Source organism: Mixophyes fleayi, chromosome 7, assembly GCF_038048845.1.
Source record: "Mixophyes fleayi isolate aMixFle1 chromosome 7, aMixFle1.hap1, whole genome shotgun sequence".
NCBI lineage: Eukaryota > Metazoa > Chordata > Amphibia > Anura > Limnodynastidae > Mixophyes > Mixophyes fleayi.
Window position 1 is genome coordinate 282209 of NC_134408.1, and position 141012 is coordinate 423220.

Here is a 141012-nt window from a genome sequence, read left to right on the forward strand (position 1 = left end):
CAGGATAACTGCAATCCAGCAGGTAAAGCCATCACAGAACACCAAGGAATTAAGGGCATTTTGGTAGGTAGGGTAGGGAATGGATTGCCAGAGTATCCCTCCTAATGCAACCCCTCTATGATGCTCTTAGTGAGGTAAAAGGGTCCAGGATATATTTAACTGAATCACAACTAACATCGTTTGAAACATTAAAACAAGCCATTGTGCAGGCACCAGCGTTAGGATTACCACAATATGATAAGCCATTTACCTTGTTCTGCAATGAATCTAAGGGACATGCACAAGGGGTCCTTTCACAGGTACACTCACATAAACAGAGACCGCTGGCTTACTATTCATTACATCTAGACAGTATCATAAGAGAAGCCCCGTCCTGCATAAGGACGGTGGCAGCCGCAGCCTTGCTAAAAGATAAGGTGGCAGATATAGTACTAGACCACCCCTTAACTATACAGGTCCCACATGCAGTTACAGAAATACTAAACCAAGCAAGAACAAAGCATCTGTCCACAGCAAGGCTCACTAAGTATGAGGTGTCATTATTAAGTCATGCACTTGTAACAATTAAAAGATGCACAGTTTTGAATCTGCTACACTGTTTCCAGTTGAAGCAGGTTCAACAGAGGGGAGAGAGGTGGGTGGGGACCTACCCACCCTTTATGAATCAGAAAGGGAGAAATGTATCAGTACCAGACAAAATACACACAAAAATGTTCCCTTTTCTGAGTCACATGACTGTGCTGAACTAATGAAGCTAGAAATGAAGGAATTAGAAAATGTGACAGATGTCCCCATACCTAATGCAGATTGGAACTTATTTGTTGACGGTTCCAGGTATTATTATGAAGGGTCACCACACACAGGGTATGCTGTGACCACCCTGGAAGAGACTTTGATACAACAACCACTCCCACCTTTCTGCTCAGCACAGGAGGCGGAGTTGCATGCACTCACTGAGGCATGTATAATGGCAGAAAACCAAACAGCTAACATATACACAGACTCCAGGTACGCATATGGCGTGGCCCATGATTTTTGGGCCAATATGGAAGAGCAGGGATTTTGTGGGGTCAGCAGAACAGATAAGGGCTCTGTTTAGAGCTCTGCAGCTACCCAGGAAGGTAGCTATATTGAAAGTCCAGGCACACACTAAAGAAAAGACTAGGGAGGCTATGGGAAATGCCAAGGCAGATGCTGCTGCTAAACAGGCAGCCCTTATGCCCAGGGTGCAGGTCTGCCATGTGACACAGGGTGAAAACCCTGTAGAGCCTATAACTCTTGACATACTGCAAAAGTTCCAGGAACAAGTCTCCTCAATAGACAAAAAAGCCTGGGAAAAGGAAGGTGCTACATGTCAGGGAGGGCTCTGGAGAACAGATAATAAGTATTGTCTGCCCAGAAGCCTATAACCTATGATGACTCAATTGGCACATGGGCTGGTCCACAATTCTAAAGAAGCTATGACCAATATTGTCTTACGACATTGGGTAGCACCAGGATTCAATGCAGCTGCTACGGCATATGCAGCAGCCTGTGTGATATGCGGAAAATACAATCCAGGTCAGGTAGTGAAAACACCACAGAAGAACACACCAAAGCCATTTTACCCATTTCAGAGATTGCAGATTGACTATATACAGCTACCTAGAGTAGGAACATATGAGTATGTCCTTGTGTGTACAGATCTATTCTCAAATTGGCCAGAGGCCTGGGCAGTGGCTAAGGCAACAGCTAAAAACACTGCCAAGAAACTGATAAGTGAGGTAATTTGCAGGTATGGAATACCTGAAACAATAGAATCAGACCGAGGATCGCATTTTACGGGGGAAGTAATGCAAAATATAATGAAGGATATGGGGATACAGCAAGCCTTTCATACCCCGTATAGGCCGCAGGCAAGTGGAAAAGTGGAAAGATTGAATGACACATTAAAGTTAAAAATTCAGGAAATGATTGCAGAAACAGGAAAAACCTGGTTAGATTGTCTATCTTTAGCTCTATATTCAGTTAGAACAACACCAGGAAAGAAGCATAAGTTGTCCCCTTATGAAATATTGTTTGGGGGAGCCCCGAAAACAGGGTGTTATTTTCCTCAGCAATTGCAACATAATCATGCAGATCTAACTGATTATTTAATACAGCTTACAAAGATAATGACTAATGTGCACTCTCAAGTTTTCTCCTCCATTCCAGATCCAAATAACGATACAGGAACACATGCCTTGCAACCAGGAGATTGGGTCTACCTAAAAAGGCACATGAGAAAAACTTTGGAACCCAGATTTGATGGTCCATATCAAGTGGTCTTGACTACTCCCACTTCTGTTAAGTTAGGAGGACGAGACACCTGGGTCCACGCATCTCACTGCAAAAAGCTGACAGTGAAAATTGAAGCACCATGAATCCTTTTTGTGTGATAATGTGCATAGCACTAGTAACAGTACAGATAATGTATATACAGATGTATACGCCAGGAAATTAAGTTAAGAAGGTAGACTTAACCAAATGTGTAGGTATGATATGGAATAAATCAAGTAATCAAGAAGAATGTGCGATGGTAGATGTAGGAACAGGAAGTAGTAGAAGAATGATTCCATATCCCTGTTGTAAGTTAAACTTTACATTTACTGGTGGCCATGGGTTTGTAGAAACAGCAGGGAGGAATGAACCCCATCATTTTTGGGCACCAGGGAGAAATGATACTATGACCATAACTAATAGTACTCCCATCATATGCTGCACTGAACCATTTATCAAATTAAAAGGGTATACCCAAGCCTGGATAGAAGCCCTCAAGTGTGTAAATGGCTCCAATAATAATACAGTACCAATAGGAAGGGCGTGGAAGGGAATAGGGGATTTGATGATGATGTGTACCAACAGTACTGAGATACCAGGGGAGTATGTACTCATGAAAAGACTATACATATTAGACCCCAAGCCAAGAATCATTAATGATACTCTAATCAAGGTGCCCTCTACTTGCAGAAATATAGGTACTAGGAAATATGCAACCCAGCACACTTTCAATATCACATTCCCTCTTCATCCCATGTGCCAAAATAGGAAGAAAAGGGAGTGGTATGATACATTATTGGGGGCAACAGGTACTGGAATGGGGGTACTTAACAGTATAGACATAGAAACATTGAGTAATAAGATGAGTGCAGCAGGAGAAGATATAAACAAGGTAATCACCATGCAGGCACAGCCTTTGCAGAAACTAATATTATGGGACAAAGAATATTTACAGATATTTAATGCAACATTTTTCAATTCCTTAGGAATAGATGTAAATATCTCCTTGATGTTTAACTGGACTGAATGCTCAATTGAGACACTGTATCAGAAAATACAAAAGAGTAACGCTCAAACTCAATTAATGACTAACAATGAACTGGTATATAGAAATATGTTTAATGTAGCTACGCAGCTATGGATTCAAACTGATGGAATGGGTGTAAAGTGTACAGAAAACTGGTGCATAGGAAGTTTTCAGACATACAGTATACTGAGGACTGAGATAATGTGTAAATTCCTCATATTGCCTGTCCCACTCTATGCCCAGGTCGGTGGAACACAATTATGGACCCCGCAGATAAGAGGGGAGTATATAGATGATAATAACAACACACATAACTTAGGATTGTGTTCAAATACAGACAATGGAATAGTGTGCTCTCAAAACACTCAAGTTTATGAACCTTGTAAGCTAGACCATCCAACGAGTGTCTGTAATTGGGAGCTCCATGACAGGAGAAATGATATGTTTATAGAAGTAGCACCACAAATAGTGTGCTTAGTAACCCATGATAAACAAACTATAGAAATGTATAACTTGACTAACCCATTTTCAGGATGTATCCAAAATGTTACTCATCTAATATGGAGGAATGAGACTTATATATTCTATAAGGATAGGGGAGACAATATATATCAGCAATTTATCCCAATTAAACTACCCTCCTATAACTTGACTATTAATCTTCAGGGTATAATCAATGCTATAAACAACACCCAGCGCCTGGCAGAACATTTGGCACAGGTAAACTATTCAGCTAATCATGCATAAATGCAGACAGTAATAGAAGCACGGGAATTAAAATATGTAGCTTGTCAATTAAAAGATAATCTGCAACACCATTGGTGGGATGTGTTCATAGGTAATTCCCCCACTGCAACAGGTATTTTTAAGGTAATGCTCCATCCAATACTGGTAATAATAATGGTTTTGATCCTGTTGATTGTGTGGAATTGTTATTTGTCCTGTAAGTTTAGGAAAATGGTTAATCAGGCCATGACTCCGGTACCAACATATTTTAATCAAACTCAAAAAGTATGTACCTCATGTAAACGGAAGAACCCCTATCAAGCAAAAATAACATGTATATACTGCAGTGAAATACTGCTAGGGAAAGAATAAATGATGCAAGGATACTTTCTCTTGTGAATGAACAATTCTCTATCCCCATGGAGACTTTAGGTCAAAGTCGGGATAAATGTAGCTTGAGATTTGGTAGCCCTGTATCATGACATGATAGGAAGGGTCAGGAAACACATGTATATTTGTTTAATGTAATAAAAAGAGGGGATTGTGAGAGTATAAAATAATTGATAGTTATTAAGATGTACAAATATGTGAAATGCCTTAAAAAACTATACAGGACTACGCTTTGAAGAAAAAACAGATGCTTGCCAGACTGAAGGAAGCAGCTGGCAGAAAAAGCATGTAATGCTGAACAGAGGATGTGGGCTTATATGTATATTTTGCTGAGCTAAAGAGATTTCCTTATATGTCCTTGTCGTTAACCAGTTAATGCTGGTCACTATGTATAAATAAAAGGTCAGCTTGCATAGACCCTCAGAGCTGATTTTGAAACTGCAACACCTCGTCTGTGTTTCATTTCTCCACTTTGCTGTCGACGGCAAAATACCACATAGGAAATCAGGTTATCAGAGATTGATAGTAGGGGCACCAAGCCTTGGTACCCCGACAATGGCCACCTACAAAAATGAAACCCGAGTGATACCCTTTCCTTATTTAGCACCCCAGCCATCTTGCAACCCTACATCCACTTTCTATTCAGTGATCTACTGGAGTGGAAGACAGCTTTCAATATCAATGGGGAAATTATGAATAGATTGCTAGAACAAGCATTTAACATACTTAAGACTTTATACACCTTGGCACACATTCTATGCTACCCCAACCTCTGTCATGTCTCTATCCGTGTATGCATCTGAGAGTGGGATAAGGACAATTGTGTCCCATGCTGACCATAAGAACATCCTTCTCTCCCCAAGTGATTCACATTCGCTGATGTGGGGAAAAGTAAATTGCTGGCCACCATCATGACTGTTTCTAAATAGCGCCAGCTCTTGGAAGGTGCCCAATTTGCAATGCTCACAGCCCACAGGAGGACCAGGCAATACAAGAGCCACAGGGGGTACTCTTCCTGGCAGCTCACACTGGAATGCTGATGCATCTGATGAAGAGGCTGCTTCCTCAGTATCTTGTAGTGGCCATCACTTCCGAGCTCCTGAATTCAATTTGTTGACCGCCATATCCAAGACTCCTGTCATCACTGCCACCCGTGATGCCAACTGCCGGTCCTCCAATGGAGATATGACTCAGGGCATCCAGAAATCCACAGACCACATCATGTGAGAATTCTGGTAGAAAACCCATTGGCAGGATGTGATTCCTTTGCACCCCCTGAAGGGGTAGGCTGGGCTGAGGTGCAGGAGGCCATCTGCCCCCCAGACCAGTTCCATAGTGGGCTATCTTGGGCTGGGTCACTGGGCCAACTGCATTTTATTTCCTTTAAAATAGGCTGCTGAGTCTTGCCCCCCGGGCAAAAGTTGCCAGCCCTCTCCTGACCCCCTGTGTCTGCACTCTGTGGCTTTCAGCCTGCTAATACCACTAACACCTCCCAACAGAACAAACCTGTTGATGGACTTCATTACGGACTTACCAATGGGTAACAGCATAATACCTGTAGTTTTGGATGACTTTACCCAGCAAGTCCACTTTATAGCAGTCCTGGGGATATTACCAGCTGTCCTCCAAAACGCACACAAATGCATCAAACAGATATTCCCAATACATGGACTCCCTCTGGGTTCCAGCTTGTGACCAAGATTTGAAGGGCATTCTGCAAGAGGATGGGGATCCCTCTGCAACTCAGTGTCGGGTACCAACCCCAAACCAGTGGACAAATGTAGAAGGTTAATCAGTCCCTTGAGAAGTTCCTTTGGTGCTTCATAATAAAAACAAGAATGATCATGCGCTCAATTGTCCAATTGTGTTTGATGGAGTCTATGACCTTAAGTCTAATGTAAATGAGGAATAACAATATGAAGGAGTCCATAAGTGTGTAAACACCCTTTTAAAACAGAAATGAGTAAGGAAATATTAATCTAGTGTCTACACATATGGTCTCGGTGTGGTGGAAATCTTTTTAGGGTATGTGCACAGTATGGCGGCCATTTTGCAGTCGGCCATCTTGGAAGCAATTCTTATTTTTGAAATGGAAAGTTAGTCATGTGACAGATCAAACAGATGCAGATTTTCATAAGAAAAACAACAGTATTCTTTTGTTTTCATGTCACTTTATTCACTCTCGAGTTTTAACTGAGCTTTCTTTTGCAGGTAGTGACATTAATTATTATTATTTATTTATAAGAGGCCACAGATTTTGTAGCACTGGATACAGAACCAGGTAACAGATAGATGAGGTAATACATGTAAGTATTACAGACGAGTGTGAGTAATGTTATGGGGACTCACACAGAGTGCAGCAACATACGTGATAGGACGTATGAGGGAGTCAGACAGTGGACAGATGTAGGACAGTAGGTAAAGAGGACATTAATGATAATGGCTCTAACACATACAGAACGTTGAGACTATCTTAATATCTGGAGAATGAATCACACGTGCTATAGCAACTGATTTCAACCGTCACCCAAATAAGTCACCCATTAGTCACAGTGCAGTTGACAAAATCCTTGTCAAATTTAAACAAACTGGATCAGTTGTAGATAAACCAAAAATATGTCCGACTTCAAGATCACTCCCATACTGGCCGCATACCCTAAAGACCATATGTGTAGACACTGGGTTAATATTTCCTTACGCATATCCGTTTTAAAAGGGTGTTTCCACACTTATGGACCACCCTGTATTAGTGATATAGTAATTGAATAAACAACTTATAAAATAGGGATTAATGTCGATGAATCAGATTGGAGAATAAACAATTAGTGTAAAAGTGAACCTCAAGTATAAAATACAAATCAAAATAAATCACAGGAATTGTGAAATAAATTGTCCAAAAGAAACAGTGAAATGAGTCTTATGTGTGGTTATAGCACAAGGAATGGGACTGACCTCATTCAGAAATAGGTCCCAATATTATGCCGACCATATCATTGACGGGGTGCTCGTCCAATATAGATTTAATGATATAGACAAAAAGACCGAAGTGAGGTCTAAGTATATAGACAGAAGGCACTCCAGTCCACTGGTTAATAATTGACAAATAACATTTCTTATATATAATCAACATTAGTAGTCTCATTAGTTGGCAAAATACACCTTTATTCCAGAGATCAAATGTTGGCGAAATATTAAAAACAATAGAGAGTGTGTACGTAAAAAGAAAAGTGATTTGAAAAACAAATCAGACCCTTCAGTGTGTAGATAAATAGAGATAAATTATGTGGAGATGTGAGATACCAGTATTACTAAGTATCCAATATCACTTATAACTTGATTTAACCCATTGGTGTCCATCCAAATATGGACATCTCATCAATATTCCACAGTCCTTAGATACTGATTACACTTATATAAAAAGCCAAACCAGCCTCATATAAGGGACATGTCTTGTAAGACGGCATATGGGATAGAGCTAACATATGTAATGAATCTTCTCCTATCTAAAGATGGTAGATTATAAGAGATAAATAGAACATATATCTATATTCCTCAGTGCCATGTGTACTTAATGATTCTCTCACGGTTTAATGTTCGATATAACATAGGAAAGCAGTGACCTTTTACAGGAGTGTATAATTGTTGCAGTAATATGTAGCAAGATTGTATCAGTGAGACAACATCACTTCCAAAGGATCATAACATAATCTCATGTATTAGTAACTAAATTGTTATATTGTTTTATCACAAGAATAATAATGGTCTGCTTTATGTAATAAAAGATCTTATATAAATGATCAGATTTTGTTGCTATATAATATACACTGACAGTGGGTCCCAATTGTAATATTCCACTCTACAAATGTACACTCCATTCAATCTGAGATTTATATTCATCCCAATGTTAATACCTATATCTGATAAGTTCATCTAAGATGTATTTCAATGAGCTAACCTCTAAGTTAATTAGGTTCTATGATCCACTCACAAATGCTGAGAAGCAGAACAGCAGCTGCAGCCTTGCTGGTATCAGTGTAATGGAATTTGGTTGTCCCCCCACAACATCGCAAGCTGGGAGCTGAAGAATACAGATAAAGAAGTGAACTCGTGACTGTTCATGTGAGAAAGAAAACTACTAATATCCAAATAAGGACTGGGGGCGTTGCTGAATATGTTATATAATATGTTATGCTGCAGCTAGCAGCAACGTATGTTATATCCTTAAAAGGCTTAGGAGGAATAATTAATGTAGTGATGCAATAAGCTCTATAAGAAGGTGATTCAAAATAAACGACCTCAGCTCATAATCTTAAAGGATATACGCGTGTGTGTCTTGATTACTGGACTCCCACTTAACTGGTTTATAATAAATCACAGACAATCTAAAGGACGTTGATAATTGAAAGAAGAAGTACCTTAACAGTTGTAGTTCCTATCTAATAAACCAAGCTGGTGGAGCCAGAGAATCTCCCTGTAATGTCTGTCAGTGTCGCATATAACATATAACGCTGTTTAACGCAGGTCAAGAAAGCCTATGTGTCTGTTAAGGCTTCATTGCCCAGACTTTAAATACAAGACTTGTGAATTAGCACATGATAAGTTACCGAGTACCACGGCTACACAGTCGCCATCGGCTAACACTTCCGGGTCTGTGACGTCATCAAGCCCTGACGTACGTTTCGCCATCAGCGTTTATGAGGGTTAACACGATCATCTTACAGGGATTTCTTTTATATTGCTCCAGCCAATCTTCTAATAGAATTATAGACTTACAGCAGATTCTCCAGTCAGAATTATTGTGGTCATATATCGTAGTAATATTCTGATAGTGTTTGAGCAAAGATGTTATATACATATTACTTATGGTCATGTAATCTACCCTAGAAGTCAAAAGCACTTTATAAAGGTCTGTCAGAGATTTTGAAATAATCAGATAACTCATAGATCGGGATATCCATATTTAAACCTCAAAAATTAGTTGTTGATTTCGAACACAGAAATAAAAAGATTATCTATAATACTATCCTACATGAATATCATGGCATACCAAATTGATATTGAAGAGAAGATTCCTGTGTGCGTGTTTTTATTCTATACCTTTATATATTATTTATTATATTATTGTTGGCTATTCTTTATTCTTTTTTATTTATTTGTGTTTTTTATTATTCACTTTTTTATATGTATATTGTATTTCTATATACCATCCCACCCAGGAATTGCTTTCTTTTTGTAGCAACTGTCTCTCTAAATCCCCTCCTTTAATTCCTAGAGATATCTTTTCTATTCCATAACATGTCAGGGCACTAGTATTGCCCTTGTGGTGTACTGGGAAATGTGTGAAACAATCTCTATCTTGTTGAGTATTCCTAATGGAGCCAATCCGCTCAAGAATTCTTTGTTTCAACATTCTACCAGTTTTGCCCACATAGATCATGTCACACTGGCAAACAAGAAGATCAATGACCGCTTTGGTCTTGCAATTGATGTAATTATTAATAAATCTATAAGTACATTTCTCTGTCCTAAGCATATGAGGACATATTTTGCATTTACCACATCGGAAGGATCCTGTAATATTCTCCATATACATTTATTTTCTACAATATGACTCCTGACCAGTCTCTTTTAGGTTGGTAGTTTGTCTCCAGGTGAATTTAACTTTGTCGCCCAAACTTTTCTCGAGATCTTCATCTGAGCGTAAAATTGCCCAGTGCTTTTGAATTTTGGACCTGATAATTTTCCACACGTTGTAAAGTCTCCAATAAATCTAATCTATTGGTATTGGCTTCTTTTCTAGGAGGGAAGATTAGAGTTTGTCGACTTTTTTCTTCTACTTCTTTTAATGCCTTTTTGATGGACCTGTGACTATAATCTCTCTCTATCTCTGTTCTTTGACCCTAATGGCAAAATCTTGTGACTTGGAATAATTCTGCTTAATTCTGAGGAATTCTCCCTTGGAAATATTAGTGACCATCAGGGGGAAATGAAGCTTTGTCTGTGGAGAATGCTGTTAGTTGCAGTCTTTTTGCGGAAAGGTCAGTTTCTAATTTACCATCTGATCTTTTTTTAATCGTGATATCTAAAAAGTCTAACTCAGCCTCCGATCATTGGAGTTATCATTTAAGGTATCGATGAAGTTTTTTAAAAAAAATCCCCTCCAAAAAATCAATATCAATATATCATCGATATATCTGACCCAAATCAATAGCTGGCCAGTATATATACCGTTATATATATCTTTCTTTCCCAATGTCCAAGATAGAGATTAGCAAAAGTCGGGGCACATGCTGCCCCCATAGCCGTGCCCCAAATTTGCAAATAGAATTTCTCTGAGAAGACAAAATAATTATTTTTGAGTACAAATTCCAGTACTTCTATCAAAAAAATCATTAAAATTATTGCTCTCAGATTGAAGGAAATCTCTCACTGCACTCACCCCTGCTTTATGTCCTACACTGGTATACAGAGATTCAACATCTACAGAGATCAACCAGATATTTTTCTCTAGCGTCATCCCTTCTACCATTTTGAGAACTTCAGTTGTACCTTTAATGTATAAAGATAATGACAGAACATGCTTCTTTAGAAAGGTGTCTGACACTGGCATGCTCTGTGAGACAGCATTGCCCGAGAGAATCGGTCTGCCTGGTGGTATTCTTTTATTTTTATGTATCTTTGGCAGCAAATATAATGTTGGTAATTTCGGACTGTTTTCTTGCAGAAAATCAAATTCTGACTTACATATGGTACCTTGAGAGAAAGCCCTGTTGATAATCATTTGACAGGATGTTTATTACACTTTGTGTCACTAAGTTGCCTCAAAATCTCTTGTTTGTACGTTGTAATTGGCCAAAGGACCACATTCCCCCCCCCCCCTATTCGAGGGTTTAATGATTAATCCTCCTTGGTCAGATTGTCAGTTTGAATCATATTATGATTGTTACATAGATCATCCAGTTGGTTAGATATCATGTCTTCAAAGACTTGAATTTGGGGGCAAATATTATCATTAGTAAAGAAATTAATTTATTTTTGCATATACTTCTCAATCCCAATTGTGATTCCCCCGCTTTAGTAGACAGTGTATTATTTTGCTCTCCAAGGAAGGATTCTAAATCTTGCAATGCTTCTGTATCTTCAGATAGGAGAAGATCCATTACATATGTTAGCTCTATCCCATATGCCGTCTTACAAGACATGTCCCTTATATGAGGCTGGTTTGGCTTTTTATATAAGTGTAATCAGTATCTAAGGACTGTGGAATATTGATGAGATGTCCATATTTAGATGGACACCAATGGGTTAAATCAAGTTACAAGTGATATTGGATACTTAGTAATACTGGTATCTCACATCTCCACATAATTTATCTCTATTTATCTACACACTGAAGGGTCTGATTTGGTTTTCAATTCACTTTTCTTTTAATCTACTCACACTCTCTATTGTTTTTAATATTTCACCAACATTTGATCTCTGGAATAAAGGTGTATTTTGCCAAGTAGTAAGAATACTAATTTTGATTATATATAATAAATCTTATTTGTCAATTATTAACCAGTGGACTGGAGTGCCTTCTGTCTATATACTTAGACCTCACTTCGGTCTTTTTGTCTCTATGCGTGGTTATTGTATTTGCAGTAATTGCTTTGTACTTTATTGTCCAGTGAGATATCCAGCAATAGTAGAATAGAGTCCAGAATCTTAATTATGCAAATAGTAGTAGTTCTAATAACTTAGTCCTAAAACTTTATATGTTGTCTTTATTTATGAGAAAATGTTGCGTGTAGTAATATTTCTTGGATTAGGGTTAGGGTTAGGGTCAGTGGTGTCAATTAGCTGAGGCAGACACTGGATCTTTATTTAAGTACATTATAAAAAGCAAAGAAAGGTGTTTTCAATGTTGCCTTTTTCTAGAAGGAATGATGAAGTACAATTTGTTCTGCAATTCTCATTGGATCCTCAGATATACCAGATAAAAAGATCAAATATTAGTAATTTATATCCCATTCAAAGGATATAAGAGATTGGAGCATACTAACATCTGTATGTTGTTGTAGATTTGCAGAACCCTTGGTCCATTAGGAAAGTAGTAAAGTGAAACTAGACCAGGTGAGGGAGTCGTTATATCAAATGTAAATACTACAACCAACATGCTCTGTAATTAAAACGATTTTTACATAAAACATGTGTAACCACACACAAACATGTATGGTACACTAAAACACCAAATACTTATATATTAATGTCTAAATAAGCACGTCAATGTCCAGATAGGACATAAAACATCAAAACTACCAATATCTACGGTCCAAACTAATTACTGAACTGGCAATGTCAATAAAATTGAATTTAAAGGAGTCTCATAAGAAACTTGCAGACTGAAATAATTAATTCAATCCATAGCTCATATATTGGTTGTATGGAAATAGAAATTAAAATTTCACTAGAAGATTGCTAAAATCATAATGTGGACAAATCAACATAAAAACCCCAACAGAATAAAGGTCAGACACCTAATAATGAAATAATCTTAGGTAGTGCCGAAAAACCATTCAGCAACACATCTGTTGACATGAAGACCTAAAAATACTCTACCTCTAGAACGCAATCTGTATCAGTGCGGGGAGAAATAGAACATAATATATCAGGTCTTTCGCAATAGTAACCAGGCTTGTTGGTAGAGGGAGAGTTTGAAGTATCGCTTGGACAGAATAGAACACAAAGCACTTCTATATGCGGAAGCATGAAATGTACAAAATAGTGACCCAACGCGTTTCTTCTTTCGACTTTCTGAAGGGTCCTTTGGTGCTTCATCCCCAGGATGATTAGTCCCTACAACTCCAATGAGCAGAATGCAAAATATAATTCAAGTGTCTATTGGAGAATCATGATCTTTCTGCAGTCATCAATAACTACTGGAGATTATCCCTTTTACATAAACCCTCTGGAGTTCCATAATCTGATCAACATGTCCAAGGCTTCCAGGTATTATTAAAGAGGTTACAGAGTAGACTGAAGATGGTGGTAACCAGTGATCAGCAGATCAGATGGGGTGACTGAATGTACTTAGTAGGCAAAAACTCCCAGAAAATGGCCTTTCTGAGGCTAGACCCAAGGCACGTTACCATACCCATCATATGTCCCTCTTAAAGCCAATCATACCCCCATCCCTTCCCTTAATGAGTAGTAGCACCTTCCTCCAGGAATATAGCACTCCTGTCATTATCTGTCTGTGTCAGTGTGACAGAAACCTCATATCACCGTACTAACCCTGCTCCTATCATTATCTGTGTGACTGTCTGCATCAGTGTGACAGGAACCTCATATCACCGTACTAACCCTGCTCCTATCATTATCTGTGTGACTGTCTGCATCAGTGTGACAGGAACCTCATATCACCGTACTAACCCTGCTCCTATCATTATCTGTGTGACTGTCTGCATCAGTGTGACAGGAACCTCATATCACCGTACTAACCCTGCTCCTATCATTATCTGTGTGACTGTCTGCATCACTGTGACAGGAACCTCATATCACCGTACTAACCCTGCTCCTATCATTATCAGTGTGACTGTCTGCGTCACTGTGACAGGAACCTCATATCACCGTACTAACCCTGCTCCTATCATTATCTGTGTGACTGTCTGCGTCACTGTGACAGGAACCTCATATCACCGTACTAACCCTGCTCCTATCATTATCTGTGTGACTGTCTGCATCACTGTGACAGGAACCTCATATCACCGTACTAACCCTGCTCCTATCATTATCTGTGTGACTGTCTGCATCACTGTGACAGGAACCTCATATCACCGTACTAACCCTGCTCCTATCGTTATCTGTGTGACTGTCTGCATCACTGTGACAGGAACCTCATATCACCGTACTAACCCTGCTCCTATCGTTATCTGTGTGACTGTCTGCATCACTGTGACAGGAACCTCATATCACCGTACTAACCCTGCTCCTATCATTATCTGTGTGACTGTCTGCATCACTGTGACAGGAACCTCATATCACCGTACTAACCCTGCTCCTATCATTATCTGTGTGACTGTCTGCATCAGTGTGACAGGAACCTCATATCACCGTACTAACCCTGCTCCTATCATTATCTGTGTGACTGTCTGCGTCAGTGTGACAGGAACCTCATATCACCGTACTAACCCTGCTCCTATCATTATCTGTGTGACTGTCTGCGTCAGTGTGACAGGAACCTCATATCACCGTACTAACCCTGCTCCTATCATTATCTGTGTGACTGTCTGCGTCAGTGTGACAGGAACCTCATATCACCGTACTAACCCTGTTCCTATCATTATCTGTGTGACTGTCTGCGTCAGTGTGACAGGAACCTCATATCACCGTACTAACCCTGCTCCTATCATTATCTGTGTGACTGTCTGCGTCAGTGTGACAGGAACCTCATATCACCGTACTAACCCTGCTCCTATCATTATCTGTGTGACTGTCTGTGTCAGTGTGACAGGAACCTCATATCACCGTACTAACCCTGCTCCTATCATTATCTGTGTGACTGTCTGCATCACTGTGACAGGAACCTCATATCACCGTACTAACCCTGCTCCTATCATTATCTGTGTGACTGTCTGCGTCAGTGTGACAGGAACCTCATATCACCGTACTAACCCTGCTCCTATCATTATCTGTGTGACTGTCTGCGTCAGTGTGACAGGAACCTCATATCACCGTACTAACCCTGCTCCTATCATTATCTGTGTGACTGTCTGCATCACTGTGACAGGAACCTCATATCACCGTACTAACCCTGTTCCTATCATTATCTGTGTGACTGTCTGCATCACTGTGACAGGAACCTCATATCACCGTACTAACCCTGCTCCTATCATTATCTGTGTGACTGTCTGTATCACTGTGACAGGAACCTCATATCACCGTACTAACCCTGCTCCTATCATTATCTGTGTGACTGTCTGCGTCACTGTGACAGGAACCTCATATCACCGTACTAACCCTGCTCCTATCATTATCTGTGTGACTGTCTGTGTCAGTGTGACAGGAACCTCATATCACCGTACTAACCCTGCTCCTATCATTATCTGTGTGACTGTCTGCGTCAGTGTGACAGGAACCTCATATCACCGTACTAACCCTGCTCCTATCATTATCTGTGTGACTGTCTGCATCAGTGTGACAGGAACCTCATATCACCGTACTAACCCTGCTCCTATCATTATCTGTGTGACTGTCTGCATCAGTGTGACAGGAACCTCATATCACCGTACTAACCCTGCTCCTATCATTATCTGTGTGACTGTCTGCATCACTGTGACAGGAACCTCATATCACCGTACTAACCCTGTTCCTATCATTATCTGTGTGACTGTCTGCGTCAGTGTGACAGGAACCTCATATCACCGTACTAACCCCGCTCCTATCATTATCTGTGTGACTGTCTGCGTCAGTGTGACAGGAACCTCATATCACCGTACTAACCCTGCTCCTATCATTATCTGTGTGACTGTCTGCATCACTGTGACAGGAACCTCATATCACCGTACTAACCCTGCTCCTATCATTATCTGTGTGACTGTCTGCGTCAGTGTGACAGGAACCTCATATCACCGTACTAACCCTGTTCCTATCATTATCTGTGTGACTGTCTGCATCAGTGTGACAGGAACCTCATATCACCGTACTAACCCTGTTCCTATCATTATCTGTGTGACTGTCTGCATCAGTGTGACAGGAACCTCATATCACCGTACTAACCCTGTTCCTATCATTATCTGTGTGACTGTCTGCATCACTGTGACAGGAACCTCATATCACCGTACTAACCCTGCTCCTATCATTATCTGTGTGACTGTCTGCATCACTGTGACAGGAACCTCATATCACCGTACTAACCCCGCTCCTATCATTATCTGTGTGACTGTCTGTGTCAGTGTGACAGGAACCTCATATCACCGTACTAACCCTGCTCCTATCATTATCTGTGTGACTGTCTGCGTCAGTGTGACAGGAACCTCATATCACCGTACTAACCCTGCTCCTATCATTATCTGTGTGACTGTCTGCATCAGTGTGACAGGAACCTCATATCACCGTACTAACCCTGCTCCTATCATTATCTGTGTGACTGTCTGCATCAGTGTGACAGGAACCTCATATCACCGTACTAACCCTGCTCCTATCATTATCTGTGTGACTGTCTGCATCACTGTGACAGGAACCTCATATCACCGTACTAACCCTGTTCCTATCATTATCTGTGTGACTGTCTGCGTCAGTGTGACAGGAACCTCATATCACCGTACTAACCCCGCTCCTATCATTATCTGTGTGACTGTCTGCGTCAGTGTGACAGGAACCTCATATCACCGTACTAACCCTGCTCCTATCATTATCTGTGTGACTGTCTGCATCACTGTGACAGGAACCTCATATCACCGTACTAACCCTGCTCCTATCATTATCTGTGTGACTGTCTGCGTCAGTGTGACAGGAACCTCATATCACCGTACTAACCCTGTTCCTATCATTATCTGTGTGACTGTCTGCATCAGTGTGACAGGAACCTCATATCACCGTACTAACCCTGTTCCTATCATTATCTGTGTGACTGTCTGCATCAGTGTGACAGGAACCTCATATCACCGTACTAACCCTGTTCCTATCATTATCTGTGTGACTGTCTGCATCACTGTGACAGGAACCTCATATCACCGTACTAACCCTGCTCCTATCATTATCTGTGTGACTGTCTGCATCAGTGTGACAGGAACCTCATATCACCGTACTAACCCTGCTCCTATCATTATCTGTGTGACTGTCTGCATCACTGTGACAGGAACCTCATATCACCGTACTAACCCTGCTCCTATCATTATCTGTGTGACTGTCTGCATCACTGTGACAGGAACCTCATATCACCGTACTAACCCTGCTCCTATCATTATCTGTGTGACTGTCTGCCTCAGTGTGACAGGAACCTCATATCACCGTACTAACCCTGCTCCTATCATTATCTGTGTGACTGTCTGCGTCAGTGTGACAGGAACCTCATATCACCGTACTAACCCTGCTCCTATCATTATCTGTGTGACTGTCTGTGTCAGTGTGACAGGAACCTCATATCACCGTACTAACCCTGCTCCTATCATTATCTGTGTGACTGTCTGCGTCAGTGTGACAGGAACCTCATATCACCGTACTAACCCTGCTCCTATCATTATCTGTGTGACTGTCTGCATCACTGTGACAGGAACCTCATATCACCGTACTAACCCTGCTCCTATCATTATCTGTGTGACTGTCTGCATCACTGTGACAGGAACCTCATATCACCGTACTAACCCTGCTCCTATCATTATCTGTGTGACTGTCTGCATCAGTGTGACAGGAACCTCATATCACCGTACTAACCCCGCTCCTATCATTATCTGTGTGACTGTCTGCATCAGTGTGACAGGAACCTCATATCACCGTACTAACCCCGTTCCTATCATTATCTGTGTGACTGTCTGTATCAGTGTGACAGGAACCTCATATCACCGTACTAACCCCGTTCCTATCATTATCTGTGTGACTGTCTGTGTCAGTGTGACAGGAACCTCATATCACCGTACTAACCCTGCTCCTATCATTATCTGTGTGACTGTCTGTATCACTGTGACAGGAACCTCATATCACCGTACTAACCCTGTTCCTATCATTATCTGTGTGACTGTCTGCGTCAGTGTGACAGGAACCTCATATCACCGTACTAACCCTGCTCCTATCATTATCTGTGTGACTGTCTGCGTCAGTGTGACAGGAACCTCATATCACCGTACTAACCCTGCTCCTATCATTATCTGTGTGACTGTCTGCATCACTGTGACAGGAACCTCATATCACCGTACTAACCCCGCTCCTATCATTATCTGTGTGACTGTCTGCGTCAGTGTGACAGGAACCTCATATCACCGTACTAACCCCGCTCCTATCATTATCTGTGTGACTGTCTGCGTCAGTGTGACAGGAACCTCATATCACCGTACTAACCCTGCTCCTATCATTATCTGTGTGACTGTCTGCGTCAGTGTGACAGGAACCTCATATCACCGTACTAACCCTGCTCCTATCATTATCTGTGTGACTGTCTGTATCACTGTGACAGGAACCTCATATCACCGTACTAACCCTGCTCCTATCATTATCTGTGTGACTGTCTGCGTCAGTGTGACAGGAACCTCATATCACCGTACTAACCCTGCTCCTATCATTATCTGTGTGACTGTCTGCATCACTGTGACAGGAACCTCATATCACCGTACTAACCCTGTTCCTATCATTATCTGTGTGACTGTCTGCGTCAGTGTGACAGGAACCTCATATCACCGTACTAACCCCGCTCCTATCATTATCTGTGTGACTGTCTGCGTCAGTGTGACAGGAACCTCATATCACCGTACTAACCCTGCTCCTATCATTATCTGTGTGACTGTCTGTATCACTGTGACAGGAACCTCATATCACCGTACTAACCCTGCTCCTATCATTATCTGTGTGACTGTCTGTATCACTGTGACAGGAACCTCATATCACCGTACTAACCCTGCTCCTATCATTATCTGTGTGACTGTCTGCGTCAGTGTGACAGGAACCTCATATCACCGTACTAACCCCGCTCCTATCATTATCTGTGTGACTGTCTGTATCACTGTGACAGGAACCTCATATCACCGTACTAACCCTGCTCCTATCATTATCTGTGTGACTGTCTGTATCACTGTGACAGGAACCTCATATCACCGTACTAACCCTGCTCCTATCATTATCTGTGTGACTGTCTGTATCACTGTGACAGGAACCTCATATCACCGTACTAACCCTGCTCCTATCATTATCTGTGTGACTGTCTGTATCACTGTGACAGGAACCTCATATCACCGTACTAACCCTGCTCCTATCATTATCTGTGTGACTGTCTGTGTCAGTGTGACAGGAACCTCATATCACCGTACTAACCCTGCTCCTATCATTATCTGTGTGACTGTCTGCGTCAGTGTGACAGGAACCTCATATCACCGTACTAACCCTGCTCCTATCGTTATCTGTGTGACTGTCTGCATCAGTGTGACAGGAACCTCATATCACCGTACTAACCCTGCTCCTATCATTATCTGTGTGACTGTCTGCGTCAGTGTGACAGGAACCTCATATCACCGTACTAACCCTGCTCCTATCATTATCTGTGTGACTGTCTGTGTCAGTGTGACAGGAACCTCATATCACCGTACTAACCCTGTTCCTATCATTATCTGTGTGACTGTCTGCATCACTGTGACAGGAACCTCATATCACCGTACTAACCCTGCTCCTATCATTATCTGTGTGACTGTCTGCATCACTGTGACAGGAACCTCATATCACCGTACTAACCCTGCTCCTATCATTATCTGTGTGACTGTCTGCGTCAGTGTGACAGGAACCTCATGTACATAATGAAATCAGCTTGTGGTATCGCAGAAGACTTCAAAAACAGAAGATGCCGGGATAAGGAGGACATGAAGGCAAAACCTCCACGCATGAGGGATTATGATTAGTTTAATAATTGGAAATCAATATTTTAGAAACAATTATGGAGATTCCCCATTATAAACCATTGGACATGGGTCCCACCACACAGGTGAAAAACTGTTTTAGACTAAGGTGACAAACAGAGATCATAAATATACCAACAAGTCTCAGATCACATAACCAGGCTGGTGCTGTGGAGACCATAAAATGTTACCTCCTGAATTATATAGTCACATGATCCGACTGTTACTGTGTTACCTGATACAGAGTAACCTGAGTATTTATCCCACGCCATGTACACCATGCCCGTCTACCTGTTACTGTGTTACGGGATACAGAGTAACCACAGTATTTATCCCATACCATCTCTCCGGATCCCTGTTCTGTGCACATCATGAATGACAAACACTACTCTGCAGAGCCCATCGCCCTCTTTATTTAGACTACATACAGCATGTGCTAGAGGGTATGCTTTGCCCCCAAGGAGCCTTGGGTGCTGCCCCTTTGAGGGGCCTGGACTGTCCCATTAGATCTACAATTTCGTCCCTTGAACCTCCCTCGGGTCTGTGCTTGAGTGTCCCTGCAGACAGTCTCCTCTCTCCATACTCTACGAGTGTCTGGCCTCCACCTACTGTGGGCAGTCCATCCTCTATTCTGCCAGGACTGGCCATCTGGGTGATCATGGTGGAAAGGTCTACCACCCCCACACAGAGGTGTTTTTAAACCAGGCCTGTGTCCACCGTTGTTTTGCTTGGAGAGAACAGGAGGCAGATCCGGTTCCAGCCTTGATGCCGCAGCCAGACCATTCTCGGACTGTTGAGTAGAGACTTGGTCTTCCTGTGGCACTTGGAGGTCACGATCGTTGGCACGTGTCTGGTCAAGTGAGAAACAAACAATGAACTTCACACAATGATATGTGTCAATAGCAGACGTAGTGAACAAAGACTAAAGGATATGGAAAGGGTTTCACAAAGAGTGTAGCTCATCCGTTAAGAAAATAATACGGGACCATGGTCAGAGTCATGTATGAAAATGCTGGACTGCCCCAATTATCCATAATTATGGAGGACTTGGGTGCAAGAGGAGACCTAGGTCACCCTGTAAGGGGGGAATGTTGGGGTGTGTTTGGCAGGAGCTCCAGTGACCAAGACAGCTCGACTTGTCGATCACAAGCAATGATGTCCAATGTAAAGGTGAAATCGTGTAGTATAGGGTCATTATATCCATGGAATGTAATCTACAACCTATGGCATAAGCAGCCAGTTCATCAAAGACACCAGGGAGCAAAATGTTATAGGCGTGCACACACCACGCACGCACACGGGCGTGTATATACACCACTTATGCACACGGGCGTGTATATACACCACTCATGTACATGAAGTCATACAAACGGACGAGTGCATGTGTGGCGTTAACCTGAAGACTGCAGTCCCATCACTTAGAAGGTCAATGCTAATAGCCAATTAATGGTAGCGAGTGATCAGCCTCGCCCCATGTTGCAGGGAGGGAGGACAAGGCCCCCATGTTCAGTTACACAAAGGTAGAAGCACAGGACACAGTTACATATATGTTGTGGCCGTCTCAGTCTCAGATCTGAACATTATAGAGTATTCTAGAGGGACGCTCGAGTATCACATCACACCTTGGTTAGACCAGTGCTGCATCTCTCCTGCTAACCCAGACACAGGTGCTGCACTGTCTGTATCACACACTTACCTCCTGGATGCTGATGAAAAAGCGATTTCTTTCTGCTTCAAGGTCAATGATTCCTCCGTTTGCCAACTGCCTCTCGTACACCTGGCGAAGGTCCTTCTCTCTCTGCACGGTGCTCGTGTCTGGGACATACAGCTCCTGGAGGAGATAGTACATCACACTGTTAGTCACGTGTGTGTTAATATGTGGTCCTCACCTCTGGCTGCTGTGGTGGGGGATGTGTGTGTGAATATGTGGTCCTCACCTCTGGCTGCTGTGGTGGTCGGGCTTCTTCCAGCTTGTTAAAGTCACAGCTCAGATTCTCACGACAAACAGGACATGTGACAATGTATTCCTAGAAGATTCCATGAACAGGTTAGAATTACACACATGTCTGAGGACACTCACTGCTCTCTGCCGCTATTCCTTCTCTATCCTCTCTATTATACTTCCAGTAATCACACAGTACTGACAGCGCTCTCTGTCCCTATTCCTTCTCTGTCCTCTCTTGTACTTACAGTTTTTAGTCTGATAATGTATATCCCCAAAGCGGCCCCAGTGTTAGTAATCTACCTACAGAGTGACTCGTCTGCACAGACCATCAGGACAAGTTATGGGTTATACGTGGGTGTTACTTACCTTTATCAGGCTGCAGTCTCGGCTGTGCTTTGCATAGCGGCCCAGACAGTGCGAATGAAAATGATGAAAACAAGACGTCTTGGTGAGTGAATCACCTTCCTAAGTATAAATAAGAATCATGTGATATTGTATGAGAAACCCAATGTAGACCCCGCGTCACATAAGTCACAAGTCACCATTGCCACCCAATTCCCCCGTTCAGGAGTCCAGCAACACTCGACATCGAACCACATACTGGAGACAAACTGCATGGAGTCGCCAACGGAGACCTAAACAAGGTGCATCCTCTCCCAATTCATTTATCAAAGCAAAGCCCAAGACCACCCAGAGAAAAGACGCAATCAGCCAGCCGACGAGCCCGGCACCCCCACACCCGGCCACCGAGCCCGGCACCCCCACACCCGGCCAACGAGCCCGGCACCCCCACACCCAGCCAACGAGCCCGGCACCCCCACACCCAGCCAACGAGCCCGGCACCCCCACACCCAGCCAACGAGCCCGGCACCCCCACACCCAGCCAACGAGCTCGGCACACCCACGCCGAGCACAGCACCCCCACTCCCGGCCACCGAGCCCGGCACCCCCACACCCGGCCACCGAGCCCGGCACCCCCACACCCAGCCAACGAGCCCGGCACCCCCACACCCGGCCAACGAGCCCGGCACCCCCACACCCGGCCAACGAGCCCGGCACCCCCACACCCGGCCAACGAGCCCGGCACCCCCACACCCGGCCAACGAGCCCGGCACCCCCACACCCAGCCGCCGAGCCCGGCACCCCCACACCCAGCCGCCGAGCCCGGCACCCCCACACCCAGCCGCCGAGCCCGGCACCCCCACACCCAGCCGCCGAGCCCGGCACCCCCACACCCAGCCGCCGAGCTCGGCACACCCACGCCGAGCACAGCACCCCCACTCCCAGCCACCGAGCCCGGCACCCCCACACCCAGCCACCGAGCACAGCACCCCCACACCCAGCCACCGAGCACAGCACCCCCACTCCCGGCCACCGAGCCCGGAACCCCCACACCCAGCCAACGCACCCCCACACCCGGCCAACGAGCCCGGCACCCCCACACCCGGCCAACGAGCCCGGCACCCCCACACCCGGCCAACGAGCCCGGCACACCCACGCCGAGCACAGCACCCCCACTCCCGGCCACCGAGCCCGGCACCCCCACACCCGGCCACCGAGCCCGGCACCCCCACACCCGGCCACCGAGCCCGGCACCCCCACACCCAGCCACCGAGCCCGGCACCCCCACACCCGGCCAACGAGCCCGGCACCCCCACACCCGGCCAACGAGCCCGGCCCCCCCACACCCGGCCAACGAGCCCGGCACCCCCACACCCGGCCAACGAGCCCGGCACCCCCCACACCCAGCCGCCGAGCTCGGCACACCCACGCCGAGCACAGCACCCCCACTCCCAGCCAACGAGCCCGGCACCCCCACACCCGGCCACCGAGCCCGGCACCCCCACACCCGGCCACCGAGCCCGGCACCCCCACACCCGGCCAACGAGCCCGGCACCCCCACACCCAGCCAACGAGCCCGGCACCCCCACACCCAGCCAACGAGCCCGGCACCCCCACACCCAGCCAACGAGCCCGGCACCCCCACACCCAGCCAACGAGCCCGGCACCCCCACACCCAGCCAACGAGCCCGGCACCCCCACACCCAGCCAACGAGCTCGGCACACCCACGCCGAGCACAGCACCCCCACTCCCGGCCACCGAGCCCGGCACCCCCACACCCGGCCACCGAGCCCGGCACCCCCACACCCGGCCGCCGAGCCCGGCACCCCCCACACCCGGCCGCCGAGCCCGGCACCCCCACACCCGGCCGCCGAGCCCGGCACCCCCACACCCGGCCGCCGAGCCCGGCACCCCCACACCCGGCCAACGAGCCCGGCACCCCCCACACCCGGCCAACGAGCCCGGCACCCCCACACCCGGCCAACGAGCCCGGCACCCCCACACCCAGCCGCCGAGCCCGGCACCCCCACACCCAGCCGCCGAGCCCGGCACCCCCACACCCAGCCGCCGAGCCCGGCACCCCCACACCCAGCCGCCGAGCCCGGCACCCCCACACCCAGCCGCCGAGCCCGGCACACCCACACCCCGGCCGCCGAGCCCGGCACCCCCACACCCGGCCAACGAGCCCGGCACCCCCACACCCGGCCAACGAGCCCGGCACCCCCACACCCAGCCGCCGAGCCCGGCACCCCCACACCCAGCCGCCGAGCCCGGCACCCCCACACCCAGCCGCCGAGCCCGGCACCCCCCACACCCAGCCGCCGAGCCCGGCACCCCCACACCCAGCCGCCGAGCCCGGCACACCCACGCCAAGCACAGCACCCCCACTCCCGGCCACCGAGCCCGGCACCCCCACACCCGGCCACCGAGCCCGGCACCCCCACACCCGGCCAACGAGCCCGGCACCCCCACACCCGGCCAACGAGCCCGGCACCCCCACACCCGGCCGCCGAGCCCGGCACCCCCACACCCGGCCGCCGAGCCCGGCACCCCCACACCCGGCCGCCGAGCCCGGCACCCCCACACCCGGCCGCCGAGCCCGGCACCCCCACACCCGGCCGCCGAGCCCGGCACCCCCACACCCGGCCGCCGAGCCCGGCACCCCCACACCCGGCCGCCGAGCCCGGCACCCCCACACCCGGCCGCCGAGCCCGGCACCCCCCACACCCAGCCGCCGAGCTCGGCACACCCACGCCGAGCACAGCACCCCCACTCCCGGCCACCGAGCCCGGCACCCCCACACCCGGCCACCGAGCCCGGCACCCCCACACCCGGCCAACGAGCCCGGCACCCCCACACCCGGCCAACGAGCCCGGCACCCCCACACCCGGCCGCCGAGCCCGGCACCCCCACACCCGGCCACCGAGCCCGGCACCCCCACACCCGGCCGCCGAGCCCGGCACCCCCACACCCGGCCGCCGAGCCCGGCACCCCCACACCCGGCCGCCGAGCCCGGCACCCCCACACCCGGCCAACGAGCCCGGCACCCCCCACACCCGGCCGCCGAGCCCGGCACCCCCACACCCAGCCGCCGAGCCCGGCACCCCCACACCCAGCCGCCGAGCCCGGCACCCCCACACCCAGCCGCCGAGCCCGGCACCCCCACACCCAGCCGCCGAGCTCGGCACACCCACGCCGAGCACAGCACCCCCACTCCCAGCCACCGAGCCCGGCACCCCCACACCCAGCCACCGAGCACAGCACCCCCACACCCAGCCACCGAGCACAGCACCCCCACTCCCGGCCACCGAGCCCGGAACCCCCACACCCAGCCAACGCACCCCCACACCCGGCCAACGAGCCCGGCACCCCCCACACCCGGCCAACGAGCCCGGCACCCCCACACCCGGCCAACGAGCCCGGCACCCCCACACCCGGCCAACGAGCTCGGCACACCCACGCCGAGCACAGCACCCCCACTCCCGGCCACCGAGCCCGGCACCCCCACACCCGGCCACCGAGCCCGGCACCCCCACACCCAGCCACCGAGCCCGGCACCCCCACACCCGGCCAACGAGCCCGGCACCCCCACACCCGGCCAACGAGCCCGGCCCCCCCATACCCGGCCAACGAGCCCGGCACCCCCACACCCAGCCGCCGAGCTCGGCACACCCACGCCGAGCACAGCACCCCCACTCCCAGCCAACGAGCCCGGCACCCCCACACCCAGCCACCGAGCCCGGCACCCCCACACCCAGCCACCGAGCCCGGCACCCCCACACCCGGCCAACGAGCCCGGCACCCCCACACCCAGCCAACGAGCCCGGCACCCCCACACCCAGCCAACGAGCCCGGCACCCCCACACCAAGCCAACGAGCCCGGCACCCCCACACCCAGCCAACGAGCTCGGCACACCCACGCCGAGCACAGCACCCCCACTCCCGGCCACCGAGCCCGGCACCCCCACACCCCGGCCACCGAGCCCGGCACCCCCACACCCGGCCAACGAGCCCGGCACCCCCACACCCGGCCAACGAGCCCGGCACCCCCACACCCGGCCGCCGAGCCCGGCACCCCCACACCCGGCCGCCGAGCCCGGCACCCCCACACCCGGCCGCCGAGCCCGGCACCCCCACACCCGGCCGCCTAGCCCGGCACCCCCACACCCGGCCGCCGAGCCCGGCACCCCCACACCCGGCCGCCGAGCCCGGCACCCCCACACCCGGCCGACGAGCCCGGCACCCCCACACCCGGCCGACGAGTCTGGCACCCCCACACCCGGCCGCCGAGCCCGGCACCCCCACACCCGGCCGCCGAGCCCGGCACACCCACGCCGAGCACAGCACCCCCACACCCGGCCACCGAGCCCGGCACCCCCACACCCGGCCAACGAGCCCGGCACCCCCACACCCGGCCAACGAGCCCGGCACCCCCCACACCCGGCCAACGAGCCCGGCACCCCCACACCCAGCCAACGAGCCCGGCACCCCCACACCCAGCCAACGAGCTCGGCACACCCACGCCGAGCACAGCACCCCCACTCCCGGCCACCGAGCCCGGCACCCCCACACCCGGCCACCGAGCCCGGCACCCCCACACCCGGCCACCGAGCCCGGCACCCCCCACACCCGGCCAACGAGCCCGGCACCCCCACACCCGGCCAACGAGCCCGGCACCACCACACCCGGCCGCCGAGCCCGGCACCCCCACACCCGGCCGCCGAGCTCGGCACACCCACGCCGAGCACAGCACCCCCACTCCCAGCCACCGAGCCCCGCACCCCCACACCCAGCCACCGAGCACAGCACCCCCACACCCAGCCACCGAGCACAGCACCCCCACTCCCGGCCACCGAGCCCGGAACCCCCACACCCAGCCAACGCACCCCCACACCCGGCCACCGAGCCCGGCACCCCCACACCCGGCCAACGAGCCCGGCACCCCCACACCCGGCCAACGAGCCCGGCACCCCCACACCCGGCCAACGAGCCCGGCACCCCCCACACCCGGCCGCCGAGCCCGGCACCCCCACACCCGGCCAACGAGCCCGGCACCCCCACACCCAGCCAACGAGCCCGGCACCCCCACACCCGGCCAACGAGCCCGGCACCCCCACACCCGGCCGCCGAGCCCGGCACCCCCCACACCCGGCCGCCGAGCCCGGCACACCCACGCCGAGCACAGCACCCCCACACCCGGCCACCGAGCCCGGCACACCCACGCCGAGCACAGCACGACCAGCCCACGAGCCACCAGCACAGGCCACCTCATTGTAGGGTAATATTACACAAGTATGCCATGACAACAGCAGGCATGTAGGTAACAAGCTCATACCTCCCAACATTTAAAATCCCGAAAGTGGGACAAAATAAGCCTCACCCCTGTTCTGTCCAAACTCCACCCACAAATGGACATATCTGTACAAGGCTGCACTCATTGTCACACCCCTTTGCAGCCCACAAATCAGGATGTCCGTTCAAGATCGGCACAGTTGGGATTTTGAAAGCTGAACATGAAAACTTGTGTGATAGCAAAACACAGATTTGTTTATGTTGTAATTTACCTGAAATCCATACAGGCAGATGACACAGTGACCACGAGGAACATTACTGCAGGTCAGCAGCTCCTTCCCTTTCTACGGAGACAGAAGATCACACTAAGAACATATTCCTCTAACCCCAGTGTACAGACAGAAGATCACACTAAGAACATATTCCTCTAACCCCAGCGTACAGACAGATCACACTAAGAACATATTCCTCTAACCCCAGCGTACAGACAGATCACACCGAGAACATATTCCTCTAACCCCAGCGTACAGACAGATCACACCGAGAACATATTCCTCTAACCCCAGTGTACAGACAGATCACACCGAGAACATATTCCTCTAACCCCAGCGTACAGACAGATCACACTGAGAACATATTCCTCTAACCCCAGTGTACAGACAGAAGATCACACCGAGAACATATTCCTCCAACCCCAGTGTACAGACAGAAGATCACACCGAGAACATATTCCTCCAACCCCAGTGTACAGACAGAAGATCACACCGAGAACATATTCCTCCAACCCCAGTGTACAGACAGAAGATCACACCGAGAACATATTCCTCTAACCCCAGTGTACAGACAGAAGATCACACCAAGAACATATTCCTCCAACCCCAGTGTACAGACAGAAGATCACACCGAGAACATATTCCTCTAACCCCAGTGTACAGACAGAAGATCACACCGAGAACATATTCCTCTAACCCCAGTGTACAGACAGAAGATCACACCGAGAACATATTCCTCTAACCCCAGCGTACAGACAGAAGATCACACTAAGAACATATTCCTCTAACCCCAGCGTACAGACAGATCACACTAAGAACATATTCCTCTAACCCCAGCATACAGACAGAAGATCACACTAAGAACATATTCCTCTAACCCCAGCGTACAGACAGAAGATCACACTGAGAACATATTCATCTAACCCCAGCGTACAGACAGAAGATCACACTAAGAACATATTCCTCTAACCCCAGCGTACAGACAGATCACACTAAGAACATATTCCTCTAACCCCAGCGTACAGACAGATCACACTAAGAACATATTCCTCTAAACCCAGCGTACAGACAGATCACACTAAGAACATATTCCTCTAAACCCAGCGTACAGACAGAAGATCACACTAAGAACATATTCCTCTAACCCCAGTGTACAGACAGAAGATCACACTAAGAACATATTCCTCTAACCCCAGCGTACAGACAGAAGATCACACTAAGAACATATTCCTCTAACCCCAGCGTACAGACAGAAGATCACACTGAGAACATATTCATCTAACCCCAGCGTACAGACAGAAGATCACACTAAGAACATATTCCTCTAACCCCAGCGTACAGACAGATCACACTAAGAACATATTCCTCTAACCCCAGCGTACAGACAGATCACACTAAGAACATATTCCTCTAACCCCAGCGTACAGACAGATCACACTAAGAACATATTCCTCTAACCCCAGCGTACAGACAGATCACACTAAGAACATATTCCTCTAACCCCAGCGTACAGACAGATCACACTAAGAACATATTCCTCTAAACCCAGCGTACAGACAGATCACACTAAGAACATATTCCTCTAAACCCAGCGTACAGACAGAAGATCACACTAAGAACATATTCCTCTAACCCCAGCGTACAGACAGAAGATCACACTAAGAACATATTCCTCTAACCCCAGCGTACAGACAGAAGATCACACTGAGAACATATTCATCTAACCCCAGCGTACAGACAGAAGATCACACTAAGAACATATTCCTCTAACCCCAGCGTACAGACAGATCACACTAAGAACATATTCCTCTAACCCCAGCGTACAGACAGATCACACTAAGAACATATTCCTCTAACCCCAGCGTACAGACAGATCACACTAAGAACATATTCCTCTAACCCCAGCGTACAGACAGATCACACTAAGAACATATTCCTCTAACCCCAGCGTACAGACAGATCACACTAAGAACATATTCCTCTAAACCCAGCGTACAGACAGATCACACTAAGAACATATTCCTCTAAACCCAGCGTACAGACAGAAGATCACACTAAGAACATATTCCTCTAACCCCAGCGTACAGACAGAAGATCACACTAAGAACATATTCCTCTAACCCCAGCGTACAGACAGATCACACTAAGAACATATCCTCTAACCCCAGCGTACAGACAGATCACACTAAGAACATATTCCTCTAAACTCAGCGTACAGACAGATCACACTAAGAACATATTCCTCTAAACCCAGCGTACAGACAGAAGATCACACTAAGAACATATTCCTCTAACCCCAGCGTACAGACAGATCACACTAAGAACATATTCCTCTAACCCCAGCATACAGACAGAAGATCACACTAAGAACATATTCCTCTAACCCCAGCATACAGACAGAAGATCACACTAAGAACATATTCCTCTAACCCCAGCGTACAGACAGATCACACTAAGAACATATTCCTCTAACCCCAGCGTACAGACAGAAGATCACACTGAGAACATATTCCTCTAACCCCAGCATACAGACAGAAGATCACACTAAGAACATATTCCTCTAACCCCAGCGTACAGACAGAAGATCACACTAAGAACATATTCCTCTAACCCCAGCATACAGACAGAAGATCACACTAAGAACATATTCCTCTAACCCCAGCGTACAGACAGATCACACTAAGAACATATTCCTCTAACCCCAGCGTACAGACAGAAGATCACACTGAGAACATATTCCTCTAACCCCAGCATACAGACAGAAGATCACACTAAGAACATATTCCTCTAACCCCAGCGTACAGACAGAAGATCACACTAAGAACATATTCCTCTAACCCCAGTGTACAGACAGATCACACTAAGAACATATTCCTCTAACCCCAGTGTACAGACAGATCACACTAAGAACATATTCCTCTAACCCCAGCGTACAGACAGATCACACTAAGAACATATTCCTCTAAACTCAGCGTACAGACAGATCACACTAAGAACATATTCCTCTAAACCCAGCGTACAGACAGATCACACTGAGAACATATTCCTCTAACCCCAGCGTACAGACAGAGGAGGAAACTGACCTCAATCAGCTGATAGAGAACGGGACATCCCAAAGCTTCTGCAGCAGTCGTATGTAAGGTACCAATGATACTACAAGAGAGGAAGTACAGTGTTGGGTAATATCAGTGGGGGATACGGGAGCAGATACCCACAACGGGGTAATAATGCCCACTTTATACAACCTAAAGAACAATCTTTGATGCTCATGTTCCTCCGGAGGTATAAGGAACACTCCCTGCGCAGACAATTATCATCATATTTATAGGGTACTAAAGAGCCATTCTCTGCGTCTGTGGGATCACAGCCAGTAGACACGTTATTGTGGTCATACCTCTGAATCTGCTCATCACACAGACCGCGGGGACTGCTCACACTGATCTCCGGTGGTTCCTCAGGATACTGCAACAGGACAGGAAAAACTACAGCTGATTATGGTGCAGAGAGAACACACGGTAGGAGGAACAGACCAGTATATTATTATTTCTATACCGACATTGGGAGTGCAGTACAAGATAGGATGGAAGATGGAGAAGAACATAGTGCCAGGCCTATAAGACATGGAGAACACACACACACACACAGAGAAGAGGAACCATCATCTCACCTGTGGTGGGAGAGACAGCTGGAGGGTCAGTCGCACATACTGGGTCTCTGGATCATCACCAGTTGCTGGGTGTAAAGTGATTTTCAGCACCAACCTATAAATACCAGTAATCACCATCAGTACCGGCTATAATACGATACACAAGGGGGGGGTGATCTAGACCGAGGAGGGGAGGGGGGGGTGATCTAGACCGAGGAGGGGGGGGGGGGTGATCTAGACCGAGGAGGGGAGGGGGGGGGGTGATCTAGACCAAGGGGGGGTGATCTAGACCGAGAGGGGGGGGGGGGGGGGGGTGATCTAGACGAGGAGGGGGGGGGGGTAATCTAGACCGAGGAGGGGGGTGGGTGATCTAGACCGAGGAGGGGGGTGGGTGATCTAGACCGAGGAGGGGGGGGGGGTGATCTAGACCGAGGAGGGGGGGGGGGTGATCTAGACCGAGGGGGGGGGGTGATCTAGACCGAGGGGGGGGGGGTGATCTAGACCAAGGGGGGGTGATCTAGACCGAGGAGGGGGGGGGGGTGATCTAGACCGAGGAGGGGGTGGGTGATCTAGACCGAGGAGGGGGGGGGGTGATCTAGACCGAGGGGGGGGGGGTGATCTAGACCGAGGAGGGGGGGGGGTGATCTAGACCGAGGAGGGGGGGGGGGTGATCTAGACCGAGGAGGGGGGTGGGTGATCTAGACCGAGGAGGGGGGGGTGATCTAGACCGAGGAGGGGGGTGGGTGATCTAGACCGAGGAGGGGGTGGGTGATCTAGACCGAGGAGGGGGGGAGGGTGATCTAGACCGAGGAGGGGGGTGGGTGATCTAGACCAAGGAGGGGGGTGGGTGATCTAGACCAAGGAGGGGGGTGGGTGATCTAGACCGAGGAGGGGGGGAGGGTGATCTAGACCGAGGAGGGGGGGAGGGTGATCTAGACCGAGGAGGGGGGGGAGGGTGATCTAGACCGAGGAGGGGGGGAGGGTGATCTAGACCGAGGAGGGGGGGGGAGGGTGATCTAGACCGAGGAGGGGGGGGGAGGGTGATCTAGACCGAGGAGGGGGGGGAGGGTGATCTAGACCGAGGAGGGGGGGGAGGTGATCTAGACCGAGGAGGGGGGGGGGGGTGATCTAGACCGAGGAGGGGGGGGGGGTGATCTAGACCGAGGAGGAGGGGGGGGGTGATCTAGACCGAGGAGGAGGGGGGGGTGATCTAGACCGAGGAGGGGGGGGTGATCTAGACCGAGGAGGGGGGGGGGTGATCTAGACCGAGGAGGGGGGGGGGTGATCTAGACCGAGGAGGGGGGGGGGGGTGATCTAGACCGAGGAAGAGGGGGGGTGATCTAGACCGAGGAGGGGGGGTGATCTAGACCGAGGAGGGGGGGGGGTGATCTAGACCGAGGAAGAGGGGGGGGGGTGATCTAGACCGAGGAGGGGGGGGTGATCTAGACCGAGGAGGAGGGGGGGTGATCTAGACAGAGGAGGAGGGGGGGTGATCTAGACCGAGGAGGGGGGGGGGGGTGATCTAGACCGAGGAAGAGGGGGGGTGATCTAGACCGAGGAGGAGGGGGGGTGATCTAGACCGAGGAGGGGGGGGGGGGTGATCTAGACCGAGGAAGAGGGGGGGGGGGTGATCTAGACCGAGGAAGAGGGGGGGGGGGTGATCTAGACCGAGGAAGAGGGGGGGGGGTGATCTAGACCGAGGAGGGGGGGGGTGATCTAGACCGAGGAGGAGGGGGGGTGATCTAGACCGAGGAAGAGGGGGGTGATCTAGACCGAGGAGGGGGGGGGTGATCTAGACCGAGGAGGGGGGGGGGGGAGGTGATCTAGACCGAGGAGGGGGGGGGGGAGGTGATCTAGACCGAGGAGGGGGGGGGAGGTGATCTAGACCGAGGAGGGGGGGGTGATCTAGACCGAGGAGGAGGGGGGGGGGGTGATCTAGACCGAGGAGGAGGGGGGGGGGGTGATCTAGACCGAGGAGGGGGGGGGGAGGTGATCTAGACCGAGGAGGGGGGGGGAGGTGATCTAGACCGAGGAGGGGGGGAGGGTGATCTAGACCGAGGAGGGGGGGGTGATCTAGACCGAGGAGGAGGGGGGGTGATCTAGACCGAGGAGGAGGGGGGGGGGATTCCCAGTGTTGCCCCATCTTACCCCCCTCCTCGGACACCTCCAGCTCCTCCAGGTAGATGGACCGTAGAACCTGCAGCTCCTGAATCACAGACCTGAGGACAGAAGACAAAATTATCAGATGTTACCAGCAGTAAAAATACCCCCAATAGTATCTTTGTTATCTACTATCAGCAGCTCTGACCCAGCTTCCTCCTCCTCCGCCATCTTGTTTCCGGGATCGGCAGCTCGATGATGACGTCACTTGTGCGCCGCCGTTACCGGGCAACGGGATCATAACGGAACTGAGCGGGAGTGAGTATTATACAGTAACAGTGTATGTCAGTATTACCGCAGTGTGATACAGTAACAGTAGTTTCATTAGTATTGATTTGCATTCTTTTTATCTGATATATTTTTCCCAGGATGGAGAAATATCATGTTCTGGATCTGATTGGAGAAGGTTCATTTGGGAGAGTCTATAAGGGAAGAAGAAAATTAAGTGGAGAGGTAACTGCCCCCTGTATCCTCCCCTATGTATAGTAATAATGTGTAATACCTGGGGAGAAGATAATGCTATGGAGAGGTAACTGCCCCCTGTATCCTCCCCCATATATAGTAATAATGTGTAATACCTGGGGAGTAGATAATGCTATGGAGAGGTAACTGCCCCCTGTATCCTCCCCCATATATAGTAATAATGTGTAATACCTGGGGAGTAGATAATGCTATGGAGAGGTAACTGCCCCCTGTATCCTCCCCCATATATAGTAATAATGTGTAATACCTGGGGAGTAGATAATGCTGTGGAGAGGTAACTGCCCCCTGTATCCTCCCCTCCCCATATATAGTAATAATGTGTAATACCTGGGGAGAAGATAATGCTATGGAGAGGTAACTGCCCCCTGTATCCTCCCCCATATATAGTAATAATGTGTAATACCTGGGAGTAGATAATGCTATGGAGAGGTAACTGCCCCCTGTATCCTCCCCATATATAGTAATAATGTGTAATACCTGGGGAGTAGATAATGCTATGGAGAGGTAACTGCCCCGTTTCCTCCCCTATGTATAGTAATAATGTGTAATACCTGGGGAGTAGATAATGCTATGGAGAGGTAACTGCCCCCTGTATCCTCCCCTATGTATAGTAATAATGTGTAATACCTGGGAGTAGATAATGCTATGGAGAGGTAACTGCCCCCTGTATCCTCCCCCATGTATAGTAATAATGTGTAATACCTGGGGAGAAGATAATGCTATGGAGAGGTAACTGCCCCTGTATCCTCCCCCATATATAGTAATAATGTGTAATACCTGGGGAGAAGATAATGCTATGGAGAGGTAACTGCCCCTGTATCCTCCCCCATATATAGTAATAATGTGTAATACCTGGGGAGAAGATAATGCTATGGAGAGGTAACTGCCCCCTGTATCCTCCCCCATATATAGTAATAATGTGTAATACCTGGGGAGAAGATAATGCTATGGAGAGGTAACTGCCCCCTGTATCCTCCCCCATATATAGTAATAATGTGTAATACCTGGGGAGAAGATAATGCTATGGAGAGGTAACTGCCCCCTGTATCCTCCCCCATATATAGTAATAATGTGTAATACCTGGGGAGTAGATAATGCTATGGAGAGGTAACTGCCCCCTGTATCCTCCCCCATATATAGTAATAATGTGTAATACCTGGGGAGTAGATAATGCTATGGAGAGGTAACTGCCCCGTTTCCTCCCCTATGTATAGTAATAATGTGTAATACCTGGGGAGTAGATAATGCTATGGAGAGGTAACTGCCCCCTGTATCCTCCCCTATGTATAGTAATAATGTGTAATACCTGGGGAGTAGATAATGCTATGGAGAGGTAACTGCCCCCCTGTATCCCTCCCCCATGTATAGTAATAATGTGTAATACCTGGGGAGAAGATAATGCTATGGAGAGGTAACTGCCCCCTGTATCCTCCCCCATATATAGTAATAATGTGTAATACCTGGGGAGAAGATAATGCTATGGAGAGGTAACTGCCCCCTGTATCCTCCCCCATATATAGTAATAATGTGTAATACCTGGGGAGAAGATAATGCTATGGAGAGGTAACTGCCCCCTGTATCCTCCCCCATATATAGTAATAATGTGTAATACCTGGGGAGAAGATAATGCTATGGAGAGGTAACTGCCCCTGTATCCTCCCCCATATATAGTAATAATGTGTAATACCTGGGGAGAAGATAATGCTATGAGAGGTAACTGCCCCCTGTATCCTCCCCCATATATAGTAACTAATGTGTAATACCTGGGGAGTAGATAATGCTATGGAGAGGTAACTGCCCCCTGTATCCTCCCCCATATATAGTAATAATGTGTAATACCTGGGAGTAGATAATGCTATGGAGAGGTAACTGCCCCTGTATCCTCCCCTATGTATAGTAATAATGTGTAATACCTGGGGAGAAGATAATGCTATGGAGAGGTAACTGCCCCCTGTATCCTCCCCCATATATAGTAATAATGTGTAATACCTGGGGAGTAGATAATGCTATGGAGAGGTAACTGCCCCCTGTATCCTCCCCTATGTATAGTAATAATGTGTAATACCTGGGGAGAAGATAATGCTATGGAGAGGTAACTGCCCCCTGTATCCTCCCCCATATATAGTAATAATGTGTAATACCTGGGGAGAAGATAATGCTATGGAGAGGTAACTGCCCCCTGTATCCTCCCCCATATATAGTAATAATGTGTAATACCTGGGGAGTAGATAATGCTATGGAGAGGTAACTGCCCCCTGTATCCTCCCCCATATATAGTAATAATGTGTAATACCTGGGGAGTAGATAATTGCTATGGAGAGGTAACTGCCCCCTGTATCCTCCCCATATATAGTAATAATGTGTAATACCTGGGGAGAAGATAATGCTATGGAGAGGTAACTGCCCCCTGTATCCTCCCCCATATATAGTAATAATGTGTAATACCTGGGGAGTAGATAATGCTATGGAGAGCTAACTGCCCCGTTTCCTCCCCTATGTATAGTAATAATGTGTAATACCTGGGAGTAGATAATGCTATGGAGAGGTAACTGCCCCCTGTATCCTCCCCCATATATAGTAATAATGTGTAATACCTGGGGAGAAGATAATGCTATGGAGAGGTAACTGCCCCCTGTATCCTCCCCCATATATAGTAATAATGTGTAATACCTGGGGAGAAGATAATGCTATGGAGAGGTAACTGCCCCCTGTATCCTCCCCCATATATAGTAATAATGTGTAATACCTGGGGAGTAGATAATGCTATGGAGAGGTAACTGCCCCTGTATCCTCCCCTATGTATAGTAATAATGTGTAATACCTGGGGAGAAGATAATGCTATGGAGAGGTAACTGCCCCCTGTATCCTCCCCATATATAGTAATAATGTGTAATACCTGGGGAGAAGATAATGCTATGGAGAGGTAACTGCCCCCTGTATCCTCCCCCATATATAGTAATAATGTGTAATACCTGGGGAGAAGATAATGCTATGGAGAGGTAACTGCCCCGTTTCCTCCCCTATGTATAGTAATAGTGACAGGCTGGACCGCCTGTGCCACCGTCTGTTGTTGCTGGGAACCGGCTGGGCTTACTTTGCCGCAGTTCCATTTTGTTATCCCAAATGCGCCCTCTAACCGCAGTAGGAGGGGCTTACAAATGCTGCCACCTCTGGACTTCTTTACCGGCATCCAGTATCGGGTTTCTTCTTGGTAACTGACGCTGCGAGTGTACCCCGTTCAGGGGCAAACGCAGGATTTGTAGAGGGGGTTTCCACACCACGCCACCAGTGGGCGTGACCAACATGCGTGGGGACGTGGCTATAATTTTCGACAGTGCTTGGCTGCTCTCCAACTTTTCCCATCCCTATAATAGACATAGGCAATGCTGTGTGCACTACTGTTAGGTGCACACAGCTCTCCCTTTTCAAGCAGAGCTGTGTGAAGCGGGAGCAGGGTCCAGCCACCTCAATTATACGGTGCCCCTGGCTTAGAGGGGGGTTTCCAGGCACTAGGAACCCCCCCCCCCCTCGGTTTGCCTATGCCGTTACTGGTGAACCTGGGCTGGTACTCCTGACCTCTTCCTATAGATCAGGGTGCTGTGGATGGATACCCCCCCCCCCCCCCTGGCCTATCACACTGGCCAGAGCTTCTGGGTAGCGGGCAGAGCGGTGGTACCGGAAAGCTGGGTCCAAACCTTAGAAACAGCCGGGAACAGATTAGATTTTGGGTCTAATATGTAGGTGACCGGGATAGAGAAGTTTCCAAGCAGGTCTTTGAAGCAAGTGATGTTTATTTGCTCACCCTTGTTCAAGGCATCGGGAAGCAGGTCAGATGGAACATGAAGAGCAATTTTCAATACAGGACAGTGATTTTTATACAGATTTGAACATAGCCTCTAAGGGTAAGCCCCTGAGGTCTGAGCTATTTTTAGAATCATGATGCAATTTGGATTTAAGTGCAATGCAAAGCTAACAATATTTACACTTATTTGTGATATCCTAAAACTTGCTGTGATTTCCTGCATCTTATCTTGGACACAGGAAATCTAACAGCAGTCTAATTAAGCCTTCCTGTGCCTTCAGGTGCTAGACCCTCACACATCAAAATGTCTAATTAACATGAGATTAACATGGGTCTTTTCTTCAGACAGTCACAGAATACACATTCCCAGAGAAAGGTGCAAAACCCCAAACAAGCCATTTCCCCACATCATGATACACAAAAGACTTCCTCCAAAAAGACTTATTGTATCAGATATATAATGCATTTCCTCTAGCAAAGATGAAATAAACAAATTTCTTCCCCTGGTCTCACAAATAAAGATATCTCTTGCCAACATACCCACAATATAAAAAATAAGTACAATTGCAATTATATAAATAAGCGCCCTGCGCTATTTCCTTTAAATATATTTATACCATAAGTTATTTATAAGTGATCCAATCACAGTAATAATTTGTAACACCGGGGGAGTAGGTAACACCCTGGGGAGGTAACGTCTCAGTGCATTTACATGCACAGACGGGTAACTGCCTCATGTATCCTCCCCTATATATAGTAATGTATAATACTTGGGGAGAATTTAGAGGTAACGTATGCTCTGGGCATTGATAATACTGGCATTGGGATCCCAGTATAATACCGCTTGGGATTACTCATCAGTGTTCTCCCCAGCACCTATTTCCCAGGTGCTCCACCCAGCTCTTGGAGTCCTATTATAATAGAATAAACCATTGTATCTCCTATTAGAACAGGCACTATGTGAGCACTACAGCCAGCAGTGTGTGTTAGACCACTGACCGCCAGTCTGACCAGTCCTGGCAGGTGTGGGCAATAACCTACAACATTTCTCATTATTATTACAAAGTATTACAGCTACCCCCACAGGCTGCTTTTTAATCCCGGCAGAGGGAGAGCACTAGGGAGAACTCTGCTCATTCTTAAACTGGGAGGATTTCTATAGAATGAATTCAAATCTTGTAGTTTCTCAGATAATTGTGACATTACGTCTCCATAGCGGTGACATCTGAGCCGCTGTCAAACCCTAGAGCTGGGGATGGGGAGATCTGGGATGACCACTGTTTCTTGGAGACAGATGCAATAATTCTATTTATTTCTGATGTTTTCCTCATTCTGCAGATTGTTGCCCTGAAGTTCATCCCTAAAGTGGGACGTTCAGAGAAAGAACTGAAAGGGTTAAAGCGAGAGATTCAGATTATGAGAGATTTGCGTCATCCAAATATTGTGCGCATGTTAGACAGCTGTGAGACGGAGAAGGAGGTAAGAGACAGCCATCATGTACGTGCCCCCAATCCGCTGCTCTGTGTAGGTGCCCCCGCCGTCGCCCGCTGCTCTGTGTGGGTGCCCCCGCCGTCACCCGCTGCTCTGTGTGGGTGCCCCAGCCATCGCCCACTGCTCTGTGTGGGTGCCCCAGCCGTCGCCCACTGCTCTGTGTGGGTGCCCCAGCCGTCGCCCGCTGATCTGTGTAGGTGCCCCCGCCGTCGCCCGCTGCTCTGTGTAGGTGCCCCCGCCGTCGCCCGCTGCTCTGTGTGGGTGCCCCCGCCGTCGCCCGCTGCTCTGTGTGGGTGCCCCAGCCGTCGCCCGCTGCTCTGTGTGGGTGCCGTCGCCCGCTGCTCTGTGTGGGTGCCCCCGCCGTCACCCGCTGCTCTGTGTGGGTGCCCCCGCCGTCACCCGCTGCTCTGTGTGGGTGCCCCAGCCATCGCCCACTGCTCTGTGTGGGTGCCCCAGCCGTCGCCCACTGCTCTGTGTGGGTGCCCCAGCCGTCGCCCGCTGATCTGTGTAGGTGCCCCCGCCGTCGCCCGCTGCTCTGTGTAGGTGCCCCCGCCGTCGCCCGCTGCTCTGTGTAAGTGCCCCCGCCGTCGCCCGCTGCTCTGTGTGGGTGCCCCAGCCGTCGCCCGCTGCTCTGTGTGGGTGCCCCAGCCGTCGCCCGCTGCTCTGTGTGGGTGCCGTCGCCCGCTGCTCTGTGTGGGTGCCGTGGCCCGCTGCTCTGTGTAGGTGCCCCCTGCCCGCTGATCTGTCTAGGTGCCCCAGCCGTCGCCCGCTGCTCTTTGTGGATACCCCAGCCGTCCCACACTGCTCTGTTTAGGTGCCGCTGCCGTCCCACACTGCTCTGTTTAGGTGCCGCTGCCGTCTCCCGCTGCTCTGTGTAGGTGCTCCAGCTGTCGCCCGCTGCTCTGTTTAGGTGCCGCTGCCGTCTCCCGCTGCTCTGTGTAGGTGCTCCAGCTGTCGCCCGCTGATCTGTGTGGGTGCCCCAGCCGTCGCACACTGCTCTGTGTAGGTGCCGTCGCCCGCTGATCTGTGTAGGTTCCCCAGCCGTCACACACTGCTCTGTGTAGGTGCCGTCGCCGTCACCTGCTGCTGTTAGTGATTGGACCAAGGCTATGTTACATCAATTAGCCGGGTTACTGTGCCTCGATGGTCCACCCAACAAGTCATGTTGTGTACCTACTGGTCATCTCCTAAGAGAGAGAACAACAGAAATGCGCTTTGCTTTGTGGAGAGCTGTGTAAATGTCACATCATTCTGCACCCTCCTGCCACTTTATAATTAGCCTTAATGTCTTAAATGACCCAGTGTGCGGGGATCTTGGGACGGTCTTTATTTCATGTGGGTAAACCATCCGAGAGATGTGATAATGGCCCTGTGCGGCCTGTGATAATGGCATTGCTCTGCTCTGGGCTCCGGCAGTCTTACTGTCTCATTGTGGCTTCTCCCTACAGGTGGTCGTGGTCACAGAATATGCTGAGGGAGAATTGTTCCAGATTCTAGAGGATGATGGGAATTTGTCAGAGGATTTGGTGAGTATCATTTATGTCACGGGCACTAAGAGTCTTTACCCAGGTATCACCAGATGATGGATTTACCAGAGCAGTATAGGTGGTAATATGGTACTCTGGTAGCGGGGTGATCACGGAACAGGAGACAGCAGATGGTAAGAGAATGCTCGTGGAAAGTCTATGACTAGCAGCACTGGTAATATATAGATAACTGTACACGAGGAACTGGATGGACAAGGAAACGTGAGGGAAGTCAGTGGTCTGCGGGTAGCAAGTTATACCACTGCTATAGTGAGGAGGAATGTCCAGCAGCAACGAGGAGGTGATGAGAGTCAGCGGTCTGCGTTTAGCAAGTTGTACCGCTGTCTGGGTGAGGGAATGGAATCCAGGTGAAGGTATCCGGGTAGTCAGTGGTCTGCGTTAGCAAGTTGTACCGCTGTCTAGGTGAGGGAATGGAATCCAGGTGAAGGTATCCAGGAAGTCAGCGGTCTGCGTTTAGCAAGTTGTACCGCTGTCTGGGTGAAGGAATGGAATCCAGGTGAAGGTATCCGGGGAGTCAGTGGTCTGCGGGTAGCAAGTTGTACCACTGTCTGGGTGAAGGAATGGAATCCGGGTGAAGGTATCCGGGGAGTCAGTGGTCTGCGTTAGCAAGTTGTACCACTGCTATGTGAAAGGATACTGGAAACTGGTGACTCAGGAAACAGGGAACAGTGGTCTGCCTCTAGCAAGTTGTACCACTGAGATATATATGTGAGGAGAAGCACGGGGAGATAAATGCAATGCAGAGTATACACGGGCACACTGAACTTGATCCCACGATGATATGCACAAAATAATAATAACTGAGCAGCACTGCACAAATATACAAAGTCACAAGAACTATCCAGGCTAAAAGGTAACACAGTCAAATGATGGCAATAGTCTCAGTGGATAGGAAACTCCGGAGGAGAACAACTCAGTCCAGCTAGATATGCAATACACCAGCACAGTCAATGATAAGTATGCATACTGTGGTTCAGAAGAGCAGGCTGTCAGACAGGAGTGCAGAGATACCTGAACGGCTGGAGGCCGGCAGGATGCGAAGTCCCAGGAGGGTGGAAGCGGTAACCAAGTAGGTGCAGCGCACGGTAGGTAGACCAGCAGGGATGGACACAATACTCAGGAAGCAGTAGTATATAGAACTGGACACCTGGAGAACACAGGAGAGTAGAGATGGTCTAGCTGAGATGGAAGCAGCGGAGCGTTGATCCGATGCAGACAGGCGAGATGACACAAGCGGGAACACTGCAGATACACGGAGACAGCGGATAGGAATCAGCTGGTGTAGTCACGATGAAACACGGGAGAGTTGAGGTGAGCAGGATACTGTAGATACACGGAGGCAGCGGATAGGAATCAGCTGGTGCAGTCACGATGAAACACGGGAGAGTTGAGATAAGCAGGATACTGTAGATACACGGAGGCAGCGGATAGGAATCAGCTGGTGCAGTCACAATGAAACACGGGAAAGTTGAGATAAGCAGGATATTGTAGATAGACGGAGGCAGCGGATAGGAATCAGCTGGTGCAGTCACAATGAAACACGGGAAAGTTGAGATAAGCAGGATATTGTAGATAGACGGAGGCAGCGGATAGGAATCAGCTGGTGCAGTCACGATGAAACACAGGAGAGTTGAAGTGGTCTGGAAACCACAAACGAACAACAGGAATCAGCAGGAGCTGAATACACGAGGAAACACAGGAACACCTTCAGAGGCTCATGGGGAATGAGACTCCAAGATCAGGCAAGGAGGTATTGACCACAGGTGTTTTAAATAGGGAGTGTTGCCTGATCAGCCAATTAACTAAAAGCAACAGGTACTGAAGGTTTGGAAGGGCTGCACATGCGCAGACCCTCAGGATGGTGGACGGCCACGGTTCCTAAACACACCAGAAGTAGCACTCACAGTCCGGTGAGTGACAATTTATCTATGTCGGTGTTAGGAATACACTAGCGGGAAGAATGAGGGTGCGTTGTGGTAAAAGATGGTTTATTGAGACAGACTAACAGTACTGTACATAATATGGAGATATACGGCAGTCACTGATGGTCACTTTAAGGCAGATATACTGACAGTCCGTTCAGTACTCAGAAAGTACAGCGTTCCTCAGTCCAGAGCCCCTCAGTGTGGATGGAAGAAATGATGAATGGAGCGTAAGTACTCAGTATGTAACTGTATGTCTGAGTATGTACTCAGTGTGTAACTGTAGTAAAGGTGTCTGTGAGTATACACTCTCTATGTAACTGTAGTAGAGGTTATATTGGTGATATATAGGGGTACTTCCTCTAGATAAGGGGTGATTCCCCCAGTTATATTGGTGATATATTGGGGTGCTTCCTCTAGATGAGGGGTGATTCCCCCAGTTATATTGGTGATATATTGGGGTACTTCCTCTAGGTGAGGGGTGATTCCCCCAGTTATATTGGTGATATATTGAGGTACTTCCTCTAGGTGAGGGGTGATTCCCCCAGTTATATTGGTGATATATTGGGGTACTTCCTCTAGATAAGGGGTGATTCCCCCAGTTATATTGGTGATATATTGGGGTACTTCCTCTAGGTTAGGGGTGATTCCCCCAGTTATATTGGTGATATATTGGGGTGCTTCCTCTAGGTGAGCAGTGATTCCCCAGTTATATTGGTGATATATTGGGGTACTTCCTCTAGATAAGGGGTGATTCCCCCAGTTATATTGGTGATATATTGGGGTACTTCCTCTAGGTGAGGGGTGATTCCCCCAGTTATATTGGTGATATATTGGGGTGCTTCCTCTAGGTGAGGGGTGATTCCCCCAGTTATATTGGTGATATATTGGGGTGCTTCCTCTAGGTGAGGGGTGATTCCCCCAGTTATATTGGTGATATATTGGGGTGCTTCCTCTAGGTGAGGAGTGATTCCCCCAGTTATATTGGTGATATATTGGGGTGCTTCCTCTAGGTGAGCAGTGATTCCCCAGTTATATTGGTGGTATATTGGGGTGCTTCCTCTAGTTGAGGAGTGATTCCCCCAGTTATATTGGTGATATATTGGGGTACTTCCTCTAGTTGAGCAGTGATTCCCCCAGTTATATTGGTGATATATTGGGGTGCTTCCTCTAGGTGAGGGGTGATTTCCCCAGTTATATTGATGATATATTAGGGTGCTTCCTCTAGTTGAGGAGTGATTCCTCCAGTTATATTGGTGATATATTGGGGTGCTTCCTCTAGGTGAGCAGTGATTCCCCCAGTTATATTGATGATATATTGGGGTGCTTCCTCTAGTTGAGGAGTGATTCCCCCAGTTATATTGGTGATATATTGGGGTGCTTCCTCTAGTTGAGCAGTGATTCCCCCAGTTATATTGGTAATATATTGGGGTGCTTCCTCTAGGTGAGGGGTGATTCCCCCAGTTATATTGGTGATATATTGGGGTGCTTCCTCTAGTTGAGCAGTGATTCCCCCAGTTATATTGGTGATATATTGGGGTGCTTCCTCTAGGTGAGGGGTGATTCCCCCAGTTATATTGGTGATATATTGGGGTGCTTCCTCTAGTTGAGCAGTGATTCCCCAGTTATATTGGTGATATATTGGGGTGCTTCCTCTAGTTGAGCAGTGATTCCCCAGTTATATTGGTGATATATTGGGGTGCTTCCTCTAGGTGAGGGGTGATTCCCCCAGTTATATTGGTGATATATTGGGGTGCTTCCTCTTGGTGAGGGGTGATTCCCTCAGTTATATTGGTGATATATTGGGGTGCTTCCTCTAGTTAAGCAGTGATTCCCCAGTTATATTGGTGATATATTGGGGTGCTTCCTCTAGATGAGGGGTGATTCCCCCCAGTTATATTGGTGATATATTGGGGTGCTTCCTCTAGATGAGGGGTGATTCCCCCCAGTTATATTGGTGATATATTGGGGTGCTTCCTCTAGTTGAGCAGTGATTCCCCCAGTTATATTGGTGATATATTGGGGTGCTTCCTCTAGATGAGCAGTGATTCCCCCAGTTATATTGGTGATATATTGGGGTGCTTCCTCTAGATGAGGGGTGATTCCCCCAGTTATATTGGTGATATATTGGGGTGCTTCCTCTAGGTGAGCAGTGATTCCCCCAGTTATATTGGTGATATATTGGGGTGTTTCCTCTAGGTGAGGAGTGATTCCCCCAGTTATATTGGTGATATATTGGGGTGCTTCCTCTAGGTGAGGAGTGATTCCCCCAGTTATATTAGTGATATATTGGGGTGCTTCCTCTAGTTGAGCAGTGATTCCCCCAGTTATATTGGTGATATATTGGGGTGCTTCCTCTAGGTGAGGGGTGATTCCCCCAGTTATATTGGTGATATATTGGGGTGCTTCCTCTAGGTGAGGGGTGATTCCCCCAGTTATATTGGTGATATATTGGGGTGCTTCCTCTAGATGAGCAGTGATTTCCCCAGTTATATTGGTGATATATTGGGGTGCTTCCTCTAGATGAGGGGTGATTCCCCCAGTTATATTGGTGATATATTGGGGTGCTTCCTCTAGTTGAGGAGTGATTTCCCCAGTTATATTGGTGATATATTGGGGTGCTTCCTCTAGTTGAGCAGTGATTCCCCCAGTTATATTGGTGATATATTGGGGTGCTTCCTCTAGGTGAGGGGTGATTCCCCCAGTTATATTGGTGATATATTGGGGTGCTTCCTCTAGGTGAGCAGTGATTCCCCCAGTTATATTGGTGATATATTGGGGTGCTTCCTCTAGTTGAGGAGTGATTCCCCCAGTTATATTGGTGATATATTGGGGTGCTTCCTCTAGTTGAGCAGTGATTCCCCCAGTTATATTGGTGATATATTGGGGTGCTTCCTCTAGGTGAGGGGTGATTCCCCCAGTTATATTGGTGATATATTGGGGTGTTTCCTCTAGGTGAGGGGTGATTCCCCCAGTTATATTAGTGATATATTGGGGTGCTTCCTCTAGATGAGGGGTGATTCCCCCAGTTATATTGGTGATATATTGGGGTGCTTCCTCTAGGTGAGGGGTGATTCCCCCAGTTATATTGGTGATATATTGGGGTGCTTCCTCTAGGTGAGCAGTGATTCCCCCAGTTATATTGGTGATATATTGGGGTGCTTCCTCTAGATGAGGGGTGATTCCCCCTGTTATATTGGTGATATATTGGGGTGCTTCCTCTAGGTGAGCAGTGATTCCCCCAGTTATATTGGTGATATATTGGGGTGCTTCCTCTAGATGAGGGGTGATTCCCCCAGTTATATTAGTGATATATTGGGGTGCTTCCTCTAGGTGAGGGGTGATTCCCCCAGTTATATTGGTGATATATTGGGGTGCTTCCTCTAGGTGAGGAGTGATTCCCCCAGTTATATTGGTGATATATTGGGGTGCTTCCTCTAGGTGAGCAGTGATTCCCCAGTTATATTGGTGGTATATTGGGGTGCTTCCTCTAGTTGAGGAGTGATTCCCCCAGTTATATTGGTGATATATTGAGGTACTTCCTCTAGTTGAGCAGTGATTCCCCCAGTTATATTGGTGATATATTGGGGTGCTTCCTCTAGGTGAGGGGTGATTTCCCCAGTTATATTGATGATATATTAGGGTGCTTCCTCTAGTTGAGGAGTGATTCCTCCAGTTATATTGGTGATATATTGGGGTGCTTCCTCTAGTTGAGCAGTGATTCCCCCAGTTATATTGGTAATATATTGGGGTGCTTCCTCTAGGTGAGGGGTGATTTCCCCAGTTATATTGGTGATATATTGGGGTGCTTCCTCTAGTTGAGCAGTGATTCCCCCAGTTATATTGGTGATATATTGGGGTGCTTCCTCTAGGTGAGGGGTGATTCCCCCAGTTATATTGGTGATATATTGGGGTGCTTCCTCTAGTTGAGCAGTGATTCCCCAGTTATATTGGTGATATATTGGGGTGCTTCCTCTAGTTGAGCAGTGATTCCCCAGTTATATTGGTGATATATTGGGGTGCTTCCTCTAGGTGAGGGGTGATTCCCCCAGTTATATTGGTGATATATTGGGGTGCTTCCTCTTGGTGAGGGGTGATTCCCTCAGTTATATTGGTGATATATTGGGGTGCTTCCTCTAGTTAAGCAGTGATTCCCCAGTTATATTGGTGATATATTGGGGTGCTTCCTCTAGATGAGGGGTGATTCCCCCCAGTTATATTGGTGATATATTGGGGTGCTTCCTCTAGATGAGGGGTGATTCCCCCCAGTTATATTGGTGATATATTGGGGTGCTTCCTCTAGTTGAGCAGTGATTCCCCCAGTTATATTGGTGATATATTGGGGTGCTTCCTCTAGATGAGCAGTGATTCCCCCAGTTATATTGGTGATATATTGGGGTGCTTCCTCTAGATGAGGGGTGATTCCCCCAGTTATATTGGTGATATATTGGGGTGCTTCCTCTAGGTGAGCAGTGATTCCCCCAGTTATATTGGTGATATATTGGGGTGCTTCCTCTAGGTGAGGGGTGATTCCCCCAGTTATATTGGTGATATATTGGGGTGCTTCCTCTAGTTGAGCAGTGATTCCCCCAGTTATATTGGTGATATATTGGGGTGCTTCCTCTAGGTGAGGGGTGATTCCCCCAGTTATATTGGTGATATATTGGGGTGCTTCCTCTAGTTGAGCAGTGATTCCCCAGTTATATTGGTGATATATTGGGGTGCTTCCTCTAGTTGAGCAGTGATTCCCCAGTTATATTGGTGATATATTGGGGTGCTTCCTCTAGGTAAGGGGTGATTCCCCCAGTTATATTGGTGATATATTGGGGTGCTTCCTCTTGGTGAGGGGTGATTCCCTCAGTTATATTGGTGATATATTGGGGTGCTTCCTCTAGTTAAGCAGTGATTCCCCAGTTATATTGGTGATATATTGGGGTGCTTCCTCTAGATGAGGGGTGATTCCCCCCAGTTATATTGGTGATATATTGGGGTGCTTCCTCTAGTTGAGCAGTGATTCCCCCAGTTATATTGGTGATATATTGGGGTGCTTCCTCTAGATGAGCAGTGATTCCCCCAGTTATATTGGTGATATATTGGGGTGCTTCCTCTAGATGAGGGGTGATTCCCCCAGTTATATTGGTGATATTTTGGGGTGCTTCCTCTAGATGAGGGGTGATTCCCCCAGTTATATTGGTGATATATTGGGGTGCTTCCTCTAGATGAGGGGTGATTCCCCAGTTATATTGGTGATATATTGGGGTGCTTCCTCTAGGTGAGGGGTGATTCCCCCAGTTATATTGGTGATATATTGGGGTGCTTCCTCTAGGTGAGGGGTGATTCCCCCAGTTATATTGGTGATATATTGGGGTGCTTCCTCTAGTTGAGCAGTGATTCCCCAGTTATATTGGTGATATATTGGGGTGCTTCCTCTAGGTGAGGGGTGATTCCCCCAGTTATATTGGTGATATATTGGGGTGCTTCCTCTTGGTGAGGGGTGATTCCCTCAGTTATATTGGTGATATATTGGGGTGCTTCCTCTAGTTAAGCAGTGATTCCCCAGTTATATTGGTGATATATTGGGGTGCTTCCTCTAGATGAGGGGTGATTCCCCCCAGTTATATTGGTGATATATTGGGGTGCTTCCTCTAGATGAGGGGTGATTCCCCCCAGTTATATTGGTGATATATTGGGGTGCTTCCTCTAGTTGAGCAGTGATTCCCCCAGTTATATTGGTGATATATTGGGGTGCTTCCTCTAGATGAGCAGTGATTCCCCCAGTTATATTGGTGATATATTGGGGTGCTTCCTCTAGATGAGGGGTGATTCCCCCAGTTATATTGGTGATATATTGGGGTGCTTCCTCTAGTTGAGCAGTGATTCCCCAGTTATATTGGTGATATATTGGGGTGCTTCCTCTAGATAAGGGGTGATTCCCCCAGTTATATTGGTGATATATTGGGGTGCTTCCTCTAGATGAGGGGTGATTCCCCCAGTTATATTGGTGATATATTGGGGTGCTTCCTCTAGGTGAGCAGTGATTCCCCCAGTTATATTGGTGATATATTGGGGTGCTTCCTCTAGTTATGCAGTGATTCCCCCAGTTATATTGGTGATATATTGGGGTGCTTCCTCTAGGTGAGCAGTGATTCCCCCAGTTATATTGGTGATATATTGGGGTGCTTCCTCTAGTTGAGCAGTGATTCACCCCAGTTATATTGGTGATAGATGAGGGGTGATTCCCCCAGTTATATTGGTGATATATTGGGGTGCTTCCTCTAGATGAGGGGTGATTCCCCCAGTTATATTGGTGATATATTGGGGTGCTTCCTCTAGATGAGGGGTGATTCCCCCAGTTATATTAGTGATATATTGGGGTGCTTCCTCTAGATGAGGGGTGATTCCCCCAGTTATATTGGTGATATATTGGGGTGCTTCCTCTAGTTGAGCAGTGATTCCCCCAGTTATATTGGTGATATATTGGGGTGCTTCCTCTAGGTGAGGGGTGATTCCCCCAGTTATATTGGTGATATATTGGGGTGCTTCCTCTAGGTGAGCAGTGATTCCCCCAGTTATATTGGTGATATATTGGGGTGCTTCCTCTAGGTGAGGGGTGATTCCCCCAGTTATATTGGTGATATATTGGGGTGCTTCCTCTAGTTGAGGGGTGATTCCCCCAGTTATATTGGTGATATATTGGGGTGCTTCCTCTAGTTGAGGGGTGATTCCCCCAGTTATATTGGTGATATATTGGGGTGCTTCCTCTAGGTGAGCAGTGATTCCCCAGTTATATTGGTGATATATTGGGGTGCTTCCTCTAGGTGAGGGGTGATTCCCCCAGTTATATTGGTGATATATTGGGGTGCTTCCTCTTGGTGAGGGGTGATTCCCTCAGTTATATTGGTGATATATTGGGGTGCTTCCTCTAGGTGAGGGGTGATTCCCCCAGTTATATTGATGATATATTGGGGTGCTTCCTCTAGTTGAGGAGTGATTCCCCCAGTTATATTGGTGATATATTGGGGTGCTTCCTCTAGTTGAGCAGTGATTCCCCCAGTTATATTGGTAATATATTGGGGTGCTTCCTCTAGGTGAGGGGTGATTCCCCCAGTTATATTGGTGATATATTGGGGTGCTTCCTCTAGTTGAGCAGTGATTCCCCCAGTTATATTGGTGATATATTGGGGTGCTTCCTCTAGGTGAGGGGTGATTCCCCCAGTTATATTGGTGATATATTGGGGTGCTTCCTCTAGTTGAGCAGTGATTCCCCAGTTATATTGGTGATATATTGGGGTGCTTCCTCTAGTTGAGCAGTGATTCCCCAGTTATATTGGTGATATATTGGGGTGCTTCCTCTAGGTGAGGGGTGATTCCCCCAGTTATATTGGTGATATATTGGGGTGCTTCCTCTTGGTGAGGGGTGATTCCCTCAGTTATATTGGTGATATATTGGGGTGCTTCCTCTAGTTAAGCAGTGATTCCCCAGTTATATTGGTGATATATTGGGGTGCTTCCTCTAGATGAGGGGTGATTCCCCCCAGTTATATTGGTGATATATTGGGGTGCTTCCTCTAGATGAGGGGTGATTCCCCCCAGTTATATTGGTGATATATTGGGGTGCTTCCTCTAGTTGAGCAGTGATTCCCCCAGTTATATTGGTGATATATTGGGGTGCTTCCTCTAGATGAGCAGTGATTCCCCCAGTTATATTGGTGATATATTGGGGTGCTTCCTCTAGATGAGGGGTGATTCCCCCAGTTATATTGGTGATATATTGGGGTGCTTCCTCTAGGTGAGCAGTGATTCCCCCAGTTATATTGGTGATATATTGGGGTGTTTCCTCTAGGTGAGGAGTGATTCCCCCAGTTATATTGGTGATATATTGGGGTGCTTCCTCTAGGTGAGGAGTGATTCCCCCAGTTATATTAGTGATATATTGGGGTGCTTCCTCTAGTTGAGCAGTGATTCCCCCAGTTATATTGGTGATATATTGGGGTGCTTCCTCTAGGTGAGGGGTGATTCCCCCAGTTATATTGGTGATATATTGGGGTGCTTCCTCTAGGTGAGGGGTGATTCCCCCAGTTATATTGGTGATATATTGGGGTGCTTCCTCTAGATGAGCAGTGATTTCCCCAGTTATATTGGTGATATATTGGGGTGCTTCCTCTAGATGAGGGGTGATTCCCCCAGTTATATTGGTGATATATTGGGGTGCTTCCTCTAGTTGAGGAGTGATTTCCCCAGTTATATTGGTGATATATTGGGGTGCTTCCTCTAGTTGAGCAGTGATTCCCCCAGTTATATTGGTGATATATTGGGGTGCTTCCTCTAGGTGAGGGGTGATTCCCCCAGTTATATTGGTGATATATTGGGGTGCTTCCTCTAGGTGAGCAGTGATTCCCCCAGTTATATTGGTGATATATTGGGGTGCTTCCTCTAGTTGAGGAGTGATTCCCCCAGTTATATTGGTGATATATTGGGGTGCTTCCTCTAGTTGAGCAGTGATTCCCCCAGTTATATTGGTGATATATTGGGGTGCTTCCTCTAGGTGAGGGGTGATTCCCCCAGTTATATTGGTGATATATTGGGGTGTTTCCTCTAGGTGAGGGGTGATTCCCCCAGTTATATTAGTGATATATTGGGGTGCTTCCTCTAGATGAGGGGTGATTCCCCCAGTTATATTGGTGATATATTGGGGTGCTTCCTCTAGGTGAGGGGTGATTCCCCCAGTTATATTGGTGATATATTGGGGTGCTTCCTCTAGGTGAGCAGTGATTCCCCCAGTTATATTGGTGATATATTGGGGTGCTTCCTCTAGATGAGGGGTGATTCCCCCTGTTATATTGGTGATATATTGGGGTGCTTCCTCTAGGTGAGCAGTGATTCCCCCAGTTATATTGGTGATATATTGGGGTGCTTCCTCTAGATGAGGGGTGATTCCCCCAGTTATATTAGTGATATATTGGGGTGCTTCCTCTAGGTGAGGGGTGATTCCCCCAGTTATATTGGTGATATATTGGGGTGCTTCCTCTAGGTGAGGAGTGATTCCCCCAGTTATATTGGTGATATATTGGGGTGCTTCCTCTAGGTGAGCAGTGATTCCCCAGTTATATTGGTGGTATATTGGGGTGCTTCCTCTAGTTGAGGAGTGATTCCCCCAGTTATATTGGTGATATATTGAGGTACTTCCTCTAGTTGAGCAGTGATTCCCCCAGTTATATTGGTGATATATTGGGGTGCTTCCTCTAGGTGAGGGGTGATTTCCCCAGTTATATTGATGATATATTAGGGTGCTTCCTCTAGTTGAGGAGTGATTCCTCCAGTTATATTGGTGATATATTGGGGTGCTTCCTCTAGTTGAGCAGTGATTCCCCCAGTTATATTGGTAATATATTGGGGTGCTTCCTCTAGGTGAGGGGTGATTTCCCCAGTTATATTGGTGATATATTGGGGTGCTTCCTCTAGTTGAGCAGTGATTCCCCCAGTTATATTGGTGATATATTGGGGTGCTTCCTCTAGGTGAGGGGTGATTCCCCCAGTTATATTGGTGATATATTGGGGTGCTTCCTCTAGTTGAGCAGTGATTCCCCAGTTATATTGGTGATATATTGGGGTGCTTCCTCTAGTTGAGCAGTGATTCCCCAGTTATATTGGTGATATATTGGGGTGCTTCCTCTAGGTGAGGGGTGATTCCCCCAGTTATATTGGTGATATATTGGGGTGCTTCCTCTTGGTGAGGGGTGATTCCCTCAGTTATATTGGTGATATATTGGGGTGCTTCCTCTAGTTAAGCAGTGATTCCCCAGTTATATTGGTGATATATTGGGGTGCTTCCTCTAGATGAGGGGTGATTCCCCCCAGTTATATTGGTGATATATTGGGGTGCTTCCTCTAGATGAGGGGTGATTCCCCCCAGTTATATTGGTGATATATTGGGGTGCTTCCTCTAGTTGAGCAGTGATTCCCCCAGTTATATTGGTGATATATTGGGGTGCTTCCTCTAGATGAGCAGTGATTCCCCCAGTTATATTGGTGATATATTGGGGTGCTTCCTCTAGATGAGGGGTGATTCCCCCAGTTATATTGGTGATATATTGGGGTGCTTCCTCTAGGTGAGCAGTGATTCCCCCAGTTATATTGGTGATATATTGGGGTGCTTCCTCTAGGTGAGGGGTGATTCCCCCAGTTATATTGGTGATATATTGGGGTGCTTCCTCTAGTTGAGCAGTGATTCCCCCAGTTATATTGGTGATATATTGGGGTGCTTCCTCTAGGTGAGGGGTGATTCCCCCAGTTATATTGGTGATATATTGGGGTGCTTCCTCTAGTTGAGCAGTGATTCCCCAGTTATATTGGTGATATATTGGGGTGCTTCCTCTAGTTGAGCAGTGATTCCCCAGTTATATTGGTGATATATTGGGGTGCTTCCTCTAGGTAAGGGGTGATTCCCCCAGTTATATTGGTGATATATTGGGGTGCTTCCTCTTGGTGAGGGGTGATTCCCTCAGTTATATTGGTGATATATTGGGGTGCTTCCTCTAGTTAAGCAGTGATTCCCCAGTTATATTGGTGATATATTGGGGTGCTTCCTCTAGATGAGGGGTGATTCCCCCCAGTTATATTGGTGATATATTGGGGTGCTTCCTCTAGTTGAGCAGTGATTCCCCCAGTTATATTGGTGATATATTGGGGTGCTTCCTCTAGATGAGCAGTGATTCCCCCAGTTATATTGGTGATATATTGGGGTGCTTCCTCTAGATGAGGGGTGATTCCCCCAGTTATATTGGTGATATTTTGGGGTGCTTCCTCTAGATGAGGGGTGATTCCCCCAGTTATATTGGTGATATATTGGGGTGCTTCCTCTAGATGAGGGGTGATTCCCCAGTTATATTGGTGATATATTGGGGTGCTTCCTCTAGGTGAGGGGTGATTCCCCCAGTTATATTGGTGATATATTGGGGTGCTTCCTCTAGGTGAGGGGTGATTCCCCCAGTTATATTGGTGATATATTGGGGTGCTTCCTCTAGTTGAGCAGTGATTCCCCAGTTATATTGGTGATATATTGGGGTGCTTCCTCTAGGTGAGGGGTGATTCCCCCAGTTATATTGGTGATATATTGGGGTGCTTCCTCTTGGTGAGGGGTGATTCCCTCAGTTATATTGGTGATATATTGGGGTGCTTCCTCTAGTTAAGCAGTGATTCCCCAGTTATATTGGTGATATATTGGGGTGCTTCCTCTAGATGAGGGGTGATTCCCCCCAGTTATATTGGTGATATATTGGGGTGCTTCCTCTAGATGAGGGGTGATTCCCCCCAGTTATATTGGTGATATATTGGGGTGCTTCCTCTAGTTGAGCAGTGATTCCCCCAGTTATATTGGTGATATATTGGGGTGCTTCCTCTAGATGAGCAGTGATTCCCCCAGTTATATTGGTGATATATTGGGGTGCTTCCTCTAGATGAGGGGTGATTCCCCCAGTTATATTGGTGATATATTGGGGTGCTTCCTCTAGTTGAGCAGTGATTCCCCAGTTATATTGGTGATATATTGGGGTGCTTCCTCTAGATAAGGGGTGATTCCCCCAGTTATATTGGTGATATATTGGGGTGCTTCCTCTAGATGAGGGGTGATTCCCCCAGTTATATTGGTGATATATTGGGGTGCTTCCTCTAGGTGAGCAGTGATTCCCCCAGTTATATTGGTGATATATTGGGGTGCTTCCTCTAGTTATGCAGTGATTCCCCCAGTTATATTGGTGATATATTGGGGTGCTTCCTCTAGGTGAGCAGTGATTCCCCCAGTTATATTGGTGATATATTGGGGTGCTTCCTCTAGTTGAGCAGTGATTCACCCCAGTTATATTGGTGATAGATGAGGGGTGATTCCCCCAGTTATATTGGTGATATATTGGGGTGCTTCCTCTAGATGAGGGGTGATTCCCCCAGTTATATTGGTGATATATTGGGGTGCTTCCTCTAGATGAGGGGTGATTCCCCCAGTTATATTAGTGATATATTGGGGTGCTTCCTCTAGATGAGGGGTGATTCCCCCAGTTATATTGGTGATATATTGGGGTGCTTCCTCTAGTTGAGCAGTGATTCCCCCAGTTATATTGGTGATATATTGGGGTGCTTCCTCTAGGTGAGGGGTGATTCCCCCAGTTATATTGGTGATATATTGGGGTGCTTCCTCTAGGTGAGCAGTGATTCCCCCAGTTATATTGGTGATATATTGGGGTGCTTCCTCTAGGTGAGGGGTGATTCCCCCAGTTATATTGGTGATATATTGGGGTGCTTCCTCTAGTTGAGGGGTGATTCCCCCAGTTATATTGGTGATATATTGGGGTGCTTCCTCTAGTTGAGGGGTGATTCCCCCAGTTATATTGGTGATATATTGGGGTGCTTCCTCTAGGTGAGCAGTGATTCCCCAGTTATATTGGTGATATATTGGGGTGCTTCCTCTAGGTGAGGGGTGATTCCCCCAGTTATATTGGTGATATATTGGGGTGCTTCCTCTTGGTGAGGGGTGATTCCCTCAGTTATATTGGTGATATATTGGGGTGCTTCCTCTAGGTGAGGGGTGATTCCCCCAGTTTTATTGGTGATATATTGGGGTGCTTCCTCTAGATGAGGGGTGATTCCCCCAGTTTTATTGGTGATATATTGGGGTGCTTCCTCTAGATGAGGGGTGATTCCCCTAGTTATATTGGTGATATATTGGGGTGCTTCCTCTAGATGAGGGGTGATTCCCCCAGTTTTATTGGTGATATATTGGGGTGCTTCCTCTAGATGAGGGGTGATTCCCCTAGTTATATTGGTGATATATTGGGGTGCTTCCTGTAGATGAGGGGTGATTCCCCCAGTTATATTGGTGATATATTGGTTTGCTTCCTCTAGATGAGCAGTGATTCCCCCAGTTATATTGGTGATATATTGGGGTGCTTCCTCTAGATGAGGGGTGATTCCCCCAGTTATATTGGTGATATATTGGGGTGCTTCCTCTAGTTGAGGGGTGATTCCCCCAGTTATATTGGTGATATATTGGGGTGCTTCCTCTAGTTGAGCAGTGATTCCCCAGTTATATTGGTGATATATTGGGGTGCTTCCTCTAGATAAGGGGTGATTCCCCCAGTTATATTGGTGATATATTGGGGTGCTTCCTCTAGATGAGGGGTGATTCCCCCAGTTATATTGGTGATATATTGGGGTGCTTCCTCTAGTTGAGCAGTGATTCCCCAGTTATATTGGTGATATATTGGGGTGCTTCCTCTAGTTGAGCAGTGATTCCCCAGTTATATTGGTGATATATTGGGGTGCTTCCTCTAGATGAGCAGTGATTCCCCCAGTTATATTGGTGATATATTGGGGTGCTTCCTCTAGGTGAGGGGTGATTCCCCCAGTTATATTGGTGATATATTGGGGTGCTTCCTCTAGATGAGGGGTGATTCCCCCAGTTATATTAGTGATATATTGGGGTGCTTCCTCTAGGTGAGGGGTGATTCCCCCAGTTATATTGGTGATATATTGGGGTGCTTCCTCTAGGTGAGGGGTGATTCCCCCAGTTATATTAGTGATATATTGGGGTGCTTCCTCTAGATGAGGGGTGATTCCCCCAGTTATATTGGTGATATATTGGGGTGCTTCCTCTAGGTGAGGGGTGATTCCCCCAGTTATATTGGTGATATATTGGGGTGCTTCCTCTAGGTGAGCAGTGATTCCCCCAGTTATATTGGTGATATATTGGGGTGCTTCCTCTAGATGAGGGGTGATTCCCCCTGTTATATTGGTGATATATTGGGGTGCTTCCTCTAGGTGAGCAGTGATTCCCCCAGTTATATTGGTGATATATTGGGGTGCTTCCTCTAGATGAGGGGTGATTCCCCCAGTTATATTAGTGATATATTGGGGTGCTTCCTCTAGGTGAGGGGTGATTCCCCCAGTTATATTGGTGATATATTGGGGTGCTTCCTCTAGATGAGGGGTGATTCCCCCAGTTATATTGGTGATATATTGGGGTGCTTCCTCTAGATGAGGGGTGATTCCCCCAGTTATGTTGGTGATATATTGGGGTGCTTCCTCTAGGTGAGGGGTGATTCCCCCAGTTATATTGGTGATATTTTGGGGTGCTTCCTCTAGATGAGGGGTGATTCCCCCAGTTATATTGGTGATATATTGGGGTGCTTCCTCTAGATGAGGGGTGATTCCCCCAGTTATATTGGTGATATATTGGGGTGCTTCCTCTAGATGAGGGGTGATTCCCCCAGTTATATTAGTGATATATTGGGGTGCTTCCTCTAGATGAGGGGTGATTCCCCCAGTTATATTGGTGATATATTGGGGTGCTTCCTCTAGGTGAGGGGTGATTCCACCAGTTATATTAGTGATATATTGGGGTGCTTCCTCTAGATGAGGGGTGATTCCCCCAGTTATATTGGTGATATATTGGGGTGCTTCCTCTAGGTGAGGGGTGATTCCCCCAGTTATATTGGTGATATATTGGGGTGCTTCCTCTAGGTGAGCAGTGATTCCCCCAGTTATATTGGTGATATATTGGGGTGCTTCCTCTAGATGAGGGGTGATTCCCCCTGTTATATTGGTGATATATTGGGGTGCTTCCTCTAGGTGAGCAGTGATTCCCCCAGTTATATTGGTGATATATTGGGGTGCTTCCTCTAGATGAGGGGTGATTCCCCCAGTTATATTAGTGATATATTGGGGTGCTTCCTCTAGGTGAGGGGTGATTCCCCCAGTTATATTGGTGATATATTGGGGTGCTTCCTCTAGATGAGGGGTGATTCCCCCAGTTATATTGGTGATATATTGGGGTGCTTCCTCTAGGTGAGGGGTGATTCCCCCAGTTATATTGGTGATATATTGGGGTGCTTCCTCTAGGTGAGCAGTGATTCCCCCAGTTATATTGGTGATATATTAGGGTGCTTCCTCTAGATGAGGGGTGATTCCCCCTGTTATATTGGTGATATATTGGGGTGCTTCCTCTAGGTGAGCAGTGATTCCCCCAGTTATATTGGTGATATATTGGGGTGCTTCCTCTAGATGAGGGGTGATTCCCCCAGTTATATTAGTGATATATTGGGGTGCTTCCTCTAGGTGAGGGGTGATTCCCCCAGTTATATTGGTGATATATTGGGGTGCTTCCTCTAGATGAGGGGTGATTCCCCCAGTTATATTGGTGATATATTGGGGTGCTTCCTCTAGATGAGGGGTGATTCCCCCAGTTATATTGGTGATATATTGGGGTGCTTCCTCTAGGTGAGGGGTGATTCCCCCAGTTATATTGGTGATATTTTGGGGTGCTTCCTCTAGATGAGGGGTGATTCCCCCAGTTATATTGGTGATATATTGGGGTGCTTCCTCTAGATGAGGGGTGATTCCCCCAGTTATATTGGTGATATATTGGGGTGCTTCCTCTAGATGAGGGGTGATTCCCCCAGTTATATTAGTGATATATTGGGGTGCTTCCTCTAGATGAGGGGTGATTCCCCCAGTTATATTGGTGATATATTGGGGTGCTTCCTCTAGGTGAGGGGTGATTCCACCAGTTATATTAGTGATATATTGGGGTGCTTCCTCTAGATGAGGGGTGATTCCCCCAGTTATATTGGTGATATATTGGGGTGCTTCCTCTAGGTGAGCAGTGATTCCCCCAGTTATATTGGTGATATATTGGGGTGCTTCCTCTAGATGAGGGGTGATTCCCCCTGTTATATTGGTGATATATTGGGGTGCTTCCTCTAGGTGAGCAGTGATTCCCCCAGTTATATTGGTGATATATTGGGGTGCTTCCTCTAGATGAGGGGTGATTCCCCCAGTTATATTAGTGATATATTGGGGTGCTTCCTCTAGGTGAGGGGTGATTCCCCCAGTTATATTGGTGATATATTGGGGTGCTTCCTCTAGATGAGGGGTGATTCCCCCAGTTATATTAGTGATATATTGGGGTGCTTCCTCTAGATGAGGGGTGATTCCCCCAGTTATATTAGTGATATATTGGGGTGCTTCCTCTAGTTGAGGGGTGATTCCCCCAGTTATATTGGTGATATATTGGGGTGCTTCCTCTAGGTGAGGGGTGATTCCCCCAGTTATATTGGTGATATATTGGGGTGCTTCCTCTAGATGAGGGGTGATTCCCCCAGTTATATTGGTGATATATTGGGGTGCTTCCTCTAGATGAGGGGTGATTCCCCCAGTTATATTGGTGATATATTGGGGTGCTTCCTCTAGGTGAGGGGTGATTCCCCCAGTTATATTGGTGATATATTGGGGTGCTTCCTCTAGATGAGGGGTGATTCCCCCAGTTATATTGGTGATATATTGGGGTGCTTCCTCTAGGTGAGGGGTGATTCCCCCAGTTATATTGGTGATATATTGGGGTGCTTCCTCTAGGTGAGGGTTTTTTGGCTTATGCCCGTCATATATTTAGGTGCCAGTTCTAGATGAGGAGTTATTCAGCCAAGGTATATCTGTGATAATTTGGGGTACTTGCTGTAGGTGACGAGTGCATGTAAACCGTTCTATTTGGGGTATACTGGGATATTTCTGTTAGTGCCCAGTTATATGTGTGATATATATTCTCCTAGGTGAGTGATAGTTATCCCCCATTGTACAGCACTGTGATGATAATAATACACACTATACTGTTATGTGATCTGTAGGTACGAGACGTCTCCTCCCAGCTGGTGTCTGCGCTGTATTACCTGCACTCTCACCGCATTCTTCACAGAGACATGAAACCACAGAACATTTTACTGGGTAAAGATGGGACAGTCAAACTCTGTGATTTTGGGTGAGTGTGATTGTCTTTCTGTATAAGAAGTACTGACTATAAGTGATTATACTGCCACTCTATGGTCTCTTTGTCTTCCTATATGTGCAGTATGTGAGTGCACTATATTCTGCACATTACTGATCACCAGCTCTCCCACCTCTCCTGCCTCGCTGCTGGTCTGTCCGTGTTTCTGCTGATTTCCTCCCACCCTCTAATAACATACTGGTGGGGTCATTGGCTTCTGTCAGACTCCACCCGTGTGTGTGTGTGTTAGACTTATGTGACTTAATATCCTGTGTGCAGCGCTTGTCATGTGATCAGCTCTATATAAATAAACGTTAATAACTTCTCTTCTTTGTTTCAGTTTTGCCCGGGAGCTCAGTCTGGACACACTGATGGTTCGCTCCATTAAAGGGACGCCTCTGTATATGTCACCAGAACTAGTTCTTGAACGTCCTTATGATCACCGCTCTGATCTCTGGGCACTGGGGTGCATTGTGTATGAATTGCTGGTGGGAACACCTCCCTTTTACACACACAGCATCTTCCAGCTCGTCAGCATCATCACCCAGCAGCCAGTGCGGTGGCCTCGGGGAGTCTCTGCTGAGCTAAAGGTGGACCTCCGGCTCTCGTAGTAGTTATGTCTTACCTTTACCTGGAAGAATAACGTGATCACTAAACGGATCTCTCTTTCTCCAGGACTTCCTCCAGGGTCTCCTAACCAAGGATCCTGCCTTCAGACTTTCTTGGCCTGGTCTTCTGAGACATTCATTTATCAAAGACAAAGTGATTGGTAAGAAAGCAAGGAGGGGATTTTAATATGACCATTTTCATACCTGATATATTCTGTAGCTCTGTGTAGGCCATATATGATCTCTGACAATGTTCTATAGAAGACCTGTGCCACAGGAAGCAGAAGATGCCACCCTGCCACATTGACCAGCTGCTTTATTAATGTACCAGACACACATTCTCCAACCCTCTGTCACTTGTGGATAAAGTCAGTCCTGGTGTGGACACACACATTCTGCTCCACTTCCTACTGTCTTCCAACCTGGAAGCACAGGTCAATGTCTTGAAGCGGAGTCCAGGGATGGCCATAGTAGCATTGTGTCCTCGTAGTCTCTGTACCGGCTGCAGACTCTTATTCTCCACCCCGGGGTAAATTGACACTGACCAGTAATGGCGGCACTAGCTCCTGCTCTATTCAGTTCCTGACTTTTTCAGTCACCAGCAGACACCATTGAAAGTAAAGTGATTCAATGACTGGTACTCATGTACGCTGTCATCAGCTTGTTGGTCTGTAAGGGAACCCCCTCACTAATAAAATGACTAGATTTACTTACATGCTGCTATTACATCCTCATTATAGGGTCTCCCAAAGCTACCCTTCCCCCTGTCCCCCCTCGCGCCCCTGTCTCCCCTCACACCCCTTCCCCCTGTCCCCCCTCGCCCTGTCCCCCTCTTACCCTTCCCCCTGTCTCCCCTCACGCCCCTTCCCCCTGTCTCCCCTCGCGCCCCTTCCCCCTGTCCCCCTCTTACCCTTCCCCCTGTCTCCCCTCACGCCCCTTCCCCCTGTCTCCCCTCACGCCCCTTCCCCCTGTCCCCCCTTGCGCCCATGTCTCCCTCCCCCCTGTCCCCCTCTTACCGTTACCCCTGTCTTCTGCCTATGTTTCAGTACTAGAAGACAGCTCTGCTAGTAGCCCATTCACATCTCCACTCAGCAACGAGCAGCAACAGATTCAGGACAGATTGCTGGAGAATGCCGGCCAGGGCAGTGTGCACTCTCGCATCCTGAGCAAGGCCAGACAGCGCGTGGCTAAGCGGAAGGAGAGAGCGACTGTCTGCACGCCCAGTAAGCAGGTAACGTATCGCTTTATACACCGTTAGCAGCTGATATTGATTCCCACATACAAACTGTAAGTCACTTAATGTGTGCCTGTTAACACTATACATCTGCCTGGGTGTCTATGAGGGCCCCTAGCTACTGGCGTTTAAACCCTGCGCCAACTTGTGTTTATGCGGTAATATATACATTTCTATTCTATGTGTCCCTACTCTTTTACTTTCATACTTATATAACCCCACATGTAAATGTTTCTGTGTCCTAGATAGGAGAACCGCTGGTAATTGATCATGAGAGAGACCAGAAAACATCTGGCAACGAGGACCCAGTGGCTTCACCGATGTGAGTGTCTGCTGAGCTGGTAAGATAGACATCCTGCAGCTGGTGATACATGTTTATGTGCTCTCTGATCTGTATCTTAGGAGAAACAACATTTCTCAGGACTATGAGCAAGAATTCTACCGAGACAGAAAAGAAAGACAAAGCATTGAAATAGTACACCTGGAAAATGAGGTAAATCTTGGACCTTACTATTGCAAACACTTAGGGGAATATTTACTAAACTGCGGGTTTAAAAAAGATGGCAATAGCAACCAATCAGATTGTAGTTATAATTTATTTAGTACATTCTACAAAATGAAAGCTAGAATCTGATTGGTTGCTATAGGCAACATCTCTACTTTTTCAAACCCGCAATTTACTAAAAATACCTTTTAGTCCTTTAATGTAACTGTTTTGTATATTTCCTGTGATGGAGCTGTTCTTAATTATTAACGTGCTTTGTCATGTCTCTGGTCTTATGAAGGACAGTGATGATGAATGGTCAGTCTTATTGGAGGCCACTGACCCATCTGTTGCTCAGCTTAGCACTCCTTTCCTTCTCCTCAAAGATTCCAGCTTCCGAAATAGAGTTCATCGCCGTCTGCGAGACTGCTGCCCTCCGGTCAGTATATTAATTAGTGTCAAAATCTACTGGTCCAATCAGTACTTAACTGTCTCTCTAACCCTTTTCCCATCTCTCTCTCCTTCATCTGTGCTCTCTCGTTCTCTTCTTCTTGTACTTTGTGTCTCCTACTCTCTCCGAGTCTTCTATCCCTCTAACCCTTTCCCATCTCTCTCTCCTTCATCTGTTCTCTCGTCCTCTTCTTGTGCTTTGTGTCTCTCCTACTCTCTCTGTCTTACATCTCTCTAACCCTTCCCATCTCTCTCTCCTTCATCTCTGTTCTCTCGTCCTCTTCTTGTGCTTTGTGTCTCCTACTCTCTCCGAGTCTTCTATCACTCTAACCCTTTCCCATCTCTCTCTCCTTCATCTGTGCTCTCTCGTCCTCTTCTTCTTGTACTTTGTGTCTCCTACTCTCTCCGAGTCTTCTATCCCTCTAACCCTTTCCCATCTCTCTCTCCTTCATCTGTGCTCTCTCGTCCTCTTCTTCTTGTACTTTGTGTCTCCTACTCTCTCCGAGTCTTCTATCCCTCTAACCCTTCCCATCTCTCTCTCCTTCATCTGTGTTCTCTCGTCCTCTTCTTGTGCTTTGTGTCTCCTACTCTCTCCGAGTCTTCTATCCCTCTAACCCTTCCCATCTCTCTCTCCTTAATCTGTGTTCTCTCGTCCTCTTCTTGTGCTTTGTGTCTCCTACTCTCTCCGAGTCTTCTATCCCTCTAACCCTTCCCATCTCTCTCTCCTTCATCTGTGCTCTCTCGTCCTCTTCTTGTGATTTGTGTCTCTCCTACTCTCTCCGTCTTACATCTCTCTAACCCTTCCCATCTCTCTCTCCTTCATCTGTGCTCTCTCATCCTCTTCTTGTGCTTTGTGTCTCCTACTCTCTCCGAGTCTTCTATCCCTCTAACCCTTCCCATCTCTCTCTCCTTCATCTGTGCTCTCTCGTCCTCTTCTTGTGATTTGTGTCTCTCCGTCTTACATCTCTCTAACCCTTCCCATCTCTCTCTCCTTCATCTGTGCTCTCTCATCCTCTTCTTGTGCTTTGTGTCTCCTACTCTCTCCGAGTCTTCTATCCCTCTAACCCTTCCCATCTCTCTCTCCTTCATCTGTATTCTCTCGTCCTCTTCTTGTGCTTTGTGTCTCCTACTCTCTCCGTCTTACATCTCTCTAACCCTTTCCCATCTCTCTCTCCTTCATCTGTGCTCTCTTGTCCTCTTTTTCTTGTACTTTGTGTCTCCTACTCTCTCCGAGTCTTCTATCCCTCTAACCCTTCCCATCTCTCTCTCCTTCATCTGTGCTCTCTCATCCTCTTCTTGTATTTTGTGTCTCCTACTCTCTCCGAGTCTTCTATCTCTCTACCCCTTCCCATCTCTCTCTCCTTCATCTGTGCTCTCTCATCCTCTTCTTGTACTTTGTGTGTCTCCTACTCTCTCCGAGTCTTCTATCCCTCTAACCCTTCCCATCTCTCTCTCCTTCATCTGCGCTCTCTCATCCTCTTCTTGTACTTTGTGTCTCCTACTCTCTCCGAGTCTTCTATCTCTCTAACCCTTCCCATCTCTCTCTCCTTCATCTGTGCTCTCTCGTCCTCTTCTTGTACTTTGTGTCTCCTACTCTCTCTGCTGTCTTACATCTCTCTAACCCTTTCCCATCTCTCTCTCCTTCATCTGTTCTCTCGTCCTCTTCTTGTGCTTTGTGTCTATCCTACTTTCTCCGAGTCTTCTATCCCTCTAACCCTTTCCATCTCTCTCTCCTTCATCTGTGCTCTCTCATCCTCTTCTTGTGCTTTGTGTCTCTCCTACTCTCTCCGTCTTACATCTCTCTAACCCTTCCCATCTCTCTCTCCTTCATCTGTGCTCTCTCGTCCTCTTCTTCTTGTACTTTGTGTCTCCTACTCTCTCCGAGTCTTCTATCCCTCTAACCCTTTCCCATCTCTCTCTCCTTCATCTGTTCTCTCGTCCTCTTCTTGTGCTTTGTGTCTATCCTACTCTCTCCGAGTCTTCTATCCCTCTAACCCTTCCCATCTCTCTCTCCTTCATCTGTGCTCTCTCATCCTCTTCTTGTGCTTTGTGTCTCTCCTACTCTCTCCGTCTTACATCTCTCTAACCCTTCCCATCTCTCTCTCCTTCATCTGTGCTCTCTCGTCCTCTTCTTGTACTTTGTGTCTCCTACTCTCTCTGCTGTCTTACATCTCTCTAACCCTTTCCCATCTCTCTCTCCTTCATCTGTTCTTTCGTCCTCTTCTTGTGCTTTGTGTCTATCTTACTTTCTCCGAGTCTTCTATCCCTCTAACCCTTTCCATCTCTCTCTCCTTCATCTGTGCTCTCTCATCCTCTTCTTGTGCTTTGTGTCTCTCCTACTCTCTCCGTCTTACATCTCTCTAACCCTTCCCATCTCTCTCTCCTTCATCTGTGTTCTCTCGTTCTCTTCTTGTGCTTTGTGTGTCTCCTACTCTCTCCGTCTTACATCTCTCTAACCCTTTCCATCTCTCTCTCCTTCATCTGTGCTCTCTCATCCTCTTCTTGTACTTTGTGTCTCCTACTCTCTCTGCTGTCTTACATCTCTCTAACCCTTCCCATCTCTCTCTCCTTCATCTGTGCTCTCTCGTCCTCTTCTTGTACTTTGTGTCTCCTACTCTCTCTGCTGTCTTACATCTCTCTAACCCTTTCCCATCTCTCTCTCCTTCATCTGTTCTCTCGTCCTCTTCTTGTGCTTTGTGTCTATCTTACTTTCTCCGAGTCTTCTATCCCTCTAACCCTTTCCATCTCTCTCTGCTTCATCTGTGCTCTCTCATCCTCTTCTTGTGCTTTGTGTCTCTCCTACTCTCTCCGTCTTACATCTCTCTAACCCTTCCCATCTCTCTCTCCTTCATCTGTGTTCTCTCGTCCTCTTCTTGTGCTTTGTGTCTCTCCTACTCTCTCCGTCTTACATCTCTCTAACCCTTCCCATCTCTCTCTCCTTCATCTCTGTTCTCTCGTCCTCTTCTTGTGCTTTGTGTCTCCTACTCTCACTGTCTTACATCTCTCTAACCCTTCCCATCTCTCTCTCCTTCATCTGTGCTCTCTCGTCCTCTTCTTGTACTTTGTGTCTCCTACTCTCTCCGAGTCTTCTATCTCTTTAACCCTTCCCATCTCTCTCTCCTTCATCTGTGCTCTCTCATCCTCTTCTTGTGCTTTGTGTCTCTCCTACTCTCTCCGTCTTACATCTCTCTAACCCTTCCCATCTCTCTCTCCTTCATCTGTGCTCTCTCGTCCTCTTCTTGTACTTTGTGTCTCCTACTCTCTCCGAGTCTTCTATCTCTTTAACCCTTCCCATCTCTCTCTCCTTCATCTGTGCTCTCTCATCCTCTTCTTGTGCTTTGTGTCTCTCCTACTCTCTCCGTCTTACATCTCTCTAACCCTTCCCATCTCTCTCTCCTTCATCTGTGCTCTCTCATCCTCTTCTTGTGCTTTGTGTCTCTCCTACTCTCTCCGTCTTACATCTCTCTAACCCTTTCCCATCTCTCTCTCCTTCATCTGTTCTCTCGTCCTCTTCTTGTGCTTTGTGTGTCTCCTACTCTCTCCGAGTCTTCTATCTCTTTAACCCTTCCCATCTCTCTCTCCTTCATCTGTGCTCTCTCATCCTCTTCTTGTGCTTTGTGTCTCTCCTACTCTCTCCGTCTTACATCTCTCTAACCCTTCCCATCTCTCTCTCCTTCATCTGTGCTCTCTCATCCTCTTCTTGTGCTTTGTGTCTCTCCTACTCTCTCCGTCTTACATCTCTCTAACCCTTCCCATCTCTCTCTCCTTCATCTGTGCTCTCTCGTCCTCTTCTTCTTGTACTTTGTGTCTCCTACTCTCTCCGAGTCTTCTATCCCTCTAACCCTTTCCCATCTCTCTCTCCTTCATCTGTTCTCTCGTCCTCTTCTTGTGCTTTGTGTCTATCCTACTCTCTCCGAGTCTTCTATCCCTCTAACCCTTCCCATCTCTCTCTCCTTCATCTGTGCTCTCTCATCCTCTTCTTGTGCTTTGTGTCTCTCCTACTCTCTCCGTCTTACATCTCTCTAACCCTTCCCATCTCTCTCTCCTTCATCTGTGCTCTCTCGTCCTCTTCTTGTACTTTGTGTCTCCTACTCTCTCTGCTGTCTTACATCTCTCTAACCCTTTCCCATCTCTCTCTCCTTCATCTGTTCTCTCGTCCTCTTCTTGTGCTTTGTGTCTATCTTACTTTCTCCGAGTCTTCTATCCCTCTAACCCTTTCCATCTCTCTCTGCTTCATCTGTGCTCTCTCATCCTCTTCTTGTGCTTTGTGTCTCTCCTACTCTCTCCGTCTTACATCTCTCTAACCCTTCCCATCTCTCTCTCCTTCATCTGTGTTCTCTCGTCCTCTTCTTGTGCTTTGTGTCTCTCCTACTCTCTCCGTCTTACATCTCTCTAACCCTTCCCATCTCTCTCTCCTTCATCTCTGTTCTCTCGTCCTCTTCTTGTGCTTTGTGTCTCCTACTCTCACTGTCTTACATCTCTCTAACCCTTCCCATCTCTCTCTCCTTCATCTGTGCTCTCTCGTCCTCTTCTTGTACTTTGTGTCTCCTACTCTCTCCGAGTCTTCTATCTCTTTAACCCTTCCCATCTCTCTCTCCTTCATCTGTGCTCTCTCGTCCTCTTCTTGTACTTTGTGTCTCCTACTCTCTCCGAGTCTTCTATCTCTTTAACCCTTCCCATCTCTCTCTCCTTCATCTGTGCTCTCTCATCCTCTTCTTGTGCTTTGTGTCTCTCCTACTCTCTCCGTCTTACATCTCTCTAACCCTTCCCATCTCTCTCTCCTTCATCTGTGCTCTCTCATCCTCTTCTTGTGCTTTGTGTCTCTCCTACTCTCTCCGTCTTACATCTCTCTAACCCTTTCCCATCTCTCTCTCCTTCATCTGTTCTCTCGTCCTCTTCTTGTGCTTTGTGTGTCTCCTACTCTCTCCGAGTCTTCTATCTCTTTAACCCTTCCCATCTCTCTCTCCTTCATCTGTGCTCTCTCATCCTCTTCTTGTGCTTTGTGTCTCTCCTACTCTCTCCGTCTTACATCTCTCTAACCCTTCCCATCTCTCTCTCCTTCATCTGTGCTCTCTCATCCTCTTCTTGTGCTTTGTGTCTCTCCTACTCTCTCCGTCTTACATCTCTCTAACCCTTTCCCATCTCTCTCTCCTTCATCTGTTCTCTCGTCCTCTTCTTGTACTTTGTGTCTCCTACTCTCTCCGAGTCTTCTATCTCTCTAACCCTTCCCATCTCTCTCTCCTTCACCTGTGCTCTCTCATCCTCTTCTTGTGCTTTGTGTCTCCTACTCTCTCCGAGTCTTCTATCTCTCTAACCCTTCCCATCTCTCTCTCCTTCATCTGTTCTCTCGTCCTCATCTTGTGCTTTGTGTCTCTCCTACTCTCTCCGTCTTACATCTCTTTAACCCTTCCCATCTCTCTCTCCTTCATCTGTGCTCTCTCATCCTCTTCTTGTGCTTTGTGTCTCCTACTCTCTCCGAGTCTTCTATCCCTCTAACCCTTCCCATCTCTCTCTCCTTCATCTGTGCTCTCTCATCCTCTTCTTGTGCTTTGTGTGTCTCCTACTCTCTCCGTCTTACATCTCTTTAACCCTTCCCATCTCTCTCTCCTTCATCTGTGTTCTCTCGTCCTCTTCTTGTACTTTGTGTCTCTCCTACTCTCTCCGTCTTACATCTCTCTAATAATTTCCACCTCATTCGCACTTCAGTTTTGTGTGTTTACCATTATTGTGCTGGGCTGCTTCCCACACAGGTGTCCTTGGAAGCTGTATCACGCCTCCGTCCCGCTCTGCATGTCACATGTAACCTCCTGTCCTCCGGCTGTGATCCTGTTCTGCTTTCAGACCTTTGTATTGAGTTACAGTTGCCTCAGTTCCTTCTGCAGCTGATTAGTCAATCTCTACAGGCTGACGTGTGGCAGGTGAGGATTAATCATTGTTCTGTATTCTCCTGTCTGTGTATATGTAGAGGAACGTTCTGTATTCTCTGTGTGCATGTCTATCCGTGTCTGTGTGTATATGTAGAGGAACGTCCTGTATTCTCTGTGTGTATGTCTAACCGTGTCTGTGTGTATGTAGAGGAACGTTCTGTATTCTCTGTGTGCATGTCTATCCGTGTCTGTGTGTATGTAGAGGAACGTTCTGTATTCTCTGTGTGCATGTCTATCCGTGTCTGTGTGTATGTAGAGGAACGTTCTGTATTCTCTGTGTGCATGTCTATCCGTGACTGTGTATATGTAGAGGAACGTTCTGTATTCTCTGTGTGCATGTCTATCCGTGTCTGTGTGTATGTAGAGGAACGTTCTGTATTCTCTGTGTGCATGTCTATCCGTGACTGTGTATATGTAGAGGAACGTTCTGTATTCTCTGTGTGTATGTCTATCCGTGTCTGTGTGTATATGTAGAGGAACGTTCTGTATTCTCTGTGTGCATGTCTATCCGTGTCTGTGTGTATGTAGAGGGATGTTTTGTATTCTCTGTGTGCATGTCTATCCGTGTCTGTGTGTATGTAGAGGAACGTTCTGTATTCTCTGTGTGCATGTCTATCCGTGACTGTGTATATGTAGAGGAACGTTCTGTATTCTCTGTGTGTATGTCTATCCGTGTCTGTGTATATGTAGAGGAACGTTCTGTATTCTCTGTGTGCATGTCTATCCGTGTCTGTGTATATGTAGAGGAACGTTCTGTATTCTCTGTGTGTATGTCTATCCGTGTCTGTGTGTATGTAGAGGGATGTTTTGTATTCTCTGTGTGCATGTCTATCCGTGTCTGTGTGTATGTAGAGGGATGTTTTGTATTCTCTGTGTGCATGTCTATCCGTGTCTGTGTGTATGTAGAGGAACGTTCTGTATTCTCTGTGTGTATGTCTTTCCGTGTCTGTGTGTATGTAGAGGAACGTTCTGTATTCTCTGTGTGTATGTCTATCCGTGTCTGTGTGTATGTAGAGGAACGTTCTGTATTCTCTGTGTGCATGTCTATCCGTGTCTGTGTGTATGTAGAGGAATGTTCTGTATTCTCTGTGTGCATGTCTATCCGTGACTGTGTATATGTAGAGGAACGTTCTGTATTCTCTGTGTGCATGTCTATCCGTGTCTGTGTATATGTAGAGGAACGTTCTGTATTCTCTGTGTGTATGTCTATCCGTGTCTGTGTGTATGTAGAGGAACGTTCTGTATTCTCTGTGTGTATGTCTATCCGTGTCTGTGTGTATGTAGAGGATCGTCCTGTATTCTCTGTGTGTATGTCTATCCGTGTCTGTGTGTATATGTAGAGGATCGTCCTGTATTCTCTGTGTGTATGTCTATCCGTGTCTGTGTGTATGTAGAAGGGATGTTTTGTATTCTCTGTGTGCATGTCTATCCGTGACTGTGTATATGTAGAGGAACGTTCTGTATTCTCTGTGTGCATGTCTATCCGTGTCCTGTGTGTATATGTAGAGGAACGTTCTGTATTCTCTGTGTGCATGTCTATCCGTGTCTGTGTGTATGTAGAGGGATGTTTGTATTCTCTGTGTGCATGTCTATCCGTGACTGTGTATATGTAGAGGAACGTTCTGTATTCTCTGTGTGTATGTCTATCCGTGTCTGTGTGTATGTAGAGGAACGTTCTGTATTCTCTGTGTGTATGTCTATCCGTGTCTGTGTGTATGTAGAGGAACGTTCTGTATTCTCTGTGTGCATGTCTATCCGTGTCTGTGTGCATGTCTATCCGTGTATGTAGAGGAACATTCTCTATATTAACGTGTTAGGCGATAACAGATAATGTAGATCTCAAGCTATAATTACTAGCAATTGCAAGATATTATTGCTTTTTAAGTAAATACAATGGATTAAGCCTAAAACCTGCATCTGGTGGTGGAGTTCATTTAGCAACATCATAAACATTGGGAGACAAACACAGACTCCGAAGCTCACACAGGAGGACACAACATATAAGTGCATTGGTTTTCTTTTCCTTTGCTAAAACCGTGTAACCAATACGTTGCAGATTACAACCAGAAAGTGCTCTATGAATATATATTGAGTGTTATTGTAGTCTTCATTCTGGACAAGCGGCGTGTTGTTTGACTCAGATTGATTAACTGTTTGCCAGGGACTGCATAGAAATAACCCCCTCTCATCGTGTGTTGGCTCCATCAGAAGGAGCAGATTTCTCTTACATTTTCTGCTATATGAGACCTCATACAATGAATTGATTTATTTCATCTACATCAATCATTCAATAGGAGAAACAGTGCTCATTGGGTTTATAGAGGAATTTTTCTCGAGATTTAAATATCTATTGAGGATTGTGTAAGGATCGGTGTATATAGATTTATTCATTTATATGCAATGTGTATTTGCATTAATAATTCTGCCCATTTTGCCGTATTTGTTTTAACTTCCATGGCTGAAAGGAGTTTATAGTGTAGATTTTTACAGGATATAAATTACAACTAAAGTAACTTTTTCAGTCACTTGTATTCAGTTTTATTCTTTTATTTATATAAAATTATCTGCATCCATCACATAAACTTTGGCTTAGTATCTGTCCAATCTTTTATGGGGTGCTAGTGAAGAGTACGGGACTAATTGCGTTACCTATGGCACAGTATTTACTACACAGGCGGAGGAGCAGGATATGTTAAGGAGTGTTGTCAAAACAGGACAACATTAAATAAAAACAAGACAAAAGTACAATATTTTATAATTTTGACATACAGAGCAAATTACATCGTACTTTTCTCAGATTTAGCAAAACATGGTACACAAGGAAATGGGCACTTTATGCAGCATCACATAGGGTAACATGTTAACAAGGTTACAATCCTGAAATACTAGCACAAAGAAAGAATGACAACCTGACACAAGGTATGTATAGAAAAAATATTTACTTTAAAATACAGGGTTGTCACAAATAAATGATTTGCTGGATATAGCACGAGGGACCTGGCTTCAGGTCGGCTGCCTTTCACGTAGGTTCATGCATTCTAGAATCTTCATCTACCGGAGAGATCCAAATTAATTCATCACTTTAAACTCCTTAAACTGCTTCTTCAGTCTGAATGGGAATAATTGGTTCTCCCTGCTTAAGTCTCAGAAACAATGCAAACTTTGGACAGTAGATGGCAGTAGTACCCTAAGTATAAAATGTGAACTGTATGTATTATTTAGTTATATAATTGAAGGATTTAAGTTCATTCTTCTGATAACAGAACAAAAGACACTGCTAGTTTATTTTAGTCCAATTCTTTTTGATATGATCTAATGTCTAACATCATGGCTTGGGAATGTGACAGCATAGCTCTCTTCAGCAAAAAAAACATGCCTACATAACCCACCCCATACATGCAGTGACTATATATCACTAATGACATATACAATGTGCCACAAGATATGTCTTTTAAAGCTTTCATTTTGGGTAAAGCATGATAAACACATTACTCCTGTGTTCAGGGGCGGATTGGGAACTTAAAGTGGCCCTGGAAAAAATTTCTGAAAGTGGCCTCATGTGGGCGGGACCATATCAACTGTAGGCGGGGCAAGCACAAAAGGAGGGCGGGATTAGTACAAAGTCGACTATGCCACCAGAGTCTGTAAAGTGCTAGACTCCCCTTTACATAGCACCCTTCCCCCAACATTCCCACCCATGGGACAAACATGTCCCTGGGCGGGACAGAACCCTAAATCAGGACTGTCCGCTTAAATCGGGACAGTTGGGTGGTATGATTATTGGTTCACCCACATAATGGCTGCCCTTCTCTGTGTACGAGTGATGGGTACACTTTGACTAATACATAGTAAGTAGGACAATATGAGCAACTAAATTTAGCAGTAGTAAACCAGTAACAGAATATGTCATCACAATATATAGTCATGGCCACAATTTGAGGAATGACACAAATATTATTTTCACAAAGTCTGCTGTCTCAGTTCTTATATACCCCAGAATGCGGGATTGAGGCACCACCAGTGCAGAGCTTGCTCAGTATTGGCAGCAGGCAGGTGTGAGTGCACACACAGTGAGGTGAAGACATTTGGAGGAAGTCCTGGGGGGTAAATGTATCAAAGTGCGAGTTTGCCAGCGTGTTTAAATCGCGGCAAATCGCGGTTTTTTAAAAAAAAAATGGAAATGTATCAAGCTGCGATTTTGACACTCATGTTCAAAATCGCTGATCATCTCTGGCGATTTTGAGCGATGTAAACACTCCCGAGTTTAGCTAACTCTCCTGTGTTTAGCAAACTCTCCTGTGTTGTAACAGTGAGATGTAAACACATCACTGTTACACTGCCCTGGCAGTGTTAAAATGTTAAAGAACAGATAAAAGTTGAAAAAAAAAAAAAGCGTGAGGTCCCCCCGCTATTTATGCTTAACCCTAGTGCTGCCTGACTAGTGCTGGTCCCGTGAAAATCGGGGAAAAATTTTGCGTGGGGTTCCCCCGATTTTCACTTTACCAGCACTAGGCAAACCAGCCAGGGTTGGTAGCACTATAGCAGGGGGACGCGCGGCAGGGGTCCCCCTGCCATAATGACTAACCAACCCTAGACTGTTCAACGCTGGGCTAAATTCCCTAGGGAGTGGGGTCCGCTGAAAAAAACGAGCGGGCCCCCCCCCTAGAAGAACCAGCCCAGTGCTGATAGCACTAGGGCTCTTCCTACCACCCCTGGGCTGTGGGTAGTAGGGTAATACAGCGTAAAGTAGTTAAAAAAACAAACTGACACCAATTTTGTTTGTGGAACTACAAGTCCCAGCCAGCCAGGTTGCCAAAAACAGTGTGGCCATGCTGGTGCTTGTATAACTACAAGCACCAGCATACCCACGGCAGCCAGGGCATGTTGGCACTTGGAGAACCACAAGTGCCAACATGCCCTGACATCCCTGGCTTGCTGGGCCCTGTAGTTCCACAAAGAAAAAAGTTTACAAAGCCACAACACCCTCTTATAAACCACATACATTTATTAAAAATAATAAAACCCACAATAAAGACACTAACCACCCTCTTTTAAACCACAAGTATTTATTAAAATAATAAAACCCAAATACTTACCGATGAATGCCTTCTTTCTTGCTCCAATGTCACTTATTATTTGTAAATCCATCTTGCTGGCTTGCCCCAGTCCCAGCCATTGATACCTCCATAAGGGAATCTGTGCCATCAGGAACTCTTCGCCCAGAAGGGGCACATATTTGTACATCCCGAATCTTGAGTCTTGATTGAAGATAAAAATAAAAAAAAGCCAGGAGCCGCCGCAAACACCTCCTACCTAGTAGGAGGTCCGTTCCGCAATGCTCTTACGCTGTTTGCGTAAGAGCTAACTACTGTATTATGGTATTTTCCCCTGGGCGAAGAGTTCCTGATGGCACAGATTCCCTTATGGAGGTATCAATGGCTGGGACTGGGGCAAGCCAGCAAGATGGATTTACAAATAATAAGTGACATTGGAGCAAGAAAGAAGGCATCATCGGTAAGTATTTGGGTTTTATTATTTTAATAAATACTTGTGGTTTAAAAGAGGGTGGTTAGTGTCTTTATTGTGGGTTTTATTATTTTTAATAAATGTATGTGGTTTATAAGAGGGTGTTGTGGCTTTGTAAACTTTTTTCTTTGTGGAACTACAGGGCCCAGCAAGCCAGGGATGTCAGGGCATGTTGGCACTTGTGGTTCTCCAAGTGCCAACATGCCCTGGCTGCCGTGGGTATGCTGGTGCTTGTAGTTATACAAGCACCAGCATGGCCACACTGTTTTTGGCAACCTGGCTGGCTGGGACTTGTAGTTCCACAAACAAAATTGGTGTCAGTTTGTTTTTTTTAACTACTTTACGCTGTATTACCCTACTACCCACAGCCCAGGGGTGGTAGGAAGAGCCCTAGTGCTATCAGCACTGGGCTGGCTCTTTCTAGGGGGGGGCCTGCTCGTTTTTTCGGCGGACCCCACTCCCTAGGGAATCCAGCCCAGCGTTGAACAGTCTAGGGTTGGTTAGTCATTATGGCAGGGGGACCCCTGCCGCGCGTCCCCCCTGCTATAGTGCCGCCAACCCTGGCTGGTTTGCCTAGTGCTGGTAAAGTGAAAATCGGGGGAACCCCACGCAAAATTTTTCCCCGATTTTCACGGGACCAGCACTAGTCAGGCAGCACTAGGGTTAAGCATGAATAGCGGGGGGACCTCACGCTTTTTTTTTTTTTCAACTTTTATCTGTTCTTTAACATTTTAACACTGCCAGGGCAGTGTAACAGTGATGTGTTTGTACAAAACGCTGCTATCAAGCAGCGTGTTGTATCTGGCGTGTTTTGAAGCAAACTCTCCTGAGTTTGCTAACTCGCAGCTTCATACATTTGAGAGCTGTATAGCTGCAGTGGCAAACAGTCGGGAGTTTGATCACTGGCGATTTTGCAAACAGCGATTTTGACAGAAGCAGAACTCTGGCGATTTTGCATGAAATCTCAGCTTCATACATCGGCTAGTTTCAACTCTCCTGAGAAAATCGCTGGAGTTGCAAACTCGCAGCTTGATACATTTACCCCCTGATGTCAAGAAGGCCAGCAAAGAAGCCACTTCTCTCCAGTAAAAACATCAGGGACAGACTGATATTCTGCAAAATGTACAAGGAATGGACTGCTGAGGACTGGGGTAAAGTAATTTTCTCTGAGGAATCCCCTTTCAGATTGTTTGGGGCACCTGGAAAAATGTCCAGAGAAGAAAAGGTGAGGACTACCATCAGTCCCGTGTCACGCCAACAGTAAAGCATCCTGAGACCATTCATGTGTGGGGTTGCTTCTCAGCCAAGGGAATGGGCTCACTCACAATTTTGCCTAAGAACACAGCCATGAATAAAGAATGGGACCAAAACATCCTCCAAGAGAAACTTCTCTCAACCATCCAAGAACAGTTTGGTGATGAACAATGCCTTTTCCAGCATGATGGACACCTTGCCATAAGACAAAAGTGATAACTAAGTGGCTCAGGGATCAAAACATCAAAATTTTGGGTCCATGCCCAGGAAACTCCCCAGACCTTAATCCCATTGAGAACTTGTGGTCAATCCTCAAGAGGCGGGTGGACAAACAAAAACCCACAAATTCTGTCAAACACCAAGCATTGATTAGGCAAGAATGGGCGGCCGTCAGTCAGTATGTGGCCCAGAAGTTGATTGACAGCTGCCAGGGCAAATTGCTGAGGTCTTCAAAAAGAAGGGTCGACACTGCAAATATTGACTCTTTGCATAAAGTTAATGACATGGTCAATGAAAGCCATTGACACTTGTGAAATACTTGTAATTTTACTTCAGTATAACATAGCAACATCTGACAAAAAGGTCTAAAACTTTGTGAAAACCAATACTTGTGTCATTCTCAAAACATTTGGCCATGACTGTACATATTTGTGTTTATTTAATAACAGGGTGCAAAGGAACTGCCAATATAGAAAAATACAGTTGGCAGACTGTCCTGCTCTCTCCTACCTGTTCTTGCTGCTTGCCCTACCTGTGGTTTCTGGTGTCTCTTGCTCAGTTTGCCGATTGTCTGGATCCTGAAATGCTGGGGGGCCCCATCTAGAAAAGAAAATGGGTACATGAAATTTAGAAAACTCTAAGGAGCTCTGGTGTTAAATCAAAATAACTCACATATAATGATAAGGCCTCCCTCCAACCCCAACATTAAAATACTAGCATTCACATTGAATAAATAAACCTCCCTCCAAGAGCCCCAGCAATAAATTAATAGCATTTACATATAATAAATATAACCATTTCTCACAACTATCCTGGCATTAAATAATTCATATTCAAATTTAATAAATAGACCTCATTGTCCCCAAACTCCCCCCCCACATTCAATTAATAGCCCCCAAACCACCCCATTTTAAATTAATAGACCCCACTATTAAATTACATTACCCCATCACCCCACAAACAAAATAGCACCTTTTAGCCACCACCTACCTCACACCCACATTACATTGCCACACGCCCCCTTGTCATCACACACAGCACTGACATCAGCCCCCGCTACACACACACACAGCACTGACATCAGCCCCCCCTCACACACACACAGCACTGACATCAGCCCCCCCTCACACACACACAACACTGACATCAGCCCCCCCTCACACACACACAACACTGACATCAGCCCCCCCTACACACACACACACACACACAACACTGACATCAGCCCCCCCCTTCACACACACACAACACTGACATCAGCCCCCCCTACACACACACACACAACACTGACACCAGCCCCCCCCTACACACACACACAACACTGACATCAGCCCCCCCCTTCACACACACTGTACTGACATCAGCCCCCCATCACACACACACAACACTGACATCAGCCCCCCCTACACACACACACAACACTGACACCAGCCCCCCCCTACACACACACACAACACTGACATCAGCCCCCCCTACACACACACACAACACTGACATCAGCCCCCCCTACACACACACAACACTGACACCAGCCCCCCCTCACACACACACAACACTGACATCAGCCCCCCTACACACACACACACAGCACTGACATCAGCCCCCCCTACACACACACAACACTGACATCAGCCCCCCCTCACACACACACAGCACTGACATCAGCCCCCCCCCTTCTTCACACACACTGTACTGACATCAGCCCCCCCTTCTTCACACACTGTACTGACATCAGCCCCCCCTTCACACACACACTGTACTGACATCAGCCCCCCCCCTTCACACACACTGTACTGACATCAGCCCCCCCTTCACACACACTGTACTGACATCAGCCCCCCCTTCTTCACACACACTGTACTGACATCAGCCCCCCCTTCTTCACACACACTGTACTGACATCAGCCCCCCCTTCACACACACTGTACTGACATCAGCCCCCCCCTTCACACACACTGAACTGACATCAGCCCCCCCCCCTTCACACACACTGTACTGACATCAGCCCCCCTTCTTCACACACACTGTACTGACATCAGCCCCCCCCCTTCACACACACTCTACTGACATCAGCCCCCCTTCTTCACACACACTGTACTGACATCAGGCCCCCCTTCACACACACTGTACTGACATCAGCCCCCCCCCCTTCACACACACTGTACTGACATCAGCCCCCCCCTTCTTCACACACACTGTACTGACATCAGCCCCCCCCTTCACACACACTGTACTGACATCAGCCCCCCCCCTTCACACACACTGTACTGACATCAGCCCCCCCCCCCCTTCACACACACACTGTACTGACATCAGCTCCCCCCCCTTCACACACACTGTACTGACATCAGCCCCCCCCCTTCACACACACTGTACTGACATCAGCCCCCCCCTTCACACACACTGTACTGACATCAGGCCCCCCCCTTCACACACACTGTACTGACATCAGCCCCCCCTTCACACACACTGTACTGACATCAGCCCCCCCTTCACACACACACTGTACTGACATCAGCCCCACCCTTCTTCCACACACACTGTACTGACATCAGCCCCCCCCTTCTTCACACACACTGTACTGACATCAGCCCCCCCTTCTTCACACACTGTACTGACATCAGCCCCCCCTTCACACACACACTGTACTGACATCAGCCCCCCCCCTTCACCACACACTGTACTGACATCAGCCCCCCCCTTCACACACACTGTACTGACATCAGCCCCCCCTTCTTCACACACACTGTACTGACATCAGCCCCCCCTTCTTCACACACACTGTACTGACATCAGCCCCCCCTTCACACACACTGTACTGACATCAGCCCCCCCCTTCACACACACTGTACTGACATCAGCCCCCCCCCTTCACACACACTGTACTGACATCAGCCCCCCCTTCTTCACACACACTGTACTGACATCAGCCCCCCCCCTTCACACACACTCTACTGACATCAGCCCCCCCTTCTTCACACACACTGTACTGACATCAGGCCCCCCCTTCACACACACTGTACTGACATCAGCCCCCCCCCCCTTCACACACACTGTACTGACATCAGCCCCCCCTTCTTCACACACACTGTACTGACATCAGCCCCCCCCTTCACACACACACTGTACTGACATCAGCCCCCCCCCCTTCACACACACTGTACTGACATCGGCCCCCCCTTCACACACACTGTACTGACATCAGCCCCCCCCCTTCACACACACTGTACTGACATCAGCCCCCCCCCTTCACACACACTGTACTGACATCAGACCCCCCCCTTCACACACACTGTACTGACATCAGCCCCCCCCCTTCTTCACACACACTGTACTGACATCAGCCCCCCCTTCACACACACTGTACTGACATCAGCCCCCCCCCCTTCACACACACTGTACTGACATCAGCCCCCCCCCCCTTCACACACACTCTACTGACATCAGCCCCCCCTTCTTCACACACACTGTACTGACATCAGGCCCCCCTTCACACACACTGTACTGACATCAGCCCCCCCCCCCTTCACACACACTGTACTGACATCAGCCCCCCCCTTCTTCACACACACTGTACTGACATCAGCCCCCCCCTTCACACACACTGTACTGACATCAGCCCCCCCCCCCTTCACACACACTGTACTGACATCAGCCCCCCCCTTCACACACACTGTACTGACATTCAGCCCCCCCCCCTTCACACACACTGTACTGACATCAGCCCCCCCCTTCACACACACTGTACTGACATCAGCCCCCACCCCCTTCACACACACTGTACTGACATCGGCCCCCCCCTTCACACACACTGTACTGACATCAGCCCCCCCCCCTTCACACACACTGTACTGACATCAGCCCCCCCCCTTCACACACACTGTACTGACATCAGCCCCCCCCCCCTTCACACACACTGTACTGACATCAGCCCCCCCCCCCTTCTTCACACACACTGTACTGACATCAGCCCCCCCTTCACACACACTGTACTGACATCAGGCCCCCCCCCTTCACACACACTGTACTGACATCAGCCCCCCCCTTCACACACACACTGTACTGACATCAGCCCCCCCCCTTCACACACACACTGTACTGACATCAGCCCCCCCCCTTCACACACACACACTGTACTGACATCAGGCCCCCCCCCCCTTCACACACACTGTACTGACATCAGCCCCCCCCCTTCACACACACTGAACTGACATCAGCCCCCCCCCCCCCTTCACACACACACTGTACTGACATCAGTCCCCCCTTCACACACACTGTACTGACATCAGCCCCCCCCCCTTCACACACACTGTACTGACATCAGTCCCCCCCTCACACACACTGTACTGACATCAGGCCCCCCCCTTCACACACTCTGTACTGACATCAGCCCCCCCTTCTTCACACACACTGTACTGACATCAGCCCCCCCTTCTTCACACACACTGTACTGACATCAGCCCCCCCCCCTTCACACACACTGTACTGACATCAGCCCCCCCTTCTTCACACACACTGTACTGACATCAGCCCCCCCCCCCTTCACACACACTGTACTGACATCAGCCCCCCTTCACACACACTGTACTGACATCAGCCCCCCCCTTCACACACACTGTACTGACATCAGCCCCCCCTTCTTCACACAGCACTGTACTGACATCAGCCCCCCCCTTCACCACACACTGTACTGACATCAGCCCCCCCCCCTTCACACACACTGTACTGACATCAGCCCCCCCCCCCCTTCACACACACTGTACTGACATCAGCCCCCCCCCCCTTCTTCACACACACTGTACTGACATCAGCCCCCCCCCCCTTCACACACACTGTACTGACATCAGCCCCCCCTTCACACACACACTGTACTGACATCAGTCCCCCCCTTCACACACACTGTACTGACATCAGCCCCCCCCCCCCTTCACACACACTGTACTGACATCAGGCCCCCCCTTCTTCACACACACACTGTACTGACATCAGCCCCCCCCCCCCTTCACACACACTGTACTGACATCAGCCCCCCCCCCCTTCACGCACACTGTACTGACATCAGGCCCCCCCTTCACACACACTGTACTGACATCAGCCCCCCCCCCCTTCACACACACTGTACTGACATCAGCCCCCCCCCCTTCACACACACTGTACTGACATCAGTCCCCCCCCTTCACACACACTGTACTGACATCAGCCCCCCCCCCCTTCACACACACTGTACTGACATCAGTCCCCCCCTTCACACACACTGTACTGACATCAGCCCCCCCCTTCTTCACACACACTGTACTGACATCAGCCCCCCCTTCACACACACTGTACTGACATCAGGCCCCCCCTTCACACACACTGTACTGACATCAGGCCCCCCCTTCACACACACTGTACTGCCATCAGCCCCCCCCCCCTTCACACACACACTGTACTGACATCAGCCCCCCCCTTCACACACACTGTACTGACATCAGCCCCCCCCTTCACACACACTGTACTGACATTCAGCCCCCCCCCCTTTACACACACTGTACTGACATCAGCCCCCCCCTTCACACACACTGTACTGACATCAGCCCCCCCCTTCACACACACTGTACTGACATCAGCCCCCCCCCTTCACACACACACTGTACTGACATCAGGCCCCCCCCTTCACACACACTGTACTGCCATCAGCCCCCCCCCCCTTCACACACACACTGTACTGACATCAGCCCCCCCCTTCACACACACTGTACTGACATCAGCCCCCCCCTTCACACACACTGTACTGACATCAGTCCCCCCCTTCACACACACTGTACTGACATCAGACCCCCTTCACACACACTGTACTGACATCAGGCCCCCCCTTCACACACACTGTACTGACATCAGGCCCCACCCCCCTTCACACACACACTGTACTGACATCAGCCCCCCCCCTTCTTCACACACACACTGTACTGACATCAGCCCCCCCCCCCCTTCACACACACTGTACTGACATCAGCCCCCCCCCCCCTTCACACACACTGTACTGACATCAGCCCCCCCCTTCACACACACTGTACTGGCATCAGCCCCCCCCTTCACACACACTGTACTGACATCAGCCCCCCCCTTCACACACACACTGTACTGACATCAGCCCCCCCCTTCACACACACTGTACTGACATCAGCCCCCCTCTTCACACACACTGTACTGACATCAGCCCCCCCTTCACACACACTGTACTGACATCAGCCCCCCCCTTCACACACACTGTACTGACATCAGCCCCCCCCTTCACACACACTGTACTGACATCAGCCCCCCCCCTTCACACACACTGTACTGACATCAGCCCCCCCCTTCACACACACTGTACTGACATCAGCCCCCCCCTTCACACACACTGTACTGACATCAGCCCCCCCCTTCACACACACTGTACTGACATCAGCCCCCCCCCTTCACACACACTGTACTGACATCAGCCCCCCCTTCTTCACACACACTGTACTGACATCAGCCCCCCCCTTCACACACACTGTACTGACATCAGCCCCCCCCCCCTTCACACACACTGTACTGACATCAGCCCCCCCCCCTTCACACACACTGTACTGACATCGCCCCCCCCCCCTTCACACACACTGTACTGACATCAGCCCCCCCCTTCACACACACACTGTACTGACATCAGACCCCCCCCTTCACACACACTGTACTGACATCAAGCCCCCCCTTCACACACACTGTACTGACATCAGCCCCCCCCCCCTTCTTCACAGACACTGTACTGACATCAGCCCCCCCCTTCACACACACTGTACTGACATCAGCCCCCCCCCCCCCTTCTTCACACACACTGTACTGACATCAGCCCCCCCCCTTCACACACACTGTACTGACATCAGCCCCCCCTTCTTCACACACCACTGTACTGACATCAGCCCCCCCCCCCTTCACACACACTGTACTGACATCAGCCCCTTCCCCCCCCTTCACACACACTGTACTGACATCAGCCCCCCCCCCCCCCTTCACACACACTGTACTGACATCAGCCCTTCCCCCCCCTTCACACACACTGTACTGACATCAGCCCCCCCCCCCCCTTCACACACACTGTACTGACATCAGCCCCCCCCCTTCACACACACTGTACTGACATCGCCCCCCCCCCTTCACACACACTGTACTGACATCAGCCCCCCCCCTTCACACACACTGTACTGACATCAGCCCCCCCCTTCACACACAACTGTACTGACATCAGACCCCCCCCTTCACACACACTGTACTGACATCAGCCCCCCCTTCACACACACTGTACTGACATCAGCCCCCCCCCCCTTCTTCACAGACACTGTACTGACATCAGCCCCCCCTTCACACACACTGTACTGACATCAGCCCCCCCCCCCTTCTTCACACACACTGTACTGACATCAGCCCCCCCCTTCACACACACTGTACTGACATCAGCCCCCCCCTTCTTCACACACACTGTACTGACATCAGCCCCCCCCCCCTTCACACACACTGTACTGACATCAGCCCCCCCCCTTCACACACCCACATCTGTTATCAGCACCCCCACTTCGCACTTACCTGTCATCCGCTTCCAGCCGCGCTTTCTGCTCTGCTCACATGGGACGGCACCTGTCACATGGTGCACGTCCCATGTGATACTTAGGCCACGCAGAGGGGGAGGGAGGGACAGATCCGCGGCCACTAGAAGGAAGGTGGCTGGTCCCGGGGAAAGGGGCCAGCCATCTTCCTTGTTTAAAAAAAAACAAAAACGTCAGGCGGCACACGGGCGGCCTCAGGTCATCGGCCTACCGGTAAAATTCCCGGTAGTGCCTATGGCCAATCCGCCCCTGCCTGTGTTACAGATATAGATGCAACACAGCAGTAATATTAAGCTTATATTTTTAATCTCCCATTAATCATGCCTTACTAATCACAAAGGTGTCTTTCTCCTTTACTCTCTGTAACAGTTGGTTAGATACACCCTCTGGCAAATTGTATCTAACTTGTATCTTTGGTGATGAGTCTTGATCTTCAGTGAGCTGTGTGAATGTTCTTACCATCCCCCCTAAACAATAAATAAAGCAGTAGTGCCCCAGAATGTAGTATATACTTAGTATGTAGTGTACACTGCGTTTTTCTCCAACTACAGTGCTCCTGGGCTGTCTCATTCCTGGCGGATCTTTTTCTTCTGTTGAATTCTATTACTGTTTCAAGAGACATCCTGAAGCTTCCAGGTGAGATATTTGTCTACATGTATCTATCAGCAATAACACAATATCTAAATGTTACTCTTCAAATTGTACCGGTCCTGCAGAATAATTATATGTGAAATGTATGACATCAGGAGTAATGGTAGAAAGCCATAAAGATAGTATTAATTATTATTAAGTGTACCGCTTAGAGCAGGTCCTTGTAGCTCTGCCTTGATTTGGACAAGCGTCTGTGTTTAGGTCCGTAATGGAGATTCAGACAGACAAGACGAGCAGAGTATTAATACTCGGTCACTGCAGTGTACAGGAACAGAGGAGGGCCTGTACCACAGAGAGTACCCATAGTGTAGTCATTGTCCATCTCTCCTTACCCAGCTGCATAATACAGGGACTCCCATATTGTGTTTAACTTAAAAAGTTGGGTTTCAAATATTGACATTTACTATAAAACAAAGAAAAGGAGAATTCACCTAAACATAATATCTCCATAGTAAGTAAGATTTATCTCTGTTGGTTTTGTGTTGGGGGTATCTTTTAAATGCGTATTTGACTTGGGTGTCAGCAGCATGGAAACCACTACTTGGGGCACAGTAGTGGGGTATTTCTGTCCGCATCGTGCCGTTTTGGGTGTCCCATTGAATGGATGTTGTCACTGTGTATAAATCTTTACAGAGCTGTTCACAGTAATGCACCAATAGTATGACTTCATTAAGGTGACAGATTGATGATTATGTCTTTTTGTTCTGTGTAATGTCATTAATGAGGCCATTTTAGGAGTCATGTGATTTTATTAATTATGTCATCAAAAAAAGTATTGGGAATCTTTTCTGGGTCATCGCTGGCCAGGCTGGGGTCTAGATCTCTCCTCCTGCTACTGCTTTCTCTTCTACATAGATTCCATTTCTCTCTCTACTTTTTTTCTACCCTTTCTTTAAACATCCTCAAGCTGCTTATCCCCTGAAAATTCACGGCTGATCTTTTGGTTTATTGCATTCTCAAGAATACCGGTTTTTATTTTATGCTTTCTACTTTGTAGGTACATGTTTTTATGTACCCAAGTACAATTTAATTGTGTCATATTTCTTTTTCTGGGATCACTGTTATTTTTTAAAAAAAAATAGTATTGGGAGTTGCACACAAACTTCTGTTTGACTTTAAGCTTTTAGAAGATTTCATACCAGGCTTTTACTGAGTACTCTTCCCAGAACTCATGGAGAACTCTGGTGGATGATGATATTATTATTTATTTATTCATAAGGCGCCACAGATTCCGTAGCGCCGGATACAGAAGCAAGTAACAAATAGATGAGGTAATACACAGATGAGTGTGAGTAATGTTATGGGGACTTGCTCAGAGTGCAGCAAAATACATGACAAGACATACAAAGGAGTCAGACAGTTTACAGATGTGGAGCAATAGGTAGAGAGCACCTTGTCTACAAGAGCTTACATTCTAGAGGAAGGGGTGGTGAGAGACAGTAGCGCCAACTGGGAAGAGATGGAGATGGCAGACGAGGAAGAGGAGGTGATGGATAAGATGGTCAGGAGGTGGTAGGATACGAGAGCTTGAAAAGGTGGGTTAGACTGAGCGTTTGAAGGACTGAAGGTTGGGGGAGAGTCGAGTCAGACGGGGTGGGGAGTTCCAAAGAATGGGGGCAGCACGGCAGAAGTCTTGAAAGAAGGCATGGGAGGATGTAATGAGAGGTGAATTGAGACGGAGGTCAAAGGCGAAGCGGTCAGGTCAGAGATGTAAGAGGGAGAAGTGTTGGTAAGAGCTCTGTAAGTGAGGGTAAGGAGCTTGAACTGAATTCAGAAAATGGTTAGGGAGCCAGTGAAGGGATATACGCAGAGAAGTAGTGAAGAGGTGCGACAGGATAGGAAGATGAGCCTAGCTGCAGCATTCTGGTCAGGAAGGCCAGTGAGAAGGAGTTTGCAATAGTGAAGACGAGAATGATGAGTGAATGGACCAGAATTTTGGTTGCTTCCTGAGAGAGGAAGGGACGGATTTTCGTGACTTTACGGAGGAGAAAGTGGCAGGATTTGATGAGGGACTGGATATGAGAGGTAAAGCTGAGGGCAGATTCGAGGGTGACTACAAGGCAGTAGGCTTGGGTGACTGGAGAGAGAGTTATGTTGTCATCCAAGAGGGAGATATTGGGAGGGATAGTAACATTGGAGGGAGGAAAGATTATGAGCTCGGATTTGTAGATGTTGAGCTTGAGGAAGCGCTGTAACATCCAGGAAGCTGAGAAACAACTAGATACTGAAGTTAGGAAGGCGGGAGAAGGTCAGGGGAGGAAAGATAGATTAGCATAGAGGTGTTATTGGAGGCCAAACTATTGAATAACCCCTGAGAGAGGTGGGCCAAGGGCAGAGCCTTGTGGGACACCAATAGAAAGGGGAATTTGTCAAAAGCAGCAGAGTGGTCAAGGAGTACGAGAATGGAGAAGTGACCTTTGGACTTAGCTGAGAGTAAGTCACTTGTTACTTTAGCGAGGGCAGTTTCAGTTGAGTGAAGGGAATGGAAGCCAGACTAGAGAGGGTCAATAAGAGAGAAAGTGGGTCAGATGACTGAAGACAACTCGTTCAAGAGTTTTAAAAGCAATGGGAAGCAAAAATACTGGGCAATAGTTGGAGAGAGATGATGGGTCAAGGGAGGGTTTCTTGAGAATAGAGGAGATGAGAGAATGCTTAAAGGACGATAGGAAGATGGAGAGAGAGGTTAAAGAGGTGAGCAAGTTGACGACAGGCATTGGAAGAGAGGGAGTGGAGGAACTTGGAGAGGACAGGATCGAGAGGACAGGTTGTAGAAGAAGAGGAGGAGAAAAGAGAGAGGATCTCAGACATTGTTACAGGGGGGTAGGAGCCAAGGGTGACAGATTGAGCGATAGAGAGGACAGGTAGGGGGAGGTGAGTGTGTCAAGAACAGATGTCATTGTGGATATACTCAATCTTATCTTTAAAGTAGGTGGCAAAATCAAGAACGGTGATGGATGAGGGGGGGAGGAGGTGGGGGAAGACACAGTAAAGATTTAATGCTAGCGTAGAGGCATCAGGGTTTATTGGACAGGGAGGAGATAAGGGATATGGCATTTGTTTGGCAAGATGGAGATCAGAATAGTAGGAGTAAAGGATGAATTGAAAGTGGATGAAGTCAGCGATGGAGCGGGATTTCCTCCATTGGCGTTCAGAGCAGCGGGAACACTTTTGAAGGTGACGAGTAAGAGGGGAGTGTAAGGGTTGGGAGTTAGATTGGCGGAGATGGAGTGGGGCGACTGGGGCTGAACTGTCAAGAGCAACAGAGAGTGAGGAGTTGTAAAGAGTGACAGTGCCATTGGGGCAAGATAGGGAAGAAATGGGAGCGAGAAAGGGTTCTAGGGAGTATGCAAAGATGATGGGGTCAATGCTGTTGATGGGAAGCTGCGTGCAAGCGACTGGGTGGGAGAGAGGGCAAGGGATAAAGAGAGGGTAAAGGAAAGGAGATTGTGGTCAGAGAGTGGGAAGACAGAATTGGAGAAGTTGAAGATGTCACAGAGATGGGAGAACACTAGGTCCAGAGATTGACCATCACGATGGGCGGCAGAAGTTATCCATTGGGAGAGGCCATAGGAAGAAGTGTGAGTTGGGAGTTTAGAGGCAGCTGTAGTGATAGGCGAGTGGGTAAGTTTCATTTACAGGATTTGTACTACTTTTCAGTTCTAAGGTTGAATGATTGTCCTCCTTTATGTTCTACTATGTGACTATCATATTCATCCTTATTTTACCGAAATTCTACACCCAAGTTATGTAAAGTAGAAGCAGCAGAACACATTGAAATTGCAGGATTTAATAGGAACATTTAATTTGATATTACATGCATCATTATTTAACTTAAATTGCATAACCAGGTTATAATAAGAACCACAACATAGTGACATATTGCAACAAGTTAATATGATTGCAATGCTGAAATACTAGCACAGAAAAAGAATTACAACCTGACACAAAGTATGTAAAAGAAAATTATTTACTTAATTTGAAAATACAAGGTTATCACAAATACATGATTCCCTGAATATATATATATATATATATATATATATATATATATATATATATATATATGAGGGACCCTGCTTCCAGCCAGCTGCCCTTCACATAGATTCATGTATCTTAGAATCTTAACACAACAGTGTGATACGAATGAATGTCTCACTTTAAACTTCTTAAGCTGCTCCTTCAGTTTCAATGGACATAAATGATTCTCTCTGCTTAAGTCTCAGAAACCAATGCAAACTTTGGACAGTAAATGGTAGTACTTTAGATATAAAATAGGAACTGTATGTATTGTATATTGGAAGGACTTATAGTTCTTTCTTCTGATAACAGAACAAAAGACAATGCTAGCTTGTTTTAGTCCATTTTTAAGGGTTCTATCGTCTTGATCTGATCTAATGACTAGCATCATGGTCTGGGAATGAGAAAGCATGTGTCTCTCTTCAATAAAGAAACATGTATACACATGCAGTAAATGCTGAAGCCATTAGGATTCTCACACAATCTTATTCCTCCCTGGGATATCAGGTTGATATTACTGTGGTAGTGAACAGAAGCTCTCCCAGAGGTACTAGCAGCGATGCATCTTTCTTCACTCATCTACTTTAAGAGCTCTTTCCTTTAATCTACTGGTACCTTGAGGTTATAATGTTTGGCAAAGGTTCCAGGAGCTTGTAATGTGAATTATAACACAATGCATTCTAGTTAGGTGAGAATATCACTAGTCAACAATCATATACGAGAGGCTGGGTAGTCTGCAGATCTAGCCATGTGCACTGGTTCAAGTGCTACTAATAATAGTACATTGAAAGAGGAATGGTGGAGATACACCTTATCATCTGGGTGTCCAGTGTGTCAGTCATCTCGTAAAAAAAGTACCAGCCTGTGTTGGACCATAGACAATTCATACTTTTACTTTAACCAAGCTGTATCATGACTCCCCATTTGTTCCCCTTAATACTTCTTTTTGTGTGTGTGTGATCCACAATTTTATTTGTGAGTGTAACAATTGCTGTTTACTTTTACATGGCCTGATGGTCCTGGGATCATCAAATCTAATATCTTTTCTAGCAACCTGGAGACCTGTGCGGAGGATTTCCTTGAGGTGCTGCGTGACCTGTTGTTATTTCCCCCCAGTGACGAGGGCGTCTTATTAGAGCAGAGCTTACAGGTGAGGTTTCTTATCTGCTTCTTATATCATCTCATTACTTGTCATAATCATTACATCTATTGTTCACAGTGTTTGATATCTCTTTGTGAAACTGTGAACTGTGGGCCTCCAGCAGACTGTGCTGTGCTGTACAACAGCCTTCTGTCAAAGTACAAGGACGTCCTGGACAAGATCATTGAAAAGGCTCAACCTGCAGGTCAGACTTCCAGTCCTTGTCTATTCAGTCACATTGATGCTCTCTAATGTTATCATCCATTGATAAGTCCATGATTCCACTTTGTAGCTGTGACGGAAGAGAAGATCTCCGCAGAAGGACACGTCTGGCGTCACTTCACTGATGTTCTGGCTGCTGTATGTGACATCCCCGTCCTGGCAGAACACCGGCTGCTCAAAGAGAAGGTGTGGCTGGATCACGTAGTGGTGCAGACGCTATCATCAGATCATTGCAAATGTACTGATTTTTGATTTTAGTTATATTTCTGTACTGATTTCTGATACAATAGGCAAATGTTAGGAAATTTGATTTGTAACTTCTGAGACAGTATGTCATGATTTGGTTTTGTAACGTCTCTAGAGGAAATCCACAAGAAGGGTAATTAGATCTCTTTCATGTGAAGTAGCCAACACTGGTTTAGCCTGAAAACACACAGCAGGGGAGCATTACCTTCCTTTCCTGCAAGGCCTTCTGTTCTGTGTTAGAACCTGTATGAACAATGTAAACAGCTCCTGATGTGGGAAATCACAGATTAGTGTCCATTTTGTTAAGTATAAATTGCATTTAAAATCCAAGTTTAAAGAACATCTCACATCCTGATGTTAATCTTTGAATGAAATATTTCAGACTTTTTGTGGCCTGGTCGGAAAAGGGGACTGGCTGACCCCCTGCCTGGCTGTGTCAAGACTGTATGAAAACAAGCACTGTTGGACCTTGTAGTATAATTATACCATCTGTACCTTTCTGGATATCACTAATACCTCAAACTAGTGCATGTAACTGTCCTTATCAGGACTTCCTGAGCTAATAAACATCACTGCTAGGAACTTAAGGAACCCGCTTTGATGACTACTTTCCTGCTGTAATTCCTGTGATCACAGATCAGACCAAATCTAATCAATTATGTGGCTGTTGTGAGGTTGGGACCCTGCGTTTCAGTAACAACTCTCTGCCCACTACCCAGCAGCTCTGGCCAGCGTGATAGACCAGTTGGAACCATCCACAGCAACGCTGATCTATAGGAAGAGGTCAGGAGCACCATCCCAGGTGCCCAGTATGGGGTACACTAGCAGCGAGAGTTACCCTGAAGGACGCGGTTCTAGGTGCCGCTAAGGAATCCAGTGGTGGTAGCAGAAGCCCCTCCTACTGCGGTTATAGGGCGCATTTGTGAGAAAGAAAGGGGACGGTGGCAATGCAAGTCCAACCAGTGCCCAGCAACACAACAGACAGGGTGGCGTACTGTCCCTTTAGAGGTCTCTGTTCTCTCTCTCTCTCCCGTACTGTCCCTCAGAGGTCTCCGTTCTCTCTCTCTCTCTCTCCCGTACTGTCCCTCAGAGGTCTCCGTTCTCTCTCTCTCTCTCTCTCTCTCCCTCTCTCTCTCTCTCTCTCTCTCTCTCTCTCTCCCGTACTGTCTCCCAGAGGTCTCTGTTCTCTCTCTCTCTCTCTCTCTCTCTCTCTCTCCTGTACTGTCCCTCAAAGGTCTCTGTTCTCTCTCTCTCTCTCTCTCTCTCTCTCCTGTACTGTCCCTCAGAGGTCTCCGTTCTCTCTCTCTCTCTCTCTCCCATACTGTCCCTCAGAGGTCTCCGTTCTCTCTCTCTCTCTCTCTCTCTCCCGTACTGTCCCTCAGAGGTCTCTGTTCTCTCTCTCTCTCTCTCCCGTACTGTCTCTCAGAGGTCTCTGTTCTCTCTCTCTCTCTCTCTCTCTCTCTCTCCCATACTGTCCCTCAGAGGTCTCCGTTCTATCTCTCTCCCGTACTGTCCCTCAAAGGTCTCTGTTCTCTCTCTCTCTCTCTCTCTCTCTCCTGTACTGTCCCTCAAAGGTCTCTGTTCTCTCTCTCTCTCTCTCTCTCTCCTGTACTGTCCCTCAGAGGTCTCCGTTCTCTCTCTCTCTCTCTCTCCCATACTGTCCCTCAGAGGTCTCCGTTCTCTCTCTCTCTCTCTCTCTCTCTCCCGTACTGTCCCTCAGAGGTCTCCGTTCTCTCTCTCTCTCTCTCTCTCTCTCCCGTACTGTCCCTCAGAGGTCTCTGTTCTCTCTCTCTCTCTCTCCTGTACTGTCCCTCAGAGGTCTCTGTTCTCTCTCTCTCTCTCCCTCTCCTGTACTGTCCCTCAGAGGTCTCTGTTCTCTCTCTCTCTCTCTCTCTCTCCCGTACTGTCCCTCAGAGGTCTCTGTTCTCTCTCTCTCTCTCTCTCTCCCGTACTGTCCCTCAGAGGTCTCTGCTCTCTCTCTCTCTCTCTCTCTCTCTCCCGTACTGTCCCTCAGAGGTCTCTGTTCTCTCTCTCTCTCTCTCTCTCTCTCTCTCCCGTACTGTCCCTCAGAGGTCTCTGTTCTCTCTCTCTCTCTCCCCCGTACTGTCCCTCAGAGGTCTCATGTCTTCTGCACTCTCGCTTCCTAATCCTTCTTCATATCTGCATTGTGTTTGTGGGTAAGGTCAGAGGAACCAGACATTATTATGGGGCAGCTTGTCCTTACTGTGGCACACTTTCAGTATTGTTGTAAAGCTAATTTAGTAAATGTGGAGGGAGTGACATTAAGTGTACTGCTTAGGTCTGGTAAGGAAACATAGAACATTCCTCTCGTACCCCCTTCTCAATGGTCATTCAGTCAAAGACACTGTCTGACAATATCAGGAAAGATTCTTGACCAGCAGACAAAAGCTCTTTCAGACTCTCTGTGAAGAGTCAAAATAAAAGGTCAAAAGGAGTCCCCTGCTTATGTGCTGATGCCATTCAATCATCTATTATCAATAATCTGATTTTCAACAGGTATTGTCCTACGTTTAGTGCATAATATCAGAATATCTTTATTCTTTTCTTGATTATGATTTCCCCCTATGTGTATCCGGCTTATCACAAAAGCCTAATGTAATCTTATCTATGGAAAAGAGCAGTTTTAGAAGTGAAAACTACAGTGGCTCTGCAGGTATGTTAGCAATGTCCTATATGATGCCACCATCAGAGGGTCCACTATCATTTTGTCTCTTACAGGTATCGCTCTATGTTTCGGAGACATTCCTTGCAGACTCCGGAGCACTCTTTACGCGTTTTGTCACAAGATTGACAACCTCTCCCTGCATTCTAAGCCAACTCAAGGTAATTCAGGCTTTTTCTGGATCTTCACCTCCTACATTTGTGACTAATTGGCTGAGGTTGTTATTTTCTTGACAGGTCTTGTATAGCTGTTGTCATGCTAGCCTTGATGTCTGTAACCGACTGGCTAAGGACACGGGGGCCCTGCAGTCTGTCGTTTCCTTCCTCCATGGAGAGGTGAGCCTAGAAAGGAGGGATATCAGACCAGAATAAGAGAGGTTAGGAAGATCCCACTTTAACCTGTTTTCGTTTCCTTCCAGGTCCATCTCTGGGATGTGTCTCACATTCATACAGCAGAACTGAGCCTTCTCGTGATCTCGTTACTGGCTCTCCGGCTGCAGTCCCTACCCGATGAGTGAGTTTCTTTTCCCTCTTCTTCCCAGACTACTGTTATTATCTTCTCTGGAGTAAGGTACAAGTACATCTAAAACACATTGTGTAGCACTCGTCTTCTCCCACTCATTGTGAAAGTGTCTAGTAAGGAAACAAAGTGAAATATCAGGATTACCTCCTACAGCATAAAACAGGACAACTTATTTCACCATAATGTCCCTTTATTTGTCTGGAATCATTTGCTTTGACGAGTGGGCCTTTAACGAGATAAATGGATGCCGACCACACACATGATATGATAACTGCAAATTACCTTGATATCCACGTGTGTGTCATGCCCAGGAATACTTCCAGTAAAGTCCATTGCAGGTCATCCCAATTGTAAAGCAGTGGGGAGTATGCTGGCACTATGTAAATATATGTTAGTAATACTTATCTCTATGATTAGACAATAAGCTAGTCGCACACCAAAACATTGTGTGGAAATGGGCATCTAACCACCTATAAAGATCACATAATAATTAACGATGAGCGGGCTCGGATTATCGCAATCCGAGCCCACCCGAACAGTGCAGATCCGAGGGCGATCCGAGCACTGTTCGGGTATTTCCGGCAGGGAGAAACAGTGAAAACGAGGCTCTGACTCCAAATCCTGCCGTCGGATCTCGCGATACTCGGATTCTATAAATTCCCCGCTTGCCGCCGCCATCTTCAGTCGGGCATTGATCAGGGTAGCGTGAGGTTGGGTTTTGTTAGTGGTGCTGTGTCCTGCTGAGTCCAGTGGTGCTTTGTCCTGTGCTCTGTCCTGCTGAGTCCAGTGGTGCTTTGTCCTGTGCTCTGTCCTGCTGAGTCCAGTGGTGCTGTGTCCTGTGCTGTGTCCTGCTGAGTCCAGTGGTGCTGTGTCCTGTGCTCTGTCCTGCTGAGTCCAGTGGTGCTGTGTCCTGTGCTGTGTCCTGCTGAGTCCAGTGGTGCTGTGTCCAGTGCTCTGTCCTGCTGAGTCCAGTGGTGCTGCCTGTGTCCTGTGCTCTGTTCTGCTGAGTCCAGTGGTGCTGTGTCCTGTGCTGTGTCCTGCTGAGTCCAGTGGTGCTGTGTCCTGTGCTCTGTCCTGCTGAGTCCAGTGGTGCTGTGTCCTGTGCTGTGTCCTGCTGAGTCCAGTGGTGCTGTGTCCAGTGCTCTGTCCTGCTGAGTCCAGTGGTGCTGCCTGTGTCCTGTGCTCTGTTCTGCTGAGTCCAGTGGTGCTGTGTCCTGTGCTCTGTCCTGCTGAGTCCAGTGGTGCTGTGTCCTGTGCTCTGTCCTGCTGAGTCCAGTGGTGCTGTGTCCTGTGCTCTGTCCTGCTGAGTCCAGTGGTGCTGCCTGTGTCCTGTGCTCTGTCCTGCTGAGTCCAGTGGTGCTGCCTGTGTCCTGTGCTCTGTTCTGCTGAGTCCAGTGGTGCTGTGTCCTGTGCTCTGTCCTGCTGAGTCCAGTGGTGCTGCCTGTGTCCTGTGCTCTGTCCTGCTGAGTCCAGTGGTGCTGTGTCCTGTGCTCTGTCATGCTGAGTCCAGTGGTGCTGTGTCCTGTGCTCTGTCCTGCTGAGTCCAGTGGTGCTTTGTCCTGTGCTCTGTCCTGCTGAGTCCAGTGGTGCTGCCTGTGTCCTGTGCTCTGTCCTGCTGAGTCCAGTGGTGCTGCCTGTGTCCTGTGCTCTGTCCTGCTGAGTCCATTGTTATAAAAAAAATTCTAAAAAAATTATACAAAAATAATAAAAAAAAATTAATCAAAAAAGTATAAAAAAAATTCTACTGCAATATCTAACTACGTTCACTGTTCCTGCAGTCCAGAAATATTAGTACTGCAATATTTAACTATGTTCACTGTTCCTGCAGTCCAGAAATATTAGTACTGCAATATTAAACTACGTTCACTGATCCTGCAGTCCAGAAATATTAGTACTGCAATATTTAACTACGTTCACTGTTCCTGCAGTCCAGAAATATTATTACTGCAATATTAAACTATGTTCACTGTTCCTGCAGTCCAGAAATATTATTACTTCAATATTAAACTACGTTCACTGTTCCTGCAGTCCAGAAATATTAGTACTGCAATATTAAACTACGTTCACTGTTCCTGCAGTCCAGAAATATTAGTACTGCAATATTAAACTACGTTCACTGTTCCTGCAGTCCAGAAATATTAGTACTGCAATATTTAACTACGTTCACTGTTACTGCAGTCCAGAAATATTAGTACTGCAATATTAAACTACGTTCACTGTTCCTGCAGTCCAGAAATATTAGTACTGCAATATTTAACTATGTTCACTGTTCCTGCAGTCCAGAAATATTAGTACTGCAATATTAAACTACGTTCACTGATCCTGCAGTCCAGAAATATTAGTACTGCAATATTAAACTACGTTCACTGATCCTGCAGTCCAGAAATATTATTACTTCGATATTAAACTAAGTTCACTGTTCCTGCAGTCCAGAAATATTATTACTTCGATATTAAACTACTTTCACTGTTCCTGCAGTCCAGAAATATTATTACTTCGATATTAAACTACGTTCACTGTTCCTGCAGTATAAAGGAATTTGTACTGCTGTATAACTCCAGTCCAGTGGTACTGTCCTGTGCCGCATATAATTGTTAAAGGCTTTGCCGGGTGTGTGTGGCTTAGGGGTACGCTCTCTTGTGCTACATATAATGGAGTACAAAAATTTGGAGGATAAAGTAGGGAAAGATCAAGACCCACTTCCTCCTAATGCTGAAGCTGCTGCCACTAGTCATGACATAGACGATGAAATGCCATCAACGTCGTCTGCCAAGCCCGATGCCCAATCTCCTTGTAGAGGGCATGTAAAATCCAAAAAGCCAAAGTTCACTAAAATTAGCAAAAAAAGGAAATTAAAATCATCTGAGGAGAAACGTAAACTTGCCAATATGCCATTTACGACACGGAGTGGCAAGGAACGGCTTAGGCCCTGGCCCGTGTTCATGACTAGTGGTTCAGCTTCACCCAAGGATCTAAGCCCTCCTCCTCCTCCCCCCCCTCTAAAAAATTTAAGTTAAGCTGTCATCAACAACACAGCAAACAACTCTGCCTTCTAAAGAGATGTCATCACAAATCCCCAAGGCGAGTCCAGGGGTGTTGGTGGTTGCGAAGCCTCTCCTTCCCATCACTGTACGGGAAGAGGTGGCTCCTTCCACCATTTGCAGCACGCCCTCTGCATATGCTGGAAGGATCACCCACAGTCCAGTTACAGATTTGGCTAATGAAGGTGTGAATGTTGTACACCGGGAGGAGGATATTGATGTAGCTGGCGCTGAGGAGGAACTTGACGAGGAGGATGCTGATGTGGTTATCTTAAATGAGGCACCAGGGGAGGAAACAGTTGTTGTCCATGGGATGAAAAAGCCCATCGTCATGCCTGGGCAGAAGACCAAAAAATCCACCTCTTTCTATCCCAATCCGGACAATAAATGTATGGCCATATGTAACTCATGTAAAGCTCAAATAAGCAGGGGTAAGGATCTTGGCCACCTAGGGACATCCTCCCTTATACGTCGCCTGAAGAACCTTCATAATTCAGTGTTTAGTTCAGGACCTTTGGCTAGGACCGTCAGCAGTCCAGGGACACCTAAATCCCTTGGTCCTGTTGTATCCACACCAGCAACACCCTCCTTGTCAATTTCCTCCTCGATCTCGATTGTAGATAGTCCTGCAGGCCATGTCACCGGCATGACTGAGTCCTCTTCAATCCGGGATTCTTCCGGAGGATCCTGCAGCGCTACGCCTACTACTGCCGCTGCTGCTGTTGCTACTGGTAGTCGGTCATCTTCCCAGAGGGGAAGTCGTAAGAACGCTACGTCCTTCACTAAACAGTTGACCGTACAACAGTTGTTTGCCATGAGCACGAAGTACAACAGTAGTCATCCTATTGCAAAGCGGATAACTGCGGCCGTAACAGCTATGTTGGTGTTAGACGTGCGTCCGGTGTCCGCCATCAGTGTAGTGGGATTTAGACGGTTGATGGAGGTATTGTGTCTCCGGTACCAAATCCCGTCGAGATTCCACTTCACTAGGCAGGCGATACCCGGGATGTACAGAGAAGTACGAAAAAGTGTCCTCAGTGCTCTGAAAAATGCGGTTGTACCCACTGTCCACTTAACCACGGACATGTGGACAAGTGGTTCAGGGCAAACTAAGGACTATATGACTGTGACAGCCCACTGGGTAGATGCATCGCCTTCCGCAGCAGCAGCATCAGTAGCAGCATCTCCAAAACGCCTTCTCGTTCCAAGGCAGGCAACGTTGTGTATCACCGGTTTTAATAAGAGGCACAACACTGACAGCCTCTTAGAGAAACTGAGGGAAATAATCTCGCAGTGGCTTACACCACTTACACTCTCCTGGGGATTTGTGGTGTCGGACAACGCCAGTAACATTGTGCGGGCATTACATATGGGCAATTTCACGTGCCATGTTTTGCCCACACAATAAATTTGGTGGTGCAGCATTACCTGAAGAGTGACAGGGGTGTGCAGGATATGCTTGCGGTGGCCCGCAAAATTGCTGGACACTTTCGGCATTCTGCCACTGCCTACCGCAGACTCGAGCAACATCAAAAAAGCCTGAACCTGCCCTGCCATCACCTCAAACAAGAGGTTGTGACGCGCTGGAACTCCACCCTCTATATGCTGCAGAGGATGGAGGAGCAGCAAAAGGCCATTCAAGCCAACACAGCCACCTACGACATAGGCAAAGGAGTGGGGATGTGCCTGAGTCAAGCGCAGTGGAGACTGATTTCCGTGTTGTGCAAGGTTCTCCAGCCATTTGAACTTGCCACACGAGAAGTCAGTTCCGACACTGCCAGCTTGAGTCAGGTCATTCCCCTGATCAGGCTGTTGCAGAAGCAGCTGGAGAAAGTGAGGGAGGAGCTGGTAAACCATTGCGATTCCACAAAGCATGTAGCTCTTGTGGATGAAGCCCTTCGTACGCTTTGCCAGGATCCGAGGTCAGAGGATATCATTCTGGCCACCGTGCTCGATCCTCGGTTTAAAGCGTATGTTGTGTCTCTGTTTCTGGCGGACATAAGTCTACAGCGGTGCAGGACCGTGACATGCCAACAGCTCCTCCTTCATTTTCTTCCACACCTGTGGCTGCGAGGAAACAGCTAAGATTTCATAAACGACCCGCTGGCGGGGATGCTGAGAACATCTGGTCCGGACTGAAGGACCTACCAACCATTGCAGACATGTCTACTGTCGCTGCATTGGATACTGTCACCATTGAAAAAATGGTGGAGGATTACTTTGCTGACACCATCCAAGTAGACATGTCAGACAGTCCATATTGTTACTGGCAGGAAAAAAAGGCAGTTTGGAAGCCCCTGTACAAACTGGCTCTATTTTACCTGAGTTGTCCCCCCTCCAGTGTGTACTCCGAAAGAGTTTTAGTGCAACCTGGTCAGTGAGCGGCGAAGGAGGTTGCTTCCGCAAAACGTTGAGAAGATAATGTTCATAAAAATGAATTATCAATTCTTCAATCAAGACCAGCACTGCCCTCCAGATAGTACAGAGGGACCTGTGATTGTGGAGTCCAGCGGGGACGAATTGATAATGTGTGAGGAGGAGGAAGTACACACTGAAGGGGGCGAGGAATCAGAGGATGAGGACGACATCTTGCCTCAGTAGAGCCAGTTTAGTCTGTACAGGGAAAGATGAATTGCTTTTTTTGTGTGGGGGTCCAAACAAACCAATCATTTCAGCCACAGTTTTGTAGGCCCTGCTGCTGAAATGATTGGTTTGTTAAAGTGTGCATGTCCTATTTCACCAGCATAAGGGTGTGTGGGAGGGCCCAAGGACAATTCCATCTTGCACCTCTTTTTTTGCCATTATGTGCTCTTTGGGGCCTAGTTTTTCAAACTGCCATCCTGTCTGCCACTGCAGTGCCACTCCTAGATGGGCCACGTGTTTGTGCCGCCCACTTGTGACGCTTAGCTTAGACATCCAGCTACCTCGGTGCAACCTTTTGGACTAAAAACAATATTGTGAGGTGTTCAGAATAGACTGTAAATTAGTGGAAATGATTGTTATTGAGGTTAATAATAGTGTAGGAGTGAAAAAAAATAAAATATGGATTTTAGCACTTTTTATGATTTTTTTAAAAAAAATCAGAACCCAAAATCAGAACCAAAACCTTGAGTGGGGTGTTTTGGCAAAACCAATCAGAACCCAAAACCTCAAGCTAATCAGAACCCAAAACACGAAAAAGTGGCCGGTGCACACCCCTAATAATAATGTTAAAACGAGGAATCTTCATTGGTTCTTGTCTAACAGTTGGATTGTTTTGTGCTGTTTATATTCAGTCAGTTCAGAAATGACTATGTGAGGGCTGGTTCCCGGGTTCAGCGCCTATAGAAAATCATTACCTTTTGTCACATTACACCATGGACATTGAAATAAATTAAATCAAACGTTTTCCAGCTCTATTTACATATTTCACCTTACAACATCCAGCTAAGGAAAAAAAGGCAACAGTTCTGGAAAGTAGTAAATAATGAAATCTAGAATAACAGGTGTGGAAAAGTGATCAGTCCCCTGATCTAATACCTTGTTGAGCCGCCTTCTGCTGTAATTACAGCCATCAGTCTGTTTGGCTATGTCTATATCAGCGTTGTGCACCTAGATTGGGGCATATATGCCATTCTTCCGTGCAGAATTGGTTAAGTTCAGTCAAATTTCTCTCTCTCCAAGTCCATCCAGAGATTTTTGGAGATCGTATTTAGGTCAGGGCTCCAGCTTGGCCTGGTAAGGACATTCACCTTCCTATCCTTGAGCCACTGCTGGTCTTGGCAGTATGTTCAGGGTCGTTGTCGTGCTGGTAGGGGAACCACCAGCCCATAGCCAGCTGTCTAGCAGAGGACCGCAGGTTTTCCTCTAGAATTTATCTAGAAAGCCTACCAACCATCTACTTAACCCCCATCTCCTCCGTTCAGCTCGTCCTCCCTTCTCTCCTCTTGCCTCAACTGGCTCCTCTTGTGCCTGGTCTGTTTACCCTCCCTTAGGATGTAAGCTCGTATGAGCAGGGCCCCCTCCCCTCCTGTCTCCATACCTGTTCTTCCGCTCCGTCTTTACTGCATATGACTGGCCAGTGTTTCTGAAGTATTGGTACTTTTTGTTCATTGTTCTGTATGGTGTCACCCTGTATTGTCTACTGTTAGTACTGTGTGCGGCGCTGCGGATACCTTGTGGCACCTAACAAATAAATGATGATAATAATAATAATAATAATAATAATATAATTTGGGTGCACTTGGCAGCATCCATCCTCCATTTAATCCTGAACAGTCGCTCTGTCCTGCTGAAGAGAAACACCCCCACAACATAACGTTGCCACCACAATACTTCACAATAGGTATGGTGGGTTTTGGGTTCTGCACTGTATTTGGTTTGTGCCAAACATAGCTCTTGGAGTTCAGTCCACAAAAAGCCTTTGAAATCCTTTTGTATCCTTCTCCTAACTTGTGCCTTTCCACAACCCTATCTCTGAGCCCTTTCCAACCATGGTGAATTCTTTGCCTTGCCGTGCACTACCAGTAGTGGAGTCCTCAAAGAACAGCCAGTTTTATTCTGAAGAAATCAAAACCACTACAATTGATATAAGGTGGTTGTCAATTAAACTGTTGTGTGATCTGGAAGGTCATTGGTTGAACCTTAGAATGTCTCTAATGTTTACTCTAAGACAGCGGTTCTTAACTCCAGACCTCACGCACCCCCAACAGCTCATGTTTCCAGGTTTTCTTTAATCATGCACAGATGACTTAGTCTTCTTGGCTGTGTCGGTAATTATCCTACCAGTGCCAAAGACAGAAATCCTCAAAACGGGTGCATGAAGTTAAGAAGCACTGCTCTAAGGGTATGATCAGTTATCCACACCAGGTATTCTATCAATTAAATTATATTAATTGTTAAGAATTTTCGTAAATGTTATTTTCACTTTGATGTTGAGGGTTATAATGTGTTAATACAGCTGGAAAAGTTTGATTTAATTTATTTAAATTTCCATGGTGTAATGTGACAAAAGGTAGTACTTTTGACAGGGTATTTTCTATGGACGCTGTAGAAATGCGTGTGGGATTTTCAGCGCTATGCCGCCGATCCATAACTTAGATTTGGGTTGTGTGTCAGCCAGGTCCCCATTGTCAAGGGAAGACGGGGAACTTCGGTGTACCTGCTGATAGATGGACTCTTCCCAGTGTATCTCCCATTCCATATAATGAGTCATCAACACCCTGTCAGTGAGGAATCGGGGGGGCCCTGGTCACCATTTACATTTATCAGTATGATGATGAGTTTTGTTGGGTTAGTTGTAATGTGCATATGTTAATCTTGATCGTCTCTTTGCAGGGTGTTACGTTTGGTAAATGTGCTCTCTCCTCTTCTCACATGTGATATTCCAACTCTTGTGGTGAGTCACCATTTATTAGGACAAATTGCACCTTCTTTCTCTGTATAGCAGAATTGTCTGTTGGGGATGATATACAACATAGAAGGATTATTGTTATTGAGGTAAGATGATCAGCTCTGTTTTGGACATGTTGAGCTTTAGGTAGCATTGGGTCATCTATGTGGTATGATAGCACAGAGGACGTACAGAAGGGGAGGAGACCTAGATTATAGTGTTGTCAGCGTAGAGCTGATACTGGAGACTAAATGAGCAGACGTGTACAGTGAGAACATAGTGCTGAGGACACAGCCCTGAGGGAACCCAATAGATGAGTGTGTGGAGGGTGGATGTGCCAGAGGAAAGGAACCAGTAAAGAACTGTGAAGGGTGTTATCACCAGTGTAGAAAGCAGCAAACAGGTCCAGAAGGCTGAGTATGGAGACTTTGCGGGAAGTAGATTGTTGTCACTATTGTTTGGGCAGTCTTGTTGGGATGTTGGGTATGGACGATGGAAAGTGAACAGAAGCCAAGTAGTTTGGAGTCAAATTCTAGCATATGAAGCCAAATTTCTTATCTTTCCAGTCATTTGGCTCCTCTGACCACTAGGTCAGGCTTGCACGATGTAGTCCTTTGCATCCTTGTGGATTTTGGATTCAAAGTATGATCTCCTAGATTACTTGGAGGTAGATAATTGATTAATTAGATGCATGGTGCTGAGGATTCCTGGGCCTGGTTGGGGTTGTTTCCAAAGCCCACCTGCCTCCAGTCCTCGCGCAGAGCTTCCTGGTAAATATCTACAATATATTTAGCTTCTGTCTATGTTGTTTTATCAGTAATTCATTTTCCTATTTTCTGTTATTTTGTAAGTTCCTTTCTGTTAAGTAGACAAATCCATGTTCAATTATTTTAAATGTGTTTTTTTGTAATATCATCACTCTAAACTGTCATGATTATAATCTTCCACTACTCATTTACTTCAGTTTAGATTGCTGCTAAGACAACCACCTTCCAAACATCAATCTTCTCCCCCTGTACTCCTGGTAGGACAGGTCTTTCATCGATAACCAATCTCAATCTTCTCCCCCTGTACCCCTGGTAGGACAGGTCTTTCATCGATAACCAACCTCAATCTTCTCCCTCTGTACCCCTGGTAGGACAGGTCTTTCATCGATAACCAACCTCAATCTTCTCCCTCTGTACTCCTGGTAGGACAGGTCTTTCATCGATAACCAACCTCAATCTTCTCCCTCTGTACCCCTGGTAGGACAGGTCTTTCATCGATAACCAACCTCAATCTTCTCCCTCTGTACCCCTGGTAGGACAGGTCTTTCATCGATAACCAACCTCAATCTTCTCCCTCTGTACCCCTGGTAGGACAGGTCTTTCATCGATAACCAACCTCAATCTTCTTCCCCTTTTATTCATATTTTTGTTGTCTGTTCGTCATTATCCTCTCTAGGCCACAGCCTCCATCTTAGCCGCTTCTCTTCATGACTTTGGTGAACGTGTAACTCTGTCACGTGATGTTCTGATATCTACCGTAAGAAGATCTCTCTCGGAGACGCCTCCGGTATGTTCTATCTCATGTTTCTTTTTATCTTATCTTGCTAGATTTCTAAGTTGGGTTAATATTGATTTGTCCATCATGCTTAGTACTGGCCGCCATGAGTCACTCTCGAGGACCTTCTTGTCTGTGCTGGGTTCTGTGGTGACTATTATAATGTACATGATTATAGCGGGGTTCTCTACTAATAATGTATTGTTCCATCTTACAGCCTCTCTAAATCACTCTTTGAACACTGGAGATTCAGTGACTAGTTCCTGGGGCAAATATACAATATACATACATGTGTTAATGAAGTAGAGGCAGATTATATTATCTGGGACTGGAAGATTGTATGTGTCGGCTGTAGTGGAGGGGAGACAGCATCGCTGCTAACACTCTCCGTATAATAGGCAGCCCGTTATTGGTAAAGGGGCAAAGGCAGCCCCAGCAATGAGGTACATGCGGGAAATTATTATCTATCATCAGTGACACATACAGTACGGGCAATAAGTCAATTATGGTGAATTGTTTAATATAATGAATCCATCCTGGAATAGCAGCCACACGCTCCACTAACCCTCAATCACATAATAACATATCCGTCTACTCTCTTAGTCATGGTATATATATATATATATATATATATATATATATATATATATATATATATATATATATTATACTCTCTCTGTCTTGGTCATAATATACTTTATGGCATCTGGAAATGTTATTTTTCAGTTACGATTTTCCCCTCCTCTGGGGTCAGGATTGTACGACTGGACATTTCATCTTTTACTTCAACAACTGACTCAGGTAATATCTGTGCGAGTGGAAGTAACACCCTCTGTCCCCTGTTTTATGGTATTTAACCCCCTGTCCTATTTCATCCTACATGTGGTATCTTAGGACACTGAAATGTTTCCTGCTGTGGCAGATGAGAGTGGCTTCCTGTGGCACAGTGTATGTATACTGCTGCGATTCTCCAGCCCAGGAGCACAGATGGAGGGAGACACCCCACGTGGAAAAGAATCCCCGCAGCCACATTGGAGCTTCCTGTCTGCACGTGGTAAGTGGCAATTCACAGAGCAATGTATGGGAGAAGTGGCCAGTTCACGGTACAGTGCATGGAGGAACTGGTCAGTTCACAGAGCAGTACAAGGAGGATGTGAGCTGGTGCAGAGCATGAATGAAGGGGCAGTTCATACAGCGGAGTGTGGAGGAAACAGGCAGTATGTGGGGCAGTGCAAGAATGAAGGGGCAGTTCATACAGCGGAGTGTGGAGGAAACAGGCAATATGTGGGGTAGTGCAGGAATGAAGGGGCAGTTCATACAGCAGAGTGTGGAGGAAACAGGCAGTATGTGGGGCAGTGCAGGAATGAAGGGGCAGTTCATAGAGCAGAGTGTGGAGGAAACAGGCAATATGTGGGGCAGTGCATGAATGAAGGGGCAGTTCATAGAGCAGAGTGTGGAGGAAACAGGCAATATGTGGGGCAGTGCATGAATGAAGGGGCAGTTCATACAGCAGAGTGTGGAGGAAACAGGCAGTATGTGGGGCAGTGCAGGGCAGGAATGAAGGGGCAGTTCATAGAGCAGAGTGTGGAGGAAACAGGCAATATGTGGGGCAGTGCATGAATGAAGGGGCAGTTCATACAGCACAGTCTGGAGTAAACAGGCAGTATGTGGGGTAGAGCATGAATGAAGGGGCAGTTCATAGAGCACAGTGTGGAGGAAACAGGCAGTATGTGGGGTAGAGCAAGAATGAAGGGGCAGTTCATACAGCGGAGTGTGGAGGAAACAGGCAATATGTGGGGTAGTGCAGGAATGAAGGGGCAGTTCATAGAGCAGAGTGTGGAGGAAACAGGCAATATGTGGGGCAGTGCATGAATGAAGGGGCAGTTCATACAGCAGAGTGTGGAGGAGACAGGCAGTATGTGGGGCAGTGCAGGTACGAAGGGGCAGTTCATAGAGCACAGTGTGGAGGAAACAGGCAGTATGTGGGGTAGAGCATGAATGAAGGGGCAGTTCATAGAGCACAGTGTGGAGGAAACAGACAGTATGTGGGGCAGTGCAGGAATGAAGGGGCAGTTCATAGAGCAGAGTGTGGAGGAAACAGGCAGTATGTGGGGTAGTGCAGGAATGAAGGGGCAGTTCATAGAGCAGAGTGTGGAGGAAACAGGCAATATGTGGGGCAGTGCGTGAATGAAGGGGCAGTTCATAGACCACAGTGTGGAGGAAACAGGCAGTATGTGGGGTAGAGCATGAATGAAGGGGCAGTTCATACAGCAGAGTGTGGAGGAGACAGGCAGTATGTGGGGCAGTGCAGAAATGAAGGGGCAGTTCATACAGCAGAGTGTGGAGGAAACAGGCAGTATGTGGGGTAGAGCAGGAATGAAGGGGTAGTTCATAGAGCACAGTGTGGAGGAAACAGGCAGTATATGGGGCAGTGTAGGAATGAACGGGCAGTTTATAGAGCACAGTGTGGAGTAAACAGGCAGTATGTGGGGTAGAGCATGAATGAAGGGGCAGTTCATAGAGCACAGTGTGGAGGAAACAGACAGTATGTGGGGCAGTGCATGAATGAAGGGGCAGTTCATAGAGCAGAGTGTGGAGGAAACAGGCAGTATGTGGGGTAGTGCAGGAATGAAGGGGCAGTTAATAGAGCAGAGTATGGAGGAAACAGGCAGTATGTGGGGCAGTTCATAGAGCAGAGTGTGGAGGAAACAGGCAGTATGTGGGGCAGTGCAGGAATGAAGGGGCAGTTCATAGAGCTCAGTGTGGAGGAAACAGGCAGTATGTGGGGTAGTGCAGAATGAAGGGGCAGTTCATAGAGCAGAGTGTGGAGGAGACAGGCAGTATGTGGGGTAGAGCATGAATGAAGGGGCAGTTCATAGAGCAGAGTGTGGAGGAGACAGGCAGTATGTGGGGTAGAGCATGAATGAAGGGGCAGTTCATACAGCAGAGTGTGGAGGAGACAGGCAGTATGTGGAGCAATGCAGGAATGAAGGGGCAGTTCATACAGCAGAGTGTGGAGGAAACAGGCAGTATGTGGGGTAGAGCATGAATGAAGGGGCAGTTCATAGAGCACAGTGTGGAGGAAACAGGCAGTATGTGGGGTAGAGCATGAATGAAGGGGCAGTTCATAGAGCACAGTGTGGAGGAAACAGACAGTATGTGGGGCAGTGCATGAATGAAGGGGCAGTTCATAGAGCAGAGTGTGGAGCAGACAGGCAGTATGTGGGGCAGTGCAGGAATGAAGGGGCAGTTCATAGAGCAGAGTGTGGAGGAAACAGGCAGTATGTGGGGTAGTGCAGGAATGAAGGGGCAGTTAATAGAGCAGAGTATGGAGGAAACAGGCAGTATGTGGGGCAGTTCATAGAGCAGAGTGTGGAGGAAACAGGCAGTATGTGGGGCAGTGCAGGAATGAAGGGGCAGTTCATAGAGCTCAGTGTGGATGAAACAGGCAGTATGTGGGGTAGAGCATGAATGAAGGGGCAGTTCATAGAGCAGAGTGTGGAGGAGACAGGCAGTATGTGGGGTAGAGCATGAATGAAGGGGCAGTTCATAGAGCAGAGTGTGGAGGAGACAGGCAGTATGTGGGGTAGAGCATGAATGAAGGGGCAGTTCATACAGCAGAGTGTGGAGGAGACAGGCAGTATGTGGGGCAGTGCAGGAATGAAGGGGCAGTTCATACAGCAGAGTGTGGAGTAAACAGGCAGTATGTGGGGTAGAGCAGGAATGAAGGGGCAGTTCATAGAGCAGAGTGTGGAGGAGACAGGCAGTATGTGGGGTAGTGCAGGAATTGAAGGGGTAGTTCATAGAGCACAGTGTGGAGGAAACAGACAGTATGTGGGGCAGTGCATGAATGAAGGGGCAGTTCATAGAGCAGAGTGTGGAGGAGACAGGCAGTATGTGGGGCAGTGCAGGAATGAAGGGGCAGTTCATAGAGCAGAGTGTGGAGGAAACAGGCAGTATGTGGGGTAGTGCAGGAATGAAGGGGCAGTTAATAGAGCAGAGTATGGAGGAAACAGGCAGTATGTGGGGCAGTTCATAGAGCAGAGTGTGGAGGAAACAGGCAGTATGTGGGGCAGTGCAGGAATGAAGGGGCAGTTCATAGAGCTCAGTGTGGAGGAAACAGGCAGTATGTGGGGTAGAGCATGAATGAAGGGGCAGTTCATAGAGCAGAGTGTGGAGGAAACAGGCAGTATGTGGGGTAGAGCATGAATGAAGGGGCAGTTCATAGAGCAGAGTGTGGAGGAGACAGGCAGTATGTGGGGCAGTGCAGGAATGAAGGGGCAGTTCATAGAGCAGAGTGTGGAGGAAACAGGCAGTATGTGGGGTAGAGCATGAATGAAGGGGCAGTTCATAGAGCTCAGTGTGGAGGAAACAGGCAGTATGTGGGGCAGTGCAGGAATGAAGGGGCAGTTCATAGAGCAGAGTGTGGAGGAGACAGGCAGTATGTGGGGTAGAGCATGAATGAAGGGGCAGTTCATAGAGCAGAGTGTGGAGGAGACAGGCAGTATGTGGGGTAGAGCATGAATGAAGGGGCAGTTCATAGAGCAGAGTGTGGAGGAGACAGGCAGTATGTGGGGTAGAGCATGAATGAAGGGGCAGTTCATACAGCAGAGTGTGGAGGAGACAGGCAGTATGTGGGGCAGTGCAGGAATGAAGGGGCAGTTCATACAGCAGAGTGTGGAGGAAACAGGCAGTATGTGGGGTAGAGCAGGAATGAAGGGGCAGTTCATAGAGCAGAGTGTGGAGGAGACAGGCAGTATGTGGGGTAGTGCAGGAATGAAGGGGTAGTTCATAGAGCACAGTGTGGAGGAAACAGACAGTATGTGGGGCAGTGCATGAATGAAGGGGCAGTTCATAGAGCAGAGTGTGGAGGAAACAGGCAATATGTGGGGCAGTGCATGAATGAAGGGGCAGTTCATAGAGCAGAGTATGGAGTAAACAGGCAGTATGTGGGGCAGTGCAGGAATGAAGGGGCAGTTCATAGAGCACAGTGTGGAGGAAACAGGCAGTATGTGGGGCAGTGCAGGAATGAAGGGGCAGTTCATAGAGCACAGTGTGGAGGAAACAGGCAGTATGTGGGGTAGTGCAGGAATGAAGGGGCAGTTCATAGAGCACAGTGTGGAGGAAACAGGCAGTATGTGGGGCAGTGCAGTAATGAAGGGGCAGTTCATAGAGCAGAGTGTGGAGGAAACAGGCAGTATGTGGGGTAGAGCATGAATGAAGGGGCAGTTCATATAGCAGAGTGTGGAGGAGACAGGCAGTATGTGGGGCAGTGCAGGAATGAAGGGGCAGTTCATAGAGCACAGTTTGGGGGAAACAGGCAGTATGTGGGGTAGAGCATGAATGAAGGGGCAGTTCATAGAGCAGAGTGTGGAGGAAACAGGCAGTATGTGGGGTAGAGCATGAATGAAGGGGCAGTTCATAGAGCAGAGTGTGGAGGAGACAGGCAGTATGTGGGGCAGTGCAGGAATGAAGGGGCAGTTCATACAGCAGAGTGTGGAGGAAACAGGCAGTATGTGGGGTAGAGCAGGAATGAAGGGGCAGTTTATAGAGCACAGTGTGGAGGAAACAGGCAGTATGTGGGGCAGTGTAGGAATGAAGGGGCAGTTCATAGACCACAGTGTGGAGGAAACAGGCAGTATGTGGGGCAGTGCAGGAATGAAGGGGCAGTTCATACAGCAGAGTGTGGAGGAGACAGGCAGTATGTGGGGTAGAGCATGAATGAAGGGGCAGTTCATACAGCAGAGTGTGGAGGAAACAGGCAGTATGTGGGGCAGAGCATGAATGAAGGGGCAGTTCATACAGCAGAGTGTGGAGGAGACAGGCAGTATGTGGGGTAGAGCATGAATGAAGGGGCAGTTCATACAGCAGAGTGTGGAGGAAACAGGCAGTATGTGGGGTAGAGCATGAATGAAGGGGCAGTTCATAGAGTTGAATCAATACTTTACTGACCACTCTGACACACAGTTTTGTGCAGTTACTGAGCTCACCCTCCCTTAGGAGCAGCTTTGGGACATCCCCGGTATTCCAGAATCCCCTATTGGGATGAATTATAAATTGTGGTTTTTGTACTTAGGATAAATCCTTTGCTCTGAATCTAATGTGCTCCCTCCCGTTACGCTCTCTGTTCATGTCTCCTACTTCTTTGCTGTTCACGGTTATCCCTGTAGAATTCTCATTGTCTGTAATCCTGTTTAGTTCATTGGGGCTTTGTTAGCCGGACAGCCAGTGGGGTATAGAGAGGGAAGGTAATTGTGAAAGTGCCCAATGATCTCTCTCACCACACCCTATACCATTGTCTTCAGTGTCCCCCATTGGATCCAAGGTCAAGGATTTCACATAAGTATTTATTACATAGCACTGTACATTGAGGCGTTTATGGGAAATATTTAATAGATAATGATGGAAGAAGTGGACAGTGATCAGGAAGGCTCTGACATTGTAGTTATCAGCAGCAGATCACATTCACACCATCCCACATAGGAGCACAATCTGTGATGTTATCACTAATCCCAATGTATTTGCTGTTTTAGGAGTTGTGACTTTTCTCCATCTGGCTCTGGTAACCTCCGTACAGGACCCCAATCATTTCCTTGGTCTTCTCAGAATCCCTGAAAGTGGTGTCATGACAGCCTTGAACCGACTAGTGAACCCCAATTTCCTGGATCATGTGACCGAAATGTAAGTGGGGTAGAATCACGATTGGTTTGTGTCAGTGTGTAGCTCCCGACTAGTTCAGTTCTAATATATAATGAGGGCAGGATCGGCCCCATCATGTTACAGGCTGTATTATAGATAGATGATAGTAACATATAATTATATCATGGACGATGACTTCAAGCTCTACATTTATATCACAATCCTGGTATTGCTATAAAATCACATAATCTTTGCACTTAATCAGACCACAATTCTGTGCTTTACTATAGACTAATATAAATAAATATTCTGTCCAGTTCTATGATCTTATAATTCTGATTATTACTATAGGTTTACATCATTATTCTGTCCTGATATGTGATATCTGCCCTGTGACAGTAACGTTGTCTGCCCTGTGTCCCTGTGATGGTGACGTTGTCTGCCCTGTGACGGTGGCGTTGTCTGCCCTGTGACGGTGGCGTTGTCTGCCCTGTGACGGTGACGTTGTCTGCCCTGTGTCCCTGTGACGTAGCGTTGTCTGCCCTGTGACGGTGACATTGTCTACCCGGTGTCCCTGTGACGGTGACGTTGTCTGCCCTGTGTCGGTAGCGTTGTCTGCCCGGTGACGGTGACGTTGTCTACCCTGTGTCCCTGTGACGGTGACGTTGTCTGCCCTGTGTCGGTAGCGTTGTCTGCCCGGTGACGGTGACGTTGTCTACCCTGTGTCCCTGTGACGGTGACGTTGTCTGCCCTGTGTCGGTAGCGTTGTCTGCCCTGTGACGGTGACGTCTGCCCTGTGTCCCTGTGACGGTGACGTTGTCTGCCCTGTGTCGGTAGCGTTGTCTGCTCTGTGACGGTGACGTCTGCCCTGTGACGTTGTCTGCCCTGTGTCCCCGTGTCGGTAGCGTTGTCTGCCCTGTGACGGTGACGTCTGCCCTGTGACGTTGTCTGCCCTGTGTCCCTGTGTCGGTAGTGTTGTCTGCCCTGTGACGGTGACGTTGTCTGCCCTGTGACGGTGTCTGCCCTGTGACGGTGTCTGCCCTGTGACGGTAACGTTGTCTGCCCTGTGACAGTAACGTTGTCTGCCCTGTGACAGTAACGTTGTCTGCCCTGTGTCGGTGACGTTGTCTGCCCTGTAACGGTAGCGTGGTCTGCCCTGTGTCGGTGACGTTGTCTGCCCTGTAACGGTAGCGTGGTCTGCCCTGTAACGGTAGCGTGGTCTGCCCTGTGACAGTAACTGTTTCTTTCTCTTTGCAGCAGCCGGGTGTCTGGCTGGGATGTCTCTCTCACTGTGTCCGATATAATATGTCTCGTCTCTCAGTTACTCTGTCTTCCCTTATCATTTGATGTCCCCGGTGAAACTATGGCTGAAATTTTTAGATCTCTTAGAGAACAGCAGACGCTCACTTTACTATTGCAGGTAAGAAATATCTATCGATCTATCTATCCATCTCTCTCTCTCATATGATCTGTCTATCTCATTTGGAAGATAGAGAAGAGAAATTCAAATGAAAGACAAGTATTCTTTTATTATCACTGTTGCTGGACCTGTTTTCACTGATGCACTTGAGCTGAAATAATCTGAAGCGTCTCCAGGTGTAATGTGTCCTGTGCCACTACTTAAGATGTAAACTCTGCCACAACACCCCCTCCCCTCCCCCACACGCACATTGCGCATTCGTACAAAAGGGCTGTCTGATCTGTCTCCCTCCAACCATTGCGCTATGTGCAGATTCTCATCCATAGCATTTTCCTCCTCAGCGTTTCTACAAACAGGGATTGATATGTTCTCTTTAATATAACACACCTTCCATAAACAGACTTCCATTTATGCTGATATTTCACCTGGCAATGAAGAGTTTCAGCTTGTGTCTGTTTCATGTTCAGAGACAAACAATCTCTCACTTCTTGTTTTTCAGGCATGTTGTACACTCCCAGTAGCACTAGTGGAAACACCTGTCTGCCTTCTATGCCGACTTGTTCTGATGGAGGTGGACTTTCTGGCAGAATTCTCCTGTAAAGCTATGTCTTCAGATGATGTTGTCTCCTGGTTAGGAAGTGCTGTGCTGTCTGGACAAGACAGTGTAATTATTGAACTCTTGACGCTGTTTAGTCACTTAATCCGAGCATCCCCCTCGAACTTACCACTAGTACAAAGCATTGTGGGGGATTGGGACAAGCTTCTTGGCCAACTTCTTAAGCCTCAAGGTGCGGAAATGAGATCCGCAGCCTGTACGTTTGTAGGGAACCTTTCACGTCTTGGTATATCTATTTCACCTGCCATGGTGGATAGACTCCTAGACTGTCTTTCAGACCATGATACCCGAGTAAGACGATCTGCAGCATTTGCTGTAGGAAATTGTGCTTTCCATAAATCTTGTGCAGAGGACGATAGCTCCTGGGTGTCGATTGCAACATCTAAATTCCTAATGTTGTTAAGAGATCCACAAACAAAAACTCGAGTTCATGCAGCAAACGCTCTTGGAAACCTAGGCACATTGCCCAGAGATGTAGGAAGCCCTCATCTACTGAAGTTAAAGGTGCCACAGCAGCTTCTGCATTCAGCTTGCACAGACCAAGAAGAGCCTGTCCGACTTGCCTCTGTCATAGCCCTGCGCAGTCTTAGCAGCATCATCAACATACGCCAGGTACTTGTAAAAACTTGCATCAGTTTTCTCTCACATGTGATAGCTTAGTGAATTCCACTCACAGTGTCTTATTGTTGTACAGGAGGTCACATATTTTCTGCTTCCAGTGTCTGACATTAATCATTGTACAATTGTGGAGCTGGCAATGTGTACATCACACAGTGTTTTGTTGTGGTACAGGTGTTCATACATTAACTGAATATGGTGACGGAGGTCCTACAGTGTCTGGATGTGGTTCCGGGTGTCTAGATGAGGTGGCGGTAGTTGCACAGTGTCTGGATGTGGTTCCGAGTGTCTGGATGAGGTGACTGAGGTCCCACAGTGTCTGGATGTGGTTCAGAGTGTCTGGATGAAGTGACGGAGGTCTCACAGTGTCTGGATGTGGTGCCGGGTGTCAGGATGAGGTGACAGAGGTCCCATAGTGTCTGGATGTGGTTCCAAGTGTCTGGATGAGGTTACAGAGGTCACACAGTGTCTGGATCTGGTTCCGGGTGTCAGGATGAAGTGACGGAGGTCCTACAGTGTCTGGATCTGGTTCCGAGTGTCTGGATGAAGTGACGGAGGTCCCACAGTGTCTGGATGTGGTTCAGAGTGCCTGGATGAGGTGATGGAGGTCCTACAGTGTCTGGATGTGGTTCCGGGTGTCTAGATGAGGTGGCGGAAGTTGCACAGTGTCTGGATGTGGTTCCGAGTGTCTGGATGAGGTGACTGAGGTCCCACAGTGTCTGGATGTGGTTCAGAGTATCTGGATGAAGTGACGGAGGTCCCACAGTGTCTGGATGTGGTGCCGGGTGTCAGGATGAGGTGACAGAGGTCCCATAGTGTCTAGATGTGGTTCCAAGTGTCTGGATGAGGTTACAGAGGTCACACAGTGTCTGGATGTGGTTCCGAGTGTCTGGATGAGGTTACAGAGGTCACACAGTGTCTGGATCTGGTTTTGAGTGTCTGGATGAGGTTACAGAGGTCACACAGTGTCTGGATCTGGTTCCGAGTGTCTGGATGAGGTTACAGAGATCACACAGTGTCTGGATCTGGTTCCGAGTGTCTGGATGAAGTGACGGAGGTCCCACAGTGTCTGGATGTGGTTCCGGGTGTCAGGATGAAGTGACGGAGGTCCTACAGTGTCTGGATGTGGTTCCAAGTGTCTGGATGAGGTTACAGAGGTCACACAGTGTCTGGATCTGGTTCCGAGTGTCTGGATGAAGTGACGGAGGTCCTACAGTGTCTGGATCTGGTTCCGAGTGTCTGGATGAAGTGACGGAGGTCCTACAGTGTCTGGATCTGGTTCAGAGTGTCTGGATGAGGTGACTGAGGTCCCACAGTGTCTGGATCTGGCTCCGGGTGTCAGGATGAGGTGACTGAGGTCCTACAGTGTCTGGATGAAGTGACGGAGGTCCTACAGTATGTCCAAAAAAGGAGAGAGAAAGAGAAAATATGTATAGATACATATTTTCTCTTTCTCTCTCCTTTTTTGGACATACATGTTATAGTATGTGAGGGTGCACCACAAATCAGTAATAGATTACTTATACAAGTCACATTTGTTTTGACTTCATTAAATATTTTTGTATGGGTTTACCCAGTGCGGTCTACAATTTTTTAGGAGGTCCTACAGTGTCTGGATCTGGCTCCGGGTGTCAGGATGAGGTGACTGAGGTCACACAGTGTCTGGATGTGACTGGATCTTAGATAGCATTCAAGTCCCTTCTGAAATTAACCTCTTTCGCGCTTTTGGTATGTGTCAGGGCTTCTAGTTTTCCCTCACTTCCTGTCCCTTCCTTCTTACTCCTAGATGTGTCTGCAATAAGCCCGTCCCTTATATGACGGACAAAATTTTTAGAACTGGTCCTGGAGTGACCGCCCATGTAACTCTGAGAATTGATGGGCTGGTGGGAGATGTTATCTTGGCAGTGTGGCCTGGTCCAGTCACACTGTACATTACCCCAGGGAAGGAATCGATCACCCAGTCATGTCAGCATCCAGAGTCTCCTTATTTGCACTATGGTCATTGGGATATAATATAAATATATCACATTATCTCTCTCCCTACAGCAACTGGTGTCTCTCAATGCTGGCGAGAGATTGTCAGCTTCTCTGTCTGACAGAAAGCCATTATCACCCAGAAGAGTGTCTCTCACTCATCACTGCAATAGACTGCTACACCAGCTCACCTCCGAGAGTGCCTGAATCTCATCTGACAGAGAGACTGCTCCCTCACATGACAGTCATCCTGCGATGGACACGTGTACACCATATGTAAAGTCATCAATGGAACATGTGTAATGAAGACACTTATATAGACAATATTACAGTATCTCCTATTCGTTAACGTCACCTCCTGTACCCCTTGTAACCAGGGTGAGTGAAAGTGTCTGAATAAAATCCAGATCAATTACTGTCTGAGATGTAACTTATTCTATATAATTATCTATATCCAGATGAGGTCACTATGTCGTGTGTACATGTGCTGGCACAGCAAGACTTATTCTCATATATAAGCAACATGACGTAGTGATATTACTCTTTCATCTTAGGGGGACACTGAAATGGGGCTTGGACACTTTATCTGGCAACAACTCAAGCTGTACCCCATTGGCTGCTAGTACTTCAGTTTGTTTTAGTACCTGCAAGAGCAGGACTTGGTTTCTGTTTTTGCTTTTGTAGCCACAATGCCAGCTTTATTTTCTATATATAACAGTGTGAAAGTAATAATATTGAGCTTGCTATATTGCAGCCATTTTTGTTCTTAAGACACATGATCAACTGTGACAGATGTTGACTGATCTTATACTATTAAAGTTAAAGCATTTTTAGGTGTATCATAATCTCTGTGTGCTCTTCCATTCCGGACCTGTGTGTCAGACAAGGGCTCTGGCTTTTTGCTGAATAAACCTTCATATTATTTTGATCCAAGACTATTTCAATAATATCTCATTAAAAAATTGGGGGCTCGTAGCCAGACGAGAGAAACAAGACGGGATGAGACTGAATTGTATGGGAAATAGCAGGTAATTGATGGTAGGGGCGATGCATAGCTGATGCCCTTCATTCAGAGGATGGATTTGTGGAATTTTGTTATTACTCTGCCATATCAGACTGTATTATGATATATATTATTGTTTAAAAGTATATGTGACAAAAAGATTTACAGACCGGAAACATCACATGATCAACACAGGTGCAGAAGTAAACTGATCTTATATCATATATGGATTTGTTTTACTCTGAAGAACTTTCCTTACAGAAAGGCCGTATACCAGCTTATATTTAGTGTGATGAAATTATTTCCTGTTTTCATCAAATATTTAAGTTAAAGCATATTTAGGTGTATAAATGATATCTGTGTGCGCTTCCATCCCTGTCCTGTGTGTCAGATAAGGGCTCTGGTTCTTTGCTGAATAAACCTTCTTATCATTTTGATCCAAGACTGATTCAAGAATATTTCATTAAACAACAGTAAGTTTGTTGTGACTCTCAGGCACCCTCTGGGTGATAGTGGTGGTGGGTGCATAGACGGTACCACGATCAGTGCCTCCTTCTGCTCCTGCTCGCTCCCAGTGGAGGGGACCTGGTCACTACACAGGTAGTGATTGAGATCTCTTTAGTTTCAAGGTGTATCGGCACCAAAACCGCATTCCCGAGGTTGTGGCTTCCAGGTAGGTGGCTCGCTTCTCTATCTGGTGACTACAAGCGGTTAGCCCCGGACACTGGGGTATGCACAGGAGGAGTGGGTGCAGGATCCCTGTGTACTAGAGGGGTGGTCAGCTGGGATCCCCCTCAGACAGTCCTGCACTGTGCACCAAGTTAGCGTAGGGCCATTTATCCAGCTTAACCTACTGCAGACCCACACCCATTCTTTCCCTCACTCTGCATTATGGAGGAGGTGCAAGGACCGCTTGGAGCTGCCGCTGGGATGGAAGGCCAGTCTGAGCTAGATCCTCTCCCAGCAGTCCGGCACCAGTAGGCAGCTGAGGACGGTTCTACGCTTTTCAGCTCTTCTCATTCTGTTTTTTTCCTGCTATTTATTTTGTTATTGTTCAAAAACATTTATTTTTTTGTCTCCTCACCCTTTTGTCCTCTACTCCTTTGTGACTGAAGTACTAGCAGCCAATGGGGGTATAGACCTGTGGAGCTTGAGCTTTTGCTGGTTAATTTAAATTTCCAAACATCCATTTCATGACACTCTATACCCAGTGCCTCCTATGGAAAAAGGATTTAATGCAAGTACAAAAATCCCAGCTTACTAGTTTCTGCAATATAGGTAGAAGGTGCAGGACAATTGTTCCATCTCTATATGCAAACAAACATCTGTTTATATGCCCAATGTTTTATGTTTAGCATTAAGTTAATATTTGTCATTTTCGAATGTTCAGAAATGCACCTCTAGTAGAGCAAAAGGGCTGAAAGTGGTTTTCTGATGGCAGAGCTGGGCGATACTTGCTTAGTGTGGACTTTGGCACATGAATTGCAGAAAATAGACCTTGCTGTGCAGAAAGGATGGAGAAGGTGCATTTAGAGGTGGTTCCTGGCTTATTGGGTCTACAGGGCATTGTCCTCCAAAAAGGACTAAATGTTTTTATCAAAAAATGTCTCACAAGTTTCAAACACAACAAAGTAGCACTGTAACATTATTACATTGTAGGGTTCATGAAGTTCAACCTATAATATAAATTCTAGATGTGTTGATTCTGAGTTAGGTACAATGCAAAACCCCATAAATCTGATAAGTTGAGTCACCCCAATAATGTAATCTAATAGTTTTAGCTAGATGTACAATTTGTTAACAGTAAAAATAAGAGTTTCTGGAAAATAGGGGAGGGCAAGGAGCGGATTGCTGCCTAGGATCCCCTATAAGGTATGTTTATGTTTCAGAATGAAGTGGGAAGGTGGGCACACCATTGGGAGGGTTGGTAGATAACAGGAATGGTAAACAGAAGGTATTGGACTGTGTGTGTAGAGTTGGTGTACCTCAGTCAAGCAGTAATTCATGTGCAAGTCATGATCTATTAAATGAACACTTCTAGTTTGTGAAGAAACCACTCCTCGCTAACTCTAACATGTCACAAAGCGCACTCGGCAGAATCACAGAACTCAAACTTGCACTCACCTATCACATAGGCCACAGATCTAGATGGATCCCTTCCATTCACACCTATAGCTCCCACCATCTACTCTATACAGCCACTAGAAGCCTGTAACTCAATTACTGCGTTCTGAGAGCTAACAGATATCACTTCCACACTTTCAATTTAAAGGGTCAAAACAGCCAAGCAATCTATCTCTTCTAAACTGAACATGATTCGTTTAGAGCAATAAAATATTTGGTTAGAGAAAGAAAATAAAAGGTCACACATTTTACAATCATCTTTCGCTCTCTCTCTGCTTCTATTAGCTGGTGATATATCACCTAATCCCGGTCCCCAACACACCAATACATATATATCAGAACATCACCTGTCTCCCTTCTCTTACAAAGCTCTTTAAATGTGCCCTTTGTAATGCACGCTCTGTTTGTAACAAACTTAACCCAATACATGAACTCTTCCTCTCAACCAACCTCAACCTTATGGCAATAACAGAAACATGATTTATGCAATCAGACACAAGCAAATGCTGCCACCACTGGACTCCTTACTGGCATCCATTACCGGGTTTCTTCTGGATAACTGATGCTGAGAGTGTACATTGTTACTGGTACACCTGGGCTGGTAACTCTGGACCTCTTACTATGGATCAGGGTGCTGTGGATGGATCCTCCCTGGCCTATCACACTGACCAGAGCTGCAGGGTAGCAGGCAGAGTGGTGGTACCGGAAAAGCTGGGTCCAAACCTCAGAAACATCCGGGAATGGATTAGATTTTGGGTCTAATCTGTAGGTCACAGGATTTTCAGCATGGAAGATATTTTCAAGCAGGTCTTTGAAGCAAGTGATGTTTATTTGCAGTCACGCTGATTGGAGGTACCAATGCTAAAGTAAGATGAAATCAGAAGAACAACTTTTAATTTAAAACAGTGCTGTTTTTATACACATTTGAGCGTAGCCTCACTGAATAAGCCGCCCCCTCGAGGTCTGAGTTATTTTTAGAATCAGGATACAATTTGTTTATCCAAACATGGATTTACATGCAATTCAAAGCTAACAACATTTACACTTATCTGTGATATCCTATAACTTGCTGTGATTTCCTGCGATTCGATAAGCTTTCGAGCAGTGCCTTCTTATATCTCTGTCTGTTTTTTATACAAATAAAAGGGTACAATTTTATTATTATTATTAATTTTTATTTATAAGGCACCACAAGGCGTCCGCAGCGCCGTACAGAGACAAACAAATTACAATACAATGGGAGACAGCACAGTACAGTAAACAGTAAGCACAGCAACTCGGTAAGCTCAATGCACAGCTAGAGAGGGCGGGGAAGGGTGAGGGAGGATCCGCAAATGACGGGGCCCAAGAAGGAGGGAGCGGAAGACAGGGAGACCCCCAGGGGGGAGGAGGGAGCGAGAGTGGACGTGGGGTCTAGGACCCTCGAGGAGGAGGGCTAAGTAGCTGGAGAGCAGAGTTAGAAGTGATGGAAACAGGAGGAGAGATGGCCCTGCTCAGAGGAGCGTACAATCTAAGAGGAGGGGTGGACAGACAGAGAGAGGGAGAGTAGGGGGACGGAGGCAGAAGATAAGGTAGGAAGTTAAGTGGGAGACAGAAAGGCTTTAAGAAAAAGGTGGGTTTTTAGGGCCCGTTTGAAACTGGACAGATTAGTAGGGGAAGTTCTGATGGAGGAAGGGAGCTTGTTCCAGTGGAGGGGGGCAGCGCGGGCGAAGTCTTGGATACGTGCGTGGGAGGAGGTTATAAGTGGGGAAGAGAGGCGACGGTCAGAGGCAGAACGGAGGGGGGCGGGATGGAGCATGAATAGAGAGGAGGGTGGAGATGTAGGGCACAGTGGAGTTGGCGAGGGCCTTGTAGGTGAGTGTCAGGAGCTTAAAGAGGATTCTGAAGGGGAATGGGAGCCAGTGAAGGGCTAGGTAGAGGGGGAGACAGAAGAGGAGCGGTGAGAAAGGAAAATAAGCCTAGCGGCAGCGTTAAGAACAGATCGAAGGGGATCGAGATGAGAGTGGGGGAGGCCAGTGAGGAGGAGGTTGCAGTAGTCCAGGCGGGAGATGATCAGAGAGTGGATAAGGCATTTGGTGGCATCTTGGGAGAGGAAGGGCCGGATGCGAGCGATGTTACGCAGCTGGAAGCGGCAGGATTTAGCAAGAGAGAGGATGTGGGGGCCAAAGGAGAGAGAGGAGTCAAGGATGACACCAAGGCAGCAAAGTTGGGGGACAGGGGAGATAGAGGTGTTGTCGACAGTGATGGAGAGGTCAGAAGGGGATGAGGTATGAGAGTGAGGAAAAACTATGAGCTCAGTTTTGGCAAGGTTAAGTTTGAGGAATCGAGAGGACATCCAGGAGGAGATGGCAGAGAGGCAGACGGACACCCTAGAGAGGAGGGAGGGAGAGAGATCAGGAGAGGAGAGGTATAGTTGAGTGTCGTCAGCGTAAAGGTGGTAGCTGAAGCCGAAGGAGCTGATGAGTTCACCCAGGGAGGAGGTGTATAGAGAGAAGAGTAAGGGTCCCAGAACAGAGCCCTGAGGGACCCCGACTGGAAGGGTGGACGGGGGAGAGAGACCCAGAGGTGGTGACAGAGAAGGATCGGTGAGTAAGGTAAGAGGTGAACCAGGACAGGACTGGGCTGGAGAGGCCGAAAGACTGGAGGGTGTAAAGGAGGAGGGGGTGGTCAATGGTGTCAAAGGCTGCAGAGAGGTCAAGGAGGATGAGAAGGGAGAAGTGGCCCATGGCTTTAGCAGAGAGGAGGTCATTGGTGACTTTAGCCGGGGCAGTTTCAGTGGAGTGGAGGGGGCGGAAACCAGACTGGAGAGGATTAAGGAGGGAGTATTCAGAAAGGTAGGAGGTGAGACGGCTGCAGATGAGCCTCTCGAGAATTTTGGAGGCAAAAGGGAGAAGAGATATGGGGCGATAGTTCGAGAGAGAAGTGGGGTCGAGATTAGGTTTCTTAAGAAACAATGCTTACAGAATATAAAAACAATAAAGATGATACAGCAAAACCATTTCTAAAATAAAAGGAGAACATTCAGAATATAAACATACATTCGAATTACATATCCGGTGCCTTGAACTGTCAGGAAACATGGACAGCTTACAATTTGATTATGTTCCCAAAAAAAATTCAATTTGTCCTCTCATACACAGAGGGGCGTATTCAATTGTTCTTCCGGCCGCCGGAAAAACGAGCGCTCTAAAACTATTACCGTTTATACGGTAATATTGCGCGCAAAAACCGTTAATACGGTAGTTTACTCGCTGAATTTCATCTCAGGGAGCTGCGAGATGAAATTCAGCGAGTAATTACCGTATAAACGGTAATAGTTTTAGAGCGCTCGTTTTTCCGGCGGCTGGAGTAACAATTGAATACGCCCCAGAGTATTTAAGCAGTTTTTACTGGGAGGGTGTCCAGAGGGGCAGTGTATATGTTAATGTGGGGGGAAATGTCCCCTGGGTGTCCATTATAGTTTATTCAGAAATAGTCCAAAATTTTCCATAACTTTTCTTGGACATATCACAGAGACATAACTCCCTTTTCAATAATTTGAGTCATAACCTCCAGCACATTTGCACATTAAATATGATGGAATTATAACATTATCAAATATCATTCCAAAATATATGTGACTACTGTGATTTCTCTGTACAGTGAATGTCTATACTTCTTTGAAGTTTATATCTTCTATATACACACATAGGTAGCTGGAGTCCTTTGTATTTGCCTAAAAGTTCCTCTGGCTACTCAGCAAATGGTTTTCACTTATTTACACCTAGTTAATTAAATAACCTTTCCAAGCTAGTGTTTTACTTGTTTGTACAATATCTTAATTAGGCAGCTTCCTCAAAGTAGGAAAGAACATGGAAGATCAGAGGGTGGCGGGTTGTGATCTGTATATATGTCAAATGAGTTTACTGAAAGTATCTGTGGGGTCTCTGAGGATCTGAACCTAATTACCTTCTAATGGGTAAACTTTTGTCCAAGGGGAATTATATCTGTTAGTTTTAATATTTTATTTGGGCCCTCACCCTGACAATGGGTATATTGTTTAAGGGATGCAAAGCCTCCTTATGTTTGGTCCACAAAGTTAGCGGTATAGATCAGTTGTAGTGAGTAAAGTGTCAGGGGTATTGGGTCAGTATCTACTGGATACAGTAAGCCTCCGTGTTGTGGATAACCACTGCTTTCTTCCCTTTCTCCGTCATTTATTTGGCTACAAAGCTGTATACATTGACAGTGTGGTTAAGGTGCTTGACGGATAACGTGAGTCGGGTGACCGCATCAGCGGAGTGTGGGGGAACTGAGAAGTCCATATCCCTCTGTGTCCTCACCCATTTCTCAGCTGTGCAGCAGGTTCCAAGAGATGACTCTCAGCCATGACATAGTTGCATTACAGGTATAGAGTTTTGTTATAAGACTTTTTCAAGGGATTGTAATTTTACATGGGGTATATATGGTGATGTCAATCAAGCAATTAGTGTGATACTTTAAAATAATATATATATATATATATATATATATTTCAAGGAATAAAAAATGGGGGTGCCTTATTTACGTGGCTGCTACTTCTGGGATTCCCCGGGGTGTGGGAGCAAGTGACTGTAGCTAATTAGACTCCCCTGGTCAGAGTGAAGTGCATGTGGAATGTGATCGTACTTATTTTCAGTTTTGTGTTATTGAAGGGAGAGTGGAAGGAACACGTTATACATTTGTTAGAATTCTGATAAAATACAGTTGAGTTGAATCTGATATATTGGGGACCTTGCAGGCGTTTGTGTAAAGTTGGGGGGATTGAAAGAGTAAAAGTGGAACTAAAAAGGGGGATATCCAGAGCAAGTGTTAAAATGAGTCATAATACAGTATTAGCTGTCCCAGTTCCTTAGCAACAAAGTGTGAAAAACGAATCAAAATGATGAGACAAATTAATGAGTGGGGTATTTCTTCTGTGGTGTAAAAAAGTGGGGTATGCAAATGAAGAAATTCCTCATGTGCATGGAGACTGGAGCCATTAGAGGGGGTAACCATGGGGGTAACAGTGGCTGCCTGACTTGGCATGGACATATAATAATTCTATACCTGTCTGAGGGATGATGGAGTCTGCTTGTTGAAGGTGATGGACAGTGTTCAGTCTTGCACGGTTTCTTCTGGTGGGTGGTGAAGCATAAGGTTTTGTACTGTGTCTTGTGTTTGAGGGGTGGGCCATAGCGTAGGATAACACAGATTAGAAAGTTAAACAAATGGGGATGAATGATTGTGAATATTTGAAACTGGCAATGTCCTTTCTTTTGTATCTTGAGCAAGGGCCGTGTGAATGTGTATCCACATTTAGTACCTGACAAGCGGAGTGATAATGAGTAGAGATGATGTTGGTGTCAATGTTTGTGAGGACTGTAGTAGGTTCTCAAAAATAACCTAGGAACATTTTTGCAACCAAAACGCAACATTATTGGGTAACGACAGTAGAGATTATGCAGTTACACAGTTCACTATGGCAGATGTGCAAAGTCTGAAAACCAGTCCCATTGAATCACAGCCAATACCTTCATCATCATCATCATCATCATCATCAACAACATTTATTTATATAGCACCAGCAGAATCCATAGCGCTTTACAATTGAGAACAAACAGTAATAAAACAATACTGGGTAATACATACAGAGAGGTAAGAGGGCCCTGCTTGCAAGCTTACAATATATGGGACAATAGTTTGATACACAAGGACATGTGCTACATCATATTGAATATTTGTCCAGCTAGAATGTAAAGGTTACAAAGTATTTAGTGGGCTGTGTGATCAGTCACACAACTATGTTGGTGAGGGGGTTGTTGTTTTATGTTAGCTGTGTAGAGGGTGGTAATTGGGTAACCTAGGGAGATTAAGATGCTGGTTGAGGAATATTATAAGCTTGCCCAAAGAGGTGGGTTTTCAGAGAACGCTTAAAGGTTTATAGACTAGAGGAAAGTCTTACTGTGCGAGGGAGGAAATTCCACAAAGTGGGTGCAGCCCGAAAAAAGTCCTGTAACAGAGAATGAGAGGAAGTGATGAGTGGAAGAGAGACACAGATCTTGTGCAGGTGTCGATTGGGAGATATTTTGAGACGAAGAAGAAGATGTATGTTGGTGCAGTTTTGTTGATGGCCTTAGATTAGGGCTCGAGTCTGATTTTGGGAAGACCAGTAAGGAGGGAATTACAATAGTCGATGCGGGAGATGATGAGTGCATTTAAGTTTTTGCAGTGTGTTGTGTGAGATATGTACGTATCCTGGAAATGTTTTTAGATGTATGCAGCATGATGTAAATATAGAGTTGATATGGGGAACAAAGGATAGTTGTCAGTAAAGGATAACACCTAGGCAGCGAGCTGGCGGGGTGGGATTTATGGTCATGTTATCAACAGAAATAGAAATGTCAGGCAGTGGGCTTCAATTGTTGGGAGGGAATATTATTAATTCTGTTTTTAAAAGATTGAGTTTGATTTGGCGAGAGGACATCCAAGATGAATACGAAAGACAGTCAGTAATGCGAGACAACACAGATGGTGATAGATCAGGGGCCTGATTCATTAAGGATTTTAAATTAAGAGGTTTCTTATTTAAGTCTCCTGGACAAAACCATGTTACAATGCAAGGGATACAAATTAGTTTTCTGGTTTGCACATAAGTTAAATACTGACTGTTTTTTGTCCAGGAGACTTAAATAAGAATCCAAGGGTGGAATCCATGATTGCAATAGAACAGGGAGATACAAGTGGAGGAATGGCAGGAGTTGTTGTATGCAAACTCCTCCCATAGGACCAGTTGTTGTGGAATTCAGAAGTATACAGGCATAGAAATTGTTCCAAGGATTGATTAACCCTTTCAGTTTGTCCATTGGACTGTGGATGGTATGCAGAAGAAAGGCTGATGTTAGTTCTGACTTCCAGAATTAGGCAACAAACTGAGAGCCGCGATCAGAGACAATGTCTAAGGGTAGGCCGTGGAGCCGAAAAATGTGCTGGACAAAAAGTGACGCTAAACTCTGTGCACTAGGAAGTCTAGTAAAATGTCTCACTTCATTCCTTTAACCAAACTGGTCAACCACTACCCAAATAGTATTATGCCCTGCTGAACATGGGAGATCCACAATAAAATCCATAGACAAGTGCGCCCAAGATCTTGTAGGGACGGATAATGGCATAAGCTGACCTGGAGGGCGGTTCCTAGAGGTTTTGTTTTTAGCACAAATTTCACAGGACATAAAGTCTCGGACATCTGAAGACATGATGGGTCACCAAACAGAGAGTGAGATATCTTCCGTGGTTTTAAAGATACCGGGATGTCCGGCGGTCTTACTTTCGTGGGCTTCGGTGAGGACAGCCTTTTGAAGGTGAACTGGCACACATAAGCGGTTTACGGGTGTCTCTGTGGGAGCCAACTTTTGAAATCTGCAAAGAGTTATACCTAAGTGTTGGGCCAAACATGCATGAATAACTGAAGGTGGTATACTAGGCAGTGGTTTCAAAAGAGGTGCATGATGGAAAATAAAGCTTCTGGATAATGCATCCGCCTTGATACTCTTGGATCCTGGTCTATAAATGATAATGAAACGAAAGCGAATAAAGAACAATGACCAGCGAGCTTGCCTAGGATTCAGCCGTTTTGCAGACTCCATGTACTGGAGGTTCTTATGGTCAGTGATGACCGACATAACATAGATGGCTCCTTCCAGCCAGTGACGCCATTCTTCAAAAGCCCATTTGATGGCTAAGAGCTCCCGATTGCCAACATCATAGTTGACCTCTGCAGCAGAGAACTTGCGGGAGTAAAAGGAGCAAGGAAGCAGTGGGTGATTGCAGGATCATTCTGAGATAAGACAGCGCCAGCACCAATATCGGAGGCATCAACCTCCAAAGCGAAGGGTAACTCAGGATTAGGATGTCTCAAGATGGGTGCGGAGATAAATTCTTTTTTAAGAGCTTCAAAGGAATTTACAGCCTTTGAGGATATCAGGATCTGCCCCCTTCTGTGTAAGGGCAACAATGGAAGCCGCCAAAATAGAAAAGTTACAAATCAATCTTCGTTAGTAATTGCCGAAACCCAGAAACCTTTGGACAGCTTTCAGATTAATGGGCCTCACCCAATCCAGAATAGCCTGAACTTTACTTGGATCCATAGAGATTCCAGTAGAGGAATGATACTTTCAGAACCTCAAACTCGCATTTTGGCAAAAAGATGATGGTCCTGTAGTTTATGGAGAACCTGCTGGACATGGAGTCTGTGTTGAGATAAGGAGTCGGAGTATATTAATATGTCATCTAAGTATACGACCATGAACTGATCGAGCAAATCCCGGAGAACTTCACTAATGAGGTCTTGAAAGACAGCTGGTGCGCTACAAAGGCCGAACGGCACAACCAAATACTCGTAGTGGCCGTAATGGGTATTGAAAGCCGTCTTCCACTCATCACCTTCTCTGTGTTACGACAACCAGTGTGGCATAAACTTATAGAACAGGTGATGAGGTCTTCATCTATAGCAGCCGCCTTTCCCATAGATACTGGTTACGCTCACAGGTACTCAGATGCCCCCAGGACTTAAACTCTAAGTAGTATAAGTTTATACTCACAAGGCTGCGCACAGGTACACGGAACGGAGGCAGGCCAGCGATCTTGCAGACTTAATAAAAGTTATGTTTTATAGGATGGTAATTATCAATATTATCAATTACAAGATTTAGTGCACCTTATACCAGAAACTTTGCTTTTTTCTCCTTTTGTTCAGATTACACCTGGAGTTTCAAGGTTGCACCCCAATTGCCAATCAAGAGACCCTATTTAGGAGATATTTATAGGGATATGTGTATTAATATTGGGTAAAATCTTATAGTCAGTGCGGTGATCCAAACTCTACTCTATATGAACCAATTTTTTATTCAGTTCAAACTCTTTCTACCAGCACGACTAAATTGTATTAAAGATAAATAATATTTCTTAAGTGTTAAGAAAATAAAACATATACTATTTTGTTGAAATAGAAGATATATCCATCCTTTTATAAAAAAAGAGTCCAAATCAGAGAGATGGTTTCTCTAAATATAAGACAAGATTTAAGTTCAAGACAAGACAAATGGGGTCCAAATACAATTAAAAGAGTCAAACAATTTACATTGGTCAGAAGACCTATTGAACCTTAAACAATTACTGATTAAAGAAACTAAAACCTATTGGAATAAACTGACATTTGATAACTACATCAAACAAAAACTTGTACCAAGGGGTCTTAGACCAAAAATATTTCCTGCTTATGAATTGGCAACAGATACTCTAAGAAATAAATGGGAACGGGTTCTGTTACAATATTCACATGAATTTATGAAGGTATTGGTGAAACATGATCAGATTAGATTAGACCAATATACCTCCGACATAACCAAGTTAGAAAATAAATTGAAAGAATATGAAAATCTGGACAAATTTCAAAAAACTTAAAAAAATATATAAAAAAGAAGTACACAATATAGAACAAATGATCAAAGATAAAAAAAGGAAAACGTTTGCTAGAGACAAGAATGATTTTGATAACAACTTAGTATTTAAGTGGAACTTAAGGAGAGAGAAATTTGCCAAACAAAGGTTATATACAGATTACACTACTTCAGAGGTAGAAACGTCAGACGGAGAAATTTTTGGTAGTCCGACCAGAAACAGAGTCCCGGGATCCTATCAGTAAGATTTTTTAGGGAAAGGCCCAGGACATGGAGAATCAGAAAGAGATTTAAGAAAACGAGATGGGGGGGTCAGAAATTCACGCAAAAGAGATCAGAGAGAATGGGAGAGGAATCCTCAAGGACAATTTCGGAAAAAAAGATATTAGAAGAACAAGATAGCCCATTGAGGATTATCAACTTATCAGATAGGCAACTAACTAAAGCTCAAGAATCAATATTGTCAAAGGGTCTCTCATTCTCACCTACCAATAATATGGATAGGTTTACAATTGAGATTTACATCTTTTTGGCAGAAAATTATTATTACATAAATTTTTCAAATATCAACAAAACATTAGCTGTAATGTTAAATGCGACATTTTTGACACAGGAACAGGAAATTATTACAATACTGGAAGAACTACAGGCAGAATCAGATTGTGATTCTTTACAGAGAACTGATGAATCAAAAGTATTGAGGAAAAAATCTACTTTTAATCCTAATCCCATGTTATGCCCTCAAGTCTCCACCTACATCGAATTAGTCTCTAAAGATTTGGATAGACTGGTTCACGAACCCAATTTATAAATAAGTAATATCAAAGGAGGAAAGCATGGCAATTAAAGACATTAGTCTTTGGAAAGATGTAGTCATCAAGTCATCAGATAAAGGCGGGAATATAGTGATTTGGCCAATAGGTGACTACAAAGCAGAAATAACAAGACAACTAAGTGACAGTAATTGTTATACGAGATTGTCCTCTAATCCTACTAATCAGTTTACCAAAATGTATCAAGATCAAATAAAGGATGCATTCGATGGAGGCATTATTAATAAAAATGATTTCGATTTTCTATGGATAGATAACCCTATAACTTCCACCTTTTATGTACTTCCTAAAGTGCACAAAAATGAGAAAAAACCCTGGGAGGCCAATCGTCTCAGGGATGGGGAATTTAACAGAAAAAGCAAGCATGTATATTGATAAACACTTGAAAGAATTCGTGTACACGTTGCCATCTTTTATAAAAGAAACTACAGATGTCCTTGGTAAAATACAAAATGTTGTTGTTGAAGACCATACATGGGTTTGTACATGTGACATTGAAGCATTATATACCAGCATAGAACATGAATTAGGCTTACGGGCCGTTAGACAATTCTTGAGCAACAGAATAAAGAGTGATCATAATGACTTTATAATTGAATTATTAAAATTTGTTCTAACAAAAAATTATTTCATATTTGACAATAAATATGACTTGCAGACTAGGGGCACAGCCATGGGAACTACCTGTGCCCCGACGTATGCAAATTTATATTTAGGCTGGTGGGAAAATGAAACCGTCTTTACCACCGAAAATTAGAGATATACGGATCATATTATGTTGTGGTTAAGGTTCATAGACGATATACTCATCATATGGGAGGGTGAGCAGGAACTTTTGATTGAATTTATGGACCAACTTAATGTTAACCACATGAATCTGAGACTTTCATATGATATTAATGCAGAAAAAATAAATTTTTTAGACCTAACAATATTTATCACAGAAGACAAAGTACTATCCACAGATATGTTTAGGAAAACTACAGCAACCAACAGCATACTCCATGCTTCTAGCTTTCATCTCCCGTCAACAATACGGAGTATACCAAAGGGAGAACTTTTGCGCACGAGACGTAATTGCGGTAGCTCATTTACCTTTAAAAAACGTGCAGATGAACTGCAGGAAAGATTATGTACAAGAGGTTACAGTCATAACCAAGTAAAAAGAGCTTACAATGAAGTCAAGAATATTGACCGGGATAAACTGATCTTTCCTCAACGGCGAATGAAGCCTACAAATAGTACTGTTAGGTTTGTTAGTACTTATAGTAATCAATGGCAAAGGATTCAAGCAAGTCTACAAAAACATAGTCATGTTCTAAAATTGGACCCTGATTTAAAAGAAATTATTGGTGAAATAATCTTCACAAGTTGGAGAAGGTCCAGAAACCTACGCGACTCACTAGTACATAGTCACTACCAAGATATATTGAAAACTAGTACTATTAGTGATCTCCCAAATGGTTTTTTTCCCTGTGGTAAATGCAGGGCGTGTAAATTCACCAGGAAAACAAAGCAAATTCATGATAAATTTGATAGGATCCACAAAATACAATCCTTCATTAATTGTGACTCTATTGGGGTAATTTATTGCCTAACATGCACTTGTAATATGAAATATATTGGTGTGGCCAATAGACCACTTAAACAGCGGATATTGGAACACATCGGCAATATCAGAAATGCAACTCAAGATATATCAAAAATGAGAACCAATACTACAGTTGCTAAACATTTTTTGAAATCTCATAACAGCAATCCACAACAGCTTACAGCTTATGGATTAGAGAAAATTCAATTGGGAGTAAGAGGAGGTGATATAAGATCTGAACTTTTAAAGAGAGAAGCAAGAATGATATTTTTAATGGGAACAATACACCCTACTGGACTTAACGAAAACAACAACTATACTATCTTTCTTTAGTAAGAGTATACAGATCTTTATACAATAATATTCACCTGTAGGAATAAGAATAATCATTAAATACCATGTTAAATGTATACTCATTGATAAACCCATATTAATTTAACAGTAACAAATCCTTAAATGACACTCAGATATTAAATTATTATTTAAATACCACATTAATCTTCACATACAAACACATTTATTCACTATATTTTAATAATTATTTTTGTTATTATTAAACATAACAGTCAGATCTGACTTCTAATGTTTCACAAATTTTGTTCACTAATATTATGAAGATTAAATGGATCATTCATCATGAATATTTATTCTAATTAATTATAACACAATCTAAGATGAGGATTTAGATATATAATTATATAATGATATATTTCAGATATACGACAGGATAAATTGGTTATATAGAACTGATTTATGTTGTTAAATACTTTTAGCACTTTATAATTTTATAACTCTATATTAGAGATCTTATCACTTATAGAATTACAACAATCACAAAACTTATGAAAAATATAAAAAGAAGTACACATTTTTATATATTTGTACATGACAATACTAGTTAAAAATGAACTAGACACGTTAAACTTATGCACTAAATCATATAAGGTATATGTTTATCTGTTAAACACAATTATGGTTGTAAGATTCTTTTAGTGAGCATTAATCAGTGGATTAACGAGTGATTATAAATTTGATAACAATAGCTTCCTACAAGAAGAGTTGTGTTTGATGCTGTATAAATCAATATGTAGGTACTTTTGTGTGTCCATTGATTTGTCAGCAGAAGTAGGCTTTACTTATAGAATCACTGATAAAGATCGTTTTATGAGTGTTATACAGCGGGTCCCCGAGGGACTATAAACTTGATATACAGCTCTTCATATACAAAGACAAAGAATGGTGAGCTACATATTTCAAATATTTATCAAACACGAAGTGAGTTTCATTCATTTGTTCGTAGAAATAGGGTTCATTTATCTGATTCATTTAATTTAACCTTAGCCGATATTTGACCAATTATAATGGTTGCTGGGTGGAGTCTTGAGAGAGTCTCCCCCCATTGGCAGTTGTAACTTTCACTCACATGATACCCCAACGTGATTGGCTCCTTATGTGGTGATGCCAGCATGTTCACACAGAACTGACAGTATATAAGAACTGTCAGTTCATTCAGTCTGCTTGCCTTGATTAATCAACAGCGAAACGCGCGTCGGCGTATTAGCTGGCAACACTTGATATTTGTACTAAGAGGAGTCTGATTATTTAACTACCCCTATAAGCCCAGAGTTAGAGGGGAAACCTAGCAGGCAGTTAGCAATACACTCCCCATAACAGCTGTTATCAATTTGTGATAGCGCCTCTGAGATATCTACCATATAGCGCTATTGAGTGTGCTGCAGGGTAGTCTGCACTACAACCGATTATAGATTGGCAGGAATTAGTCAGAAGGGATTGCATACTAGCAACTATTATTCTGCAATAGCGTTTCTGCTATACTTTTCATGTTATGCTATTGAGTGTGCTGCAGGGTAGTTCACATATCAACTGATTGTTGATTTGCAGGATTTAGTCAGAAGGAATTACATACCAGCGTTTGTGATTTACAAGAGGCAATTGGGATATTTTGTTCCAACCTCTATCTGCTAGCTGGACATTACCAGCCTATATAGCCTGTTATTTAACAGACATTATATTAGAGACATAATAATTGCCTATTATGGCGTATGTTTCTTTATTTACTATCTGACTTATTCATATTAATCACACTATTATACCTCTGTACCATATAACTTATAGTGGGATTATATAGGTACTATATTGAGTGTATCCAGCTTTTTATCTATATCCATGGGATTTTAATTGCTATATTTTAGTATATTTCGCTGTTAAGTTACTACTTAATAAAAGTTATGTTTTATAGGATGGTAATTATCGATATTATCAATTAGAAGATTTAGTGCAACTTATACCAGAAACTTTGCTTTTTTCTCCTTTTGTTCAGACTGGACGGAGCGCCAGAGGTCATGTCAGGTTCCAGCAAGGTCGGGGTCACAGGAAAAGGTTCAAAAATTGGTTCTATCAGATCTGGATTTCCAGCAAAGGACAGGGGTTTATGAAACAAGATGGCATCATTTGCACTGGCAATGGGAGGAGTTGGGCAGAGTTAGGGCGTTCCTCACTATGGGGAAGATTTAACAAACCTTCTAAATGGTGACAATATTCCTTTTTCTAGAATATACTAGGTTAATGATAGCTAGAATCTGGTTGACTGTTATGGGAACACCTCCACTCTTCCTATTTAGGAGATTGTATAAATCTACCCCTGAGCATGGAGTGCCCTTACTCTGATGAATAATTTAAGCCATATATGAGGCTAAACCAAGCAACATTTTAGGAGAAAAGAGAAATTGCAGCAGCGGTAACAGAGTGCTGGGAGGGTGGACTTTGCTGTGCTGTTTACACTTTACACAATGTTCCTCTAGTGATTTCCCACCTCTCCACACACCTTCTAGAAGTATGTGTGTACCGCGCGGTCCTCATCGGCTCACAAGTACAACTAACGCAATTTGCGGAGCACTTGGAATGCGCTTCGTGGACCAGATGTGGAACTAATACTGAGAATTACATCCAGCATCTCACAAAACGTGGAGGAGATCAATTCAAAAGCTCAGATGAATTTAAAAAAAATGCTGGATTTGAATGAATTAGTATAAATTTATAGGTCACTATATATAATTGTATCTTGGATCAAATTGAATTATATGATCCAAGTTGCTTCATTAGAACAGTGTCTGAAATGGATTACTACGATGCAAATTATAATACCATTTATATTTATTTTTAACTGTCAGTACAACCATGAGAATATCTAATTCTTGGTAAGACATTCAATTGTGTTCAATGTCGATGTTATAGGCATCAGTATCACATTTTTATCATTGTGATGAGAGTTTGTTTTGTAACATAATTGTGTGCTTACTCGATCTGTTGCCACTTTTTCTGTTATGTTAGTAGGAGTTAAATATTCTTTGCATTTATAAAGCAAACTTGATTGGCTGATTTAAATACTATACTACCTCTGATGAATCCATTCTATATGGGGAAACGCGTAGGTGTGTGACCCCATGTGAGGCCTACACACTGCAAAAAGAGAAGAACTTTGGTTTCAGTTCATCCTGTATATCTCTTCACCTTGGATCCACCCATAAATTAACAGACCTGCTCCTAATTATAGTGGTCAACACAGTGAGAGCCGGTGATTGTAACCTCCAAGCACATTACACATTGTGCGGAGAAGAGGAAATCTGAGATATCTATGTTGGGTGGGTGACGGGATAGACTGACCACCCAGTGGCGGAACTACCATTGGTGCAGAAGGTGCCATGGAGATAATGGGGCCCGCTGCATGGCAGAGGGTCAGGGTCCCAGTTCCCTCCTCTCTCCATCGGGGCCCATGGAGATAACAGGGTGCGCTGCATGGCAGATGCAGATGGTGGGGGGCCCTGGTTCCCTCCTCCCCTCCTCTCTCCACTGGGGCCCATGGAGATAATGGGGCCCCCTGCATGGCAGATGCAGAGGGTCAGGGACCCAGTTCCTTCCACCCCGCCTCCCTCCACTGGGGCCCACAGCTCGCTAGTTCTGCCTCTAGGACCACCTATGCCACCTGTTATGTTTGTTGCTGGGTATTGGCAATCTTTCCATGTCCATGTGCAGACTGAGGTATATATCAAACTATAAGCGTCAGTTTAGTTAGCGTTAAGGTGTGCACATTATACTTGTATATGGTATTTGTATACTGTGAGATATTATTATATTTTTAATAAATTAGTCCTTTAAACAGTCACTGACGCCTCTCAGTATTTGTTTTGGTTTTATCTCTTGTGCAGATCACAGAGACATTTCTGTTTGTCATTATATAGAAGTCAGACTGTGGTCCGTGCGGACACCTTTATAGACGTTTGAGGAGGTTTTGGGACCTAAGGTGATTATCTAAGTGTCCCTGTATAATCGCCTTGAATAGACAGAATGCTGACTCGGAGGGAGGGGACTGTCTGGCATTAGTGGGGTAATTAAATAACATTAATCGGGGAGATTGAATTCAGCGCAGGTTCCCGCTGATCATCGCCTCATTGTTCAGATGTACATATTACCGCTTATTACGGTGATGAATCTCTGCTCACTGTTCTGCGCACCTCTATGGGACACGAGGGAAAGTGAGCGGGGATTTCTCAACATGGAGGTGAGGTGTCATCGTGGACTGTTCCAGAGATGCATCGTGCTGAATTGAATCTCCCCCATAGACTTAAAGGTTCACAACAGTATCAAACATTATACCTGGACTAATATAATGTGGGGGCTCCTAGGCAAGACACAGTCGATGGGCAGACCACACCCAAAATGGTGGCCATGCAAGTGCAGCTCTGAATGACATGGACCGTACCATTGCTGGGGTGTCTTATGGGACTAATAAAAAGTCTGGTCCTGGTTAAATGTAATATGTAGAAGAAGTTAATGGTTACAGCCTATTAACCAGAATCTCTGGATAAAAGAACAAGCAGAAGACGATGCGTGACAGTCATACGGGCAGAAAGGGAAGGAAGAGACAGTCATACTAACAGGGACAGGAGAGACAGCCAAACGGGCAGCCAGGGAAGGAAGAGACAGCCAGGGAAGGAAGAGACAGTCAGGGCATGAAGAGACAGCCATATGGGCTGCCAGGGAAGAAAGAGACAGCCATACTAACAGCCAGGGAAGAAAGAGACAGCCACAGACGAAAAAGACAGCCATATGGGCAGCCAGGGAAGGAAGAGACAGACATACTAACAGTCAGGGAAGGAAGAGACAGCCATACTAACAGTCAGGGAAGGAAGAGACAGCCATACTAACAGTCAGGGAAGGAAGAGACAGTCATACGAACAGTCAGGGAAGGAAGAGATAGCCAAACGGGCAGCCAGGGAAGGAAGAGACATCCAGGTGGACAGTCAGGGAAAGGAAGAGACAGCCAGATGGACAGGATGGAAGAGACAATAAGTACAACTGCCCCAGAGACCTCACATGGACCCATCTCCACTAACTCCGCTGCAATTAGTAACCCTGCAGATATATGTGTGATTGTCGGGTATTTTGTAGTTGTTATCGGAGTAGGCCTGTGGGTAAGTGATGGATTTGTGCAATACTCTGCAGACTGTAGATTATTTTGTTATTATTCTGTGCCAGACAGTTCTTATATATTCAGCAATATTCTGCAAATTTCATAATAATCAATATAATGTGCAATGATCTGCAGATATGCTTGTATATTGTACAATGTTCTGCAGATTGCTCTGTGTATTGTACAATGTTCTGCAGATTGCTCTGTGTAATGTGCAATGTTCTGCAGATATGTCTGTGTATTGTACAATGTTCTGCAGATTAATCTGTGTATTGTACAATGTTCTGCAGATTGGTCTGTGTATTGTACAATGTTCTGCAGATTGGTCTGTGTAATGTGCAATGTTCTGCAGATTGGTCTGTGTAATGTGCAATGTTCTGCAGATTAATCTGTGTATTGTACAATGTTCTACAGATATGTCTGTGTATTGTACAATGTTCTGCAGATAGATCTGTGAAATGTGCAATGTTCTGCAGATGTCTGTGTATTGTACAATGTTCTGCAGATGTCTGTGTATTGTACAATGTTCTGCAGATTAATCTGTGTATTGTACAATGTTCTACAGATATGTCTGTGTATTGTACAATGTTCTGCAGATTAATCTGTGTATTGTACAATGTTCTACAGATATGTCTGTGTATTGTACAATGTTCTGCAGATAGATCTGTGTAATGTGCAATGTTCTGCAGATATGTCTGTGTATTGTACAATGTTCTGCAGATTAATCTTTGTATTGTACAATGTTCTGCAGATATGTCTGTGTATTGTACAATGTTCTGCAGATTGGTCTGTGTAATGTGCAATGTTCTGCAGATTAATCTGTGATAGTCTGCAGAGTGCTCCTGCCACTATAATGTGATGCGATAGTCTGCACTGTTCTGTAATGAAATGCTGTGTTTGCTTGTTGATTAATGAACACACTTACATGGAAAAGGAATGTGTTCAATTTGTGTGAATTTTGCTGATTAGGAATTTGTGATTCAGCTCGATACACATGAGAGACCCTGGACTGTGTGACTGTATCCAACGCAGACCTAATCCTATATTATTATATGGAGTCTGTTTATCACACACACAGATTTACACCTACAGTTATGGCCAAAAGGTTTGAGAATGACACAAGTATTGGTTTTCACACAGTTTGCTGCTTCAGTGTTTTTAGACCTTTTTGTCAGATGTTGCTATGTTATACTGAAGTAACATTACAATCATTTCATAAGTGTCAAAGGCTTTTATTGACAATTACATTAAGTTTAGGCAAGGAGACAATATTTGCAGTGTTGACCCTTCTTTTTGAAGACTTCTACAATTCGCCCTGGCAGCTGTCAATCAACTTCTGGGCCACATACTGACTGACGGCCGCCCATTCTTACCTAATCAATGCTTGGAGTTTATCAGAATTTGTGGGTTTTTGTTTGTCCACCCGCCTCTTGAGGATTGACCACAAGCTCTCAATGGGATTAAGGCCTGGGGAGTTTCCTGGCCATGGACCCAAAATTTTGATGTTTTGATCCCCGATCCACTTAGTTATCACTTTTGTCTTATGGCAAGGTGTCCATCATGCTGGAAAAGGCATTGTTCATCACCAAACTGTTCCTGGATGGTTGGGAGAAGTTGCTCTTGGAGGATGTTTTGCTACCATTCTTTATTCATGGCTGTGTTCTTAGGCAAAATTGTGTGTTAGCCCACTCCCTTGGCTGAGAAGCGACCTCACACATGAATGGTCTCAGGATGCTTTACTGTTGGGATGACCAGGGCCGTCTTTCCCATTGGGCACAATGGGCAGGTGCCCGGGGGCCCTGCAGCCCAGGGGGGCCCGTCGGAGGCAGCAAAAAAAAAAAAAACAATACTTACCTTGCGGTCAGCTGGCGATCCGGCTCCCTCCATGGTCTCCTCCTCCGTCGCGCTCGCAGTGCATGTCGGGCGTGATGTCATCACGCCCGCCCGACATCCATTTCGGAGCGCGACAGAGGAGGAGACCATGGAGGGAGCCGGATCGCCAGCTGACCGCAAGGTAAGTATTGTCTTTTTTTCCCCCCAGGTTTTGGTTTTTTTTTGCTGCCTCCGACGGGCTGCAGGGCCCATATATATAATATTTTTTTTTTTATATATATATATATATATATATATATATATAGGGTGTATATAGGGGCCCCGGTGCACTGCTGTGCCCGGAGGCCCAAGATGTTGTTAAGAGGGCCCTGGGGATGACACAGGACTGACGGTAGCGCTCACCTTTCCTTCTCCGGACAAGCGTTTTTCCAGATGCCCCAAACAATCTGAAAGGGGATTCATCAGAGAAAATGACTTTACCCCAGTCCTCAGCAGTCCAATCCCTGCACCTTCTGCAGAAAATCAGTCTGTCCCTCAGGGCCGGTGCTAGGGATTTTGGCGCCCTAGGCAAAACACCCCCCTTCCTGCCCCGCCGCCCCCCCGCCGAACACAACAAATAAGTAAATAATTAAATAAACGATTAGATTTTAGTTACCGGGTCTGTAGATGAGGGGGGGGGGGGCTCCTCAAACCTCTTCTCTTCTCTTCTCTTCTCTTCACTTCTTTTCTTTCATTCCTATGGCTGCTCCTCGTCTTCTTCACACAGGAGGCGGAGCGATGCATGCTGGGAGAGGAGGGGGCGTCTGGAAAGAACTTTATTCACACTGTCACTGACAGACAGTGTGATAATACAGCAGGCGCCGCCGGGTAAAGACCTGTCACCTGATCACTGACGTCAGTGATCAGGTGTGCGATGCGCCGGGCAGCCCGGGCGCATCAGAATGAATTATTGACAGTGGCGGCGGACATTGAACAAAAAAAAAACCGCGGGGGCGCCCCGCCGCCGCTGCACCTATCTTCCACTTCTCCCACTTCGCCCTGCAGGTCCCGGCGCCCTAGGCAACAAGTCAAAGGTCACTATATTGAGACCTTCCAACAGCTAGTGTTGGATGATCTGGACAAATTAGGTGATCATCCCTGTCATAAACATAAGAACCTTACTAAATCAGAATTTGAGGCCCTATCTCATCTAGCGACATTAGATGATATAGTAATCAAACCGGCCGACAAGGGTGGGGGTATTGTAGTTTTAAACAAAGAGGACTATTCCATAGAAATGGATAGGATCCTGACGGATACATCCACTTATAGACAGTTAACTGCCAACCCCACCATCTCTTTCCAAGACGAACTTAGACAGATTCTAGTTAGGGGTAGAGACTTAGGAATTATTACCCAAAAAGAATACAATTATATTCATAATCCCCACCCAGTTATCCCAGTTATTTATTATTTATTATTTACCTAAAATCCACAAAAGTCTCACTCAACCACCTGGTAGACCTATCATTTCAGGCATCAATTCTATCACTTCAAACCTATCCCATTATATTGATTTTTTTCTACAGCCATATGTGAAACAACAAAAATCCCACTTACAAGACACAACGCATATATTACAATTACTACAGAATATTGACTGGAAAGAGGATTTTTGGCTAGTCACGTGTGACATTACATCGCTATACACTGTTATTAACCACCATTTAGGTCTAGAAAGCATTAGATACATCCTGGAACGTGACAGCCAACTCCCAGAAGAGCAGATTGCATTCCTAATTTCTAATATCAAATACATCCTTACACATAATTATTTCTGGTACAATGACTCTTTCTATTTACAAGAATGTGGTACAGCCATGGGCACTAGGTTTGCCCCCAGTTATGCCAATCTCTTTATGAGTTATTGGGAAGACAAGCACATCTGGTCTGGCCATGACTGGGGGGCAAACCTAGTGCTCTGGAAAAGGTATATCGATGATATACTCTTTATTTGGGAGGGTAGTGAGAACTCTTTACAGGATTTTTTACATTATATGAACAGCAACAAAGATGGTCTCAATTTCACTTCTAATTTCAGCCAAGCACGTGCAGAATTTCTAGACTTAGAAATTTACATTACAGATCAAACCATAGCTACGAGAACTTTTAGAAAGAGTGTAGATGTTAATAGCTACATCCTGGCAGATAGTCATCACCACCCAAACTGGATAGACAACATCCCTCTAGGTCAGTTTACTAGAGTTAGACGCAATTGTTCCTCTTTGGATGATTACAGAGAACAAGGTAGCATCATGAAGCAGCAATTCCTAGAAAAAAACTACAATCCAGCAATTGTGGAAAGGGATTTCAAAAAAATTGAAGGGGTTGATAGAGAAGATCTTTTGGTATACAAATGCAGATCACCCACTAAAGGCAAACACAATAAAACATATTTTATCACTGAGTATTCAGAAGGATCCACTAAATTACGCAAAATAATTAAGAAACACTGGCATCTATTGAAGAAAGACGATGCACTCAAAGATCATTTACCCGATAATCCCGACATTGTGTTTAGAAAGGCGCCAGACTTCAAAAAGAAACTAGTTTCCAACCATTTTAGGAACAAACCAAGGCCTGATGACTGGTTGTCTCTCCAAAGCCAGAAACCTGGATTCTACTACTGTGGTTGTTGCCATAATTGCAAGATTTTACGCTGTTCTAGCACCAAGTCTATCACAGAATACACCTCTACGCATACGGGTATTACATATAAGATCAATGAATTTTTAACCTGTAACACGGAAAATGTTATATATCTTATTGAATGCCCTTGCCACAAACAGTATGTGGGACGTACTACTCGTAAACTCAAGATCCGCATTGGTGAACACCTGAGAAATGTACAGAAAGGGTTTGAACAGCATAATCTGTCTAAGCATTTCAGGGAAATACATCACTGCAAAATAGATAATTTCAGCTTCATTGCCATCAAAAAAGTCTCCAAAAATTGGAGAGGAGGGGACCATATTAGACAGATTAACAAAGAGGAAGCTAGATCCATTTTCACCCTCAGAACATTAGATCCATATGGATTGAATATAGATTTTGAATTACAATCGCTGATATAATTCCCCCCTTTTTTCTCAATGATATGCAGCCTCTATGGTTTAGTGTCTTATCCGGAGGGATGCCGTGGCCATTTTAGGGGGTTTATTCCCTGACTTCGCCAGACCAAGTTGATTTCACTCGGATGATCAACACCTACTATCATATCACCCCACCTTACGCCCAATACCGTCAGATCTTGGAAGCTAAATGGGGTGAGCCAGATCAGTACCAGGATGGGAGACCACCTGAGAATCTCTGGTGTAGTAGGATTTCTTCCTTTTTGAGTGTTCCCTGGTTTTACCCTCGATAGCGAAGACCCCCTACACTTAATTATACAATATATGCCATATTGTATATGGTGTTATTTATTACCATCATTTTGTTTTTTATTTTTGGCCTTTGTTTTCTCCCTTTTCCTTCTCTCCTCCCCGCTCCCCCCCTCCCCCTCTTCTTTTCCCCCTTTTTCAGGCACCCACCGGGTAAGTATACTCCCATATATCCCGTATATCTTATCTCTACATATTCTACTGTACGACAGATGTGTTTCAAGATCCTTGTTATTATGTAATGAGGTACCTCTGTTATGCCAGGTATTATTGTTCACTCCGCATCTGTTGACTAATTCATATCAATTAGTAAATACGACTTAAGACTCACTATCATCTGTATATATATATAATGATTATGATCTATATAGTCTGTATGTGTTATTACTCACCTTCATCCTATAAGGAGATTTAGCTTTGACTTCTCCTTCTCTAGCATGCACCATCCTGTGTTACTTTCAATCGTTATAACCACACAATTTCATGTTATTTCCAATTATTATAACTAATGTTCTCACTACAAGGAAATTTTAGATTCAGTCCCTCCCTCTCTGGTCAACACAATTTTTTAAACAATTTTTGAGTTTATCTTAACCAATGTAATCAAAGCATGTTCTTTTATGAGTCATATATATGTTATTTTAATGTTCTGTCTTTGGTCATTCATGAGATCTGTTTGTATTTGAGTATGGTGTACACAGCACTCTAGTTCTAGTGAGTCTGTTATACCTCAATATGCAATCTTATGGTTTAAACACACACATTACCTTCTCTCGATAATCTATACTATTGAACCAATTTAACTCCCTTCCTGTTTATTAACGTTATCCATCTTTGCCGTTTGTTTCATAATTTTATCCACTGCTGCTGTTGTTGTTTTTTTGCTTTATGTTTATTTTTTCTTACCATTTATCCCTCTCTGTGTGTTGTGGTCTTTTTCTGCAACACATGATTATGTACTGGTGGTGTATCAGTGCATTTATTTACTTTATCATCCAATCAGCATTTTATGCATCAATTAACGGCTCCCAGGAACTCCTCTATATAACAGCGCATTACTCTCTGCTCAATTACCCTTGAAGAAGTCTCCGTTCGAGATGAAACGCGTTGGGACACCTTTTTGACTCATTCCGGCATCCGTAGATAGGAAGTGACTCTGCGCTCCACTGTGGAACGCATCTCACCCGCGGATTCCGGCGTACACGATCCGACGTTTGCAACCAGCCTGCCTGTTCTGGAGTTCCATCCTGAAGGAGATCATTGGACCTTGATTCTCCTTCATCCAGCAACGCTTCCACGCCGTTTTACCAACACTAGCGTGAGTTTGGTGGTGCACACTCCGGTCATCACTTCATCTTCCAATTTTTAATTGCTCACATGTTTTTCTGTTTATATTTCAGTTAGCGTTTCATGCTGTGCATGATTCACTGTAGTTGATCGTTATGGCCAATATTGGGTCTTATTAAACTGCTTTTAGTTAACCCCTCCTGGTCACATAAGATTGTTCAGTCAGCAAGTTGTATTC

The 141012-nt window shown here is 46.4% G+C and overlaps 3 protein-coding genes and 1 pseudogene across 4 annotated transcripts; 3 read left to right on the top strand and 1 right to left on the bottom strand.

The window, feature by feature from the left end:
• Positions 1 to 20005: 20005 nt before the first annotated feature.
• On the bottom strand, positions 20006 to 33910 carry RNF25 (ring finger protein 25). Of its 2 annotated transcripts, XR_012678129.1 has the most exons (11): positions 33826 to 33910; positions 33665 to 33736; positions 31539 to 31632; positions 31266 to 31333; positions 30955 to 31024; positions 27872 to 27943; positions 22331 to 22429; positions 21957 to 22046; positions 21716 to 21850; positions 20311 to 20869; positions 20006 to 20239 (listed from the first exon to the last, which is right to left on the bottom strand). XR_012678129.1 is itself a non-coding variant. In XM_075178705.1 (10 exons), exons 1-10 carry the CDS (start codon positions 33846 to 33848, stop codon positions 20456 to 20458), a joined length of 1137 nt encoding a protein of 378 aa, XP_075034806.1. In that variant the 5' UTR covers positions 33849 to 33910; the 3' UTR covers positions 20006 to 20455. The 2 variants fall into 2 exon arrangements, 1 of the variants encoding a protein (XP_075034806.1); XM_075178705.1 differs by having other exon boundaries at positions 20006 to 20869.
• On the top strand, positions 33699 to 114666 carry STK36 (serine/threonine kinase 36). Its single transcript, XM_075178704.1, is given in 28 exon segments — positions 33699 to 33935; positions 34046 to 34130; positions 39301 to 39441; positions 40902 to 40979; positions 59593 to 59723; positions 60070 to 60319; positions 60405 to 60498; positions 61384 to 61568; positions 61817 to 61893; positions 61974 to 62064; positions 62357 to 62494; positions 68256 to 68423; positions 83587 to 83632; positions 83635 to 83671; positions 88754 to 88853; positions 88923 to 89049; positions 89137 to 89252; positions 92052 to 92156; positions 92232 to 92330; positions 92414 to 92508; positions 100875 to 100935; positions 102373 to 102483; positions 103198 to 103272; positions 103366 to 103525; positions 109005 to 109152; positions 110368 to 110530; positions 111030 to 111758; positions 113811 to 114666. Coding segments are annotated over 27 exon segments (3744 nt in total). The 5' UTR covers positions 33699 to 33935; position 34046; the 3' UTR covers positions 113946 to 114666.
• Positions 89330 to 92045, top strand: LOC142097110 (uncharacterized). Its single transcript, XM_075178706.1, has 2 exons — positions 89330 to 90320; positions 90489 to 92045. Exons 1-2 carry the CDS (start codon positions 90260 to 90262, stop codon positions 91457 to 91459), a joined length of 1032 nt encoding a protein of 343 aa, XP_075034807.1. The 5' UTR covers positions 89330 to 90259; the 3' UTR covers positions 91460 to 92045.
• Positions 114667 to 139312: 24646 nt separating the features above from the next.
• LOC142098759 (5S ribosomal RNA) lies at positions 139313 to 139431 on the top strand (annotated as a pseudogene).
• The last annotated feature ends 1581 nt before the right edge of the window (positions 139432 to 141012 follow it).

Bases quoted from the DNA above. Each gene is read 5' to 3' on its own strand.
- RNF25 (XM_075178705.1), bottom strand. From the start codon at position 33,848: ATGGCGGAGGAGGAGGAAGCTGG. The intron at 31,025-31,265 runs GTATGACCACAA...CCTCTCTTGTAG, and splicing joins TGTGATGAGCAGATTCAGAG to TATCATTGGTACCTTACATA. The intron at 22,047-22,330 runs GTAAGTAACACC...GGAATCTTCTAG, and splicing joins GAGACTGCAGCCTGATAAAG to GAATACATTGTCACATGTCC.
- LOC142097110 (XM_075178706.1), top strand. From the start codon at position 90,260: ATGCAAGTCCAACCAGTGCCCAGCAACACAACAGACAGGGTGGCGTAC. The intron at 90,321-90,488 runs GTCTCTGTTCTC...TGTCTCCCAGAG, and splicing joins GGCGTACTGTCCCTTTAGAG to GTCTCTGTTCTCTCTCTCTC.